The sequence below is a fragment of the Polyodon spathula genome, chromosome 6 (assembly GCF_017654505.1).
Source record: "Polyodon spathula isolate WHYD16114869_AA chromosome 6, ASM1765450v1, whole genome shotgun sequence".
Lineage (NCBI taxonomy): Eukaryota > Metazoa > Chordata > Actinopteri > Acipenseriformes > Polyodontidae > Polyodon > Polyodon spathula.
Window position 1 is genome coordinate 23,212,212 of NC_054539.1, and position 144,179 is coordinate 23,356,390.

General features: G+C 37.2%; 1 protein-coding gene across 1 annotated transcript; it reads right to left on the reverse strand.

The window, feature by feature from the left end:
* Positions 1-1,878: 1,878 nt before the first annotated feature.
* On the reverse strand, positions 1,879-88,032 carry LOC121316530 (disks large-associated protein 2-like). Its single transcript, XM_041251562.1, has 11 exons — positions 86,989-88,032; positions 65,740-65,749; positions 56,150-56,351; positions 51,419-51,569; positions 46,721-46,934; positions 9,610-9,962; positions 8,517-8,602; positions 5,977-6,392; positions 5,254-5,345; positions 2,270-2,422; positions 1,879-2,097 (listed from the first exon to the last, which is right to left on the reverse strand). The coding sequence occupies exons 1-11, from the start codon at positions 87,970-87,972 to the stop codon at positions 1,879-1,881; spliced, it is 2,880 nt and encodes a 959-aa protein (XP_041107496.1). The 5' UTR covers positions 87,973-88,032.
* Between the last annotated feature and the right edge of the window lie 56,147 nt (positions 88,033-144,179).

A 144,179-nucleotide genomic window follows, 5' to 3' on the forward strand; every position in this document is an offset into this window, starting at 1 on the left:
CAGATGAGGATCAATGTGTGTTGACATATGTTAGGAAAGGAACAACAGTGGAAAAATAAAACGAGAATAAAGTGAATCAAACAGAAGAAATAAACCACCCTTAAAACAGCTGAGAAAGTTGTCATGGTCCCAAAGTTCAATAAAGGAAGGCCAAACAAATTGGGTTTTGTATGTCTGCCTCTTACACTCAAATCCTTTTTGGAGCATGGGAATCATTGCAGATTCATACAGACTAAACTCAGACTGATATTATCTTATTTTACTTTAAGTAAAAAGCTAACAATCATTACTACATTCATAATAACTGGCATCTAAAACCAGACTGTTTTTTTTTTTGTATTTAAATACTTGCTTATTTCTTGTTACTGCACACATTTTAGGTCAGTTTGGTTATTAAAGTTGGTACACACTGCCAGATATTAAACATGTTTAAACTTTGAGAGCCAACTGAAATCAATTGGCCGATCCCGTAAAATTGCATCTAAAAGTATAACACACCACAATGGATCTCATCGGGCAGTGGGTACAGGACTTAACAGATGCCATTCTGAACATATACTATTCACTTTGCTGGCAGTTCTCATTTTCTCAATGAACTTGAATATCTTCAGTCCAATATTTTAAGTTCACTGGTCCCCCTAGTTACCTGGCTCAGGGTATGTTTTTCTTTTGATTTCAAAAGCTGTGTTGTTACTGTTTTCTGTCAGGTAGGTTAGGACTTGCATTTCAGTAGTTGAGGACTTGAGATTTTCAGAAACAAGCAAGATCAATCACTTCATATCTAACTGTACAACTCAACCAACACATTATATTGCTTGCACACCCTTGAAAATAAGTATGATGGCATGCCCATTTTAAAAAATAGGCTACTGTACTGCAGACATCTGATTTGCAGAAATGCATAACTAAGCCATGTACAACATACACCATACCTATGGATAAAATGCATTCATTGATAAATAACATTGCTCTCCCTTTCTTTTTTTCTAGTTGGCACAATTACATTTTATATTTCAAATAATGGCACAGAATAGCAAACGGTTTCTTTTCAATGAACCAGACAAAAAAACTGTACGACTGTGTTTGGCTGCTTGTGTATTAGTTGGCACATGTTTGTTTGTAGATGCAGCACTGGGCTTTCTAGTTGTACAGCCTGCCCCTTCTCTTGGGGAGAGGGGAGTGGGGTTTTCTATTATTTTCAACATTCGCAAAGCACAGCATACAGAGGTAACCAAAGGTGATTTCAGAAATGACGATGACACACTCAGCTTTAAATTATGTCAATAATTGTTGAGGTATTTCAAACAACAGCATTAATGTGTTAATTATGCAGTGTTTTCTGAAGTTCTAATAACACAATCAGAAAGCGAATCTTGTCAATTCAGTAATCGAATGATGAAGCAACCAATACATTTTATAGTACCTTCAGAAAGCCCTGATTAAAAAATGTGAAGGGAGTCATCGATTGCACTTTCAAACTTACGCCTTAGCCAAAGACTGCTGATGCTGGGGGGTTTAAAAAAAGTTGCACTTTGTGAGACACCTTGAAAAAAGTTGAAATAGCTGAACATTTTAGCTAGGTACATTTTGTGCTGAGTGATATGATCATTCTGAAACAATTTTTGTATTGAAGAGATGCCAGTTAATTCTGAGAGACAACCAAGGTGAAAGGGGGCCTTTTCCAAACTTTGCTTCATTTAGTTTGTTTGTTACCAAGTAAGAGAAACCTAAATCTTTTTTTTTTTTTACTGAGCAAAACAAATTCTGTTCAAGGTGTTGTGCTGATGACACAGTGAACACCAATGTAGATATAAAACAAAACATGAAAAAAAAGTTGAATATGTTTTACAAACTGAACATTCTGAAGCATTCTGTGTCTTAAAGTCTGGTCTGGGCCTCTGGGATGTAAATCTCAATGCTGTCGGCTCGCTCTGTAGCTGAGTTCTGACGAAAAGAAGCCGCCCTCTTGACAGCCATAAGCCGTCTTCTGGCTTCCTGTCGCTGTCTGTCTGGCACGTCCAGGGACTTTTCTCGCGTGACAGGAATTTTTCCTTTTGGGGGCTTCTTTGGCACAGGAGGTGGGGTTTTCTTTTCCTCCTGAAATATAAAAATATTCTTAAAAAACAAACAACAAAAACCACAAAAATACAAAAATAACTGCAGTCCATATCGTTTTTTTTCTTTTTTTCTTGTATTCTGTGTCACTTGGGGACAGTTGAGTTGTATCTTAATAAATATAAATAGAGAGATGTTGAGCTGGTAAACTAACCTTCTTTTCCGGAGTTTCAATGGGTCTCCAGTCATTATTCTTTATCTGTTGCAACTCATCAAACTTCATGCTGACATCGTCAATGGAGAGCTGTAGAAGATCCCAGAATCCTGCCAGGTCTTGAGAGGTGGGCCTAGGCATTGCACTGGGGTCCTGTAATGATATAAAATTGAGTTTAGACACCTTGGTCCCACAATAGACTGTTAGTGCTTATCTTAGGCTTAAGTGTATTTGCAATTATTTCCAGCAACAAGGCATTCCTTATCAAATGATCTTCAATGGCAATCCTTTGGCACCCTCCAGCATGTTGGCATACATATCTATCAAGGACATAAACACCACACTGCACTCTACCATGCCCTACACCCACAGAAACTCAGAATAAATGCCCATGCAGTTTCAACATGACCTACATTTCGAAACCAGTGGCATAATTTCATCATATCTGAAAGAACAGTTATCAAGATATACTGCAGGTATAAATGTAAATTTGACATAGAGATGCCTCCTTCATAGCTGCAGAGGGTATTCAATTCATTCAAAGGCAAAGGAGATGTGTGTGATTGATATGCCTTTTCATGTCACAGAATCACACCAAGCACAACACCTCAAAACACAATGTCAGGATTTTTATATCTGCATCAAGTTAATCTTTCATTTGCTTTAATACAGTTCCAACTGGAAGCGGCAGTGCTGGAGTTCTGCTATGTCTGTTAATACCTACACAGTACCACAAAAATAGGAGGTTTTTGGATAGTTTCTTCACTGCTCGCTTATTCCAGCAGCTTGTTACAGAGGGGAAGTACTTCATACAAACAATGCTTGAACTGTATTCAAAGACTAACATGACCTTTTCGGATTTACAAATAAAGAATTAAAAAAAGATACCAAGCAAAGGAAACCAATCATCTTTACTCTTTACCACTATTTGAACACAAATGACGTTTTGTTGGACAAACTGTTAGGCAGGTTTTGGGGTTTGTCATGGCACAATTACAGCTGCTTTGAAAGTAACGAATTACATCATTAATGCTTTTGGGCAATTTGCGGGCATTTGGCTGGATACTGCTTTTACTTTCAAAACACACACTATTTCTGCTCAACAAAAATTCATGGCTGAATTGGTTTTCTTGTATTGTAATAAGATACATTTCACACACTGGAAGTATTTATTTGTTCCTTACTAACAATAGACTATGGTGATTTGTACATGTCTACTGACTATATATATATATATATATATATATATATATATATATTATATATATATATATATATATATATATATAATATATTAAAGTGATATACACCTCTATTTAAACAGACTGATAAACGAACGAAAATTATAAAATGTCATGTGTTTTTGTTTAGAGGGTAGCATTCGTAAAAGTTTAAAATGTTGGCAACCGGACTTCAAAACAAAATGTACTTTTTAGAAAGCCTTTAAGATTTTTTTTTTTTTTTTTAGTTGCTGTGTTTGGAGGACTCTGCAGCTCAAGTATGCAGTACATGGCTACACCCTACACGGTCTGTTAACTGAAACTGCCAACACCTGAATATCCATAAGCAATGTGTTTCATATCTTTTTACTAAGGTACTCGGTATGCGTTTTTCAAGGTTTGGACAAAAATAACAGTCATTTACAATATACAGCACAATGCACACATTTTGTGTTGATTGTGCCTCACACGACTGATTCACATAAGTACATCACTGTCATTACTGAGTTCAGTACTGTATGAGCCAAACACAACCATACATAATAGGCTTCTTACTGTTTACTTTGTACTATATATATTGTTTCCAAGGCTAAAATGTGTTAGTTTAAAAATGTGTTAGTTTAAACACCAACACATTTATTTAACTTTTAACTGTGGTCATTCAAGTGTAGTACCAAATAGCAGTTCATACTTTCACATTGCAATATATGTTTAAATATTTACTGAATTAGTTCAAGCTTGTTTAATCTTCCAATAGCACAATTGGTGTGAAATATTATTTATTCTTAGCAGACGCCCTTATCCAGGGCGACTTACAACTGTTACAAAATATCACATTATTTTTACATTTAATTACCCATTTAAACAGTTGGGTTTTTACTAGAGCAATCTAAATAAAGTACCTTGCTCAAAGGCACAGCAGCAGTGTCCCGTTCAGATTCTGAACATACAGTACAAGCTTTATGACAGGGTGTTATTTTTGAAATTGTGTTCTCCTTTCACTTTTTGGAGTAGTTTAAACTGACAGCTTACGCACGCGTTTTGTAGAAATGTAAAGGCTAAGTCACCCCCACAGTGAGTCCAATCGACATCCACTCTTTTTAAAGACACTTCAGCTGATAATGTAAAACTATAAGAAACAAAGTCAACTTTTCTGCTAGTGCCTTAAGTACACAAGCAGCCAATCACGCCACCCAAGAGGGCCACAGATCACACATGTAGACTTTTGGGGCTTGTAGCCCTGTGCTGTAGCATTGAAAACGAAATGCAGGAGAGCACCTTTAAGGAATCTTGAGAAACTTGCTTTGATAGGATTTAATAAACCCTTCGGGACAAATAATTTGCACTTAGTTGACTTAGTGGGTTAACATTACAAAACCTCTCAATAAACTGTGCGGCATGAATAAGAAACAATTATTTCAGTGACACACATCCCCAGTCAAATCTGTAAACACAACATTAGTTATCATAAAAAAAAAGTATATCACTGTGAACCACTAACTGTCTGCACAAAATGAACAGACAGCTATTTCCATATGCTCAGTATCTGATACTCTCAATAACTAGTGCTAAGGGATATCTTTACGGCGTTTCAGCAGTATTGGATAAGCAGTTCTTTACATACTGTAAATGCAAAGTATATACCTTTCCTATCTATACATCTATTTTATAATGCAGATTTGTTTTCTCAAGGGCAGGGCAACTTCTTGAACCACAGAGTTCACACAAATGGTTATAAAAATGTCTATTCAGATATAAACATACCAGGTTCTGCTGACAGAGCCAGTAAAACTGTTGGAATTTCTGAGACATGAGGAGCTGAGCACTTCCAACTGCACTCCGGATTTTACCTAGGACTAAAAATGTGAAAAAAACAAAACATGAGAGGAACTATTGACATATTATACAGCAAACGCTGGACCATAGACAGTTCTTCTTAGTTTAACAACAATCCTTTTCTTACCAAAGAGTAAACATACTTTGAATATGATTCTGAGGTGTTATGACTCCAATATAGAGTTTTCTTTAAATCTGCTTATATAAAGTTTGAGCTGCTTTGAGCTTGTCGGGAGAATCATACGGGCCAGGACTGAAACGTCTCCCTCAGAGCATGTGGTAGTGCAATTTTACAGCTCTGCCACCTACAGTACATTACTCTCCCTACACCACTCAGCATGAGCAGTAAAACCCTAGGACAATAAATGAAATAAAACAAAAAAACAGCTCAAATTTAATTTGATGCTACTTACTCATTTATGCAAGATGATAGCTTGCTTACATGCAGGTTAGACTGCCTAGGTGGTTAGTTTGAACAACAAAGAAACATGTTTCAAATCTCAATATTAGAGCAACAGAACTTGGAACTATTTAGGAGGGTTACAAACATCCGAAAAAGGCAAAGGAGGGAGGAAACACGTATCAAAGAACATTCAAACGATCCTTTTAGAAGTGTCTGTACAACAAACTCCCTTGTGTATTTCTACTTACTTTCTTCTGAGAGATCATTTTCTTCTGCTTCTCTCTCCATCTCTTTGCACCATCCTTCCATCCTCTTGGTCTCAGCATGTAGCATCTGCATGAACCAGCTTCCATCACGTCGACAAGGAGACATCCTGCCTGTGTCTACCACCTCGCGAGGCGGCTCCACAAGCCATGGGTCAGGCTGAGGGCTAGGGAGCTCAGTAGGAGCCCGATAGTCCTCCCTGTAACTGAAGAGGCCCTGGGTCCTTACAGTCCGGACTGCACCGTACTGAGTGGGGGTGCTGGGCTCAGAGTGCCGTTGAAAAGAGCCTCCAAATTGAAGGCCCTTGTCCTCCATGGTGACGTGGCCGGGGAAACCTTCCAGTTCCAGATCAGCTTGAACAGCAGCAGTGACGCTGTTTGAGCGCTTGAACCTCCCATGTCTAAAAAAAGCAAACAATGTTGTTCAAAATCAGAAACCCCACTGAAACCCTCAGCTGATTTCATAGTAGAACCAACTGTATATAGCAACCACTCTGGTGAATCCCCATAGAGATATACTTCCCCTGGTAAATTACCTGGATTTAAAACCATTATCACCATATGCAGACATTAATATTACCGACTGCAGCTTTTCTGCTTTATCTGTGTACTACATTTGCTTTTTATTACTTGTATACATGGAAAGATTCTGATCAAATAGATCTCATTTTCACCCTACTGTGAATTCATGTTCGGCAACAAAACCTGATTAAACAAACTCAAAATTGTCCTTGAAAACTGTACAACATAAGACCTGAACAGTAGACCCCCCACCCACAAAGGTAGCACTTCAGATACACCAAATTCTATTTACAACTGTAAAGAGACAATGTAAGTGTACCGCTGACGGCTGTAATTAGTAAGATGCTGCTAAGTAGAGCTTTCTGTATGTGCAACACATACGCATGCACCTGAAACAATCTGACCAAAACCTGCTTTTTAAGTAGAATCAAATGTGAAGGCGAAATCCTTGCATGGTTATAAAAAACAAGACTGAACTAAATGTAAACTCTCTGCAACAAAGCATTACACTCTTGATTACTGTGCATATGAACCCGGAACAGACATGAATACATTTTTAGCTTTGCAAACAAATGCAATGCAAGTTTTCATTAAAACAAGGTGTGTATCCTGGATGTTGATTTCTTATCAAGACAAGTAAACACAACATCCTTATCTTGGTTGTGATTCCTATCTAAATTGTAGATCGATAAACAATTAAGATCCAGTGCCTATCTCCAAATGGTACCAGTATATGCAATTTCAATCTCATCTCTAATTATATGTCAATCGCCAGAAAACAAGCTTACTGATTGGCTAAAAAAAGTATGTTATCCCTGATAACCCGTAAAAGACCTCACCGCAACAAGTTATATCTATAAATCGAAAGGTGAACACTTTCTCTCAACGGAAGAACCTACATTTAAAAGCATAAAAGAAATAAAACAGTAATAAAATTCACATAATGTCGTTTCCTTAACAAATAAGCGCAATCGCGAATTGCCTGAGATTACGAGATTTATTCTACTGGCCAAAACTGCTGCAATGTCGGGTACAATTGTTTAAATGATAGCTCTACATGCAATTTACCGGATTCTGCCTAGGGGCATAAAATTGATGTTAAATTATGTGAGGGGCATTGACTCAAAGCTGATACAGTATGTCCACTGTTTTGTCATTTCAAATCTTTTCACAAAACAAACATTAAACTTTAAAGCTGTAGTGTCCAGTGCAAAAGCACATCATGAAAAAAATCACATTTGTAGATGAAAGATGCTAAACTAAAAGTTGCTACATTTAAATATATAAACACGTGAAATGTTCGGGGCACTAAAATAAAAGGCTTTATATAATTTCTGCAAGTAAGAAATTGCAGTGTCCAATGTGAAACTACAACATGAAATAATAAATCAACATCCACAATAGCACTGTAGCATTCAAATTACTAATACAAAATAAATAAATAAATGGTGCCTTACAAGTTCTTGCAGTGTATAAAAATATGGATGGTAGCTTAACAACAGGAAAGTGTAATCAATCAGACTTCTGAGTCTGTATCATCTGATCCAAAACCGCCATACTCCACAGCTTCGTTATCTGAACAGAAGACAACCCTAACCCGAACCGAGAATCATTCAATGCACAGAGCAGCTACTTCTAGGCAGTTTCCTCTATTCACGTGAGCCACTGCATTATTTGCGCGTGGTTATTAAACAACTGAAATGAATGGTGAAAATGTAACTTTCAACTAAAAGCTGGGATGGGGGCGATCGTTCAAACCAGGGCATTGACTGGGTAGAATCTGGCAGATCCCCTTAAAACAGGCAACCATGGTCCTTCCAGTTTAGGTCTTTGATCCAGCTGAAAGCATAAATCACACCTCTGACAAGGTCAATTATTAAACCTGGAGTGTAATGACTGTCCAGGAATGGAGTTGCCTAATACTTCTCTAAACGTTATTTAGCAGTTTGCAAAATAATCATTGTTTTCCCCTTGAAAATACCCTCATTTTGGGCTTTACGTACCGGTTTTTATCTTCCACTTGTACTCCAACTGAATGGTATTCCCGCAGGCCTCTGCCTTCTGATTCAGAATCAGTCGCTGTTTCCACCTTATACAACACAAAAGGATTTAATAGTCTTGGGGCCACAAGACCCCAAAAAGTTTAGATAAGATATCACAGGGACCCTGTGTTTAAATCCTGGCTTCACCAACACTTTAAACAGATGACAAAAAAGGGTACAAGCCAGCCAAACCATTAAATATTGAACAGCCATAATGAGTGCATACTTCATTTACAGTTAAAACTGTCAGAAGACTTTTGATAATCATAAATAGCACTATGTCCAGTCACTAATTGTTTCTGACAAATATTGTGACATGTAATTGCTCCAAATAGTTTTTTTAATTATGGCCTGTACTGTAAATCTTTTTAGCACAGTTTATAATCTTGTTGTGCTCCTAAAATCTTGTTTCCCCATCACTTCTCCACCTACCTCTCCACCTACTAAGTCAAATTGCTATGGCATGCATGGGTCTTCCGTAAGTAGCCACACTGAATACTGTATATGGCTTACTGTTCACTGTTGCTAGCACTCCAGAAGCCATGCTAATGGTGCTGCAATTTGGTAAGATATATTTCTCCATCTGCAAATAGAGTTCTTCTTTTACTCAGATTGTATAATCAGACAGCCAGGGGATAAAATGTATTTTCAGAACTGAATTGTTATAAAACGGAATACTGACAGAGAAACAATTGGGAAGAACAAACAATGTAAAGGAAAAAAAAAAAACATTGTTATCAATACAAGGGGGGAGAAAATACATGGAAATTAACCTAAAATAAATACATCCTGTCATACATTTTCTGTATATTGTAGACGAACAGGAAGCCTTGTTGTGACACATGAGTGTGTGCAACACTATGCCTGCTCATACTGCAGCTTTGCTGCTGAATGCTCTGTGAAACCCTGTTGTCATGAGATGAATTCCAATTAATGCTGTGTGCCCTGGAGTTATTTGTTGGATTATTACAGTGAAGCTGAATGACTCATTCCATGCTATTTACAGCACCAAGGCAAGCAATTTATCACAGACCAGATGTTAATGATTGGTTACCTGAATCCCTATGGAGGATCTCCGACTCTTCAGAAATTCGTCTCCCTTTTTCACCAGGATGCCCTTATCGCTGGTGAGAACTGAGCTGTGGCTATCAGTAGAAGCATGTCGCTTGCCGGATGCCGTCTCCATAGCGAGAGTTACTGCTTTGGTGCTGTCTAGACTGTCAGTAGAGTTGTACATGCCTCGGATTTCAAGAGGCCACAGTCCCCCCCTTTGATGCCTGCTGTCATGGTAGGCATCTTGGGTGGATTCCGTACTGCTTTGGGCTGTGACTGAAATGAGCGGCTTGGAGGTGGTGCGTGGAGGGACGGGAGGTGGTGTCTTTTTGTAACTGGTGGTATATGTTACTGCTGATAAACCAGAAAATAAAAATGAAAGAAGAAAAGTTAGAACCTGAAAGCTCGCTAGAGACAACATGACCAATTTAGCAGTTGAGTAGGCTAAAAACAAAAATGAGCAAATCATTACCACTATTATGGACCTCCTCAAGTACAGTATAACTGACCAGAAAGTCAACCTGAATTTATATATGCAGGTTGTTTGACTTGATGGTATATTATTCAAAAGCCAGCTTGCTAATAAGAGTTTAACTGTGATTAACAATAGTGTCACTTCAATTACCAAAGGCAACTTTACTAGGTATGTAGTTCGTAGTATACTATTCACTGTAGTATTTCTATCACTCAGCTCTGGAAGTAACTTGCTTTGCTCTGGTTTATAAGGTCCTGGAAGGTACTATGGAAGCCATATCCAGCCAAATCCCAGTATTTCAAATGCTAAGTTTGTTGGTGAGGTAGTTTGCTTAATTTTGGTGGAAGGATAACATCAAAATAAATCAGATATCAAATAATTAGGTCTAACAAACCCAAGGTGATGGTCAAATAAGAACAGGTGTATTGGCTTCAAATGGTTTGTTACTGCCATAATGCTAAGACATGGGTACTGCAGAGACGCCAATTAAAACCAGCATGCATTCATATCTTTTGATTGTCTCCATACAGTACCACAAAACATTAACATGCAAAAACATTCCAGATGCATGTGTTTAAACAACATGAAAATATACATAGTAGTTTTAGCAACAACAATAGTAATAAGCATACAACAAGTAAAACACATGAACATCTAACTCCTTAAAAAAACACATGAACATCTAACTCCTTAACAAACAGTCAATTGACAAAACCTCAAAATTACAGTACATGTACAATAACAGACTGGTTAGATTCAACTGTGGTACAATCACTGACACACATTGCTTCTTTCACAGATGAGCTTTCAAGGCAGATTCAAGCTTTGAATGGGTTTTAATTTCTCTTATGGATTGTAAAGCGCATTCAAGAAAACAGGTACAGATGTTGCGTATGTAACAAATATTCTTAAGTAACAGCTGCATGATGAGGGCATTTTTTAGACAGGTGAACGAGCTACAGGTGATTTGCACTGTACGCTCACAAAAAGAGGACTTCCTGGGACATTCCTGAGGACTGCAGTACCTACATAGCTTTTGCAAAAGTAAATATACATTGATAGTTAAAATATTAACAATACACCATTAAAAAAAAAAAACTGAAGAAGAATACAATAAAAAGGAAAACAATCTGAAACATTTAAGTGGTACTTTTGGCGTTTATTAACTGTTAACTACTAACTTACAAACAAGCAACCAAATGCTTTTAATTTTTGTAAACAGTTAATATATTTAGCATTAAGTATTATTAAACAACAACCAGACACTCAACCAGACATTCATCAGATTACTCAATAACGGAACGGCAAATAAAGCACGGCTGAGATGACGCTAATTATTTGACACCTTGTTCTAAAACCACTGCTTACTGTTCGTCCAACGCTTCAAACGGATGCTCAAACAGTTAACTCTTTCAGTGGACTACATTTCAGACAAACACATGTAAATAAGTAGCATACAAGTGATAATGGCATTTCTGTTGCGTGTTCCTTGGTGATAATGGAACTGCCGCATTCAAATAATGCCTTCTAGGTTTTATAGAACTGGGATCTGGGGCTCAACAGTTCCACTACTACCTTGTTACAGGCCAGAGCAATGCCTTTACCACTTCAATATAGTGTATGGTTAAATGTTGGTAAGTAAATTGTTAACAGTTAAAGAGTGAGCATCTTAATTTTCTCAGTATTTATTCTGCCCCTTTCCTTTTGATGCTATGTGCAATGATTGTGATTTCACTGCAACTACTAAGATACTGCCATTCACAGTAAGCAATCATTTTTAGATCATTCAAACTACCTTTATAGAAGAAAGAGCCATCACAATCTTTTCAATCAACATTTTTACTGATATAGAGCCTATGTTTGGCTATATGCATGGCAGACAACTAGAACTGAAGAGCAGCTCCTGAACCCATTGTCAAAGCAACTTATCAAAAATAAAGAAAGCAAAGTATCTGTGTGGCAGCAATAAGAAGCACTCAACATGACTCCTAAATCATTAAGAGGTCAGCCCCCTAAAATCCAGCACCACCCAAATTGCTTATTGAGACATTTGTGTTTCTTCAGGGGTATCATTGTTTTAGAAGTTCCTCCAGCAAATTGTCAGTCTCCGTTTTCTGACTGCTTATGTTGTATATCTGAAAGGAAGTGTTGCTGGTCTATTTGACAGGATGTAGTGGTTATTAAAGGTTTACAAAGGCTAAGCCATCACTAAAGACCAAAATCGTTGGCAGTCAGAGGTTCACAAAAATTCAGATGAAATTTCCCTATGGTTCTACAGCTCATCATTATGGTTCTACAGCTTGTTTGTACTTGGGAAAAATGTGAACACTTTTTAATCAACCTGTATTTTAACGTTTAAGAATGTTGGTATTATGTAGCATTTTAAAGTGTGTTTGTGTGTTGTTGAATATTATAAAATAAGCCGTTTGTGTGTGTGTGTGTGTGTGTGTGTGTGTGTGTGTATACCGTATTACTTCAATTTGCCACCGCAGCATTTATTTTTTTTAAATGACTGCGGCCCTTAAATGAGGGCGGCCTTTATTAATAATACTATGCTTTACAAACGCTGCAATATTTTATTTTCACAAATTTGTGTTTCACAAATGTATTAATCACTATAATTGGTGAATGATAATCCTGGTTTTTCCACAGCCACCTGTTTAATTGTAACAGTCCTTAGTGTGCTGTATAGTAGTATCTGCATACTTTGACAGCACTATGGGATCTGTGGGGTGGGTGGCTTGATGGTGAAAACGTGGCCAACATTTTAAGATGGCATAATGGTATTTAAGTTTGTGCGATGGCTGTACAAAACAAACGTAAAATAGTAATAAGCAAGTAAAGTGTTTTAAAATAACAAAGATTGTGTGTTCAGCGTTTTGTAATTCATTGTATTGGACCATGTAATTGTTGCTTTCATGCTCCTAATTAAAAAAAAAAAAAAAAATGTTTCTAAACATCCATGCAGTAGGCTGCATTTTATTTTTCCAACACACGTTCTAGTGGTGTCATTATAATCAGTTACCAGGGATACACAAGCCAAGGGCGCTGAGAGAACCAATTGCTAATTTACCCTATTCTGTACTTAGGCACAATTTACATAACCTGCAAAAGCACCAGAGCCAATGTAAAGGACCCTGTGGAATCCCTTGCAAAGATCAGTAACTTTCTTTAGTCAACCTGTGCTCCCCTGACAGTATGACTCTTCAAACCACACACTCGTGCCCTTGTCTGTATGATACATTCGCTTTAGCACTTCCACTTTTAATGAAAGTTGCAGTCATATATAACTACAAATGGAATCATAACCTGGATATAACAGCTTCTGCAACCAAAATGGTATTTAAAGACCTCTACAGCACCTGCCTATGGTAAGCACTCTGATGAGTCTCCATGTGCACATATATGTATTGTGTTAAATCACCTGACTATAATAACAACTATTTCTAAAGGCCACTTTTAGATGACCTCATACATATTATTGCTGTAGGGACATTTGCATGGCAGACTCGTTTAACTGGTGGTTTCACAATCAGGTCACAAGTGACGAAATCATGGTACCATACACCACAGAACACCCACACAGTACAGCACTACAACAGAAATGAGCACAGTGTCCTCTCCATAGTAACACCCACACAATTACTACAATAGCAGCACCTTGCGTTAGGAGTGAGGTATATTGATGGAGAATTTTGAGAAAGCTTGCAGAGCATCAACCTGCCCTGTAGTCATTCACTTTCAAAGCACTAAATACAAACATAACATTAATGCAGCTCAAATGGGGGAGCTAATTACTAAGCATCATGCACAAAATGACACAAACTTGAACCTAAAAATCCAGTCAGCTCTTTTTTGCCGTGGATCTCCCAGGGATTCTGTTTCACAATCAATTACAATTCTAACAACTTTGCAAAGTCTTCATGCCACCTACAGCACAAAGATGTAGGAGTGCAGATTGAGATTATTCTGGGCATGCGATTATGTAAGGGGTCCAGCATTTGGACACGCGTGTCACTGTTATCACTATTTTAAATAATATAGTTTGCCTGCTTAACTTTCTTTGACAAGCCTAAAACAAGCCAATATCCCACCGGAGGGGATCACGACACAAAACCAGCATGATTCACTGTTAATAGCCTGAAAGAACTTGTCAAGTTAAAAAAAAAAGCACAATTTTTGCTTACTGATTCACATCGATTTTTCAAATCCTTCTGGAACTTTATACTGATTTACACTGATGGTGTTTCGACTTCAAAATCATTCTATTATAAAAATAACTCAATAACTAAATGTTGGGGCAACAAAATTCAGAACCACTTAGAACACTACAAAAAATTAAGGGAATGCTAAAAGACAATAAAATGGCATTTAAAGCTACTTCACAAACACATACTTGTGTGTGTACATAGTAAATATTAGTGAATCGTAAATACAATGTAACTACCTGTATTTTAAAGCATATAAGATTTATGGTAACATAATTAGTTTGTTTCATAAACATTCTTCAAAACCACTTGATGGCTTGGGGGCTAAAATTCAAAGCTCGCCACTTCAGTCAGTATAAAGACACGATTCACTGTGACAAAAATAGAAATGTCAAAAAGGAATCATTCAGAAGTTACATAATTGTAATTCGAATTAATGTGAGAATATTTTTATCACTCCCTCTCTTACAGAGCTACAAGTCTTCAGAACAGAAAGGTCAGCCACCCTGCCAGAAATCCATACTGCTCCAATAGCTTTTAGGTTTGTGTTTTTTTTTTTTTTTTTTTTTAAACTTAGCCCACACATAACTCAATTCTTGTATATTATCTTGTGTCTAACCCACTAATGTATTGTATAACACATCTGCACACCATACTTTGATCCCCACCCCGCTTTCTTTATGAGGCTGTAGTGTATAATAACATATAAAATACACCAAAACTATACATTTAAGGCTGTAATCTAATCACCCTCCTTGGGATATAGTACATTGTTATTATATAGTTGATGGATACGCCATAAATGTGCATTTAGTATTGTTTTTTTTTTCCCCACAAATGAGTATAGAAGAATAAACGTGGTACCTAAATTTTGCAGTCTTTTTTTTCTCCATTCAAAAATAGGGTTTGTTAAGCAATGAACTTTGAATATACGCCCTGATGTTTTCTAAGGCTCATATAAAGGTGAACATAGAGACAAGCTAACATGCTAACAGTTCTGCTTTTGTATACCTTTAGGTTAACATTGACCAGTGTAGCCCTATGGAATGGCTAGAGTATTAGCAGCAGAGTTAAGTTTTCGGCAAGGCCATTTCCACAGTACAAAACCCCTAAAGATTGAACACCAGTATTGACTCTGGGTCTTGTCACTGCACCATAAGAATAGCCGATGAGATAGCATGTCAGTATTAATTGAAAAATGTATTTTACTGGCTGGCCCAGTCAGTGAATCCATATAACAAGCAGGTAAAAAAAAAAAAATTAACTGCACACCAAAATAAAAAACCTATAAACTGCTAAATAATGAGTTGCCCTTCTCTGACAGTTAAAAGCAATGGCTTCAACTTGAAATTCTGGAAATTAGTGTTTAGTTCTGCTAATTGCTTTGCTGTAGGGTATTCATTCAGAAACATAATTATTCTACTTAAGCATCGATTAATAGTGTTTTTTTAAGGAACCTTATAAATACCATTTAAGCACTGAACTCTCCTAACAAGCTCGATGCTTCACAGCACTTAAAATATATCACCAGTATATAATGACATATTAGCTTGTTAAAATATAAAATACACAAGCATGCTTGTTTTTTTGTACTGTGACTCCTTACCGAAGTAAGAATCCGGCACCTGGTAACTGGAGGGATGGGAATACTAAAACGACTGTTTGGTTCTCTATTAAATAGTTTTTTGTCAGTGCTAACCCCTAGTCAGATTCCAGATTATCTCTGTGCCAATGCTGGCTCATTTAACACCATCAGGTTATTTAGTGATTGCTAGACATGCTTTTCCAATATACTTGCATAACACAACCTTTGTTGGTGGCTATGTTGAGCCTGGTTTAGTATTAACCCTTGGAAGTTGAAGAACATGTTGTACATTACCTTTCCGTCAGATGGTGTGGCTTTACCTAGCTTTTTTGGCGGGACCATTGCTTTCACAGAGTAGAATTCTGCTTGGCCTCCACAGACTAGACTGCTTCTTGACAGAAAGAATTGGTTAATATACAAGAGAGATGGCCCTCTCACTCAGTTCAAACAGTTGCTAACACTTCAGCTTGGCACCTTATGTCTTCTAGGTTGAGGTGCACCACCTGGACGTATGCCTGACTTTAAAATAGTTATAAGTCAGGTGTAGATTTTATACCAATTGCACCATCTGGGCAGAAGTTATTTTTGAGTTATACTTGGGCTTAATTCCTATGCCTCATAAAGAGCAGGCATAAGGAATTAGACTTTGGAGTAACTGATTTAACCAATTTAGAGCTACGTGTATAAAGTCTAAACAAAAATATTTTATGTTTAAATCATAGACTCCGAAACCAGTACCAGTGAGCCATGAGGCGTGAATGCGTGTTGCAGGACAGAAGTAAATATAATGACAACATGTTGTTGGAAAGATTCAGCTTTCATCGCCTTGAGCTAACTGAATTAATTGACGAACTCTCGGATGAGCTACAACACGCACCTGATAGAAATTGTGCACTACCACCAGCCATACAAACACTTGCCTTGAGATTTTATGCCAACAGGGCATTTCAGAATACAGTAGGTGACATGGTAAATATACATTGAACCTGTGGTGCAATTTCGGCAAGTTTTGCTGGCACCACAGCCTCGTGTCTTATACAAATCAAAGAGAGGCTGCACAGATAAAGCAAAAGTTTATGGAAAAATCTGGAATTCCTGGAATCCTGTGTTGTATCGATAGCACCCATATTAGAATACAAGCCCCAGCCCAAGACGAATAATTATTAATATGTTATTGTGTATTGAGATGGCCTGGCTCAACACATGATGCCCATATACTGATGCCCATTTACGGAGCCTTTGAGGCAAGGAGATGTTATCCTGTTATCCTTCTCGGTGACAGTGGATATTCATTGCGAAGATGGCTGATGACACCATTGCTAGTGCCCCGAACAGAAATGTGATCTTTTTATGCAAGTGAAAACAAGTAAAACGTTGTTGTTTTAAAGATTTATTTATGTAAGATTTAATAACTAACATTGCCACAATAAATACGTAAAAATAACAGTTCATATGATAACAATATTTTTGCTGACCTGCAAGAATTTTTTTTTCTTCTTGCCAGATTGGCTATTTAGTGCAACATTAACAAGATTTTTTTGGTGTGATTTATACTGTATATGCTTGATATTGCACCCAGGCATTTGTATCTTCATTACCTGGGCAGGTATTTGGATGCTATAAAATCATTGATGCAGCACCATTATATATATATATATATATATATATATATATATATATATATATATATATATATATATATATATATATATATATATATATATATATTTTGAAGGATCCCACAGCAGCCTACATGACCGGGATACAGTATTTGTCAAATGACTCACTCAAATCTTTTACAATGGTTGAATCCTAATCTCCACATTGTAATTCCTCAAGTTAAATGCTTTGTCCAGTGGCTCAGACATGCCTCAGTTGCAGGTTTCACATCTGAACTCAATCCCATCAAATGCTTTGAATTTTTAATTTTAAACAGTCTACAACAGGCTGTGAATATAGATGTATAATATTGATTTAAAATACAGTAACCGACCAGAACAGGGATACACAGAATTAGCTTACAGAGAGTCACCTATCTGTTGTTCAGTCTACTTTTTCCTAAAATAATGCAACTTGTCAGTACATTTCAGTGAAAAAAAAAAACTGCAATTTAGGATTCTTGTTACTCGCTGTTTTGTTATTAAAAGCTTTGTATGTCGTGTATTTATTCAGTATAACATAGCTTATTCGTCATAACACAGCCCTGTAACATTTCAACAATCGTTACTGGACTAAAAATGTTTCAGTAAATCTTAACATAAGTTGCAGGAGAACTATGAAGACAAGAGAGGTGACTCACTCCTTGCTCTCGTTCAGATAAGTCGATTTAAATAGATTTCCTCCAAAAGCTTCTTATGTACTTTCAAGTTTTTTATGCATTTTAAATAAATTAGGTTTTACATGGCATTGTTAAAGTGAAACAGTGTCGTAATAATAAAACGAAGGACACTGTTGGAAGCTTGTCTGTAAGCTTCAAACAAGGTGAAAGTGGGGGAATAACTGAGAGAATTGAATAGAAAGCTATTTTTGGAATGCTGCGTCATGAAATAACTAAAACTTTGCTTACGTTTGTACATATGCTATCATCACAAAATAGGTAAAGCAAGGGTTACTTCATTCTCCAAATGCTCTTTCCTTTGAGCTAAAACCCTCTAGCACTGTTGTTTTCACCATGAAATGGGAAAGCTGTAACATGGACATTTTTTTAGGCTTGATTAGCCATGGCAAAATATATTTTTTAAATGCTACTTTATTACAAATAAACACTAAACAAACTTGTAAGTAACATTAATTTAAGATATTGAAAAAAATTAATGGGGGGTGGTGCTCTTTGGAGAGTGTGGGCGCTTATTAATCTTTGTCCAGTAAAACTGACCGCTAATATGAACAGAGGCGGACCGTCTAGACTGGGCGCAATATCTAGCATATACGGTAAACAGAACATATCATTTTAGGAATACTGTAATAAACTAACAAATAGGCTACAGAGACAGAAAGAGAGATAGAGAGACAGAGAGAAATGAATTCAAAAACAGCAAACATTATTATATCCAAGGAAAATCAGGATCTTTTTTATGTATAATGTTTACAAGAAGGAGGACTGCCGTCCGTCAGCAAACACAAAATCTATATCCTACGTCACTGTGGATTCCATCGAGACTTCATCTTTTGTTTTAATATTTCTATTTCCAGACCCAGTTTTTTCTTCTCAAGCTCCATCTTCTCTTTCTCTACATTTAGTTTGTCCGTTTCTGCCACTAATTTTATTATCTCGTTCTGTAACAGCTTGCACTGAAGATCGTCTACCCTCGCTCTCATATTTCTTTCCTTGCCTTTAGGAGATGGACTTTGTGTCCCTTCATTGATAGTGGTGTATGAGCAGGTAGCTTCTGGCTCACTAGTCAGGAGGAGCGCACTGGTGTCTATGAATAAAATATAAAAATAATTTAACACATGTCCCATTCACCAGATGTATTAATTTTTTTAAAAGTAGGAGTATCAACTAATGTTTATACTTTTAAAATGGGAAAGTAGTTTCTGTACCTTAAAAAAAAACAACCAGGCTTTAAACAGGAAGTACCATCCATGCTGGCAACTAATCTAAAAATGAAGCAAACTTAAGTAACTGAACCACTGGTTGTACACTATGCAGGTCAATGCTCACTCTATTTAAATTTCTTCAGTGATGCTGTTTTTTTCTTAAATTAACAACATTATCTTGTGGTAATAAGAAATTAAGCACACGAAATGATCACAGAATCATTAAATTATTAACTGGAGTTTATGCTTTGAAAATACAACCCCTAATTAAGTGGCAGGAAAAAAATATCACAGAATTAGTCATTTATTTCTTACACAAAACTTGGTTAAAAATAGTTATGGTTTAAGCTTGAAGCCACAATAGTCAAGAAATTCCAGAAGGGCTGGGGGCTCTCAACAACCTGCAGGCCATTATCTGCCAGTTAGAGACCGACACAGAGGTCACTGACGCTATTATAAACTACATTATTGTGAAATTTTGATGGGAAGGGTAGCATTAGTGAACTTGTTAAAGGAATTGTTGCTAAGGTTTTAAAATGAACATGTTCACTGTTCTTCCTATGCTTGCATGCTAGCCTGCCCATCACTTCTCAACATCTATGCTAAAAGCCTAACCTGGATGCAGCTGAGTAGTGGGTGGAACGGCACTTATTGACTTTTGTGGCTTCAACTGCACCATTGAAGTTAATTTAATTGTCATTTATGTGAAAGGAATTTACTGACTTTTGAGGCTTGAAGAAAGTAAGTTTTTTGTAATGAATGTCCTTACTTATGTAAGCGGTAGTAATACAGTATTTGTTGTCTAAGCAGTAACCCACGACAGGCTTGGGCAGTAAGACCTATCTGAATGAAAAATAGTTCCTTTAGTTTGTCTTTAGAAGCTACAGATTTGCTGGAAAAAACATATTATTGTTGAGTAATTTTTTAAATGATTTTTTTAGATACTCAAGGTTATTTTTTATACTGCCGTTTAAATGTATTGCTTTTGTAAGTAAAGTTGATGTTTGAAATCACTGTTTCCCTAGTACAATAACTGCGCAGTGCACCTTTATTTTTTATTCCTCCAAATGTGTTGCTGCGTCTCTTCTCAACATTAATTTACTTCTTCAGAGTCTCCCCGACTGTCAAGGAGGCAGTCATGCAGAATGTCACTTATATAAATGCTGTCTGCAATTACTGTAATGTATTTAACTTGTATACCACATTCTTGAAAATCTTAACTGAGGTTTTAAGGTTTTTTCATATGAAGTCCCTTCATTGTTAAGAGCCAATGCTCTCTAACCCGATTCAGATCATGCAATTCTGCTGAATTAAGTAGTTCAGCATGGAGCTTTACAGACATTATAACCATGGCCGAAGAGATTCAAATTTTGAGATTGTAAAGCAAAGGACTATAATTTTAATTGAATATTATTCTATTTAATTTCTGTTATTGTTTGACGGTAAAAATGCTTAATATTTAAGGGACCTGAAGTCCTTAAATGCCAGGATGGTGGCAAGAGGTTTTTTTAAGTTGTTGACCCAGATGAGCTTTGATCTTCAGAGGTGATTAGCCCCTTGCTGTGCAAGAAGACAATTCTTACTGCACAGTCATGTGATCTTGGTCAGCTGATCATGGCATTTAATTTATCCAAGCCATTTTAGATGATCTATTCTGGCAGCTAATGACCTAAGGGGTTGGTTGGGCCCAAAGCCAGAAGGGCTCTCAGCAACCTGCAGGCTATTATCTGCCAATTATGGACCAACACAGAGGTCATTGACTCTATTATAAACCACATTATTGTGAAATTTTTGGAAAGTTAGGCCCCTCACATCATTAAACAAAATTGTGAGAAATTCCATTCAGTTTTCAGAGTGGTTTTAGTTTCTTTAAATAAATATTTTAAATGTTCTTTAAATTACAATTGTTGTCAGAAATACTGACGATTTGTGTTTATGTTTCAGGGACTACTGGTGTAGAAAAGATTACCATTTAAATATATTTTACATTGTTAAGGTAAACATTAACCTGTATCTTTAAGAGGAGCTCCTGAAATGTTATCGACCCATGCAATCCATGAAAATTAGGATAACTACTATTTAAGTGTTAAACTAGGGAGATGCAGGCTGTGTGTGTGCAATTCAGGGAGGTGAAGAGGAGACCTGCATTTTTTTAGATGGGTCTAGGATGAATTACATTGTAATAGCATTAACAATGCAGCTGTCGAGTCCCTAAATACTAACATTCAAAACATTAAATACTCTGGTATACCTTTCTGTTCACCTTTTAAATTGAAGTGGATTGAAACAAGGCTTTTGGTTTACTGGTAGATAATGGTAGATAATGACTTGAAATGCTGCATCTTGATTGGCTGAGGCAGTGTCCAATGTTCTATTAGATTTATAATATCAGTACTTTGAAATATTACAAATTAATGGTAAAGCTTATCAAAGTCCATAATGTTATACCCTGTAGTTCTACATTTCTTAATGTAATTGAACTTGAATTTGTAATATTACAAACTCATCATTTGAAAGAACTAATCATTACAAAGAACAGTAGGAACATCAAAGCAACACAAATATGTATTCATCATTACGCAAATAAGATTTGTATTGTCAGTAGCATACACATTCCAGATAATTGTAGCAACTGATGTACCACTGCAGTAAAATAAAAACAACTGGGTTCAGACATACGTGTCAAGTCTCCCGTTTTGACCAGGACCCTCCCGTTTTCAAGACCAATCTCCCTGTAACAGAATAGCGTCACAGCCCACGCTGGTGAATGTCAGGAAGTCGACCCAGAGATAGAAGTTGCGCACTTTTATTATTAATAATAATAATAATAATAATAATAATAATAATAATAATAATAATAATAATAAATAATAATAAAACAACAAACAAAACACAGGTACAAAACAAATAGGCACGATGGCCAGACAAAATGTTTAAACAAAACAAGACAAACACTTCACCTACAACACCATGTGGCTTTAAACTGAGCAGCCGCTTCCATGTAAACACGGCCGTGAACTCCCCTAAACACCAACAATACTGTACTAAATTTAACAGCACAGCACACACAGACCTCCACCTCTATCACAAACATTAATTGTAATATTAACACCCATGATTACCCTTTATATACATCTGTGACTGGAACCTAATAAACCATTATTATTCAATTTACACATTCAAGCTGCATTCCCACATGTGTTTCTGACAGGGAGGAACTGAACTTCCCCCCTGCCAACCCAATAATCCCCATGCACATATTATACTGGCAGGGCTTTCACCCTGCCACACTCCCAGTCAAAACGAGACCCGTTTAATCTAGGAATCTCCCGGTCCGATATATCCTCCTTGCAAGGGAGCCGGCTCTTTTGTACAGCGGTACCGGTGCTATGCTTCAGTACGAGAGGTCCTGGGTTAGCGCCCCCACTATGCCTGTGTGTGGATTGCCTCATCCTGTGTGATGCGCCTGCCTGCATTAACCTAGTTTGCTCAATATATATATATATATATATATATATATATATATATATATATATATATATATATATATATATATATATATTCTTATCTTTTTCTTCCAACCTTAGATTAGCACCCTCACACACCATCTGGTGGCCAGTCTATTCCATACCCAGTTGACTAGTGTGACATGTTGTGAGTGTGATTGTGTATGAACGATGAATTCTGTGAATGTCCAAAATTTCAAAGTGTTGTGTGTCTCCCATTCGCGGAGCGAAGTCTATGAAATATGCATCCAGATTTAATAAAGATTGGACAAAGGAGTTTAAGTGCATTCATGAAAGTGAGAAAGACATTTCTCCCTTCCTTTGTATAACATGACCTTGAGTTGTGCAGAACGTGGAAAGAACACTGTTAAGTGTCACATGACTCCTTTATAGAGTTTTGTCTGTGGATGTGAATATGTTGGTTTCTGTATCATTTTCACCAATATACATGTGTTATTTATATATACATATGTAATTTTTACGGTTATAGGTAAAATGTGATCCTCATATTATATATAGCTTGATATTTTTCAGGTGGTCATGCACCCAGCCTAGACGACAACTTATCAGAAAAGTGCAGAACACAACCTTTGGCTTGATGTGCGACGAATCAAATGATCAAGAAGCTGACAAGGATTTTATTATCCTTGCGAGGCAGTATGACAAGGAGATGGTTGATAAAACACAATTCCGTGATATGCCCACATGTAATATTGGCACACTTCTGTTGTCTGGAAGTTTAAGGTACATAAATGTTGCAAATCATCATCCATCCATCCATTACACCGTGTAACAAATTTTATTTTTTTTGTTCCTGGGTAGTAAGTGTTATTTCCTAATTGCTTATGCCTCAAAAGTATAGAAAATGGCTATTATTCCCCACAAACTTTGCTTTTGTGACCAGGACAGTGATATTTCAAAATATCACTATTTCCAATGGGGAAACGGGCAAATGTGTGTCTTTTCGTTCACATAAAGTCAGAAAACAACAACATATGAATCCAAATTAACATGTATTTATACTAAAGTAATACAAAAATGACTACAAAAGATTTAGAAGTGAGTAGTTTTTCGAGATTTAGTTTTTCGAGATTTACTGTATTTACGGTTATAGTAATAATAAATAAATACATGTTAATTTGGATTCATATGTTGTTGTTTTCTGACTTTATGTGAACGAAAAGACACACATTTGCCCGTTTCCCCATTGGAAATAGTGATATTTTGAAATATCACTGTCCTGGTCACAAAAGCAAAGTTTGTGGGGAATAATAGCCATTTTCTATACTTTTGAGGCATAAGCAATTAGGAAATAACACTTACTACCCAGGAACAAAAATTGTGTTACACGGTGTTAACCGCTTAATCCTTTACAGGGTTGCGGGGAGCCAGAGCTTAACCCAGCAGACACAGGGCAGAAGAGGCGGGACTACACCCTGGACGGGACTCCAGTCCATCGCAGGACACCACACACACACACACACACTCACAGGGCAATTTAGAGTGACCAATCAAGCAGAAAAGCAAGGACTTTAGACTGTGGGAGGAAACCAGGAGTAGCTGGAGAAAACCCACGCGAACACGGGAAGAACATGCAATCTCCATACAGACAGACTCCACACCTTGAGGTAGCAGTGCTAACCACCAGGCCACTGTGCTGCAAATCAATTATAAACCCTGTTGCAAATCAATTAATTATAAATATATTTATAGTATTTTGTATATCTCAACCATACTGTTGGCATTGAATTATGTTCTTTCTTTAGTGGAAAAATATATTGCCATTCACACTTAAGTGATATTCATCAGCACTAGAAATCATATGTTGAGCATATGTGTGTATAAAAGTAGTAATATTCTTCTCACAAGACATTCATTTGTATTTTAAAAATTCAGAAACAGAGGCATTCCATGGAAGAATGTTGTTGCGTACAACTCTAATAATTCTGCAGGACAGGAAGAACAGTCTACTCTTGCATCACTGAGAAACAGCCAAATGTTGTAGACATGGACTGCATACGCCACCTGGCAAACCTGCCGGTAGGAGCAGGAGTGGAGAAACTGCCTCCTGTGGATGATCTGTTGGTGGATACTTACTTCCACCAAAGGTACAAGTCATTTAAATTTTCACTTTATTGTGGCTGAGGTTAGTTCATACACCTCAAGTCATTTCATTGCAATTAATATTTTTATATGTAACCATTTGACTGGTGACAGTATTTTGTTATTCTTTTTTTTTTTTGTTAAAAAAGAAAAGAACAATACAAAGCCTTCCAAGAGTTATGCAATGCTGATCCTTTGAAGATCATCAAGCATTGTTCAACCAGATGGCTCTCCCTCCAGAAGTGTGTTGAATGCACCGTGCCTACGTCAGTGGGCAGCACTTCAAGCCTACAACAGCCACGAATACTGCGAAAAGAAGGGCCAGATAAGATGGGTGGCATAGCTGCAAGGTGATCCAGCAATTAAGCTTTACTTCAAGTTTTTTCACTTCATTCTTGGACCTCTGTCATCATTCAACACCACCTTTCAGGTAGAATCACTGCATCTTATTCAAGTAGATTTTTTATCTTCTAGTTTTACGAAATATTAATGTGTAAATTGTTAGTATTTGTTTTCTTAAATGGTGCAAGAATATTTACAGCATCCAGAACAAAAAAAATAGTATTTTGATTATTTCTGATGATTTTTTTTTTTTTTGTTGATCTGAACAGATCATGCTGGCTGACATGCATAGTGAGATGGTGCAGCTCATTAAGAAGATCACGGGGCTCTTCTCCCGATTGACAGCATCATTGCAGCTGCCTGGGACCTCACAAGGATGAAATACAAGGTGGAACAGCAGCAGACTCCGATCTCCATGTTGGGAATGAGGCACGACTGATGCTGATCAAATCTAAAGATAACATCCCCCCAGACACAGAGTCGATTTTTTCAGGTAAAAAATTGACATAACATGTTTTATTTTCTTTTGCTTGTTTTTAGTCAGCATTATCAAATTAATGGACCTGCTTTATAAATAGTACAGATCACAGCAAAATAATTTGTACACACACTGTGTGTAAATATTTTCTTTTTGTGTTCTTTTGCAATTATACTAAATTACGCTTTGTTTCTATGCTACAGAATCTTGTTTTGATGTGGTGCAAAGTAAATGCACATTATCTATGTTCTTATTGCCCATTGTCATTCTTATCATCTTCTAGGTCTGTCAAGCTCTTCTTTGAGGCGACGACAGAGAAAATGCTTCACACATTCCTCATTGGAAAGGGCCTGGTGATACTATCTCCCAAAGGAAGGGGCAGTATTCCCACACTATCTGCTGAGAAATTGCAAGGATTTTTTTGGTTAACCTCTTTATTGTCTATCACAAGTGCCCTTAAGTATCAACAACGCATTATAATTACTTAAAATATTATTGTCTCAAATAAAGTTTAATTATGATTATTTGGTAAAATTATTTGGATAATATTATTAGTTTCTGGTTTTAAGTGTCACTACTGTACAAAATCAAAGAGGAAAACTGCATATGCATCTACTAAATTTAATTGTAATTCAGCCTTTTTAAAGCGTTTAGCCTTTCTTTTTGCAATGATTGGTATGGCCAAGCAGTTCCCTCACATTGTGGAAGAACATGATCTAGAATAGTTCACTGATTACACTATGAAACACAATTTTTGTTCCTGGGTAGTAAGTGTTATTTCCTAATTGCTTATGCCTCAAAAGTATAGAAAATGGCTATTATTCCCCACAAACTTTGCTTTTGTGACCAGGACAGTGATATTTCAAAATATCACTATTTCCAATGGGAAAACGGGCAAATGTGTGTCTTTTCGTTCACATAAAGTCAGAAAAGAACAACATATGAATCCAAATTAACATGTATTTGTACTAAAGTAAAACAAAAATGACTACAAAAGATTTAGAAGTGAGTAGTTTTTCGAGATTTACGATTATACTGTATTTGCAGCAGTGAGAGAACATTCTCCATGGACACAGAGTCCAGGACACCATTCAAAGCCTGTTTTCCTGCAAACTGACCAGTGACAGCTGCTGTTATGATTCCAACATCAGTGACAGAGTTTGAGAGATTGCAAATCTGCCATGGCACATGACATGCACAACAACATACAACCATGATTAACACCATCATCTCTAAGGCTACACTAAATGACTCTTATGCTGCATTTTACTTTAGTTTCTGAACATCTATATTTTGCAGTTAACTTTAGTTCAAGTTAATAATACAGAACAATGTTGTCTTCTGTGTTAAAGAGCTCATTAGATTGTGGTTTGCACTTACTGGAAACATGATCAAAACTGTTTGAACTGTTTCTAAGATGGACAAAAAAAAAAAACTCTGTAAATACTGCAATTAACAAAATGTGAATGTGGTGGCTCTTAAAAAGTCTGTTTATGTTTGACTGACCTTAGATTTAATGACATGATGCCCTATATGACTGTTTCAGGTGGGGTGGGGAAATATTCTAAAACTTACAGCAAAACAGCTTTCTCACCAGCAGCAGCCAAATGGAAATGAAACAAAAAAATTATGGGAATATCTATTTTGTGTACAATTTGTAAACTTTGTTTAAAATTGTACATTTTGTCATGCACAATTAACATTTATTTAGATAACTTCACATATACAATGCTGATTTATGATTTACAATCTGGAGTGTGGGTAAAAACTGGATGGCACAGATTTAAAAAAACGATATATTTTTTGGATGAGGGAAGCCATCTATCTATATTGGTTGGCACTGACATGGTATGTTGACATCTGCTTTTGTATGTATTTTAGTATGTATGATTGTAAGCTATAAATAAATACGTTTGATGTGCCATTTGTGTTCGTTGTTGCTAGTTATTATACATGTACACCATGTATGTAACACTTCAATATACATTTATTAAGCCTTTAAAATTACTCTAGAACTTCCCACCCCAATACGCAATTTGTTTATAGTTAACTGTTTGGAGAATTCCTCTAATCATGCATTTTCTCTGGTACTCTTTGCTCACCTCTGCGATAAATAAACTCAACATGATTAGAAGTAGCCACCGAACACTTAACAGTATTATAAGAAGATGTTATAATATAAATGTGCATATTTGTGAAGGTGAGTGTACACTGTACATACAGTGTGGGGGGAGTCTGACTACATTACAAATACGTTAGGCAAAATCCAAGTCAATGATCTCGATCGCATTAGGTATTCCATTCATGTCAGTGGTGATATTTTTTGAAAGCCAGACCCATATTGCAATTTTTAACTATTAGATTAAATATTTACAGAATACTTAACAACTGCTATTAGGACCATGCTGTGTGATTTGTTTGTTATTAATAACATTATAATTAAACTATACCAAATCTGTTTTTGTTTTTTGTTTTTTTTTACAAATAAGGGAAAACATGTTTTTATTGACTTGATAAGATGACACGGTATAGGTTACCTTCATTGTAAATAAAAATGTGATTTGATATAATTTAATGCTTACGCTATTAATAATACACGAATTATGATTATAGCAGCAGTTTTTAAGTAGTCTGTAAATATTTTTTCTAATAGTTAAAAAGTACAATCTGGGTCTGTCAGGTCTTGTTTTCAAAAAGTTTTCACGTACATTATATATAAACCAATGAAATAACGTGTGTGAACGTATGTATGCGTGTGTGTGTGTGTGTGTTTAATACAGAGCGAGAATACATGTATGATTCCAGTCATATATAGTTTTCATGATCACGTCGCATTAAGTTCTAGCCAGAATTGTAGATATTTATTACTGCCATAGCCTGATCTTTTCGGCATTCGCAATTTCTATTTCAAGGTGAGTTATAGTCTTTCATTAATTAAAACCCTCCATTTCCAAGTAAAAATTAACTCTTGATAAATTATGACAATTAACACGGATTTGCTTTTAAAGTCCAAAAGATAAAGAAATTGTCACAAGAAGCTCTGCTCACTAAGATATTAATATTATTTCGTAAATCAACATCATTTCGGAAATCATGTTAGCCTGATTATTTAATACTGAGATAGGCATAACGACCTCTTGAAAATGCCCAAATCAATGCTACATAATGATTTGTTGATTAACACTGGAGTTATCATTTGCTGACTTTTGAAAATCCTGCCCTTACACTCTTGATAATGATTTTCATTTGTGTGTCCTACAGCTGTTTTAAAAAATAATGTTTGTAGAACATGCTTTATTGTAACGGGAGGGGTGCATGGAGTCTCCATTTTCTTCAATTTCCCCATCTGTTTACCCTTTAATATTAATATTTCCTTATCAAATGTTTTGGGATGAGGCTCCAGCATGGTGATATTGTGACATTTTTCAATGGATGGAACGGGTAATTGACCAATCCGAGAGCAGCATCTCTTTCTGCCATTTTATAATCTTTATTATTAAACAGGTAGAAACAATTGGCGATTATTGGCGAATTATTCTGATTGGCTGAGACCTTCTCCCTAGCCGTTATCTATCTGGTGATAACTCAACAGTTGGAACTTCTTTCTTTCTTCACAGTAAACAAAACCACTCGAGTCAGTTAATGTGACAGTAATCCTTGAAATTAACTACAAAAGTTTTGCAGCTGAAAACAATGAAAAAGAAAAGAGAATGTCAACCTCTCGACAGATTTAGACAACCTAGAAATGAATACAACTCATGAAAACACCACGTGCCAGACAAAATGGGTTATGAAAGTTTTCCATGACTGGCTAACTGAAAAGAACCTTGACACTGTTTTAAAAACAAAACGTCACACACAACACAACAGCAGCAGATATCTCAAGATAACACACACCCTGTTGTGTATTATTTCTTAATTAATGTATTGCACTGATAGTAGGCACTATTTATTTTGTTAGTTTAACGTTTAACAAATTCCTTTTGTTTTGAAGTGGCACCCCGTCTGCCCATACTGGAAGCAACAAGTCTGTCTGACAGTTAAAAGCATCAATAAAAATAAGGGGGAATAAATTACATAAAGCGTGTTGTAAAGGTGATTGGGATAGAGGTGCACTAGACCCACACTTCTTTGTATTTAAGGGCTGAGGGGGAAAATATAGGGTTGCCAGTTCTGCTTAAAAACAGTGAAATTGGGCTTGCCCATGCAGGCGCTCGCTTACAATTTTGCTTAGTTGCTTTTTCAATATTTTGGGCTTGTTTTTGTTCCTGGTCACTTATGACAAAAGTAAAAAACATAACAAATGTTTGTGGTCAATTCATACATAATGTACACCCAGGTTTAAATAAAGGACTCTAATTCTCTACACAGTATGCTCATAATATGGATGGACATGACTGGTCATGATTTGCATGTTGCTGAACCATTTTTAAGAAATGGAGTGACTCTTTATAAAATTAGTTTTTTAAAATACTCTATCCTGATTAGTCAAAAGAGGTCACAGGAGGAAGTACATGTTACAGCATATCACTATCGGTTCTGTTCAAAAAGGGGGCAAATCACTAGTAGCTATCTATACGCCACTAGAATTTAAAAAAAAAAAGAAAAACCTAGCCATATTCGAATTTATCGCAATAAACATGGTTAGATTTATGTACATTTTAGACTGGCTAGATTTATGTGCATTATCACCTTTTGGGAAATCACTCTAGGAGATTTCCGACAAGTATGAATCACACCAATGACATGAAATAAAAAACCTAAAGTAAATGGGCATCTTGAACTTACAAGGGAAAAAGAAAACAATACTCACAGGAACAATGTGTGGGCATTGGGCGTCCTATTTGACTGGTTAAAAGATAAATCATTAAACATTGATTTGAAAGTATTTTCTGCTACCGGTACAGGAACTGTCTATAGTTTAGAGGGATGAGACTATTCGTTTCAAGTTATGTGAACCTATGAGCTGATCTAAATTGCTTTTTAAATAGTCCAGCCATAGACTGTAAAGTCAGTTTGATAAGTGACACGGTATTCCAGAGTGCAAACAATGCATTTATTTCTACAAAAAAAAGTGGTACTGCAAATCCAGTATGGATACCACAAGTCAGTCATGTTTATTACGATACATTTGAATATGGCTATCTTCTACAGATTTGCCCCTTTTTGAAAAGTAGTACTGACCCATGGTGATATACTGGTACTCTAATATCAACATCCTCATGTGACCTGTTTTGACCAATCAGGAAAGAATATTTGAAAATATCCATTTTACAAAGAGTCGAATGGCCTGTTTTGTTTCTATGAGTTATTGTAACAAAATTAATAATACATAAATCTATTAGTGCAAAACATTAATAAAGAAAATCATGCAGTAAATGTGCAAATTACATAACTCAAAGTGTAAAAAAGAAAAGTGGTAAATAAAAAAAAAATAGAAAGACAGCAGGCAGCAACGGCATGTAAAAAGGTGTATTGAAGCGCGTTTGGTGATTTTAAACCAGTCTAAATAGCCCGGATAAATAACTGGGTAGACACCGAATAAGTAAGGCGAGAGGGTTGGTTGCCTCAGAAAGACAGTGTATCATACTGGTGTTTTGACCGGTATATTAATGGTTGAAAATCAAAGTTCAAAGTTCAACACACACACAAAAAAAAAGCGAAGTTGAAACCATAACAGAATTACGTTTTTTTTTTTTTTTTTTTTAAACTGCTATTAAGTTTTAACTAGTGTTAATTAATTTTATGTATATGGTCCGTCTGTGGTTCTATGGCTGTCTTCAGAAAGATAACAGGCTGCTGGGCATGGCTGGCAGGTAGGCAAAGAGAGATGGACGCCAAGCAGCTTCACTGAATAAAGATGGAAGACCACGCCAGGAAGCCTGTGAACCATAATGAGTTACATGAGGTTGGGCGCAAAAAGAATATGCATTCTCACACAGCACCCTGTGTTATGGGCATGTGGCTTTCTGAGCTCACCCTAGCCACCTCTCAAACACTCAAATGTACATGCCACAAAAAACAAATACAATGAAAACTACAAATACAATCAAATTCTAACCATCATTAGAAATTAAGTCAACAAAGACCGCTACCTTGGTACAGAGTCCTATAGCTGTAGCTATTACAGTTTTTTTTCTCCAGGTCTGATGAAAAATTACATTCTAATTCACATTGCACATAGGTAATTTTAATACTTTATGTAAATAATATTTTTTTCGAAAATAAATGTAGTCTTCACCAATTATTATTTTTATTATTTTCTCCCCAATTTAGTAATGTCCAATTATTTTTTGGCTCAGCTCACAGTTACCACCCCTGCGCTGACTCGGGAAGGGTGAGGACAAACACACACTGTCCTCCGAAGAGTGTGCCGTCAGCCGCCCACATCTTTACACACTGCACTCACCATGCAGCCACCTCAGAGCTACAGCATCGGAGGACAACGCAGCTCCGGGCAGCATACAGGCAAGCCCGCAGGCGCCCGGGCAGAACACAGGGGTCGCTGGTGTGCAGTGAGCTGAGGACACCTGGCCGACCTAGCCCTCCCTCCCCCCGGGCGGCACTCTGCCAATTGGGCGCCACCCCCTAGGAGCTCCCTATCACGGTCGGCAGTGATATAGCCTGGTTTTGAACTTGTGATCTCCAGGCTATAGGGCACATCTGCGTGGAACGCTTTTACTGGATGCGCCACTCGGGGTAAATAATACTTTTTAAATGTATTAGATCGATGTAGAGAAACGTCACCAATTTTGAGTAGCAAGACTAAAGAGACTCCCAGTGTTTTGATTAGGTTTACCACATTTCTAATGCAGAAGATGTGCTAAACTTTAAACTTTAAAGTCTTTTTTTGCACTCAACACCTCCATCGTTTTGATATTATTATTAAACAGTTAAAATGTTCGCAGGTGCAGGAAGTTGTTTCTGAGTGCCTAGCAGCTCTGTTAAGCTATCCGATGATGTTTTTCAAGGAAATTTAAGAGTAGTCTAACAAAGTACTGTGGTCATTTATTATTAATTTAAAACTTAATCAGGGGACTGATTACCTATACAGTACTGACTTAAAGCATTGACATTGGATGTAGTTAAGTGTGAGCTAATTCTTAGTTGGTGCAACAGGTGTATTCAAAATATTTAAGTTACAGGTAATGTCGGACTTAGGGTTTATGGCCTACTCTTAAGACTTGGACGCAAGTCCAGTTGGTGCACCCCAACCTAGGTTTCTATATTTTGGGTTTCCACCTAGTCGACATCTGCTTAATGTCAAAATCACCAGAAATTACATAATGTGCTGTGTCCTTTGAGATGTCTAGGAAGTCTGTTATATGTCATTCTGAGGGATTCATCAATCCACCATCCTCACCACTGATCAGTGCTGTCCTCCCTAGTCCACCTTTGCCTAATGCGTCAACCTACTTTGCATTTTATTGGCTTTGTTCTACAAAAGTTAAACCTCATTACAGCTATTTGTTGTAAAAAAACGTGCCATTTTCAAACAATATAACTGTCACACAACAGTTTGTCTATTTAACCTTGCATATTTTAAAACATCTGAAAATGGCATTACAGTTTTGACACATCCCTGTATAACTGTGTATCAATACAACCAAAACAGAAGTTGTGGAAAAACAATACTTTACAGTACATTAACGGGCTGATGCAAGGCGTTATCATCACACTCCGCAGGTCATCCTAGACCTCATAGCTGAATTTTACCTTTTCATCACTGTCCTGGTAACACCGACAGCATTCACTTTCTCAACTATAGAGAACCACATGGACTCTTTGGTAGCATAACTGATACTGGCTTTTCCAAACAACTCAATTTCGTGCTGTGACCTCAGCTGGAAAACTATCAGCTCCTCCTCAGAAAATTTTTCTTTTCCGTGCACCAAGAGGACTTTGCTGCCCTTCCTGACATTTTTTAGTTTGGTTTGATTTTCGTGCTCCACTAATCTCATCCAGCACCTAATGCTTTCTGTACTCCTAACTCACCTCACCTCTGAGCTGCAAGTGTGGCCACTAAATACCCCGATGCACAGGCAAAGTTCATTGCGACCCTCATTATCATGACTGCACCTCATTATTTGTGGGTTTTGAGTAATTTGCGTTGCTCTTAAGCTTACATAAGCCACAGTGCAAAATAATTGCCTAGTCGGCAATACGCCTATCCCTACATCAGCCCCTAATTTTCCCTACAGATGTCAAGTTGACACTTGCCTTTTTTCAGATTTTACAATCTGACTTTTAAACATTACAATTTTTTTTTTTTTTTTGATAAACTGAATTTGGATGACTTATGTGATGATATTAGGGATTCAGTTCAGATTTCCAGGTTTAATTAATAAATATGACATTAACCATTACAGAAGAGACAAACTGATTACCATATATACTGCTGAACACATTTAGATTGAACATGCAGGCATGCAAATCTTAACCCTTACTTTCATGACTGAAAAAAAGCATTCTTAATTGGTTCAATATGCAGAATGAAGATTTCTTAGCGACTCAGGCACTGTTCCTGAAATAAATTGTAGTTGTACAGTATAATGTTGCTGAATCCAGTCACAAGGATTACTTAATTCTAGTATCTTATAGAAAGATAAGAAAACTGAGAAACAAGAGGAGGCCATTTGGCCCGTCACTGCATGTCTGATTATGATTCAGTGTCCACCATACTTGATGCTGAAAATGCTTATGTTTATTCACTATAGTCTGTAGTGTTACTAAATGTAAACCAGATTTTACAATATGTGAATGTTCACAAATACTCAGAACAAATCTGAATACAACTTGTGCTTCAGACTGAGCCCAGCTGTGATTTTCTCTATTTAATTCTATATCATCTATAGTGGGTTAAAAACAGAATTAACCATTCATGTACAATTTAAAACACTTTGTTTAAGTCTGCGATCACTTATTGTAAATGTGTAATAAAAACTTTCACAGTAAGAACATCATAACGTATATACTATGTTTCACAGTTTGTTTTTATAATGACAAATAAAAACGGCCTCATGCAACTTTATACGGTTTCATGCTTCCAAAATACTGAGCATTTTGTTCTGTAGACATTTCAGTTTAAATAGGATGGTCATTGCTATCTGACTCAATAATCGCATTCAAAGATAATCAAATTCAAATTCAGATATAATTTCCAGGGCAGTCTATATGAAATAAGATTAGATGTTGGGACGTAAGGCAATGCATGTTCAGGCTAGACCAGAAGGGCTTGCAATGCAGAATCCACTACTATCATCGTGCAGTTAATACCATTGAGCAAGTATGAAGTCATTTAGATTGATTTTATATCTACATAGATGGCATTATTCCTTGTGAGCACACTTCTGTACTGCTTTTTTGGGTATTCTAGCACATGCATTTTAATGAAATTCATATATATATATGGAATAGTTTCATCAAATGATTACACAACCCACAGCATATATTGAATCTGGTAAGGGCGACTTCAGTTACTGTAGACCTAAATCTTAATATTTACTAAGTGCACATGTTCCTGGCTGTGTTGTGTGATGCCTTGCCATTATATTTGCTGCTATATCTTACTTATGAGACAAGGTAATGGGTTATGAGCATGTAAAAAACATGTGTCAAATGTATCAATCCTTTTGTCCAGTGAAAAGCATTCTTGCATACCTCTGTTTGCTAAACCCACATACAATATTCCAATAGCTTCCCTAGTTTATAAAACAGTATGCGTTCTTCCCTGGGTAAATCCTGCAATTGTTTTTAATCTGACCATAACATGCCCAAAATGTGTGTACACATACAAAAATAAACCTGCCCCCACCACCTTGACTGACTGTTTTTGTTTCCCCCATTATTTTCTGTATAGGAGTGCTGGCCTGCATAATTCATCTTTTGTACAAGAAAAAAAGGTTTCATCTAGTAGAATAGAAGAAAGCAGAGAGTACCATAAAAATGCTATTTGAAATAATTGCACGCCTAGTGTCTGTTTAACATTCAAATCTATGGATAATTTTTATAAGCATGCTGTGGTAAACAATGGTTAATAAAATATATTGAAAACATGGCAAAGTGTTAAAACATCGATAATTACCAGAGTATAGCATCTACTGTAAATTTACTGCAAGGAACTTTCATAAGCGAAGCCTTAAAATAAATTACTTCTTTTAGGATAATGGAAGGCACCGTCCAATAGACACAATACATAGATAAATATTGTTGAAGAGTATAAACTGAGCTCTGCTTGCTATGCAAAAGAGCTTTGCCTGTCCTGACAGGCTAGACCTGAATAATGTTTATGAATGCTGGTCCTGGAAGCTAGATAGATCAGCATAGCGTTGACTTAACTGTCAGCTGAGAGTTTATATTTACTCTCCACCTTCAAGAGGGACATGTCTTTGAATCAGCTGCCATTTCCAATCTATTTATGAGATAACCGTTTGCTCCTCATGAATCGATATACCTGCTAAACAATTGCTCCAGGAGAAAGCCTGTGATGCAGGCAAGTCAGGTTAATTGGAAGCTGAAGAGGTTCTCAGGGAATAAGCAATTAAAAATCAAGCCTGGAACAGTTTGTAACAGCTGGAGAGGGATGATAGGCAAAGCACACTGGGGTTCCAGAGTATCAAAGGTTATTCATTAGGCACTGATATCAACATATTTAAAAATCGTAAAAAAAAGCAAGAAAATAAAAGCTCACCAATGCAAAAACTATCTTCTTATTAAATCATAAAAGTCATTCTTTAATGTTATAACCTTTGTGTGGCCCATTTTTAAAATAAAACTTTTGGTTTTGTTCAGGGTTTGTTCAACCATCCATGTTTGTATTTTATGCATTAAGGTACATCAACGTAAAAAATGTGCTCTAATCAGTTATGAGAAATTCTAAGCGACATCGGCATCTTTTCTAACTATTGCTCCAGGCACGCTATAAAAAAAAACAAAAAAACATAAAATAACAGTAACAACAACAACAACAACAACAATAATAATAATAATAATAATAATAATAATAATAATAATAATAATAATAATAATAATAATATATCTACCAAATTTAGTTTCCATTTTAAAACAAAGTTACAATGATAAAACAGTCTGCACAGGGAAGTAACAGAAAGTAATGATTATATTTTGTGAACCAGGCCTTTTCTTTCATCAAAACTGTTTATGCTGCAAAACTAGTAACATGGACAATTAAAAGTACCTAAAGTTAGTTTTGTAACATTAATAGTTTTATTTTTCTTTCACAAAAAAATTGTGTAGTTAGGTCCAGTGTTCTGTAATGATTTATATCATTATTGCCCAACTTGAAATACAGTACAATCTACTGGCTAGGCTTCTGCCGAAACCCTTTATGGTCTCTTTGACATTTGCCCTGTTAACACAATCTTACTCAGTCTATGTCAAGGCTCTGAACATACACAAAAATCATATCAGTAAACTTATTTTTTTCATCACCTGCCAATTCTAAAAATCACTTAATAAATCACATTGGGGTGAACTTTCTAAGCGTTTTCTCTGGATTTTGAAAGAAAAACAAAATCAGCATTAATGGTATAAAACAAACAACTTGAGACATTGATATAGGGTAACACAATTTCCAAAGCTCAGAACTGGAATCAGTTTATATATTTCACACCAACAGTGCTATCAGGTGCTGTTGGAAAGTGAGAAGTTTTGGGGAAAATGTCAGGACACTGGAATGTTTGGTCACCCTATCCTGAAATTCTTAGTTTTTTAGTTCCAGTTTTGTAAAAATAATCATGCAGGGGTTAATTAAGACTAGTGTTAATACTTTAAAAATATACCCCGGCCATAGTCTTTAAAAGTATTTATTTCTACCTAGCATATTTTCACATCTCTTTGCCTTACCTCTTACCTGAACAATGTGGGTTTAGTCTTATACATAATACAGAGGGAGACTTCAGGCCAGCCACTTTACCAAACTTGCTGCCTTGATTTGTGTCTGTTTGGTGAAACAGATAATCTTTCCCCCAGGTAACTGAATCTGGCAATACATTCCTACTTTTTCAACTTTTGCCAGTGAGTCAGTGAGAGCTCGGGAGTTCCCTTACCTAGCCTGTCAGTGATTTGAAGTAACAAAATAAACAAGGACATTTTACAAATCAAAGGGACACAGAGAGATAATCCTAGCCTCTTTGCTACTGCTTCAATTACTAAATTATTATCTGCTCAATCTTGATGAGCAGCACAGTGTACTGAAAGGCTAACTTGTGTCAATGTCTAATTAGGTCACAGAGATCATTGTCACAGGGGTACAACAAGGTGACATTTAATCATTGACGCAATTATCCAATATTTGTACAGTTGGACACAAACTCAGTGAAATGGAAATAAGCCTAGACAAATCGAACACAGACCCCTCCTTTGTTTTCACCTATGTCAAAGCAGAAGAATAACTCTTGATCTGGATTTAACTACAAACATTTTATACAATTAATTTTAGGAACGGATATTGCATTTCAGAAAAATTTGTTAAACAGAAGTGGGTCACTATTTTGCATTTTCACTATTTTGTTTTTCACAAAGTGCAGATGGTACAGTGATATTGTCTGTACAATATAATAGCAGCAGATACCAGTACACATTATTCTAGTTTTAATATTAAAATACACATGTGTTTCTCATTCATATGGAAAATGTATAACTGAACCCACAGCATTGGTCCTATGATAGATTATAAAATAAGTTAGCAAGAAACCACAATGATCATGTAAGTGATGAGACTATTTAAGTCCAGCCTGATTTACAACGTCTCCTAGTCACTCCCCTCAAATACAATATTATTCAATTGTATTTAACAACGTGGTATTATGTTAACTAAGATTCCACACAGGGAAAGCCAGGCAATGATAGTAGCATTATTCTGAAAACTACTGTGCAGGTACAATCACACACGCACGTTGCACGCATGCAAACACACGCACACATACTAAACATACATCAATTCTGGTGACAACAATTCCATTCAAAGAAGGTCCTGTCTTATTTAAGCATTGACATGCAAACTAAAATGAGTACTTTAATGTTACAGGATAAATATTTCAAACCTAAATCATTTCATTAGGTATGTGATAAATTATTGCCAACACTGAATATCAGTGAGCATTTGACCTCACTTTTCAAACATAACAATTAAAATGTAATAATCTGGTGCAGGTTTTATTTGTTAAACAATGAGTTTTGAATCTACATTAGGCAGAGTGAAAAATGTGGTACCTGTGGCCTGTAAGGTCTGCTTCCATATGCTGAATAATTACTTTTACAGAATGATCAGTAACTGGTTCAAAATTCCAGCAGGTGGCAGTAGTGTATATACTTATTGTTGTCTGTTTGGTTGCACTGTATGTGGCAATTCAGTAAAGAGGCCAGCAAGTGGGTTATAATGAAAGATACCTGGAGATTGTGGCGTCCGATCCACGGCAGATGGAAGGCGAAACTGGATCCCTGAAAAAGTGGGTCATTTTTATTATCCACAGGTGGTTGGATAAGCAGGCACTTTAGAGCCTGCACATCTCTAAACAATTTAAATTAGAGAACATGGTCAATCATGAGGGCACATTCAGTGCTCTGGATGGCTCAATGGTCTTTCACACTTTAGAATTGTTATTTTTAAATTCAACTCTACATGTACAATGTTTTAATAAACAGAGCACAGAGTCATTGTTGTAATAATACACTAGTCTTAGGGCTAGCCAAAGGATCACCATGACTGATTATTATTTAAAAATTTGATTTAAAAATATATATGGTTTAAAATATCATGAAATGACCAGATTCACCATGCATCATTGTATTTTTCTTATGCACTTAAGTAAATAAAGTTACATCGGCAGTCACTTTATTGCATTTTGGCAGTGCTCCAGCGCAAAGCCACTTTTTTGGACAAGCAATACTGGTGTTAGAGTAAGGGCTTCTAGCCCATGAGACTACAAACTGATCTGAAAGACACCTCTGCAATTCCTGTCAACACAAATACAGTTTAAGAAACCACTATTGCTTTATGCCATGGTGTTCAACACCAACTCCTCTGCAGAGATAATGGTTTGAACACCATACATTTGTGGGGATGCAAATCATAACGGTGGTCACCACAGCAATTTACAGTGTTGTCCATTGACATCGAAACAACATTTTAAATTAAAAAATATACTATGAATTGGTATTAACTGCTGGCTTTGACTTTTAGAAAAGGTTATACTGGAACAACATTTACCCCACAATGGATATATTCAGCACATAGATAATGAATTTAGAACACTGCGCCTTATTTATTTTTAATCATCTTAGTTGGCTTTCAATTACATATATTAAATTATAAATAGGGCTAATCTTTTACAACAACTGATTGATGCCTAAACATTCTCCCTCCATGGTTTTCCACACTGGATATTTACTCTATCTCATTTTATCTCTGGCTATTAGTCACTTAACCTGGTGATGAACTAACATATAATTATTTTGTGGTAGGCAAGAGATGAGCTACTCTGCTTACGGTGTATTATAGTCTGTTTTTGTTCTCTTGCATGCTAAGCAAAAAAAATATATATATCAAACCAACAAAAACAGTCAGGTACAGTACACTGTTGCAGTCTTCATGACAGCAAAAAAAAGGCATTGTGGGACAGGACTGTAGGTACAATGTAGTGTGTTTAGTACCACTGTTCAATCATACAAATTACAAAAAAGATCTGTAGAAAACAACTACCATATTTCTTTGAATTTAAGACGCATCTTCTCAAAAATGGCCTGTGTCTTAAATTCGAGGAGTGATGTGTGCATTAAAATCGCAAACAAAAGACGTGACTACCAGTGTAGCGTCTTTAGCTTCCCGGGAAATAGAAGAGGAGCTTTTACAATTTCTAACAAACACCAGCTTGGACAGATTGGAAATGCTGATCAGAACCCTGTATGTTTCGACATGCCAAGCAAAAAGGGAGAAAAACAGATGCATGTAATCACAACTGGAAACGAGAAGCAGCACATAACTGTAATGCTCTGTGTGATAGCAGACGGCCGCAAACTCCATGCATCATTTTCTTATATGCATAATCGAGGTTGTATCTTTGTAAATGGATCTTTAGTTGATGTTTTACTGTTTCCTAAATTAAGGGTGGAAAATTTGGGCTGCATCTTAAATAGGCATACGGTACTTGCTCTGTTAATTAAAGACAATTATGAACTGACAATTCATGAATGTTTTAATAGGCTACTTGGTAGGGAGTCAAAATGGTCAGTAAGCCCGGTTAAAAAAAAACAAAAAAAACTCCCATTTCATCAAGAATTAGTTTCAATTTACACCTACCCTCTCTGCTTAATGATTGTTAAATTGAAATCAATCATACAGTACAGGGGTTTTGTTTGAACCTGAACCTGTCTCTGTCTGGAGGTATCAGCTTTCAATTTTTGCTCTGCTGAATGGTACCACAGTTGCAATAAAAGGCAGGACACACTGATCAACACGTTCCTTTTTTCCTGTTTATTTAATATATAATTTATGTCACGGCAGTTTGGGACTTTTAAAATGCTAGTTTAGGGCAGAACACCGAGCAGTAGGCTTAATCCGTAAAACTTTTAGTTGCATGTCTCGGATGCACAGAATTAAAAGACAGAATTTGGGGATCTCTTTGGAAACACTCATATTCACTTTCTATTCTGCAATCCACTGTAAATGGTTATCAAGTTACCATTTACTTCCCATCTCAGCATAGTTATGTGTGCCATTTAAAATGTTTACAATATCAAAAACATTAACCTCAAAATACAACTATACTAACTAACAACATACAAATTATCCAAAGGGATTCGGTATAATTTTCTGTCGATTTACACTTTCTGTAGACTCTTGTGTTTTCTTCCTTCATTTTTGAAGTAATAAATGTATCCATTTCAAACACTGGAAACAAATTCAGCATTCCACTATTGCTGTTACTAAAATGCAGCAGCGTCTAACAAATAAAAGGTCAAAGTATGAGTACTGTGATTATTATTTATCCTTACCGGAATATTTATACTTCTAAAACATGCAGAAAGATTTTGCATCACTAATTCATATTCAGTTATACGACAAGTTGAAAGTAGCAAAGTTCCTGAGCAACAATGAGCACTCTCCATCGGCAGAATCACCAGACCCCTGCTTCACCCACCCTTATCAGAGTGGAAATCCACTCAATCGAAATCACGCATGTGTACACGTGGAAAGTAAGTAGGGGGATAGAATCTATGTTTTTGTTTTCATTTGCGGTTCAGTGGTTTAAGATCATTATTTTATTTTACTTTCATTTTTATTTTTGTATTTCCTATGTACCCCCTATGACCCTTAAACTCCTTTCACACAATCTCGCCTAGCATGAAACCACGTACCCGGGTTGACCTGGGTCAGCAGTGACCCACCTCAGGATATGGGTCGATGCACTTTGACCTGAGCCGAGTGAGACAATGCCCGTCCTTATACAGACTAATTAACAAAACAGCCATGCCTGGGTGAAGGTTTCACTTCTGCAAGGAACATTTCTGTTTATTCTTTTCAGCCCTATCTCTGCTGATTGACACACCATGAGTCAGATTGCAGCAACATCTGCTCTAATCAACATTTGGTCTGGCAATTCAATCCAAAGAAGCTTGTATGGAAAAGTCCATAACAAGCTCTTCCTGGGGCAGCATTGTGTATTTGCTTGATACAGTATAAGAATAAAAGGCACATTTGTAAGTATCTGTAATAGAAAAGATGTTGAACTATTCTGTCTAACCATTTTGCTATTTAAAAATAATATAAAGATAGTAAGTCTATGCTACTTATTGTGCTAAATGTTTTGTCTTTATGATTACCAAACCATCATTTGATAAGCACAAAGGGCCATATTAAGAAAGGCATCCCTTTACCAAACCTTTAATGAGGAATACATATTTGCAACTATGAAAATTCCACTCCCCTCAATTCCCAAAGATGAACTTAGGCACATTCTTTTCTTTTAGTAAATTGTTATCAATGTGTTCTTTGTGTGTGTGTGTGTGTGTGTGTGTGTGTGTGTGGAGGGGGAGGGGACTCTAATTGCAGTTTAATTACATAGAAACATAGATTTGAAAAAACAAGACTCAAGGTGAATTAAGGGTTCCTCCTGGGATAAACCACCCCTGGATTTGATTAAAGCAGTTTACAAAATGGGGGACTTGCTCTATATTAACCACCAATTTCTACAGGTAATCTGATGATAACCGCAGATTCAGGGTGATTCCTCAGTGCAGTGAAATACTAGAAGCCAGTGGTTGCTATCCCAGCAGGGTATAGGTTGATCGACCCTTAATATTTTTACCCTATGTTATTGTTGATTTAACCTTTAGAACAATGGTATCTGAAAGGTTGGCTGCATCCCAATTTACAGTGTCAGCTTGTGACAGACATAATACACTTCTCGAAACACTTAAAACATTATTTAGTCAGCAAACTTCATTTTAACACTGTTTCCATGGAAACTTGCCAGACCCAGGATGAAACAATAGAAAGAAAAGGCATCCTGTTTAGAGTATTCAAATGGTTAATTAATTACAGAAACTGTTTCACTTCCACCTCTTGTTAAGAAAAACATCCATCATGAGATTAAATGTATCTTGTCACATACTGACTAATGCAATTTAAAATTTCAATGTAAACAACTTGCTTTGACAGACTAGTAAGGTCAGATACTTCAAATAAATCTATAAATCATATAGTGCAAGTTAACCATGTGTGAAATGAAGAGGATCAGCCATTTGAAAAAACACATCATTTACGATCCGCCAATCCATAAGCATCTCTAATAATGGGATTGTACGGTTACATACATTATAGTATTGCAGAACAGGACCTGTTTAATGAAATACATTCCTGCAATCAGTTTGAACACTCTGATAAAGAAGAGCTAGTGAATACAAGCTTGTGAGATCGCAGTTCTTGTTTACCAGTGACAGAACAAAATGGTAGTTTAGTCGATTAATGCTGAAAAGCAGATAATGGCACATGCAGCAGTTTTACAAAGTGGTATGCCAATAAGCATATTCAGAGTGGTAAAGGTAATAGAGCATTTTAAAATGTTCAATAAAATCAAAAATTTGGAATGTGTTTAACGCATATAATGAAAACACAGTATAATTGGTATTACGCATTTAGAATGCCCGTGTTTGAATTAACAGACCTTGATGGAATTACTGCTGACAGCCAAAGGTAATTTTTTTGCATTCCATCGCTTGCTCAACCTTATCTTTTAATGGTGGTGGGCTGCTGACCCTGTCCTCAAATATACATTGCATGTGGTCCTAGAAGATTCAGATTTGGATTTTTAGATCGACTGTTTTGGACGCTGTCTGGACAGCAATACATAAGTAAAACAACTAAATAAATTCAAGTATTGATTTTTTTTTTTCATTTTAAAGTATGTGAAGCTAACAAAATAATCGCAGTGAATCTTACCCACTTTCATCACTTTGTAGATCTCACATTCTCTTATATGAAAGCTGAACGTGTACTCGATTTTTTCACAGGTTTTACTGAACAAAGCCAGTGCATGCACATACAGAGGGTCCTCCAAACTGAGTATAAATCGAACATTACCTGAAAGGTTAAAATATCTGCATAAAATTGAGTTAATCAATTTATAGCCAAATGCAATCTGAAACATTTCTAAGCAGCTGACGCGAATGATAAAAGTGAATAGAGAACAGGCAGTTATCATATCATCATGTAAAGTGACAGAAGAGCGCATTAGAGAATGCAGTCAAAATTGAAAATAAATGAGTTGCTTATGTGAATTCGAGTTCTTGTAAAAGTAAAAAAAAAAAAAAAAAACAGAATGCTTTTTTAATACTCTGAGCACATTATATATCTCTTTTCTTTTTAAACATCTGAAGGGCTTTTGTCCGAAACGTCCTGAAAATAAAAGATTTTTTAATCTTTTAAACTTTTTGTGTACAATTTTTAAAAACCTTTTTCATATGCCTTCAATTTTATATACTGCAGTTTTAGATATGTTTTCTTTATATATATAAATGTACATGCAAAAGTTTTACCTGAAAGGTTTTGCACTGTAAATGTTTGGCATTTAGTTCCTTTAAAATAACTCAACCTCCCTTGAGCTTTTCACTTTGCTACGCATTTCAAGGACTAATTGCTCCTTTTCAATCACTGTATTCAATGTCGACTGTGTTCCTTCATGGATCCTTGAATTTAAAAGTGCATCACTGAAGTACCATCAAGGAGTTATCAATAACTTCACTAACATCTTCAAATAAAATACAATTAATAAATCAAATTCAGCTTTACTATAATGTGTTTGTGTGTGTGTTTCATGTAGGAAAATGTGAGACCTATGTTAAGTTGGCAGTATATATTAGCTCATGTACCAGTAAATACTTATGTGTGTTAGTCTGGTGGAAAGCTTACTGACAAGTATGAATTCAAGAAAGATGGTGACCATATAAAAGTCTCTATACAACATACATGACAAAGCAATTGACTTTGGGTGACAGCAGGATTTTCATAAATGTTGTTGTAAAACGTTGTTGTAAACGTTATGTAGAATTAAATGTATTTTTGAATTATTATTATTATTATTATTATTATTATTATTATATTATTATTATTTAATTGTGTTCTTCAAGTTCATCTCATATTTATAAATATTTATGAAGAAGGACACTTCTTCCTGTGCATTGAGTTTTACTAATTACACTTTGATTAATGTGACTGACATTAGTGTTTAGTGTGTTTCATTGAAAAGTAACTTTATAATACAAATAAACAGATCTATATCTCGGAGCATGTATGGTTTACTTATATTAATTTGGTATTAATATATATATATATATCTATATATATATATATTAGATATTATATATATTATATCTCCATAATATATTCTATACACTAATATATATATACTATATATATATATCGTATGTTAAAACTTGAGGAGATTAGCTTTGCGATTGGCCTAACGGCGTATGATCATAACTTTTATTATTTAGCATATTAGCACAAAAAAAATAATAATACTAAATACAGGACCCCTACAAGACCTACCGTACATTTTACCATCACCAGCTAATCTATGGGCGCCTAAAATGAAAAAAAGGTTATAACTTAGTACAGAAAGAAACCATTTAAAAAACTCTACCTATGCCATGCTATGTATCAGGATTGTGCAAAGGTGTTGATGCATTCCGTGTGTTATATTGAAACAGATTCCATCTGTCACTATAGTTTAGTTTTGAATTATTTAGTCTTCTTATTCTGTTGTCTTTGTTAAATTCCATGGACTTGTATGGAAACTATATTTTGGAGGCTTACAAGGTAAGCGCCTCTACAGAGGGTTGTTTCTTTAACAAGAAAAGTGTTACAGAGGCACTGTCAGACCACACAGGACACATCCTTTGTTTAAAATAATAAAATTTAAATTTAAAATTTATCTTATTTCAATTATATATATATATATATATATATATATATATATATATATATATATATATATATATATATATATATATATATATATATATAGTTTAAAATGAAGCTCCTCTTAAAATGCTTAGAACAGCGTTTAATCTTCTTAAACATGCTGTGTGACATATAAGTTATACATGTATGTATGTTTCTGGACTAAGCTGTTCCATGAGCTCAAACATATTTCTTAATTGCCATAAAGAAATTAGGCTAATTTGATGCCCAGAAATGGGCTTTGTTCGTGCAAAACTCGCAGAAGCAAATTCTGAATTATTCATAGGGCTGTTGTGCAAGTTCAAATTCCAGTGAAATTAGGCATCACTTTTTGCCAGGCAAGGATATGTATGTATATATTCTATGGCTCGCCTCTCTTAAGCATATTGTTACCTGATCTGATAGTTGAGGTGACTGTGGAAGATGTCATTGAAGGTATGCAGTCATCATCCTGGGAGTAACCAGCCTGAATAGCACGCAGGTAACTGTGGCTTCGAGTGCGGAAACAGCCAGGCAGGTCCAAGGCATCCATAGCCTGAGATTCTACTTCACTAAAAACGGACTCGCAAACTGATTCAAACTGGCCATTGATCTCAGTCTCACTCACCTGAGAGACAAAAACAGGAATAGCAGTCCTTAATTTTTCCTCTTCCTTTCTCTTTCTGATTCTGACTCTTCCCCTTTGTACAGTAAATATGAAGGAGTGTTAGCAAAATCCCAGTCTTTGAACTTCAAAAGAATCTGAAAATATTGTGGTTATGTATATAAATGTTACTGTTTTAAGATGCACTATCCCATTTTTTTTTCTTTCTGAAACAGTCTCTGTGATGTCAGAAGGGTGGGGAAGGGCAGGGTGAGGATGCAGGGGAGGATGCCACTTGTAGGTAATTAGAAGTTACAAAACTCAATTTTGTATGTTATTTTTAAGACTGGATAAACAATTAGTGTTATTCTCTCTCTCTCTCTCTCTCTCTCTCTCTCTCTCTCTCTCTCTCCTCTCTCTCTCTCTCTCTCTCTCTCTCTCTCTCTCTCATCTATTTTTATGTCCTAAACAGTGGTGTATCTTAACACAGTCACACTTTTTTTCATGCAGACCTCTTTCATCTGTATTTTTTGTTCATTTTTTTATGTTTATAATGACGGCAATAAATCACTCCTGGGTTCAAATACAGGAATCAATATTGATATTATCTACTGTTTATGGTTAAAATAAATTCAATACCAATTTTATTTAAAATTTATTTGATATATTAATATATTATATATATATATATATATATATATATATATATATATATATATATATATATATATATATATATATACACACACACACACACACAGTGCCTTGCAAAAGTATTCAGACCCCTGACCAGTTCTCTCATATTACTGAATTACAAATGGTACATGGAAATTTCGTTCTGTTCAATATTTTATTTTAAAACACTTAAACTCAAAATCAATTATTGTAAGGTGACATTGGTTTTATGTTGGGAAATATTTTTAAGAAAAATAAAAAACTGAAATATCTTGCTTGCATAAGTATTCAACCCCCACACATTAATATTTGGTAGAGCCACCTTTCGCTGCAATAACAGCTTTACGTCTTTTGGGGTAAGTATGTACCAGCTTTGCACACAGTGTCGAGTGATTTTGGCCCATTCTTCTTGGCAGATTTGGTTGGTTGGTTGGACGACGCTTGTGGACCGCAATTTTCAAATAGTGCCACAGATTCTCAATGGGATTGAGATCAGGACTTTGACTGGGCCACTGTAGGACATTCACCTTTTTGTTCATGAGCCACTCCAGTGTTGCTTTGGCCTTGTGCTTGGGATCATTGTCCTGCTGAAAGGTGAATTTCCTCCCAAGCTTCAGTTTTTTAGCGGACTGAAGCAGATTCTCTTGCAGTATTTTGCTCCATCCATTCTTCCTTCAATTGTAACAAGATGCCCAGTCCCTGCTGATGAGAAGCATCCCCACAGCATGATGCTGCCACCACCATACTTCACTGTAGGGATGGTGTGTTTTGAGGCATGGGCAGTGTTAGGTTTGCACCACACATAGCGCTTTGAGTTTTAGCTAAAAAGCTCTATCTTGGTCTCTTCTGACCACAACACCTTTTCCCACATCGCAGCTGGGTGACTCTCATGCTTTCTGGCAAACTCCAGATGTGCTTTCAGATGGTACTTTTTGAGTAACGGCTTCTTTCTTGCCACCCTCCCATACAGGCCAGTGTTATGCAGAGCTCTTGATATGGTTGACTGGTGCACCATTACTCCACTCCCAGCCACTGAACTCTGTAGCTCCTTCAAAGTGATTGTTGGCCTCTCTGTGGCTTCTCTCACAAGTCATCTTCTTGTTTGAGTGCTGAGTTTTGAGGGACAGCCTTTTCTTTGTGTTTTAAAATAAAATATCAAACAGAACGAAATTTCAATGTACCATTTGTAATTCGGTAATATGAGAGAATTGGTCAAGGGTCTGAATACTTTTGCAAGGCACTGTGTGTGTGTGTATATGTATGTGTATATATATATATATATATATATATATATATATATATATATATATATATATATAGATAGAGAGAGAGAGAGAGAGAGAGAGAGAGAGAGAGAGAGAGAGAGAGAATTATAAATTATAATTTATAGAATACTAAACTTGTCTGGAGGACAAACATTTTGATAACTATTCTTTTGTTTATCATTCTTTAAGTTAATTTAGCTATAATCAGATTTTATGATAGAATGTACTGGTAATTCTAAGAAGCAGTGTGTCTGGATGAAGGTTACTATAATCCACTGTTTAATTGCATTATGAAAGATTGTGCTTAATTTACAATACTTAATACATTTGGAGCCCATTGCATATTGTATACAGAGGATGCAGGAGTCTGCAGTGAAAAGAAACAATATGTCAGTGAAGAAAAAGGGCTGAGTTCATTTAAGTACATTTACTTTTCTAATAGGACAGTACTCTGAAAAAGTACACAAATTACTGATTTCCATCCAGTAATTCACAAAATGGATGGGAATTTCACTATTCATATTTCTCCCCCCTATTCTCAAAACGATTAAAAAGGAAAAAGTCTAAACAAATATTCGTCACTTGTCAACTTTAAAGGAACCTCCCCACATGGGTAATAGCTAATAACTCTTTAGAAAGACTGTAATGTTTTACAAAGAAAAGTTAAAACCTCACATGCTACCAAATCCTTCTAAAAGAGAGGACTCATCTCAAATGTAATAATAAATACAATTTTCATTATTTTATCATAAATTAATGCCAATGTGACATAATAGCTGACAAGTAAATCTACACTACATAAGAATAACAATCATGTGATTTTTACTTCAAGTATCCCACTCAACTCATTGGTATGTTAAGAATTAGTCTTTTAAAACTATATATATACTGTAAAAGGTTGCTGTACATAATTTCTGTATAATTCAGTTAATGAGTAAATTGGGCATGGCAAGATTTAAAGTAATGTGTGAAATGTTATTTGTTTTGATATTCCACAAGGGAACGGGGAAAGTGGCAAATCAAGTAATATTAAATCAGAAATATAATTTGCTCATGGTTCTGCTCATATTTCTTCCCAGTTATTAACATACACTAACATTTAAAACAATGTCTACGATTTGGGAGTAGTTGGAGATTGCCGTTCACAAATTGCTGGAAGAGGCACGCACACCTATTTCAGAGAATTACAACTTTGGTGGGTGGGGGTGACAATGGATCTGGATTAACTGCCAATTTGTAGGGTGCAAAAATACCATATTGTGTATTCTCAACCCATACACACAATGTCAAATTGGTTTGAAAATATTACTTGTGTTTCGATGTATTATGTTATCAGTTGTGGCAAAGCTAAAAAGTAAGCTCTCATCCAATAGCATCTGATAGATATTCAGTGCAAATTTAGCACGGGAGCAAAAGCTTAGCAAATCAGGTCATGAATGTATGTGTACATTGTATATACTATGTATATATCTTTGTGCGTACAAAGGCACACTACAACATACATGCAGGAATATCTGTTTATGGGTACTGAAGTATTTTATAACGTATGTTATGGGGTTTGGGGTATTTTTTTCAGCTGACTGTTTCTTTCATGCTTTAATTGCTGAGGACTTCAAACATTAAAGTGGCAACATGTGATACAGTATAGGGGAGAAAAAAAGATGAATCAGAGCCTTAAAACAGGATGAGGTTAACTTAGAAGTGCACTGTTACATTACCACATGGAAAGTATATAACAAAAAAAAATGCAAAGTCAGTGTTATTTTTTTTAAATTATAATAACATTTTTTGAGAGAAAATATCCCCAAATTAGACATCTACTTGGTTCCCTAGAAAATGAGAGAGCATAAACATTGGTTTAAAACAGCAATTCAATCTGTACATTACAAGTGTATTTTTAATATTATTTAAAATAGTTACATGGTTTCAAAATGTGAAACGGTACTTTGCCCGTTAAGAAGCATGTAACTGAATAAGAGGTACTGCGTCTTTAAAACATCTGGCACACATCTGAAGTATAGCAGCATGAAATCAACATGCATATCCCCAGCAATTGCTAGTTGCTTTAAAATATGTTTTAGTACAGTCAAATCTAATTATAGTGCTAAGACATATGTAATCATGTATGATACGGCCATCTAATTGCCCATTTAGTTTAGTTTTGATATTTTAAGTTAACCAACAATAGGATTAGCAGTCAGACTAACCAGAAGTAGATCTGAAATGGGCAACCCTCAAACAACTTTAAAATGTGTTAAATTATCCCACTGCTGTTTATTAGCACTCCTTTTGGCCTGATGTGGCCCGCTCATCTCACGTTGCTCACCACTGCAGTGGACCCTTTACTATGAGGGTATTGGAGATATGTCAGCTAACTTGTATCTACAGCAGTGTTCACTAACCTTAAGAGAGATCAACCCTCAGCATGGAGTTCTCGTCCCACAATCTGCCTCACAGCAGCAAATATCAAGGCACAGCGATCCACTGCACTGCCTTCTTCTAATTATCTTCTTCAGGCTCTTGGTTTAAGTCCTCTGATTTGTTGTACATTATGGAGAATGAACTCACCTGACTAACACAGCTTGCCTGACTGAGGGTGCTCACTGCTCTCATGTAGCTCTGATTTCTGGAACGGAACTTGGGGCAGTTATAGTTGGCTGCAGGATTCAAGCTGACACTGGGATGCATATCTCTCGCAGCATGCAGGTGGTAGGTCTGGCTATATGGAGAAAATGAAATGGAAATAAGCATGAATCCAGTTCTCCAACATAGACAATTTTCCATACTGTGTGCAAAATGTGTGGAATAAGCCTTGACGGGCAGATCGGTATAAGCTCAGTATACTATATCACTTATCTTAACTAGTGTATTCTTTTTCTTGATTAGATTAATTTTCTATATCATAAAACTTAAGCTGTTTAACTTTGTCTTCTTTAAGTAGAGGCAATACAAGTCTTTCTAAACAACAACAATAACAGATTTGTTAATATAACTGGGATTTTATATTATTAACAAGTAAGTATTTAAAATCAGTTATGAAACGACACAGTTGTTATTTACACTATTATAAAAGCTAGATTGTTAGTGTGGGTCCAGTCTTTTTGGAAGCATGCAAGGGGGATAATCTGGAGCAGCCTGAAAAGAGCTCAACATTTTCTTTGTATCTCATCCATAAAATATACAATTATTCTTTTATTTTTTAGGTGAACAGGTCAATCTTCACTCCACAAAGCAAGTTAGCCCTTCTTTTTTATAGTATTTAAAATGTCTGGTCTTTCAAAATGACTGCCCAGGAGGGGGATCACTCCAATAAAGAAAGAAAGTGAATACCAGAACACAGCACAGTAACTTATTCAGGTAATGTAAAAGAAAATCATAATGAAAAAATAATGTATGATAATAAATTAGAAGTCATTGTAAACAACCTATTAAATGCAATGTATTAATAGTATGGTTCTTATGATTATGCATTATGACTTCCAAAATACTTTCATGTTTTTTGTAAACCCATATCATAATAAAAAAGAACAGCTCATGTGGATTTTCTTTCAGGAATAGTAACACTATTATATATGGAGAGTTGGAGAGTAATCTCTCATAGAGCTTGGTGAGGCTTAGTCTTATTACTGCCAAGTACGTGTGTGTAATAAGACTGTGACGTCACTGCCGTGGCCTGTAATCGATTCTAAACAAACTGACAAGATTTCTAGTTGTCAGTGTGGCTGAGGTGAACAGTTTTTTTCAGGAACAAGAAAACAAAGGCACACAAAGAAAAACATTATGTGACCTAAACTTGTTCAGAGACTATCTAAGACGCGTGTCTGAGGAAAAAGATTTGATGCAATTTGTCAGCTTTACAATGTTTATTAAAATAATTAATTTCTTCAGCTTTACAATATTTTGGCCAATATTTGTGTTTGGATGTAGGGTCGATTATAAGCGTAGGTAAGTGTGTAATCAAACCTGCTAAAGGGCTTCTCGGGGTTCTATCTACGGTCTCGTGGCCTATGATGTTCCATAACCCCTCGAAGCCCCTAACAAGCTTATTACACACACTTACCTATAGTTAATACTCTATATTATCATAGCATTCTACTACTTTATTTCTGTAAACACACTGGTTTTATAAACTAAACTTGCAAGTGGTTATGCAACGTAAACCAGCCGTTTCAGCAAACTCTTTCAGTCACTTGCCTGTCTGCTAAGTAATTCCTCTGCCACAGATTTATATAACATATTTTTAGCAGAATCACCCCCCACCCCCTCAAGGGTTATGTAAACACACTTCACAAGCCTTGAACTACCACCTGGGGTGGAATTCTCACACAACATTATGCAGCCATGTCCTAAAGATTGTCACCTGCTGTTTAGCAAGAAACTGTTTAGGCAATTCCACTGGAGGCAATTAACTTGGACACAAGTGCTGTTAAATTCCTACCCTTGGCCTCCCAGGGAATCAAATACTGTCATCAGCTTCAGCAACGAGAGTACACTCTTGATGAACAAAATACATTTCTCTATGAAGCTAAACGTTGCCTGGCATCTCCATTGTTTAAAGAGTCTCAGGAATGAACCCCAGATTTACAGTAGCCCAACTCTGATCGACTTTGCAACATTGGTGGAGTTTCCATGCATGTTTTTTTTTTAGCTCGAAAAAACATTTGCTTGAGAAAAATGTCTTGTGTAAAATGGTTTTTTTGGGTTTCCATTTGCTCAGTTTTTATTTCACTTGAGTAAACTGGGCTTTTCACCTGACATCCTGCTAATGAATGGGAAAGGTGGAGGTTGATATGTAAATTAGCTATGCATACAGTACTCGTGCTGTTCTTGAAGATTGCTAGTGAAATTTTGTGAAAATGTGAAAATCTTTAAACATAGCTGGGATCAAAAGCAAGGGAATTCAGTTACAGACATTTACTAAGCAGCTCACTTGCTTGTTGTCTTGCTTGTCATCTTGGAATCCTCAGTGACAACTGACCTGCTCCCTTGCAATATTTATAGCGTGTTTTCCATGCGAAACTGGGCGTGGATTTTCCTGTGTGTTTCATCATTTACACGAGTAAATGGGATTTACCTTATCCCTCGCTTTGGCCTCTTTTTCGGCCAAAAACCTGATTTACATGAGTAATTCTCCCAAATGTGCAAGCACATCACCATTTCTCGTGTAAATTGCCCCGCATGGAAACCCCATGACTGAGGCAAGCCTTAAAAATAAATCTAGCCTGTCATGTGGACATGTCTTCTAATTTGTTCAATGTCCTGCCAAAGATTCATTTTGAGAGGCAATAGTTAGCACCTGTTGGGTTTGAATTAGCTTTTTGAATTTACAAATGGAGGTACAGTTAACAAGTATCTTTGTAAAATTATCATATTAATAAAGCCATTCATAAAGTGTCAGTACATTATTAGTTTAATCTGTCATATTTTATTTAATATAGTAAACAATATTTGGAGAAGTTTAAAAGTATATATTCTTGTTTGCTGCTATAAGACTCTAAAATTACAACAATGGATAAAATAGGCAAAATAATCCAGTATTTAAATACCTTAGTACAAATAGAGATCAATAGAAAGAAATTCCAGTAAACCCTTAGGATCGTCACAAATATACATTAAAGCTCCAGTGAATACTTCCATTATTGAAAATAAAGAAATACAAAACAGTTTTCATGAAAGTAAAAAAAAATAAAAAGCCTAGCTCCCAGTGGAGCACTTACAAAGAAACATGTACTGTGATAACAGTATATACAACAGGAGCTTGCTAGCAGCTCCTAGCCAAGTGCTTTTATAGCATGTAGCCACGTTAATTGCTCATCAGTGAAACAACCAACTCGGCCACTAGTCTCCTAACAGCATGCCCATATTTGGGATTCCTGTTCCCCAGTTTCCTATGTTTTTTTTTTTTAAGTACAGGGCTTTTGGCCTGCCACACAGCCTTCCCCTTCTGCAAAGCATACAAGGCTATTCCATGGCTCCCTTAAACTTAAGTCATTTTAAAGTTTTTGGTCTATTTGTAAAGAGAGGTTGTAGGACCCATGACCACATAGTCATAATATCCATAATCCTTTCATTGGGGATCGGCAGTGGCTGCAGCTCATCTTCTCCCTTGGACGATGGCAGCAGACCCAGGGATGACAGTGGCAGATGCTGGACCTGCGACAACAGCTGGTGTAGCTTATTGACCTGCGCCTCCAGGCTTGAGGTAGATGGAGACCTCGGTTCAGCAGCTGAGCTCTGAGGTGCGACATCCAGGAACTCCAGAGAGTCGTCAAGATCTTCAGGTGGAGTGACATAGGACCAAGGTGGAGCAGCCAGGAACTGTGGTGCGACATCCAGGGACTCTATCACTCCCCTTTTGATTACAGTTCCTTTTTTAATAACACTTTTTATCTAGTTCAACACTGTACGCATTTGACTGTAGAATGCTTCAAAGATTGCTGAGCAATCGCAATTCCATTGATTTTAGCTTAAAAACATGATGTGTGCACACTGACAGTCCAATTAGGACAGGGTCGAGGGGTCAATACTAGTGAGATATATTTTCTTTGAAAATCAGTAAAAAAAAAAAAATATTAGAAAAAAGAAACAGGGAAAACCTCCAAAAGACAAGAAAAAAAAACAAAAAAAACAGTAAGTTCTCATCTGCTTGTTGATCAGGATTTTTGGTGTTGGTAGCTTCATGCCCACCTTTGCCTAGTGACATTTAACAGAGTCTTCAGGTTTGAACAATACCAATGGCGGGTTGACTAATCTGATGACTAGGAGCAGCCTCACAATTGTTAAGAATCCCATTTTTGGGGCGTTTCGCCATTTTGGTTGTAATGTTCTTACTCACAGATGTCACATCCTAAAATATATCGTTACAGGACACTTTTTTCATTCAATTCATGAAACAGGAAAGGATTTTTTTTTAAATTGCATATGTTATGTAGCCTATATAGAATTTTTTTTTGCAACATTTATTTATTTTTCATACCGTTCATCATTGCAAAACTGTTTAATTCTCGACAGACAAAAGGGTTCCTGATGTGGGATTCGGTGCAATCCAGCACAAATTAACTCTGATAGTAACTCAACCTTCTTTTGGATTGCTTTCCATTTCCAACATGAGAACGCCATATTAAAAATCAACACAGTACTCTTTATCAAAACACTACTGCTGACATTGAACAAATCATACTTAGATAATAACAATGACATTGCTGACTAGCTGTCTGTCTGTAAAACAGTATTAGAGAAAGAACTCACTCCTAATCTTGTGGTATGAAGTTTTAAATAATACTGTTTGCAAACTCTTACATTTGATGATCTCCATGTGGTCTCTGCCCAGCAAATTTGACAAGGGAATCTGGTCGGACGGCTGCCTTTGGTGATGTTTTAGGGCTGGTGTCAGACTCTCCACTTTCATCATCTCCCATGGCTTTGATATAACTCCCACTCCTCATCCTCCTGCAGGGGATCTCGTCATCTTTGTTAATCCCTGGGTACCCTCCCCACTCGTCTTGAGCACCTGCATAGCAAAATGAAAGTTTGAATTCTTTGATGGATGTAATTATGCATTATTCACAAAGCTTCATATTTGAGGTGTGAAAACAGAAGGCGAAAAGAACAATGGAAAATAAAACAGTAATAAAACTACAAATAAAAGGTGCTGCACTCGGCAGCGTTATCCCGGTCGTCGCTACCCGCACGACCCGGATCACCGTCCTACTCTGTAGGCTAACTAGCCTGTTCTGTCACAATACGCCGGGGTCTGCCCAAGGGTTCCCCGCTCTCTCTGTCTCGCTATGAAACTCTTTGTTTCGCCCGATTCCCGGTCCTGGATCAGAGCTTCCGCACTCTCGTTGCGTCTAAGTGGGCAGACCTGAGGAAACAACGAAGCGTTAATTTATAGGGCTAACAATTTCCCAAGATGCGCCTCTCAGCCATTCAGAGAGGGGGAAAGTCCACACACCCACTTTCCCACCTCCCCGTGTAACTGCCATGACTCACAGGCGGTTGTTGGACGACTGCCGCCCTCATCCTGCAGCCCGTGAACACGCCAGCAGAGTCAGCACAGATCTCTCCCTGTTACACATCCTTCCCCTCAGAATGACACCACCGGTTCATTCGAAAATCTTACACCCCCATGCCTTCCCGAGAGAAAAATCCTGTGTTTTGATGCAGCTTTCCTGCTTGGTGGACTACCCTGAAGGCATAGGGCTGCAAGGCCAAGTACCACCATGTGATTCTGGCGTTGCTATCTTTCATCCGGTGAAGCCATGCTAAGGGGGCATGATCTGTAACCAGGGTGAAGTGTCGCCCCAGGAGGTAGTACCGGAGTGACTCGACTGCCCATTTTACCGCGAGACACTCCTTCTCGATGGTGCTATAATTTTTCTTGCGGGGAAGGAGCTTCCTGCTGATATACAGGACTGGGTGCTCGCTTCCCTGAACCTCCTGCGACAACACTGCCCCGAGAGAGAGTCAGCACAGATCTCTCCCTGTTACAGTGACATACTTCAGTTAACTCTTAAGTTATAATTCAAATATGTGAGTTCCTTCTTTGTGCATGTACCTTGATCAACAAAAAAATGAAATAAACAAAAAGTGTGGGCCCAAAGAAATGGGAATGTGGGGACTGGGCTGACAGCTGTGACGTTTCAGAAATTTTAAAGATGACAGATGCAGCAATTTTTAAGCTACATTTTCAGACAGAGGAGAAGACAACTGGATAAGTGGTCATGTTGTGAGGCAGGCTTAGTGGCAGAAGGTATAGCAGGAAGGAATCAGACAGTCATGGTTCAAATAAGACCTTTATTTGGCCAGCAGACAAACTTAAATGTCAACTATTTAAAGTTATACAAACAAACAAACAAAACAAGACAAATGACTCAAGCAACAATCTTTCTTACAGTATTTTACATAGAAACAAACCCCTCCTCTATATGCTCACTCTGAGACTAACTCTCAATGACTTATGTAGGGTTGTACCCAGTTAACCCCTTCCCAAGGGACATACAAACTCTACATAACGCATACTTTAAAATAACCAAAATGTCACCTAGATTATTCCATTATAGTAATATAGTACATAGTACTATATACTATATTATTATAATCGAATAATCTAGTTGTCATGTTGAAACGTGAACTTCCGTCCCAGTTCCAGCAGATTTTCCTCAAGGACTTCTTTGTACTTTGCTCCATCCATTTTCCCATCTATCCTGACAAGTTCCCCAGTCCCTGCCGATGACAACCATACCCATAACATGATGCTGCTACTACCATGCTTCAAAGTAGGGATGGTGTTCTTTGGGTGTTGGGTTTGCGCCAAATATAATGCTTTGCATTTAGGCCAAAAAGTTCAATTTTAGATTCCTCAGATCACATAACTTTTTGCCACATGGCTACAGAATCTCAGAGTGTTTTTCTGCATACTTTAAACTGGATTCAATGTGGGCTTTCTTCAGTAATGGCTTCCTTCTTGCCACCCTCCCATACAGGCCAGATTTGTGGAGTGCTTGAGATATTGTTGTCACATGCACACTTTGACCAGTCTTGTAGCTCTTGCAATTGGCCTCTTGGTAGCCTCTCTGATCAGTCTCCTTCTTGCTCGGTCATCCAGTTTGGAGGGACAGCCTGATCTAGGCAGGGTCTTGGTGGTGCCATACACCTTCCACATCTTAATAACCGTCTTTGACCATGTTCCAAGGGATATTCAAGGCCTTTGAGTCGGCTCTTTTGTACAGCGTTATGCTTTAGTGCGAGAGGTCCCGGGTTCACACCCGCCCTCCGCCTGTGTGTGGATTGTCTTGCCCTGTGTGAGGTGCCTGCCTGCAGGAACCGGGATCGCTACAATGGTGTCAGAAGTGGACGCAGGTACCCCAGCATGCACTCATCAGACTGTAGCCAGGTGAGCAAGTCCGGGGCAGACTTGAGGCTTGCAGGGGAGAGTGTAGCATGCATGGGAGAAGGCAGCAGCAGGGCTGGTAGGTGACATAATCACATACAAGACATAAGCCCAATGTGCGCTTCTTGCAAAGGAGCCAGCTCTTTTGTACAGTTTTATCGGCACTATGCTTTAGTTCAAGAGGTCCCGGGTTCGCGCCCGCCCTCCTCCTGTGTGTGGATTGCCTCTCCCTGTGTGATGCGCCTGCCTGCGGGAACTGAGATAGCTACAAACTGTTATAATACAAAAGCAGCAATTTTAAAGTTACATTTAAACCCACTAAACTATTTTATAAAAGTGTGTTTTTAGTTTTGACTTAAAAACTGTAACAGTCCCAGTTTCCCTGACAAATGAAGGCAGAGCATTCCATAATTCAGGAGCTCTACAAGAAAAAGCCCTACCTCCCATGTTGCTTTTATTGACCCTAAGAATAACCAGCAGCCCCGCATGCAGACCTCAGATTATTGTTTGGAAGATACAGTAATCCTGCTAATAATTAGGTGCTAATCCATTCAGGGCCTTAAAATAAATGAGAGATTGCATGGGTCAAGCTCATGTAATCCCACATTTCCTTTTAGTTGGTTCTGTGAGCCCACTAGCATAACCTCTGTTTTATCTGAATTAAACATCAGAAAATTCTGTGACATCAAATGATTTATGTCTGTAAGGTAAGTAGCTAATAACACCCAGGCAGAAGAAATTCCTGGCTTTAGGGATAAATATAGCTGGGTATCATCAGCATAGCAATGGAAGTTCACTCCGTGTCTGCGGATAATGTCACCTAATGGTAGCATATATAATAAAAACAGCAAGGGACCTAGAATGGAGCCCTGTGGAACACCGCAGATATCTACCGATAATGCTGATTTTACCTCCCCAATAGAAACAAACTGAAAGATTAAGATTTGAAACAGGATAGGACAAGGCCAGACAGTCCCACTGTGCTTACAAGACGATTCAGTAGGATGGAATGGTCTACAGTATCAAAGGCACCACTTAGATCTAGAAGAATTAAAACTGATAGAAGGCCTGAGTCAGAGCTTATCAGCAGATTATTCACAAGACAAGACCCATCTCGGTGCTATGTGCAGCACGAAAACCAGACTGAAATTTCTCTAATATACTATTAAGAGTACTTTTTGCAACAACTCTCCCTAGAACCTTATCTAAGAATGGTAGGTTGGAGATTGGCCTATAGTTATTGAGGACTAGGGTCGAAATTGTGTTTCTTAAGCATAGTCTTTACCACAGCTACCTTAAGTGCTGATGGAACTGTCTTTTAATAGTTTTGTAGGAATAGGCTCAAGAGAGCATGTAGTAGCTCTTATATGTTGAACAAGCTCTTTCAGTTCCTGTAAAGTAATCAAAGTGTGTGTGTGTGTGTGTGTGTGTGTGTGTGTGTGTGTGCATTTCTCTAAAATTTACTGTCATTAAAAAGAAAACAAAAAAACAGCAACAAATGCATTTTAGAATGTTTCACAAAACTTGTATTAAAATGTTCGTGTTAGTGATGGGAGTGGCGGCATTCTCCATCACACATGGATTTCGGGCAAATAAAATATTAAAGACACCTATAAAACAAGCCAGTACGAACAAAGACCTTAAACAGTTATGTTTGGTTTCACATATTAATTTCTAGCAGTACTCTGAAGCAGTATTATAACACAGGCTTGTATAACACAAGTCTGATACAAAGAATAAAAAAAAATGCAAACCAAAACAAATGACAGAAAGGCAGCACTGCATGCATTTACTGGCACACACAAGCTTTATGTACAGTATGGGTATAAATATCCAAACCTGCTCCCTCTCTTGTAACTTATTATTATATTTGCTGTTCCACATATTCCTAAGCAGTGTCAGATTTGTTTACACATTCTTTGCATGTTTCATACCAGAAATGTTTTCATGTGTGTGGATTGGGGCTTCATGGCTAATGCTGACATCCTTCCCCTTGGTTATTAATATTTTAATGTGCAGCACATCTACACTAGATCCATTAAAAACTTCAAATGTGGACATCATTCATTTTGCTGTCCCAAGATTACATTACATTTAGTTTCATCAAAGTTAAGAACACATTGGTTGGTAATACTGTAGTGCGCATGGATGTTGACTTTAAACTTCCTACCTTGTTCTCTAGTTGTCTTTTTGTAACTAAGCAACACCATTGAAAGGCCATCAGTCTGTGATGCCTTCTGTAGTGCTTTACATTGCAGTGCAGCAGTTTTACAACTAATGTATTTAAAAATTAAAAAAATAATGTATAGCTTATAGACTTAATAGTTTCTGTAGCTCAATTGCTCTATCTAATAGTAATTATTGCATAGTCTAATACTGGATAATAACAGTACAATTAGGTAATACATTATAATTTAAGAATGTTCTAATAGGGACACATAGAGGCAATACCAAATTCTCTACAATATTGCCAGTGCTTAATTTTTACTGTTTCAAAGCTCAAACCCAGGAGTTGGCAACCCGTGGTACATGAAGCCCTTTGGCTTGGCAAGCGAAGCATTTTTCTAACTCCTAGGTGTGCCCGATTAATCTTAATAAATACAAATGTCCATAATACTGACAACAAAAAGGAACGTGTCAGTTCAAAATCAAACCTGGTGTATCCATACCCAAATGCCTTTTCAGATAAAAAATGTACGTTTTGCAAATCATGTTCTCACACATCTAGAGCAAGTGACTGGGTAATGCATGCCTAGAGCAGCAAATCATCTGCTCTTATTTCTGTTAAACTTTAACATCCAGAAGTTGTTAATTGAATTAATTTACAATATATTGAATTTGATTATGAACGTTAGAGAAATGGTTTCTATAATAGTGATAAATGTACATATACATATAATATCTATTTTCGTATTGTGACAGAGGGGATCTATGTTGTGCAGGATTTCGACAATGAAATGCTTGGAGACTTCAGATTGGATAATTACTCATTCGAGGTAGTTTTAAACCAGAAGATGATACTGCACTCAGATTACAAATACTCAGAATTGTTTCCACGGTACACACACGCTTCTGCTCTCAAACTCTTACTTGCCTTCAGTTAGTACCAAAGAGCCTCCTTTATAGGGCTCTTAATTAGATCATTAATGACCACTTATTACCAAGTTGTTTACACCTGCGTTCTACATACAGACATTTTGAATTTTCCCACGACCTATAGTGGACACTTGGAAATATCTGTAAATCCTGACTCCCGTATTCCTTCGAATTTAAGACGCCCTTCAATTTAAGACGCAGCCCAAATTTACCACCCTCAAGTTGAGGAAAAAATAAAACATCAAATAAATATGCATTTACAAAGATACAACCTCAACTGCACTGCTGTATCATACAAAACTGACATGAAACAGTGCTGTTGTAGATAAACCACAAAGCTTGTTTATTGTGCTGCGCACTGTTAATACTAAAGATGCTTCTCTGTCGTACACATACCACCACACACTTACGGCATCACACATGCAACAGCAACACTCCATGGCATCAGGCAAAGGGGATTGTGTTGTTGGTTGCCTGTGCAGTAAAAGTGTTTTATCCCATTGAGATGATACTAACTGGAAAGTAAGGATTTTGAGAATATACATTTTTTTAGTATAATTTGTTTTCTTATAATTTGACTGCCTAGTTATCCAGTGCTTAAAAAAAAACAATTTCGACTTCAGGGACATAAGGTTGTTGTCGATTGCCGTTTTGTTTACTTGGTTGCCTACTGTCGATTGATTTTTCATTTACAGACATTGCAGAGTACAAGGAGAGAAGAATCGATTTTAAATTAAGTACTTTTAGCCACCCCCAAACATATTTGCATCATGCCCTGTGTGTTTACAAGGATAGAAAAAGCCTTTCCTTAGTTTTAGCCACCTCAAAAATCTATGGACAGAATAGATCAAAACAGCTTTAAGCAGTTTTAGCCACATCCAAACATATTTGCATCATGTCCTGTGTGTTTGTAATAATGTTTTGGGTGTCTTGGCAAGTTGGTTAGTGTGTTGCAATGTTACAAAAACAAACAAAAAAATAGAAGTCTAGAGTACCAATTGGATTAAATTGTACAGAAAAAGAATAATTTTATGATAGTTTTTTTTTCCTTTTTTCACATATAAGTATTTTGCCAAATGTCTGATAATAATTGCAATATCCTAGGCATGTTAATCTGAATAATTTGGAGCTCCTCTATATAATGGTTTTTTCTTTAGCTCCACATCACATGCTCTCTCCAGATCGTTTCTAAGCTATTGATTGACAGGCTATAAATATGATGTAGCAATAATAAGTATTCTTTTTACATACTCCTGAAGCGATTACCCTACATGTGAAGCCTCACCACCGGGTGGATGGAAAACACAGATGTACCATTAACTTTGACAGTTGTCAATTACAGAAAATAATAACTGTCATTTAGCTGTGACGATGAACGTGGCAGCTGTCAGGATTGGAACAGAACAGTCAACGCTCCAAAAATTGAGGAGTACCACTTAAATACTATAATTAATATGCAGAATGTGCATAGACAGAGACATTCAATATTTTATTAATGCTTAACAGACTTAAGTAAAATTGGAACAATGATTAAAAAAAATTACTGAAAAAAAAAACCCATAACAGTAACATAGCCTACATCATCATCCACTATGAGGTTGACTAAAATATTTAACCCTCCACCGCCCAACTTGCAGCGGCCATTTTGGGGAGGTCGGCTTCACAGGTGTACTGAGTTTCATGCCAGTTAAGATTGAGATTTCAGCAGCAGTTATATTGAGTGGCGATTGACAGCAGCGGATTAACGGGGCCGGTGTTGGTACATATAAGGGAACTGTGTAGTTGAGTGTGTTAGTTCAGTGAGTGGAGTTTGGTGTGGGAGCGAGTCGGAGCAAAGCTACAACATAAAAACAAACACAGAGAGTTTAATTTTGACCCTTGCCTTCCCAGGATGCTAAAGTGCTGATGCAGACTGGAGAACCAAGAGGGTTTGGAGTACTGAGGAGTGGCAAATCCAGGACTTGGTGAAGAAGACGGCAGGAGTGGCCGTGTTGTTGTTTATGCAAAGGCTTGTGTTTGCACCAGTAAAATGTGTGTTGCATATAGCTCAAAGACTCTGTTATCACCACATCACAAATGCATTTTTTTCTTTGTAGAATATCACTTTATATATTTTATGTTTCAGACATCACATCTTGGTAACTGCATAAAACTTAGAAGTTTAATCCACCCCAGTGGACTAAGGAGTTCTTAGAAACGTGCCTTATCTACCCCACAGTGAATTTAAATCTTTACAATTATACACTTAATGAATCTAAACAAGAATAGAATAATACTTAATATTCATAAGTTTGTTTATTTCTAGTTGTATATCATTATGCTTGTCAAACAAAATTTTTGATTTCAACAAACAAAATCCAAAATAGATTATTACATTCCGGTTTAACTAAAACATATCTAAAATCAAAATGCCCTAGAAATGTGTTTTATTCATGTAAAAATTTGTTTTAACACACCAAATTCAGCTGCTTTTTCTGTCGTGGCCATGTTGGATTTGAGTTACGCCCTCTACTGACTTTGTTCCTTCATAATTTATCACTTTTCAATTGAAAGATCAGAGCAGAACTCACAGACCCCTGGTTTGCCCACCCTAGTAACATTATCGGCTGATTTTTCCCTTTTCAGTATAAAATGTTGCAAAGAACACTTCGTGGTAAAAGTTTTTGTGAATTTCCCTGACAGTTTATAATTCACTCTTGACTTCAGGCTTTTTTTTAATAGGACCCATGGTCTGCTGACACCTTGAAAGCACTGTGAGGGTATCAAATGGACCTTCTCCATTGCTAACTTCATGACTGGTCATCAAATGTAAAATTATACATCATTACAAACATCTACACTTTCATCAACCAATCAGAAAGCTCTACTAAAGGGTACTACGCACACTAGATGACAACTGAACACTGACAGAATGAGCTAGATTCTCAAAGTTGAACTTTTTTCCAAAAATTAATTAATTAATTCCATCGTAACTGGTCTCCACTGACAAAACAAAATATTATTGAAAATGTTTAAAATAATAATAAATAGTGTTAGTCAATATCACTACTATATGTCTGTGTAGTGCTAATTTCTGTTGCTTTTCCTTATGTTTCTCTCTGCAAGATTTTGGGGCTTAATTTGCCCAGAGGTCTGGTGCAGAAGTGTGAGAAGGTTAAGGTTCTATGCTAAAATCACAAGGATCAGGTATTTAGGAGATTTAATTGGCTAACTGGTAAATTTGCATAGGCAGCACTAGTTGGACTGATTGGTCCTGGTATAAAAGCGGTGAGTGAGAGAGAACAATATTATGCAGAAGCTGTTGGTGTTATGCAGGAGAGTTGTTGGTGGAGTTTGTTTGTGTTTCCCTTGCCTTGCTAATAAAGGTGTGAGGAAGATAGCACACTTGCTTGTTTATTCTTTCTTTTTTATTTGAAACTTGATCCTGCCAATAAAATAATATAATTAGTTTTATAAACTGTTGCCGAAACCTGGTCTTTTATATCCTTCCCCAAAGGGTCTAAAACAAACCCGTTACACGTGGTGCCAGAAGCATGTCACAAGTGACCCTCAAACCCCTTCTCTCTTGTATAAGGCACTGGTTCCTTTTGAAAGGAAGGCCTATGCAGCAAATGTAATTGGTCCTTAATTTCTAAGCAGAACCAAAACCGTGTAAAGCATTGTAGGATAATTTACCACTGATCCACAGGGATTATCATTTTTTCATTTGAATGCTAAATCAGACAATGCAAGGATAATTGAATGTATGGGATATAATGTAACTCATCCAGGAAAGTGGGCTCATTTGGGAAAGTTAGAATGTAAAGATGGGAAAATTGCTACAGGGGTTGAGATATCCTGTAGATACCTGGTAACTGATTTAGTAAAACACACTTTTCATGCTCAGCGCTGGATTGCGGACCCTGTGGTGTCTTTTAAGGAACATTTGAGAGCAGAGCCGGATAAGGATTTCCAATCCTGCTGGGAACACTCTGATACCTTGGACACAAACTGTGTATTAGTTTAGAAAATGAACAATAAAACACTGACCTAATTCAATAACCTTGATGGTGTCGCTTGGAATGTACAAGTAGCTAAGTTTCTAATCAGCAGCTGCAACTTAGGGTTTAAGGGCCTCTCGCTTTTATAATTTTTATCTTAAAAAGTGAGAGGAACTTCATGGTACAGAAACATATATTATTAGTTTTAGAGAAAACCTCATATATCCTTATCTTAGAAAGGTGGGAGAAGGCCTGGTACTGTATATTATTAGTTTTAAAGAAGCCTGGCACCAAAAAGTATATTATTAATTTTAGAAATAAAGGCTGTCTTACAAACCAGATGTTTATGTTTAATTATGCCTTCTGATGCACGATGGGAGAGAAAAAATCCTGTAAATATAGGAGAAAAATTACAATTAGGTATCAGCCCAGCTTGGTAACACAAGCCTGTCTGGTCCATCTCTCTGTGAAGCTGACTGCTGGTGTTGTACCTCTAGTTTGGTAAGCATAATATTGAATTTTTATATCTCACAAGCATGGTGCTATAGGACAGTATTATTATTAGCTTTAGAGATGTTGTTATTATATGCATTAATGTAAATGGGTGCCTTAGAGAGTAGGCTGCCTGAAGTGTGTAATGCAACCATATTGCTTTATATATTATTAATGCTGTTAGTTTGCAAATACACCAGAGTCCCTGGATTGTCTATGAGCTAGGATTAGAAGATCTGCAATCACTCTATCCATTTACTTGTTAACAAACCGAAGGAGTAAATACATATCCTGATTCGTTAAACTTTGAATAACTGAGTCTGTGTGATTATTCTTGATTAACTGTTGTGAAGGTTTGTAAAAATCTGTAAGCCAGTACACGAACAACGCACTATAGGAATTTATTTTGTTTGCCTCCCCTTATTCTACTAGAGAATTAAAGCAGTGCACAAATGTGACAAGCAGAATAGTGCCCCCTAATGGACAGTAGGAAACAAGAAAGAAGGCTCCGACCTACACAACGGTCAAAGGATGAGATCCTTGAGACCGTGATTTAGAAACCTATTAATATCCTCCCTTCTGTGACTAAAGAACGGGTCAGCAGACACTGGGTCACAACTCTAAGCTTACCCACCCGTCTGCTGGAATATGTCTTTGAAGCTGAACTCATCTGTCGGAAATCAGATGATTACACCACAAAAACTGCTTGGGAAAATGACCAGGACAAAGTCTCTTTGGGCTGCGAAGGGACAATGGAGGGATGGGAAAGGATGCCTCCTAGTGTCAATTTTTTTTTTTTTTTTTTTTTTTAAGGGAAAGAGGTAAAACCGGGTTAAGAAGTCCACCTGTCACAACCCGACTGCCTACCACTAGGGTCCCCTGAAGAGTTAATTCTATAGGATGATGCAAAACTGTTAGCCATAGCTGTAAATATGCCTAGCTGTTTTAAATTGATATCTAGATATGTCTAGCTGTTTTAAATTGAACCTGGTTTCTTCACTAATTCTGCTGTTGATTCATTGGACTATAAATCTGAAGCTGTATGTATTTTCTCATTTCTCTTCAGGCTATTACTTGCTACAGTATGTGGACTATGAAAAGGCTGCAAAATTAATAACATTGGTAATGTTAGGTCTTAGAGGAGAATTATGTTATCACAAGCAAATTAACATCTATAGCTGGACCTGTCCATGGTAGAATTAGTCAGCTCTGAAAAACTGTTTAACCCATTGTGACAGAGATCGAATGACGCTTGGTGTTAGCACTCCTTCCCGACCTGTGAGGGCACTAGAAAGAAGGAAGAGTAACCTTAAGCAAATGGCAAGACAATTCATTAGGTAGGGTAGGTGGAAGTCAGCCATTTAGGAAAGGGGCGGAACTACTAGCACCCAAGCTCACTGACCCGGATGGTAGACTGCATGGCATCTGAGGATTGGAGGAGCAGATGCCCTTGTTAACCTCAGGGTCATGGGCGAGGGTATAAATAGGGGGGGCGTAGCTTCGGTGATCTGTTCCTTTGCATATGGTTAAGCCAAATAACCTAGAAGGAGCCTGTATTGTTTGTACCAAAAACGTGAATGTTTTGTTTCGTCTGTGTAATATCACTGTTTGTCTTGTGTGTCGTTTCTCACCATGAATACAGAGCACGATCCGGAGCTGCAGCCGCAGGCCAGCGTAAAGCCCGAACATCACCACTCACCTTTCCACTACCGGAACTGTCTTTTTGCACCATTAGCACTAAAATCACGCACTGTTGGAATTGTGTCTGTGTTTTGTGTTTTGCGTGGGTGAAAGAATCTGACTTTGGGTTACGGGTCAAACCCGTGGGACTATAATCAGAAGTGATACATGCCGGTGTACCACTTCCAACACTATTATTGTTTGCAGGTTTGCTATAAGGCTCTGGACATTACAATCATTTAATAAACACCCTTGCAGTTGTAAATCATTCGCCTGTGTCATTAATCCGCTCTGCACTGCACTCACCTGCACGTATTCACCACTTTGCCTCACCCATTAAGTGCCAACTATATTGCTATAATAACTTACTCCAATTGTGCTAACTGCAAAAGTTAACCCTAAATGAAAATGTTAATTGTGCTATAGGAAGCGCATGGCCAAAACATTGTATGACTTATTGACCAAAAACTAAGGTTTTTTTTGTTGCATGGAAATACTTCTGAAAGCTGTAAGCTGAAATATGTTCACTTTCTACTACACTGTAACTAAACTCCATACCAAGAAATTATTTATTAATAACTGAGATCTACTGGAAATAGTCCTGGCAAGTTTATTTGATCAAATTGGAAAAAATAAGCATACAGTAGGAGGGATTAGAGACTTCTTTATTCAGTATTTTTTTATGCTACACCATTTATTTCAAATGATTGCCATTTGACTCATAAAATTATAGTGCTTTATAGTTTAGTACATTTTAAAAACAGAGTCCTTTGAAATACTGAAAATACATAAACATATAAATAACAAAGCCTTTTGCAAAGCACAGAGATATTTTTTTTCATCCTTTACACTTTTGTTATCTTCATGCTTACTCATCGGATTGCCAATTGCTTTAAGCCTACACTTTTCTATCCCTTAGTGATAAGATGCAATTCACTGTACACTAGCCTTAAGTAGCAGCTGTAGATTTACTACCAATATTTTGAAAATATTATGCAATAAATACTTTGACTGTATAATTTTTACATCCTTAACCTAAAAGTACAGAGTTGCTGAAGCTACGGTTTGTATGTACTACATATGTACATAGGTTTATGTAGGGGACATTATATATATAATTATATATATCTAGATATCTATATCATTATATATGTATATATAACCACTACATAACTACATATTATATATGTCTATATGTTGTATATGGTGTATTGTTGCAATAAATAAAATGTATATTATTGTCGTTTTAATAAAAAATGTTTAGCAGGCAATAGATGGATAGTACACAACACTTTCTTCACTTTCTTATGTAACGTTACGTCTGGGTCGTTCATTTGGCAGAGCACTTACAGCAGAATGTGGAAGATTCCTGGTAAAACAACTTTTACCATGTGGAAATCTACACTTTCATGAGATAAAGCTCCCATTTGACTGTGTGACCTGTCCCTAAATGTAAACAATTTTTCATTTAATTTCACTTTATGTCTCCATCACATCACCTGTGGCATCTCAATCAGCCCCTATATTCCACATCAGTGGGGTTGCAGTGGCTAATTGTGATTTAATAACCCTAATTACTGCACAGGATAGTGAGAGATGATTGATGACATCCATAATTTTAAATAATTTCTATCTCATTTTCAAGACTCTGTTAATGTTGTCTTACCTATATCTAGTAAGCTTATGAAATACAATGACCAAATTTTGATTTCATGTCATATGTACAGTAGGGTACAAAATTACAAAATAAAAGGCCAAAGACTAGTTAGTCACCTTTGATCAGACCATCTCCAAGATCTAATGAGCGCACCTTTATTTGAAAAGATAATGTTCAAAAGAATTGGACATTTTAGAACAATCAGCCATATTGTATAAAAAGTAAAGGTCATTCAACAAAGTGCCCATTGGTGCTTAGTATACCATCCAAGTGACAAGCAATACACCAATCATCAACCATATACTGTATCTTTCTTTAATTGAGAGTTGCTGTCCTGTGTGTTTTGTACTGCTACAAGTGGGTTCATATTTCTTAATACAACAGTATGCAACATTATCTGTAACAAAGCTCTCTGTTCATTCAAATTATTGAACACTATCTTCCCTTACTCTAATTCAATAAGTATCTTTTTATTAAGGGATATCATTTTGCTCACTGCATACAAACAGTTTAAAGTGCTTCCAATGCCATATTTCTCTATAGTATACTGTAGAGTTTGTGCATTTGTACAACTTTGTCAAGTATACTGATCTCCAGAGGTGTGCAGTGGAGCTGAGACCAGAAAGAGCAAAGAACACATTTTGAAGTGTAAAGTGAACAGCAGTCCAGTGCACGACTGTTTGCTCTGTCGTCTTTATATAGCAACTGTGGAACCTTACCATGTCCTCTGGGTTAAAGCTTTTCTACAAATACTGTACCTCAAAGTGATGCTTCAGAAAAGCCTGCTCTCATAGGAGCCATTACTTGCTCTCATACTCAGAAGTCATACTTGCAAAAGTACTGGACTAATGTCTACCCATAATTACTATACAAACACACCTCTGGCACTCACGAAATGATCACATAGTGCTTTAACCGTACAAATCATACGCTTTGTACTCCTGCATTTCTTGAGCAAGAAAAATCATCATACTTCTTACTAGGTTCTCTGCACATCCCTATCGATCTCCACAGTCCATACCCCAAACAAGGGTAGTGTAGTTTTTATGCACGGTGTTACAGAATATCTTGCATGTGCACTCGACTTTCAGATCCTTTTAAAAAGGAGTGTAAGGGCTGCAGAACACACTCTAGTGAGAAATGCATTACTACAGTATACATTTGCTGCCTTCTGCGTTGTACATATAGCAGTGATATATTTTTCAACATAATCCACGTTGTTTTGATATTCTTATTCACAGATCCTGGGTCATACATCAGCTGGGAAAATCAAAAACATTTTACAAATTATTCTGGCAGGAGAAAAGAACCCCAAAAACATCCTTAGCATATTCTGTATATCCTTTTGTATAACATGTTGTATCTTATACATTTAATAAAACAAAGAAATCAGATTTGAAGAAAACAGAGTGATGTACTGTATGATCAAATTAAACAAACAAACAAAACACAAATGCAAACCTGGTGAGACAAAATATAAAAGGAAAGAAAAAGGGAGCACTGTTGATTCTTCTAAAATGTCTTCCCTATGAGTATACAGTATATGTATGTTTGTGTCACAATTGTGAGGTTCAGGTAATGGGCATTATACAGTAGTTACCTATTTCATGTGCCCATGCATTACTTTAATAACTTTAATTCAAAATGTGTGATTCCCTCTTTACCATGACCAATGAACTGTGGCCCTCAGGTGCTCACTGGCCTTTGTCTACAGCAGTAGCAAGTACATTCCCAGCTTTCCCTTGTACAGTACCTTACTGCAACATTTTTTTGGTGTTCTGCAAACTTTTGAAAATCCAGTAAATGAATTGAAGTGCTCTTGGAGTGGGACTTTTTGGATGTTTTTTTTGGCATTTCAAAATGAATAATTTTTTTCTTAAGTGGACCTCATTTTGGAATCTATCTTGCATTCATTCAAACCGAACGACACATTACACCTCGTTACGAAGAAGATGAAAAGTGTGAGCTAAAGAAAGATTCTCTCCAAATTCAACTTTTAAATTTAGGTTTGAACATACTTTCCTTTCATTTATTTTGGCTATCATTGGCTAGTTTCTGCATTTTTGCATATTTCAGATCAACCAAAATCTAATATTAGATAAAAGGGACCCTGCGTGAACAAATAACACAAAATTTTGATACTTATTTCATTTATTTATTAAAGAAAGTTATGCAACACCCAATGCCCCTGTGTGAAAAAGTTTCGCCACCTTTAGCAGCAATAACTGCAACCAAACGCTTCCTGTAGTTTTTGATCAGTCTCTTACAGCGCCGTGGAGGAATTTTGGCCCACTCCTTCATGCAGAACTGCTTCAACTCAATGACATTTGTGGGTTTTTGAGCAAAAACTGCTCGTTTCAGGTTCTGCCACAACATCTCAATGGGGTTTAGGTCTGGACTTTGACTAGGCCATTTCAAAACTTTAATTTTCTTGTTCTTCAACCATTCTGATGTACACTTGCTTGTTTGTTTTTAATTGTCTTGCTGCATGACCAAGCTACGCTTAACCTTCACCTTACAGACGGATGGCCTGACATTCTCCTGTAGAATTCTCTGATAAGGAGTAGAATTAATGGTTCCTTCAATGATGGCAAGTCGTCCAGGTCTTGATGAAGCAAAGCATCCCCAAATCATGACACTACCACCCCCATGCTTGACCTTTGGTATGAGGTTCTTACTGTGGAATGCAGTGTTTGGTTTTCACCAGACATAAGGGGGCCCACGTTGGCCAGATAGTTCCACTTTTGACTCATCTGTCCACAGAACACTGTTCCAGAACTCTTGAGGATCATCCAGGTGCTTTTTGGCAAACTTGAGACAAGTATTCATGTTCTCTTAGTGAGCAGTGGTTTCTGCCTTACTACTCTGCCATGAATCCCATTTTTGCCCAGTGTCTTTCTGATGATGCAGTCATGACAACTTCAATCTGATGGTAAGGGCCAAAGTTAGTCAGATTTATATTGGGCTGGGCTGGTGCAAATCAGGCCTGATTGTTAACCAAAGTATTCAAACACCTGACCCTAATTGTCCCTTTAATTGGATTGAGTTAACTAGGGGGGCAATAACTTTTTCACACCTGAAGATTGAATGTTTGATTACCTTGTACACCAAACAAATGAAAGAAGCACCAAACTTTGGTGTCATTTTTTCTTTCAGACTCCCACTACATACTACGACAACCCACAAAAAGATCAAAAGGTGGCAAATATATATAATAAAATACATATGCGGGCCTGAGAATGAGTAGAGCGCTATGTACACGTTTTCTGCAAAAAAAAAAAAAAGTGTTAGTCAGCATTTACTGGTATTTCCACTAGAGTTTGTGGGAAAACTATAATGCTGCAATTACACTGCCACCTCAGACCTAAGCTGACTCGGGTCCAACTGACCACGGAGATTGTTATAAAAATTTAGTTGACGAGCGGCCAGAGGTCGTGAAGGGATTTGGGCTAACTGGGGGAAAGAGGGGTTTTGGTGTGGTACCTGTTACAGAATGGTATAAGTATCATAAATGTAACAAATGCAATGAGTATGGCCATATAGCTGTTCAGTGCTCTAACAAAATAGAGCCAATGCAATGTAACACAGGTGATCCAGAGTATTGTGGGTTGATCCCATGTGGAACAAAAAAATATATTTTTTATATATAATAAGAAATGTATGATACTTATATTTTCCCAACATCATTCTTGAATTAAATAGTATGTAATAAAAGTATATTATCAAGATATTTTATACATTTTTAATAAACCAAAATTGGCCTCTTTTCAAGAGATGAGATATATGGTAAATATATACTTTATGTATTTGAAATATATAAATGTGTATATATGTTAAATATATTGTTAATGCTTTTAAAATATAAAATAAATATACTGAGAAATATAAAATTAGTATGAGAAAAATACATTATGTATACATTTGAAATATGACATTTAATTTACTGTATGTACTTGTGTATGCCACATAATAAAAAACAAACAATATTGTAGGCAAGCAGGGTACTTAAAATCACCTTTATGGATTAATAAAGGAAGCAACTCAGCTCTCTGCCAAATAACACCTCTGGTGTTGTAAGAAGATTGCCAACAACAGTGACTCATCACTCACTAACATTAACACATATAAAAACCTCCCCAGTCTTGCAAATGCCCACACCTCTCAGGGTGATTTTCGCCGATTAATAACAAATCACAGAAATACTCCTAAATTAACCATAAACATAAACAATACCTTGAACAATTATCACAAAAACATTAATCAAATATTTACAATATTTAATAATGAACATATAACTGCAGTTTCCACACAAAAACCCAACCCCCAGCATCCTTTGCAAGCAACTAATTTACACGAGTCTGCTTCGGCAATGTCTATATATGACAAATACATATATAAAACGAGCAAGATGGGCTGAACGACCCTCTTGTTTGTAATATTTCTTATGTTCTAATGCTTTGTATAATAAACATAATTGATTAATATGAAATTAAAAAAGGTAAATTCATGTTTCAATACAATTAAATACTGTTTATAATTTATGTACTGCATGGCATATATTAACTGTTTCTCTCTCTCTCTCTCTCTCTCTCTCTCTCTCTCTCTCTTATATATATATATATATATATATATATATATATATATATATATATATATATATATATATACACAGTACTGTGCAAAAGTTTTAGGCAGGTGTGAAAAAATGCTGTAAAGTAAGAATGCTTTCAAAAATAGACATGTTAATAGATTATATTTATCAATTAACTAAATGCAAAGTGAGTGAACAGAAGAAAAATCTAAATCAAATCCATATTTGGTGTGACCACCCTTTGCCTTCAAAACAGCATCAATTCTTCTAGGTACACTTGCACAAAGTCAGGGATTTTGTAGGCATATAGTCAGGTGTATGATTAAACAATTATACTAAACAGGTGCTAATGATCATCAATTCAATATGTAGGTTGAAACACAATCATTAACTGAAACAGAAACAGCTGTGTAGGAGGAATAAAACTGGGTGAGGAACAGCCAAACTCAGCTAACAAGGTGAGGTTGCTGAAGACAGTTTACTGTCAAAAGTCATACACCATGGCAAGACTGAGCACAGCAATAAGACACAAGGTAGTTATACTGCATCAGCAAGGTCTCTCCCAGGCAGAAATTTCAAGGCAGACAGGGGTTTCCAGATGTGCTGTCCAAGCTCTTTTGAAGAAGCACAAAGAAACGGGCAACACTGAGGACCGTAGACGCAGTGGTCGGCCAAGGAAACTTACTGCAGCAGATGAAAGACATATCATGCTTAGGTCCTTTCACAATCGGAAGATGTCCAGCAATGCCATCAGCTCAGAATTGGCAGAAAACAGTGGGACCCTGGTACACCCATCTACTGTCCGGAGAAGTCTGGTTAGAAGTGGCCTTCATGGAAGACTTGTGGCCAAAAAGCCATACCTCCGACGTGGAAACAAGGCCAAGCGACTCAACTATGCACGAAAACACAGGAACTGGGATGCAGAAAAATGGCAGCAGGTGCTCTGGACTGATGAGTCAAAATTTGAAATATTTTGCTGTAGCAGAAGGCAGTTTGTTCGCCGAAGGGCTGGACAGCGGTACACAAATGAGTGTCTGCAGGCAACAGTGAAGCATGGTGGAGGTTCCTTGCAAATTTGGGGCTGCATTTCTGCAAATGGAGTTGGGGATTTGGTCAGAATTAATGGTCTCCTCAATGCTGAGAAGTATAGGCAGATACTTCTCCATCATGCAATACCATCAGGGAAGCATCTTATTGGCCACAAATTTATTCTGCAGCATGACAACTACCCCAAACATACAGTGAAAGTCAATAAGAACTATCTTCAGTGTAAAGAAGAACAAGGAGTGATGGTATGGTCCCCACAAAGCCCTGATCTCAACGAGTCTGCTGGGATTACATGAAGAGAGAGAAGCAACTGAGGATGCCTAAATCCACAGAAGAACTGTGGTTAGTTCTCCAAGATGTTTGGGCCAACCTACCTGCCGAGTTCCTTCAAAAACTGTGTGCAAGTGTACCTAGAAGAATTGATGCTGTTTTGAAGGCAAAGGGTGGTCACACCAAATATTGATTTGATGTAGATTTTTCTTCTGTTCACTCACTTTGCTTTTTGTTAATTGATAAATATAATCTATTAACATGCCTATTTTTGAAAGCATTCTTACTTTACAACATTTTTTCACACCTGCCTAAAACTTTTGCACAGTACTGTATATATATATATATATATACAGTGCATTGCAAAAGTATTCAGACCCCGGACCAATTCTTTCATATTACTGAATTACAAATGGTACACTGAAATTTCTTTCTGTTCGATATTTTTTTTTTTAAACACTGAAACTCAGAATCAATTATTGTAAGGTGACATTGGTTTTATGTTGGGAAATATTTTTAAGAAAAATAAAAAACTGAAATATCTTGCTTGCTTAAGTATTCAACCCCTGTGCTGTGGAAGTTCCCAGTTTGCACCGATGAAAGAAATTGCCCTAACGAGGACACAATTACCTTACCATTGGCCTCCACCTGTGAACCACTAAAGTTGCTGTCACATTTTCTGGATAAAAACCCCAATGTTGAAGGATCATTGGTAAGGCTGTGAATCTGATGGAAAATGAAGAACAAAGAGCATTCTACAGAAGTTAGAGATAAAGTAATACAAATGCATAGATTAGGGAAAGGGTACAACTTGTGAGAGAAGCCACAGAGAGGCCAACAATCACTTTGAAGGAGCTACAGAGTTCAGTGGCTGGGAGTGGAGTAATGGTACACCGGTCAACCATATCAAGAGCTCTGCATAACACTAGCCTGTATGGGAGGGTGGCAAGAAAGAAGCCGTTACTCAAAAAGTACCATCTGAAAGCAAGTCTGGAGTTTGCCAGAAAGCATGAGAGTGACCCAGCTGCGATGTGGGAAAAGGTTTTGTGGTCAGATGAGACCAAGACTGGCCAAAACTCAAAGCGCTATGTGTGGTGCAAACCTAACACTGCCCATGCCTCAAGACACACCATCCCTACAGTGAAGTATGGTGGTGGCAGCATCATGCTGTGGGGATGCTTCTCATCAGCAGGGACTGGGCATCTTGTTACAATTGAAGGAAAAATGGATGGAGCAAAATACAGTAAAATACTGCAAGAGAATCTGCTTCAGTCCACTAAAAAACTGAAGCTTGGGAGGAAATTCACCTTTCAGCAGGAGGAGGCCAAAGCAACATTGGAGTGGCTCAAGAACAAAAAGGTGAATGTCCTACAGTGGCCCAGTCAAAGTCTTGATCTCAATCCCATTGAGAATCTGTGGCACTATTTGAAAATTGCGGTCCACAAGGGTCGTCCAACCAACCAACCAAATCTGCCAAGAAGAATGGGCCAAAATCACTCGACACTATGTGCAAAGCTGGTACATACTTACCCCAAAAGACTTAAAGCTGTTATTGCAACAAAAGGTGGCTCTACCAAATATTAATGTGTGGGGGTTGGATACTTGTGCAAGCAAGATATTTCAGTTTTTTATTTTTCTTAAAAATATTTCCCAACATAAAACCAATGTCACCTTACAATAATTGATTTTGAGTTTAAGTGTTTTAAAAAAAAAATATTGAACAGAACGAAATTTCAATGTACCATTTGTAATTCAGTAATATGAGAGAATTGGTCAGGGGTCTGAATACTTTTGCAAGGCACTGTGTATATATATATATACACACACACACCACATTAGGAGGAGCGCGTAGCTGCACGTACCCGGAAAGACTCCATTGCAATCAGCTGCAGGACGGCCCTCTATTGGAGAAACCATGGCGACGGGCTAATTGCAGGGAGGAGTTTGTGGGTATAAAGGGGAAGCATCTATGTCAGTATGTCGCCTTGCGCTGAGAATGTAACCGACGGTCGGAGTGTTTTGTTTGTTTTATTAAGTGCTGTTTTGTTTTGTTTTTTGTAGTCGGAGTAAGAAGCCAAGAAGATAGTGCCAAGAAGAATACAGCATTTGTGACCCCAAATGGACTGTATCAGTAGATGGTAATGCCATTCGGACTACACGGTGCCCTGGCTACTTTTCAAAAAAACTTTACATGGGGACCTTGAGACCCCATATAAAGTTTGCATCAGCAAATCTAGATGATATTGTAATTTTTTCTGAGGACTGGGAAACATATTTGGGGAAGGTAGAAACGATGTTGGATAGTCTTAAGGAAGCAGGCTTAAAAGCAAACCTGGAGAAATGCTATATTGGACTGACAGAAGCCAAAAATTTAGGATATGTGGTTGGAAATGGTGTGGTTAAACCTAAAATTAACAAAGTCGAGGCCATTAAGAATTGGCCTTGGCCCGTTAATAAAGAAACAGGTCTGTGCCTTCTTGGTTATAGTGGGTTACTACAGAATGTTTATCCCAAATTTTGCAACAATTGCAGCGCCTCTTACAGAGTTAACCAGGGCTAAGGGACCAAACATGGTTAAGTGATGTGATGAGGCGGAAGCATTTTGTGTACCAACCCAGTGCTAATTGTGCCAGACTTTAAAAATTGCTTTATATTACAGACGGATGCTTCAGGCGGAGGTGTCGGGCAGTGTTATCTGATGTATTCAAGAGTCAAGAACAGACAGTTTTATTATTGAGCTGCAAAATGCTTCCCAGGGAACGAAAATATGCCATTGACGAAAAACAATGATTAGCGGTCAAGTGGGCAGTAGAAACCTTATATACAACCTTGCTATTTACTTGGTCAGTTTACACTGGTTACTGATCACGCTCCCCTCAAATGGATGAAGCTAAATAAAGAAAAATTCCTGAGTGACCCAATGGTTTCTTTCCTTACAGCCATATAAATTTAAAATAGAACATCGCAGTAGCAGTAAAAATTATAATGCGGGTGGTTTCTCTAGGTTGCACTGCTTTTCAGAGTCTGGTGCTCCAACCAAGGGGTTTGACCTGAGGGAAAGGGTGTGTGACAGAATAAAAGAGAGAGAATGAGAATGATAGAGCACTGTGTCGAGGTTTTCTGTAAAAAAAAAAATTATTCACGATTACCAGTTAGAGGTTGTGGGAAAATTCTAAATGTCTGTATGTATAACTCAGGTGTAAACCATCTTGTATAAGTGGTCATTCATTATCTAATTAAGAGCCCTATAAAGGAGGTTCTTTGTCTGGGCCTAGTTGAAGGAGACTAGGAGTTTGAGAACAGAAGCGTGTGTGAACTGTGGAAGACATTTTTTCGAGTGTTTATACCTGGAGAGTTGTACCATCTACCTGTTTAAAGCCACCTAGAGTGAGAATCAACATCAGCCTGTGCAGGGTGAGCCAGGGTTTGTCTGCGTCCCAAACAGGACAAAATTATATTGTTACTGTGTGTAACCATTATCTTGTGTTTTTATTGGAGAAACAGACTAGCTGTTCCAACCTCAGTTAGGGAAACTTAAGTGTTTAGTTAGCGTTCCTTGACGGAGTTAGGCTAATGTTTTGTTTTGCTTGCTTTATTTAGTTTTATTTACTTTGTCAATATATTTTTATTTACTTTGTTTTTATTTTATTTACTTTGTCACACACACACACACACACACACACACACACACACACACACACACACACACACACACACCCAATGCCTATAGGAAGCATTCACCCCCCTTGGATGTTTTCACAGCTGTGTTACAACCTGAAATCTCGATGTATTTAATTGAGATTTTTCTTTCCTTTGATTTACACAACCTACTCAACACTTTCAATGTGTGAAAAAAATGGGGGGGACAGGGGACAATTCAATTAAAAATAAAAACCTGAAAAGTCTTCATTAGATAAGTATTCAACCCTTTTGCTATGACACTCCTGAATAAGCTCAGGTGCAACCAATTGTCTTCAGAATTCACACAATAAGTTAAATAGAGTCCATCTGTGTGCATTAAAAGTGGTTCACATGATTTCAGACTAAATACATATGTCTTTGTAAGGTCCCATATTTGCGTAGTGCATTCAAAGCAAAGAATGAAGACCAAGGAGCTTTCAAAACAACTCCGGGATAAAGTTGTGAAAAGGCACAGATCAGGGGAGGGGTATAAAAAGATTTCAAAGGCATTGAATATCCCTTGGAGCACAGTCAAGTCAATCATTAAGAAGTGGAAGGTATACAGCACCACCTAGAATCTGCTTAGAGCAGGCTGTCCTCCCAAACTGAGCAGCCGGATAAGAAGGGCATTGGTCAGAGAAGCCACCAAGAGGCCAATGACAACTCTGAAAGACCTACAGCGTTCCATGGCTGAGATGGGAGAAACTGTCCATGTGTCAACAATAGCTGAGGTACTCCACAAATCTGGCCTATATGGAAGAGTGGAAAGAAGAAAGCCATTTCTGAAAAAAGCTCATGTAAAATCCTGCTTGGAATTTGCAAAAAGTCAAGTGGGAGACAAGATGCGGCAAAAGATTCTGTGGTCCGATGAAACAAAAAGTGAACTATTTGGCCTAAATGCAAAGCGTTATGTCTGGTGCAAAACCAACACAGCACATCACCCAGGTAGCACCATCCCTACTATGAAGCATGGTGGTGGCAGCATCATACTATGGGGATGCTTTTCTTCAGCAGGGACTAGGAAGCTTGTCAGGGTAGAGGGCAAAATGTATGGAGCTAAATACAGGCAAATCCTTGAGGAAAACCTGCTTCAGTCTGCAAAAAACCTAAGACTGGGACAGAGATTCACCTTTCAGCAGGATAATGACCCCAAGCACACATCCAAAGCGACACTGGAGTGGCTTAAAAACAAGAAAGTGAATGTCCTAGAGTGGCCGAATCAATCCCATCGAACTTGAATCCCATTGAGAATCTGTGGAAAGACTTGAAGATTGCTGTCCACCAACGATCCCCATCCAACTTGACAGAGCCTGAACAATTTTGCCAAGAAGAATGGGTGAATATTGCATGATCCAGATGTGCAAACCTGGTAGAGACTTACCCCAAAAGACTCACAGCTGTAATTGCTGCCAAAGGTGGTTCTACCAAGTACTGACCTAGGGGAGTGAATACTTATCTAACCAAGACATTTCATTATTTTATTTTTTTTCATTAACTGTTATTTCACAATATAATTGCCTCTTCAAAGTGTTGAGTAGGTTGTGTAGATTTCATGTGTATTCATTTCTATTTGGACAGCATAAACCAATATGCCATGTTTATTACCTGTCTCAACAGAATTATGGAAATAACATGATCAGTGTGATACACACACAGTATGCACATTTCGTTTGCTAAATTATCTCAAACTTGCTTTCCCAAAGTGTGTGTCGAAACACCCGGGTGTGTCACCAATAATATAAAGCTTGCAAGTTTTTCAGCCAGGAAATATACAGTACAAGTCTATGACCTATGAGATTTTGTATTATAATAAAGGTGGTTATTTAACACAACTGTCCTGACTGAAATCTCAGCCGAGTCGCAACCGTATATCGAATTGGTTGTGTTTTTTGTTGTTGTTGTTCAAACTCATTGCTAATGCATGTGAAAATACATCCAATACAGTGGCTCTCAAAAGTATTCATGCCTCTTGGATTTTTCCACATTTTATTATGTTACAACATGGAATCAAAATTGATTTAATTAGGAGTTTTTGCCACTGATCAACACAAAAAGTCCATATGTCAAAGTAAAAAATAAAATCTACAAATTGTTCTAAATTAATTACAAATACAAAACAGAAAATAATTGATTGCATAAGTATTCACCCCCTTGAGTTAATATTTGGTAGAGGCACCTTTGGCAGCAATTACAGCCATAAGTCTATTTGGATAAGTCTCTACCAGTTTTGCACATCTGGACACTGCAATTTTTGCCAATTCTTCTTTGCAAAATTGCTCAAGCGCCATCAAGTTGGATGGGGACCTTTGGTGAACAGCAATTTTCAACTCTTTGCACATATTCTCAATTGGATTGAGGTCCGGGCTTTGACTGGGCCACTCCAGGACATTGACCTTTCTGTTTTTAAGCCACTCCAGTGTGGCTTTGGCTGTATGTTTGGGGTCATTGTCCTGCTGGAAGATGAATCTTCTCCCAAGTCCCAGGTCTCTTGCACACTTAAGCCGGTTTTCCATCACGATTTCTCTGTACTTTGCTGAATCCATTTTGGATTCACAGTAGGGATGGTGTTCTCAGGATAATGTGCTGTGTTAGGATTGCGCCAAACATAGCGCTTAGTGTTGAGACCAAAAAGCTCTATTTTGGTTTCATCAGATCATAGAATCTTCTTCCTCTTGGTCTCGGAGTCTCCCACATGCCTTCTGGCAAACTCTAGCCGAGATTGGATTTCAACAATGGCTTTCTTTTTGCCATTATCCCATAAAGGCCAGTTTTGTGAAGCACCCGGGCTATTGTTGCCATATGCAGTGTCTCCCAGCTCAGCCGTGGAAGGTTGTAACTCCTTCAGAGTTGCCATAGGCCTCTTGGTGGCCTCCCTGACTAGTGCTCTTCTCACCCGGATACTCAGTTTTTGAGGCCGGCCTGTTCTAGACAGACACAGTTGTGCCATATTCTCTCCATTTCTTAATAATGGACTTTACTGTGCTCCAGGGGATATTCAATGCCTTGGAAATGTTCTTATATCCTACCCCTAATTGGTGCTTTTGAAGAACCTTATTCCAGATTTGCTTTGAATGTTCCCTCATCTTCATGATGTAGTTTTTGTTAGGAAATGTACTAACCAACTGCGGGACCTCCCAGAGACAGGTGTATTTAACCTGAAATCATGTGAAACACCTTAATTGCACACAGGTGGACTCCAACTAATTATGTGACTTCTAAAGACAATTGGTTGCAGCAGAGCTTATTTAGGTGTGTCATAGCAAAGGGGGTAAATACTTATGCAATCAATTATTTTCTCTTTTATATTTGTAATTAATTTGGTATAATTTGTAGATTTTATTTTTCATTTTGACATTATGGATTTTTTTTGTGTTGATCGGTGGCAAAAACTCCTAATTAAATCCATTTTGATTCCATGTTGTGACACAATAAAATGTGGAAAAGTCCAAGGAGGGTGAATACTTTTGAGAGCCACTGTAAGCGTTAGTGGGCAGTATCATTAACAATGAGTTTGAAACACAGCCATTTCCATATACAGTAAGACACTTTTGCAACACATCTGAGATTTACTGGCGTAGCATTAAAAGAAAGACATGTTGTTAGTGCGGTGAATCGGAATAGCTTTATCAAGTACTTTATTAAGATGGATGCCTTTGTTACGTGGAAGAGGAAACAAGAGGATGATGGAGTTCAGGCATCAACATCCAAGTCATCGAGCAGATCATGAAAATATGACCCAGATTAAATTTCTTCACGTGTCATCTGTTATTCTATTTTAACAGCAGAAAGTATGGTGCCAAACAAATTAAAGCACCATTTAGATATAAATCACAAAGACGTTGCAGATAAACCTTGTGATTGAACTTGTCTGTTATCATACTGAAGAATGCTTTTCAACAAAAATCAATTGATAATTTTTGACAATCATTGAAGATAGAATATTCACTGCTAGTGCCACAGCAATGAAAGTGCTGCTTCCATTTTTAACCACTATCTTTGTGAATCTGGGTTTTCAGCAGTAGCAGCAATAAAAACAAAATATAGATCTCAGCAATCTCTAACATTGAACCTATATTGAAGAACTGTGTCCAACAAGCAGGCTCATCCATCCCATTAGGTAAGTAGCAAGACTACATTTAATTAATTTAATTAACTAAATCCATTAAAATTGACTTACATTTTTATACTTTCACACTACTTTACATTTGACTTATAATTATACTGGTCTGTCATCAGTGTGTCACCCAATATTTTAGTGCTGAATAATATGGTGCAAGAGAGAATGACCCCACTACTGCTTCAACAATCACACTGAGACCACCCATTTTGTTGGGGATCCGAATAGCTCCTGGGAATGGGATTGGGCTGTTTATATTTTTTCCACTCCTAAGCACTCCAGTGGGAAAGAGAGGTAAGAGGGTAAAGATAAAGCTCTGTCTATTTCCCTGGATTATTAGGGATGATTGAATGATTGATTAAACACAATTACCCATCTTTAATCATGCACAACAATCACAGGTTTGATTCACAGGTAATTTGTGTTTAGTCTAGTAAATTATTCATAAAACTACATTGTGCTTTCTGCCTTGTATACAACTGCAAAACTTCTCCATGTTTCCCAGTCTTATGTTAATTTTATGAAGACATTTTAACTGCCTTTTATAAAATGCTAATCTTCCTTGAATGAACATTTGCGAATGCGTCAGCATCCTAAGGTTTATAATGTTGCCTAAAAATATCACAACAATTCAATGTCATTCTCTGTTTTTAACACTACATATTTATAATTGTTCCTTAACTGGTTTCCTGAAAATGCAGTAATGTCAATAATAATTAATGTATTTTTATTGCCTTACAACCTGGAATTAAAATGGATTTTTGGGGGGTTTGGATCATTTGATTTACACAACATGGCTACCACTTTGAAGATGCAAAATATTTTTTATTGTGAAACAAACAAGAAATAAGACAAAAAAACAGAAAACTTGAGCGTGCATAAGTATCCCCCCCCCCCCAAAGTCAATACTTTGTAGAGCCACCTTTTGCAGCAATTACAGTTGCAAGTCTCTTGGGGTATGTATCTATAAGCTTGGCACATCTAGCCACTGGGATTTTTGCCCATTCTTCAAGGCAAAACTGCTCCAGCTCCTTCAAGTTGGATGGGTTCCGCTGGTGTACAGCAATCTTTAAGTCATATCACAGATTCTCAATTGGATTGAGGTCTGGGCTTTGACTAGGCCAATCCAAGACATTTCAATGTTTCCCCTTAAACCACTCGAGTGTTGCTTTAGCAGTATGCTTAGGGTCATTGTCCTGCTGGAAGGTGAGCCTCCATCCCAGTCTCAAATCTCTGGAAGACTGAAACAGGTTTCCCTCAAGAATTTCCCTGTATTTAGCGCCATCCATCATTTCTTCAATTCTGACCAGTTTCCCAGTCCCTGCCGATGAAAAACATCCCCACAGCATGATGCTGCCACCACCATGCTTCACTGTGGGGATGGTGTTCTCAGGGTGATGAGAGGTGTTGGGTTTGTGCCAGACATAGCGTTTTCCTTGATGGCCAAAAAGCTAAATTTTAGTCTCATCTGACCAGACTACCTTCTTCCATATGTTTGGGGAGTCTCCCACATGCCTTTTGGCGAACACCAAACGTGTTTGCTTATTTTTTTCTTTAAGCAATGGCTTTTTTCTGGCCACTCTTCCGTAAAGCCCAGCTCTGTGGAGTGTACGACTTAAAGTGGTCCTATGGACAGATACTCCAACCAAAAATCAAAAAGTTTTGGTGGGCGGCCCCCTCTTGCCAGGTTTGTTGTGGTGCCATATTCTTTCCATTTTTTAATAATGGCTTTAATGGTGCTCCGTAGGATGTTCAAAGTTTCAGATATTTTTTTATAACCCAACCCTGATCTGTACTTCTCCACAACTTTGTCCCTGACCTGTTTGGAGAGCTCCTTGGTCTTCATGGTGCCGCTTGCTTGATAGTGCCCCTTGCTTAGTGGTGTTGCAGACTCTGGGGCCTTTCAGAACAGGTGTATATATACTGAGATCATGTGACAGATCATGTGACACTTAGATTGCACACAGGTGGACTTTATTTAACTAATTATGTGACTTCTGAAGGTAATTGGTTGCACCAGATCTTATTTAGAGGCTTAATAGCAAAGGGGGTGAATACATATGCACGCACCACTTTTCCGTTATTTATTTTTTAGAATTTTTTTAAACAAGTTATTTTTTTCATTTCACTTCACCAATTTGGACTATTTTGTGTATGTCCACTACATGAAATCCAAATAAAAATCAATTTTAATTCCAGGTTGTAAGGCAACAAAATAGGAAAAATGCCAAGGGGGGGTCAATACTTTCACAAGCCACTGTATATCTTACTCATGAAGCACTACTGTGTTGCTTTACTGATATTTTGGTAAGCCAACTCTGAAGATGGGAAGGTAGTTAAATTTGGACATTATTTTTGGGGGAATCTACTGTCAATCTATACCCCTTATAATAGTTTACTATAGTAAAACATAATGTAATAGTGTTAATCATCCATACATGTTGTTGTCAACACAATCATATATACATGTATGCTTTACAGTGATTGAGTTACTATAAAAAAATAACTGTGCGCACTCTGGAAAGTGTGTCAGTAGGTAACTGAACCAAATATGAATGCACGGCTGGATACAAAATGTTTATTGTAAGTGACCTGCAAAATCCAGTCTCCCAGAGACATCCACTGTGGCATTCCTTTATGGAAATACTATCCTGTTTTATTCTTAGGACAGGCTTCTCCTGTTACCTCTCTTACCATATCTATGTAAACATGACCTTATATTAATAGAGTTTCCAAAGGCTCAGTTGCAGATTAAAGTATTGGCACCCTACACTCAATATAAGATCATTCAAGAAAACATGTAAATACAACCATTTTGTGAACATTAGCCACTAATTAATGTCTGGTCCCATTCTATTTATAATGCAGCTTACTACAGTTAATCTGTAATGGTTTTCAACCAATCAATATTTTATTTAAATTAGTTAGATTACATTTTTAACAGACTTAAAGTCAATACTTTTGCCATGACCAGATATTTGAAATTGCTTAGTGCTTTTATGTTTTTTTTTTTTTTTTAATTTTAATAAAGATTGTTTGTTACACGACTAGAAATTGTGTTTCTTGGTCTTTGTCATATTAATGTTCACTAAATTCTTGTATTTAACATGTTTTCTTGAATGATCTTATATTAAGTGTTGGGTGCCAATACTATGTTAAAAAAACAACACCACCACCTATGGAGAAATTCAGATTAAATTTGGATTGATTCGGAGTGTAATCCAAATGCCAGATTGTTCAAAAATAGAAATCTGTAGAGGACAAAACTATGTTAACTTGACAAGGAAATACATTTTAAAATAACCTAGATATTTCTGGAAGTATGAGAAGATAAAATCAATCTGACAAAACTGCTTACCGTTCATTTCTGACAGTATACCTGGAACTAAACCCTAATTCTAAATGGCAGTGGTAATATTTGCAAAGCAAGTCTGTACTGCTTTGAAAACACCAGTGTTTCCAACTGTACCACATTAAACAAGCAATCAAATATAGCAAATAAGCAAGAAATGTAGACAAACTATTAAAAGCTGTGCAAAGTATTTAGATATATGGCTCAGACTCTATAACCGCCAATTTTGTTCTCCAGAGGAACAACAACCATCAAGGTCAATGTTATCAAACTAATTTCTTACCTGTAGGTAATGGCATGGCCTCAGGGATGGTTTAATATCCTGATGCATCATTGGCTTTTCCAGATTTAGTGATGACTTGCGATAAGCCTCTTTCGCTTGGCTCACAGTTAGAGTTGACCATGAGCTCCTTTTCATGAACTTTCCTTCAGGTGCCATGGCCAGCCCTTCACAGGCGGAACATTTAACGTCATTGTTACTTTTTGAAGTCTTTAGTGTAAGGTCCCCAAAGTGGCCTTGTATAGATTCTGGGTAACAGTGACTGATATGGTCAACGTGATGCCTACTCATGACACTTGGTGTTCTGTAAGTGCTGTCACTATCCAGGTTGTCATCAGAGCTCCACCAGCCCATCCCTGATCTATGCTTGGAGTCCGGCTTTCTCTCCTTACTTTTACTCCTTTTACTGTGTTTCGAGTGGTGACTGTGATAGTGGCTGTCACTTCTGCTGTCTCCCTTAGTTCCATTCATATTACTTTTTGAAGACCCCTCCAAAGAGTGAGACTTGGTAAACAGTTTTTGGACCGAGTGAACAAGGTGCCGTATTCTTCCAGGGCTTTCACTGCGCTGCTCTGTGGTGGATGTCCTCTGGTACTGCAGGGTGTGGAAGCCATCTCGGTGCAGTGGCAGCTGCTTTTCAAACTGATCCAAGAGGTTGGCTGGGATTCGGTTGATCTTGCTGCTGGCATGTGACATGGCACAGTCATCCCTGGTGTCGTAATGAGAGCTGTAGTGCATTCTTGGGAAGGTGCTGCTTGACATGTGGTCTCCCACCGTCACAGGCATCATCATGCAATCTGAGTGGATGGAGCTACGAGGCGAGCAGCGGTGGTCCATTTGGCAGCTGTCCGTAGGGCTAAGTAAATACGATTGCCTCGAGTCCTGCCCATGGTGGATATGGTCGTGGGAATGTTCACATTCTGCTAAGCCACAAGTGTGTCCTGAACTTAGCTGTGGCTGAGTTCGGCTGCCAGATAAACCCTTCATGCTCCTTGGTGCAGGAGAGTATCTGTCCTCATTGAAGTGCTGAGAAGGTGACCAGGAATACTGCTGGTCTGTCAAAATCAAAACAAGATGCATGATTACATACAGTTTTACACTTAAATGCAAAATACAACTGCTACATGCAAACTAGACATGCCGTGAAAATTGTTGCATTGCCTGTTATTGTAATTAGACCTTACTCTTCTAAGGATAACTTTAAACTCAAGGAAGATGACCTGAGATTTATCATAAAGAATAGGATACTTAATCTTGAGATCTCTTTTCCAAAGCACAGAAAGCATCTTTAGTGGTGAGTGTAATGTAAAATGGAAGGTTGCTTTCACAACCAGGGTTCCCTGAATTGTCAGATATTAACCACAGGTTATATTCCTTAATCTCTCCTCTTCCGGACTTGAGCTTTACATGCTGTGCAAACTAGGATGAATGGTTGACTGACACATTGGTTTAAACATTTTAAGATCTGTTTCTTCTTATATATTTTCCAAACATTAACTATTAATTATATTTTGATGGAGAAATAAAACTTCCAGTTGTATTGGCAATATGCATGTGTTTTTTGTATATTTAAGTACTATTTTTAAAATGTAGATTGATCTTAATAGTTGCTCCTTTTCTTTAGCTAAGCACTGTATTAGGTAAACCTGCTTAATATTTAATTTAATATTTAATCTGTTAAAGCATTGGCCAAAAGGTTAAAAGACACCAAATGAACAAACGAGCAATCTGATTTAAAAAAAATAAAATAAAAAAAATAAACACTGGTTAAAAAACCACGAAAATCGGAATACCACAGTTTGTTTTTCCTGCTGTGTGAATTTACATACAAGTACAGTTGAAACATGCTGAGGCCTGTGTGAAATGTGTCCAAAAGCAGGTGTCTTCCTTAAAGTCACAGTTGATACTAACAGGCAACTTTACTCATAAAAAAAAAAAAAAAAAAAAAAACATAAGAAAGTTTACAAATGACAGGAGGCCATTCGGGCCATCTATTAAATCTATTAAATGTCATTTACCATGTGTCTGCCCAGTTATGGATGCTGTCTAGATCATTTTGAATGATCTTTGCTGCTGCAATGGTGTGTGCCAATCTTCCTATTTCTGTGTTGTCTGCAAATTTAACAAGTTTGCTTACTATACCAGAATCTAAGTCATTAATGTAGATTAGGAAGAGCAGAGGACCTAATATTGATCCCTGTGGTACTCCACTGGTTAACATGCTCCACTTTGAGGATTCTCCTCTAATCAGTACTTTCTGTTCTGTACATGTTCCACAACCACTCCCTAATCCATGTGCATGCATTTCCTTGAATCCCTATTGCGCTCAGTTTGAGAATTAATCTTTTATGTGGTACTTTGTCAAAAGCTTTCTGGAAATCTAAATAAACCATGTCATATGCTTTGCAATTATCCATTGTCGATGTTGCATCTTCAAAAAAACCAAGCAGGTTAGTTAGACACAATCTCCCTTTCCTTCTTTCCCAGGGTTCAAGGGAAGTCAGGGTCTTATTATTTGGTTGCCAGACCTGGATATAATAATAGAAATACCTTTCCAACTAGATTATAACTCTCCTTGTTTGTTTCATCATGCACTGCATCACTCCTGCACCTGTACCCACTTAACCACTCTGCCATACATTTTACCTCCTTGAATGTTCATTTGCTGTTATAATACTGGAAAAACTTTTTGGAATTAGTTTTAGCCCCCTTAGCAATGCTCATTTCTACTTATCTCTTAGTCTTTCTATCTTCCTTTTTGACTTATGTTTGCAGTCCCAAGCACCTGTTTTCTCTGAATATTTTTTTTAATCAATCTATTAAATCATTTTGGCCATTTTGTTTTAGATTTTGGTTTGTCTACTTTTGGAATGTAATTGTTTTGCGCCTCTAGTACTACATTCTTTTAGACTCTGGCAGTCTCTCAGTGAGGTAAGGGACTGGATGGGCATAGAGATATAATTATTTAATCTTTTTGGAATGTTATTCCTTCTGGATTGGTTATGCTGGAGACACACTGTTGTGACACTATGGCAATATTGTACAATACCTGTGCCTGTTGTGAACTTTTAGACATTTTGACATTATTGTAACACTTTGCAAATGTATTTTAGTTTGTAATGTACATAAGGGTTACGGTTTTCGGTACAAAAAAACCCCATTTTTTACTGATGACTGCCGAAATCCAAGTTCATGTTGCCGACATTTATTTTATAAAACCAATTAAAATTGGAATTTCGCTTGTTTTTATCTTGAACTTCACTTCTCAACACATCCTGGTGAGACAGAATGCACGCAAGAATATTTCTCGTGTACTTGTTTCAGTTAGCATGTGGTTTGCTGCTATTTGTTAAACACATACAATTGAAAATGGGGAGAAAGAGGAAATCTATTGATGAATATTCAAAAGGTTACATAATGTGCTGTGGAAACGGTAAATGACAAAAGGGAGCATATATGTAAAAGCTGCAGTGCCAGTGGATATTTTGGAGAAATCCTCAAGAAAAAATTAAATAACACTTAAGAAGCAAGTGGCATGCAAGACTTTCTACACTACCTGAACCAAAAAATAAATAAATAAGAGAATACAGCAGACAACGATCCTCAGTGTCTGTTGGTTAAAAGAGAGTTTTGATGTCATTACATTGGATGTTTATGTTTTAAGTCGGATGTAAAAGTTAATTTAAAAGGAGATGGGAAACTGCGTGTGCAGTACAGCATTTCTTTCCCATGCTTCCTTCATTTGACCCTTGGTTTTGGGTAAGTTATACCCTATTTACACTAGCCACTTTTAAGCCAGTTTTGAGGCAGCTTTGGCATTTCTTTTGTAGTGGAAACGCAGCAGTCCTAGGTCCAGCCATCTTAAAAGTGGCCTGCTCCACAGGGGATCTGCGATGGCTATGGTCTGTTTTTTGTTCTACTGTGAACGCATCAGTCCCAAAGACAGCTCAGGTTTGCCAAGTGCACTCGTTGTCAACGTCAAACAGGCACAGACAACAGCAACAGGAAGCTGGGATTGTTACTCAGACAACAGAACCAAAAAATGTATTTGACAAAACACAGAGACAGCCGCACAGGCTTCCAAAACACAAAACAGACTTATATATATATATATATATATATATTTGTGCTGTAATGTGAAAAAATATTTAAATGTGTATAATTTATATAGAATACATGTGAAACAAACCTTGTTGCCACAAAAACTGTATTGTCGGAAATATTATTTTCCACACATATCTATAAACGTAACCTGTAATTGTATTGTGATACGTATTATTATAAGGAAATGTTCGGTTTTGTTGGTACTTTGTAATGAACCCTTACAGTCCATTGATTATCATGTATTGTTGAGGAGTTGTTGAATCATTTAATCATTAATGTGTCTCTGAAACTGAGGCAGCTTAATTTTCATTGTAGGCTACATTAGACTACATTAGAACTGCTGAGAAAATAAGGCAATACCAGGCAATTAAACTGTTTTACTAAATTAAAACAGCAGGAAGTAAAAATGCAATTTTGGTTAGTGTTCCAATACTAATAACAAACAAAATACCTTACATTTTTACATTTTACAGCCTGTTCATTTCCACCCCTTATTTTCCAATGACACATAAGGGATTGTCCACAGTCGCTTGAGATACTTACTCAGTACTTGCACATGTAAACTGGATTACAAAAGGACAACATCTGTTAAACTAATTACAGCAAAATGCAATAACAATTATTCTTCAAGATCAATCCTATAAGAAGTCTTGTGTGACACTTAAGTTAACATGTAGTCACATCTATCTCTATTAACTGGCAAAGTAACACAGAAATCCTGGATTACATTATAGTATAAAGAGAGAGGTCCATTTGCTGTAGCTATAAGTCAGCTGGGATGCGAAAGAAAAGTTAAGAGACATTGGTGCTTTTAGAATAAATGCTGTAAAAAGTACACTTTCAATTACATGAAACATCCTGTCACTGCTTAAATGGGTCCATTTGGCTTAATATTTAGCAAGACACTATGAACCATCAGGTGATGCCCATGGTATGGAATTAAGAGCTCAGTAATGAAGCCAAGAGTTTTGCGGCAACTGTTTCCTGCTTATTAAAATCTTTATAGAAGAAGTTGAAAGAAGAATGATGTACTCTTAATATTTTTTAATTGTTCAGTTTCTAGATACTTTAGTAGTTTGCACCAGTGCAACGTTTACCCCCTTTTTTTACAAGGAGAATAAAAAGAAAGTATCCCCCTATTGTTTTGTTTCAATAAATTACAAAAAAAATTAAAAGATAATGACTGTGTCTTGCCTATAAAACAGGGCTGACGCTTGAATTAACCATGCCTCTGCCCTCTGCCATAGTCAAGCATCACCAACACTGTCCGCTACGCCTCTTTTGTATAAAATAATTGATTCCTATTATTTTATTGTTATTTCAAAGAAACAAGGAAAACAAACGTAAAATAACAAACTATCTAAACTTAAAGCAAGAAGAAATATGTGGCAAGATAATTGTTTTGTTACGATAATGTTTGTATTGTACATGTAGTTAAACAAGGATATGATTGTCTGTCTGTTTACCTATTCATCTTGTTCCTATAATTAAGTGCTGCAAGCACCCCTCTAAATGTTTCTGCCTGTTCCTTTCTGTAGAAGTCGTTTGTCAGTTAAACTAGAAACATAACAGGTTGTCTTTCATCATAAGGAGTGCTAAAACACAGGGTACTGATTAACAATACTTTGAGATTTTGGAACTGTTTGTCTGTTTAAACTAGCAAACATCGTTACATCCTATTTCTTTTTTTTAAATCCATAGTTGTGGACCTTTAAGCAACTTATATCCCACACCCCTTTTCATTTTGACAATGGGGTTTGCGTTTGAGGGAGAATCCTTTTTTCATGTTTTTTCAATTATACAGGAACACACGTACATTAACAACTAATTGAGTTTTATACCAGACTGTGACAGAAATACAATGATTATTGCTAGCAAATCTCCCTCCCGACCTGTGAGGGTGCCAAGCAGTGAGAACAGAGTACCTTGGACGGGCTGGCCTGACAGTTCTTTCCCCGGGTTCAAGGGAAGTCGCACAGCTAGAAAGGGGGCGGAACTCCAGTGCATTAACTCATCGACCCGGAAGGGAAACGATGTGGCAGTCGTGGATTGGACGACTGCACTCGTTTACCAAGGGGTCATGTGTGATGGCATAAAAGAGGATGGAAAGACACAATCTGTTCCTTCGCTTTGGTTTGTGATACTGAACCTGAAAGGACCCGTAAGAGACCCAGTGATAAAACATATTGTGAGTGTTTTGTTTGTTTGTCTATAATGGTCTTGTTTGTTATTATTAGATGGCTAACACGTTCCGGAGTGGTTGCCAAGGGCCAGCACAAAACCTGGAACAGCAGTTCACTTTTGTCACGCATACACTTGTATCACCCACCACGAGCACTGCAGCACGCACCCAGGACTGGTGACCGTGTTTGTACATTGTGGGAAAGCTATGTGTGTTTATTATTTGGGACTGCAACCCATTTATTTACTTACAGTGCATTACACATTGTTGTGTATTGCCTGGAGTTATTGTTTAGTCACCAGACCAGAATTATAATTAAAAACCCTTTCCGATTGGATTACAACTCTGTCTGTTAATTAGGCACAGCATCACTCCTACACCTGTACCCAAACAACCACTTTGCCACACAGACATAACACCAACATCTGTAGATAGACAGATAGATAGATAAATTTTTGGTAAATGAAGGAAACTTAATTTTAAATGATCTTTTATGACTGCTATCAAAAGTGTGAAGGTTACTCAACTAATTGTTTAGGTCTCTCTGGATGCCAAGATGAGTTTACGTGCACAACACTCCCTTTTATCAATTTATAGTAAATACTCTGTATGTAAAACACTTTTAAGAACCTCTTTTAAGAACTTCCTGGGAAAACAAAAAAAATCTGGCATTGCTTGGGAGCAGAGGAGTATGCTGTTGTTTAAACATAACAATTCTTCAACAAAATCTTGTTATTAGCACAAGCCTGTTTAAAGCATTCCCATAGAAAAACATTCACTTGTTCATACTGTACCTGTATGCGTGATTTGGGCATTTTTTTCTATTCAGAATGTCTAAAATGGTTTGGCTTGCATTTTTAATTTTTCACTTTTTGTGTCGGTTTTAGTGAACTTTCAGCTTTTTTGATAAGAGCACATTTTCTTTCAAGAGATAGCTCATGTGTAGCTATTGTTTAGACATGTATTTGTTGTACAGCAACTGCACAATTCAGATTGCCACCGGTGGGATTGAGTATATACACAACGCCTTGTTTTTTCTGTTTTCTTATATATACTAGTTTTAAAGTTAAAAAAGACTGGTCACATGACTGGTGCCGGCTTACATGGCAGGGCTCTATGGTGCGTACTTATTTGTGCGACAATCAATTTTGTTTAAGGTGCACGTGTGTGACCAATGCTTTAAAAGCCTGAAAAAAAATTTTCAGCTACAGATATAAACTCATCTGAAAAAGAAAAAAAAAAAAGGTTTACTGGATAAATTATAACTCAGATTTTTATCACTGTGTGCCCCTGGGGTTGTAGTCATTGTACCATTATTTATATTTCTAACAAGGCTAAAAACTACATATCCCACACAGCCAGAAGTGTTATAAAGGCCATTGAGAACCAAAAACAAATATTGTGCAAAACTAATATTTCTGTGAGCTGCTGCACTAATATACTGAATTTCTATATCTGTTAGGACCCCTACCGACATATGACCACATTGGGATCATGGCGACCCCATCGGCTTGGGGTTAATTTACATTTTTATAACACGTGAAATCTTTTTGCGTTAGGCTTGGGATTGTCTTGTGAATGACCCCATTGCAATGCAGAAAACTGACTTTACCCGAAGCCGATCTGAAGAAGATCCGACCATCCCTTCATGTCAAAGTGAGACTAGTTTGAATTATTCTCAGGGTAGCCCCAAATGTGTCAAACTAGGCTGCTTTGGAAATAAAAAAAAAAAAAAAAAAAAAAAAAAAAAAAAGCATAAATAAAACGTTAATGCAGTAATAAATACATTGCAGGGCCTATGGTTTTGAATAAAATGGTCAAACCTTCAGATTCATTCATTTATTTATTTATGTATGTATTTATTTATTAATTAATATTGTATGAAACTGAAGATGGTCCTGTATGAAGAGAAATGAAAGCTAACTGACATTAAGTTTAAAGAATGTACTGTAATGTATTTAGTGTATGTTCATCCACAACTATAAACACTCAATTACAAATGTTACGTAACACTATATATACAAAATAAAAACAAAAAAACTGTTTACCATTCTACCCATAGACCATGTTTATTTAGTTTTCATCCCTTCATGTAAAAGTGAGACTAGTTGGAATTATTTTACAGTGTAGCACAAATTGTGTCAAACTATTTGGAAACTAAACAAAATAAATAAATAAATAATAAATAAATAAATACAGTATTCCTTTGAATTGAAGACGCTCTCGAATTTAAGACACAGCCCAAATTTCCCACCCTCAATTTGAGGAAAAAATAAACATCAAATAAATATGCATTTACAAAGATACAGCCTCATTTACGCATATGGAGGCAGTTTCAGGCTGTCTGCTGTCATACAGAACATAACAGTTAAGTGCTGCATCTCACTTCCAGTCGTGATTACACACCTGTTTTTTCTCCCTATTTGTGAACTCTGGTATTGCTTGGCATGTCCAGAAATACGTGAGTCTGATCAGCATTTCTGATCTATACAAGCTGGCAATGCGTGTTAGAAACACTGAAATTGTAAAAGCTTCTCTTGGAATTCCTCAGGAAGCTAATGATGGTTCTTTGAAAATGGCCACCTGTATTTCATGGATGATTCGAGATCGGGCAGTAACATTTTGGTTCGTCTATTCTCAGCAGTAAGCCACGTTGCTGCTTGTGTATTCAGGCAGTGACATCTTTGTTCATCTTTTCTCTGCAGTCATTCATGTTGCTGTTTGTGTACTCGGGTAGTGAAGTCTTTTGTCAGTGACTTCAATACACATATCACTACTGTACTCGAATCTAAGATGCAGGCTATTTTTGAGAAGCAAAAAAGGGTTCAAAAAGTGTATCTTAAATTTGAAGGAATACAGTATATTGCAGACCTACAGTTTTAAATAAAATTATCAAGCCGCCTGATTTATTTATTTAATTACATTTCAAAAGTACAAAAGCATATCTTCGGATCAGCTTCGAGTAAAGTGAATTTTCGGCATCGCGATGGGCTCATTCGTAAGACAACCCCAAGACGAACACGAAAAGATTAAAAAAAAAAAAAAACCCTTAATTAAAATTGTGTTTGCATATTAGTTTGTGTTTTTTTTTTTAATGTGTGCATGCATTTTTCAGAGCAGGAAAAAAAGTAGCATTGAACCCTCAGGTTTACATTGATTTTTATGCAGAAGAGAGTCAAAAATCATGTACAGGGGATCTTGACATTCATTTCAATAGGGATTTGAGCAGGACCCAAATATGCCGAATTATACAGCATGCCGGTTTGAAGAAGGGCTGGTTTACACAGGTTTTACTGTATAAGAATGCTGTAGTGTATTTGGGGGAATACATTTTAACAGGTAGTCTGTTTATTTTCTCAGAAATATCAGATACTTCCCCTTCTGTATCTAGTCAAATTTATACATTTCTTACAGCTGAACACGTTCTGGGATGTATAATTTTTTGTTGCAGTAAACAATTTTTTTTTGATTTATTGGGATAACAATTGTAACAGCTGAAAAAACAAATAAGACAGATTACACCGTGTAACAAATGGTTTTTTTTTTTTTTTTTTGTTCATGGGTAGTAAGTGTTATTTCCTAACTGCTTATGCCTCAAAAGTATAGAAAATGGCTATTATTCCCCACAAACTTTGCTTTTATGACCAGGACAGGTAAATTTCAAAATATCACTATTTCCAATGAGAAAACTGGCAAATGTGTGTCTTTTCGTTTACATAAAGTCAGAAAAAAACAACATATGAATCCAAATTAACATGTATGTATACTAAAGTAATACAAAAATGACTACAAAAGATTTAGAAGTGAGTAGTTTTTCAAGATTTACGATTATACTGTAAATACGTATACTGTAATAATGTGTTACATAGTGTTATTATACTTTTTTTTTCATTTATGTTCTAACTGGTAATGGTAGGAAAAAAAACTTCCTTCTGAGTTTCAATAATCATAAGAATTATAGCTAGTCGGCTGAAATTCATGTGGATCTGCACAGGTATATAAATACTTTCAGGACTAGGCATTTATATCCTGTATTTACCACTTTGTCTTAGAGAGCTGGAAAAAAAAACATATACATTCAATCCTCTCCCTCAACTATAGACAAAAAAGCCTTTATAGCAGCCACATAGTCCGTATGGTAAAATGATTATAACAAACAGTAGATAGAAAATATTTCCCTCATGAAGTTGCTAAATGGTGAGGTCTGTATTACTGGATTTTTTTGTAAGGCAGTAGGACTCAACATACTGTAGACCTAGTTTACAAAAAGGCGATATACAGCAAATGTATGAAATAGATATTCCATATCTACAGTATTTCACCATTGTGTTTTTAATGCATCAGCAAGATATCCCGTTATACTGTATACACCGCAAGCAAAAATGATAAAATAGCAGTGTTAAAACAAAATAGTTGTTTTAACCAAAATTCACATCTGCCAGCACTTTACAGTGTGTGGGATTTAATGTACATGAATGTGTTTGGTTGGAAACTCAGCTACACAATGTCATATTATCACATCATACAGCTTCACTGCATTCTGAGAGAATATAATTCGCCTTCAAAAATTGAAATGTTTCCAAGAATGATGAATAGTGGCAAATTTTTCCCCAGTTTGAAGCGACTGCATTTCCATATCAGTCACATCCTGGAACAGCTCTCACAGATTAATTCTGTTGTGAAGTGTTGCTTTTTCTCGCCACATTAACAAGCCTCCAGCTAAGTCACAGTTGAGACTAAACTGTTGCTGCAGGAAACCTGGCCTAGGCACAAGCAGAGACTGCCAATTGAGGTATCAAAATGTACACATTTTTGTGGTCTTTTTGATGTTAAGGACTACCAAACTGGCAGCTATTCCTACAGAAAAATGACAGTAATAATATTGTAAATTTTGGATAACAATCGTACATGAAGAGGGGTTTTTGTGTGCATGTACTGTAAATAGTGTGTGTTTATTGTAATTATTGTAAATAATTGATGATGTACCTGACCCTCCTTGGAAAGCCTGCCTGCTGTGTGTGATTGCCAGCTGTGGATAATCAACAGGTTGGTGTGTTCCAACGGGGCGTCAGGTATAAAGAGGTCCTGTTTATTCAGCTAAGGGCTGCTGCAAAGCTAAAGAGAATGGGCTGAACACCATCCACACTACCCAGACAAAGAGAGCTAAAAACCTTGCTGTAATCCTCTCATCGCCGTGAGAGTGACCTGGGATAAGAATGTAAACAAACTGACGCCGCCGACTGTGGCCGAGTAGTTGGGATTTGTATAGTAGTGAAACAGAGATTAGTTCAGGGATTGTAGATCCCACTAATGTACAGTGACCGAGGTGTATAAAGCAGGACCTCCATGCAGTAGGTGTAGTGCATGACATTTTCACAACACCTTTTATTTTGTAGTTTTTGCAGTGTTTATTTTGCTTTTTGTACTCTGGCCATATGTCTCCTGTAAGCTACCATTGCTGGTGGCGTCACATGGGGTTCCTGTACATGTAAATAAATCCTGTTCGTCTGCGGGGCGTACCAATTTCAACCTCTGTCTCAACCTCATGCCTGTCACTCAACAGCCAATGTACACACCCACATGCCAGCAGCCTGTTACACCATAAAAAAAATTAAAAAATGCTTGTGAAGCTGGCTCGTTTGGTGACACACACAAACAAAACACTAACAACAAACCCCAAAAACAAGTATCTTGCTGGTAGTTCCAGCACGAGTAGCAATTGTTTTATTTCTTTTTTTTCCATTCTCCTCACCATCCCGTTCTCTCCCAGAACACATCAACCCCAAGTGAGTGATTTGTGCATCTATATATACAGCTGCGCCAGGATTCAATTACTAATTAATCATTCACTTGAATCCCAGTACATGAACTAATTTGTGCAATCCCTGTGCTCACATACTAATACACATTTCATCTGCATGTGAAGTGATTGTGCAATCCCTGTGACTAAATACAACTATACATTTTAAATAACCCGTGCTACATAACTCACATTCCATGCACCAATACATACGCACCACATAAAACATAAAACACAAAAATACACACATCGGCGGGGCACCCTGCCACACTGCTCGCTAACATTTCTTGATTTGAATACCAGGTAATACAAATAAAGTTTGCCAGATCTGAGCATCAAAGTATTTTCTGTGTCAATTTTACTAAATACGTTTATTTATTAAATAAATATATACAAATTTGAATAGATTACACTCAAGCTAACATTTTGTAACTCTACAAACTAATTATTCACATCAGATCTAGGTAATGACCAAAAGTCAGATAAAATAAATACATTATGTCTAGATTAAAAAAAAAATGTTCTCTGAATTTCCATCTCGGATATTCTGAGAGATTTATAAAGGTGTATTACAGTGGGAAGCCCTGGAATGGGCCAACTTCACAGAAACCTGAGGACTACAAGGAAAACTACATCATGAGATCATAGAGTGCGAGCAGGGACATACAGCGAGGTAAGAGGACCCAAGGCAACATTTTAAAATCCATTCATTGTCAAAAAAATATAATTGGGATACCACTATAATACAAGTACTGTATATTACCCTGAAAAATCTATATAATGGATATTAAACTTTGGAATACTAGACTCTGGTACTCATATGGTACCTTTATTTAATGGTCCTTACCTTTGTGACACAATCTGTCTCATTTCCATGCAACAGGTCGCATGAAGAAGGACTTGTAGTCCAAAACATCCTGATATAGTAGATTTTTTTCATTTGTGTACCTACCTTACCTTTTTATTTTTGATTTGTCTTTATGCTTGGCAATTATGTCAAATTATTCTGCCTGAATAAATTGGAGTCTAAATTAACCACATCATATTGTACTTAGAATTCTGCATAATGCAAGATGACACTTTACATAAAATCTCAGCTATATCAGAAAAACTGCACTCTCAGCAGTTTAAGTAAAATATTATGAATATAGTGCACATAAGACCAATGATATAACTCTAACATGTTAATGCCTGAAGCTTAATACTTAATTTGAGTTGACTACAACAAATGTGTATAGTAACTAACATACATTAAGAAATAATCTGAAAACAAACAAACTAGTGTGTTCTTAGAGTTTGACAATACTGGTCATAACATTAGAAGGAACTCGTTTCCATTCACTCTGCATTACATTGTCCAGAATACTTCAGTCTGATAAAAGGAAGTGATATTAAACATGTTTGACAGTAGAGTTATGCATAGATCTAGAGGGTACTAGAAGTGGACCAAGCTTAATGATTCAATGTGGTATCTCCCGGTTTGTGATACGCTACTAATCAGATCACCAGTCCTTTCAGCCTGAGGATAACAGATTCTTTATATTTTTTAAATATTACTATGCAGGACAGCTGCTATAAGACCTTAATTAAAAATGTGGACGGATTAATCTACCCATTAAAATCAACTAATGCCCATAAATGAACCGATCAAATTTTTTTATCGAGTGACAGCCCTACATTGTGTCATATTCTGTGAATGTAAGTTTAATTATTCTGTACCATAAATAAGTGGGGTGTATTCAATTGATTTAATGTGAGTCAGATTTTAATGCCGACACCACTCACATTATTAAAAAAGAATGGCAAAGGTTTTAATGTTTTTTTATTGCGTGTACAACAAATGTATATGTTGTGTCCTTTATAAGGTGTTAAAATATGTGTTCACATATTAGTTTTAGACTTTCTGACTCGCACAAGGAATATAAGTATTTCCATGGAATGTCCTTTACAGGCAAAATGAAAGAAAACACACCAATTAAAATAAGTGGTGGCAGGAACAATGGAGTATTTTGAACCTCCATTGTTGAAGAATGCTCACCTTATATTGCTTCAGATGGTTGGCAGTTCCCCCATAACCAGCAAAAAAAAAAAAAAAAAAAAAAACAATGAGTGTTTGAGACAGGAGGTTGCAGTTCCTGCAATGGAACAATATTCTCTACTCTGATTTTGCCTCATCAGTATTTTTCAAGAAGATAAATGTACAGAAAACAACTGCAGAATATCAGAATGCTCTTGTGACAAGTGAAAGTACTATCTGTGATATTTTCATGGTTTCATAAATTACCAATTGAAGAGGATTCAAGGGAAATCATTTGATGTGTTAAGACAGGGGTGTCAAACTCCAGTCCTTGAGGGCCGCAGGGTCTTTTGGTTTTCATTCCAACTTAAACTCTTAATTAACATAATTGATCTAATTATTTGTTCAATTTGACATATTTAATATTTTTCATGGTCTTTCACAGTTGATGGTTTTAAAAATGCACTTGATTCAAGGTATACTACCTATGAAACATTTTGAGTCCTGAAGAAAAGTGTTAAATGTGTCCAGTTAATCAAATAATTAGACCAATTAAGTAATTGAGAGCTCAGGTGGAATGAAAGCCAGAAGACACCGCGGCCCTCCGGGAAATGAGTTTGACACCCCTGCATCAAGGCTACTCTGAGCTTTAGGGAGCAGGCATTAGAGCTGCTTATGGTTTTCCACAGCTCTCAGGCTATTCCTATGAATGAGTGGAGTACCTATGTGCTGTTGAACACATCCAGGAAGTGGTGTTACAAATAGACAATGCTTTGTAACAAAAAGGGTATTGTAAGCAACAAAAAGGTACCATTGAAAAGGCATCTGGATTGTCTAATATGTGTGTAAACTGCAACAATATCTTGAGATTGGTCTGGACTATTCCTTGTATGTAGCTGTGACAGGGTAGCAGCAAGACAGAGACTCAGAAGCCAGGGAACTGCAGTACAAGCGCTAAAGCGCACTTTAATAAACAAAAATAATAATACTATTTTTACTTTACTAAAAAAAACAAAAAAAAAAAAACAGTTCTGGGTAGAGTGGTGACTGAACTTTTAAAGCCAACTCAGGTTCACTCACTAAACTCCTCTCTCCAAATAGAGCCCTGGGATCTCCTTTTATAGGATGTGGCTGGAGCCAAATGAATCAATAATTAGCAATTATCTAATTAAAGCTCCAGCCACATTCTTACATGTTTTGGCAGGGAGAAATTAACCCCATCCATGCCAGCCACCACCAAACACCAAAAAATATACATTGGCAGAGCTCATGCTTTGCCAGAGTAGCACTACAAGATGTATTTGCACTGGTTTAACAGCATCCAGCTGTATAGAGGAGTTTGCAAGAATCTATTACTGCATTGGCATTAATCACAGTAACACAGTAACTGGATGAAAATTATTTCTGACAAGGAGTGCTTGTCATTTGTGATATGCCAGCTGTGAGCTGGTATGACAGACCAGTGTCAATGCTTAGCACATTTTCAGCTGTGCAGCCTGTGGGGTGAAGTACAGTAGAATGGCTGTTACTTCAAGCAATGAAAGAGAAAGTTAATGGGAGGTCTATAGAAGCTTGACCTATTGATTATGCTCTATCAAGTGGAGATGAGATGCAAGAAATTATAACAAACTTCAGCTGACGTTTTGCTGAAATTAAAATGACAAACTGCAGAGGCACTTCTTAAAAAAGGGATGGTGATAGAAAAGAAAGGAGATCAACCAAGTGTTTCCATTGATGCTGAGAAAAGCATGAATGGGCAAAATGATCTAGACTTGTTATCGGAGAAATGAATGCTGTAAGAGATTGATGCAAGTTCTCATCTCTGCATGCGTAACTGTATTTGTCTAACATTGCCTGCAGCCAACAGCAGCCTGCAGCCAACAAACCTAATTGATCTACCATCTTAATCAAATAAAGTTGTTTGCATTGTGTGAGTCATCTGGCTTTAATGGATAATTTTTTACTCTATAATGTTGGGTATAGGGTTAAAATATGGGACTGAACGTAACGTGTCTTAATGGAATTATCCATAATCATCAGATTAGCGGAGTGACTTTATATTGTATGACCTGAATGTGAATGCTAATGTTATTATTGGTATATTTTATATGCCCCTACTAGCATTTCTGTATGAATATAATATGGTGCACAATGTGTCCCCACTGACCTCCTCATCATTTGTTTTAATATGCTATTATCATGTGCTATTAAATTAATTAAATAGTCCCACTCTACCAGAATATTGTGTACTGAGCCCTAAGGCAACAGAAAAATATAGCGGACATTCAACATATTTTGTACATACATTAAAAACATACATAAAATGTATTTATCCTGAAATAAATAAAAATGTCTCATAATATTTAATATATCCCCTGTTTAATATCTTATGTGCATTCTGTATAATTCTCTATTGCTGTTTCAACTTAGACCATTATTTATCATCAAGTATGTTCACCGCTGGATCTGCATCTGATCAGAGGTTTGTTTTTGTATAGACATTTAATTTAGAAATTCAGCTTTTGGAAGTCTTTTCAGAAACAACCACTGCGATTAAAAGGGCAGATTGGCTACATTTATGACTGTTGGCACCCAGAAAGGGTATTTTAGATGTTGGAAATGTGCCTCCCAAGCATGAAAGGCATACCTGCAGGGGGTAGACCAGTGTCAATTTGGTACAATTAACATTATAGTTCCATGGGTCAAAATACACTCAATTTAAGGGACAAGTTGATGAAGCACCGCCTTACTGAGGCATAGATTCACTTTCCCAATCTCCTGTAATCCAGTCTTCTCTGAATAATCTCAAACAGGTTAATCTGTTTATCTGTTTATAGCTCTCAATTTAGATCAATCAATAAACTCTTAGCTTGCGGTCTTATGTGGTCTTTCTAGCTTCAAAGCCTGCTAAATATTTTAATACAAAATAATTATCTTATAATAATTATAGTAGTTACAGTCTTCCTAGGGCTGCGAACAGGTTTATGTTCATTAAGGGGAACCATTTAAAAAATAAATAAAGTCTTTTAAAAGATTTAGCGGTAGGTTTACTAAAGTGTTGCACACGTCGCAATAGTCGCAAACCAGCTGCAAACAAGTCGGAAGTCTTGGGTGAAATGTACTGCAGTTTCTGTTTGCGGTTCAAGCGTAGATGAATATGTAATTATGGGTGTTCCTGCATAAATGCTAGAGCTCTTGTTCAGAAGACTCAACAAATATTTAAATTAGTATATTGCAGCTGCCTTCATTAACATATTTTCTCTTAGTACATAATGTTTACTTTGCTAAGTGTTGCAACAAAAATGCAAATTGCAGTATGTTTGCGCTCGACTGGTCCATCTTAGTACACCCACTTCATAGATTTTACATTTCCTTTTTCCTGATAAAACAGAATACTGCTGATGGCTTCCTAATTCAAGTCTTGCTTTTCCAAATCTCATAGTGCACCTAAAGGCCTTAAAAGAGCCACCCCCTCACACCTACCCTGATTCTGGAGAAATTTTATCACACAAGCGTTTTGTCCATTCCACTCAATAACCACTGCACTTGTCAAGATAAATACAAAAATGCACACCTCCTACACAAATTATGTTCCATGAAGGTTTGTGGAATGGCACTGAACCATTATGCACTAATTCAACATGAAAAATGCTGTCACATTTTCTTCAACACAACTTCAACAGCCTAGAACAAAGGTGGTGTAGCTAGAGGCTCTAAGCACTGCTAGTTTAAAGTTGTGTACTACAAAGGCTGTACTGTTCAAACACAGCAAGGAAGACACTGATGTAGGATGTACTAGAATATTTCTACTGGAGTTACACTTAAATTGACTATTTCAAATCGTACCTGAATTTAGTCAGTCATGAAACACAACCTTCACACAGTAAACACCCTTTAGAAATATTGGAGAAATATAATTTGGGAAAATAAGAACTATTTACTGGTTCAATTATTAGTGCCTTAACACAGGATGAATAGTTAAATTGCGACGTGTATAAATGTCATTGTCAGCATAACACACATAGGCCCATAGTCATAAAAGATGGTGGTAATTTCCGGCCAGTAAAAAAAAAAGACCTAAAATGTGATTTATAAAACCATGTGCTGGTAATTTTTACGAGCCGGTAATGGTTTTAGATGTGATTTTCCATCACGGATAGTCAGAGATATTTTTGTAACCAATTGTCAGGGGTATACAAATGAGCCATGTCCCCTGCTTAAGATGTCAATGGCAAACACTGTCTGCTTACACCATCATGTTATGACTACGGAACATGTCTGGAGACAGGCAGGTTGTCTGAAATAACGATTGCACACATAGTTGGAGGCAAGTGAGAGGTTAGAGTAGGCGCAGTATACACTTTTTGTTAAAAACTAAAAAAAAAAAAAAAAAAAAAAAAAAATTCTATAGCTTATATGCACATGCCTTCCGGAAAAAGAACTGTAACCACCGAAACTAATGTGTTGTCACAGCTCATGATATTTTTTGGCTGTGAAAAAAGGATCCTCTCATGTTAGCAAATTATAGAAGGCACAAGAGCGTCAGCAAGCTCTAGTTATTTTTCTTGTAATATTATGTTTAAAACTTCAGTTTGAATGACAAATGGCACAGAAAGACAGCACTGCACAGTTACATTAAAATAGAAGTAATTTTTAAGTGGCAGAAAAATCGCCTATGCTTTCATTTGTTACTGCATTCACTCAGTCTGAACACTATGTAACACAATTTTTGTTCCTGGGTAGTAAGTGTTATTTCCTCTTTGCTTATGCCTCAAAAGTATAGAAAATGGCTATTATTCCCCACAAACTTTGCTTTTGTGACCAGGACAGTGATATTTCAAAATATCACTATTTCCAATGGGAAAACGGGCAAATGTGTGTCTTTTCATTCACATAAAGTCAGAAAAAAGATTTAGAAGTGAGTAGTTTTTCGAGATTTACGATTATACTGTATTTACAGTATAATCGTAAATCTCGAAAAACTACTCACTTCTAAATCTTTTGTAGTCATTTTTGTATTACTTTAGTATAAATACATGTTAATTTGGATTCATATGTTGTTTTTTTCTGACTTTATGTGAATGAAAAGACACACATTTGCCCGTTTCCCACTGGAAATAGTGATATTTTGAAATATCACTGTCCTGGTCACAAAAGCAAAGTTTGTGGTGAATAATAGCCATTTTCTATACTTTTGAGGCATAAGCAATTAGGAAATAACACTTACTACCCAGGAACAAAAAAAAAAAATAATAATTTGTTACATGGTGAAATACCTGCACAATTCATTAAAATACAATACCTATTGTAGCAATCTGTGCATTTGTGCTTTTGTACTGTATTCCTGCTGTTTCTACTGTGTTTGTGTACTGTAATTCCTGTGTCTATATGTGTGACGTGCTGTGTGTTTATTCCCTTCCCGCTCTGTTATTCCAGCTGTTGTTTTGTTACCTGTCTGTGTCTCTGTAATTCTAGTTGCGTGTAGTGCATTTTGTGTCTCCTCTGTGATTGGCTGTGTTTGTCTGTGCTCATTGGTCCTATTGTGCAGCTGAAGACCAATAGGATGTGCCTGAACTCCGTACCCTGGTTTGCATAAAGGGGTGGAGCTAAGGTTATAAAAAAGCGCTGGGCCACCATTTTGTGTTACTGTTGTTCTGGTTGCAATGGTTCCTGTGGTGCTATGACAGAGCTGTGGGCTCTGATTTGGGTGGCAAGAGAGCATCCAGAGAGAAAACAAAAGACAAAGGATTTGAAAAATGAACAAGGGTGTACTGTTTAAAACAAAAACACATTACTTACTGTATATCGTTTGTTTATTTTTGTTCACAGGCTTTTTTCATTTCACATTGGGTCAATAAAATCCTGTTGTGCATCAAAAATGTCTGCTGTTTGCACTCAGAAACATCAGAAACATGTCTTTGGCTTTATCATGGACTTCAGCATTTTCATTGCCTTGAATAGTTGGTATTGCTATTGGTGTCATCAGGTATCAACTGGTGAATAAAACAACAGGCAGCTCACAGGGTTACACAGCGGTGTGAACAGGTTTATGTTCTTGCATGGGAACCATTCAAAGAAGAACTAGTCTTACAAAAGATTTAGATTCTAAAATCTACAAAAAACAACAGCAAGGGTGGGATACAAACTGAATAACTACTTGCTAAGCCACACAGCATTGTTACTCTGGTCAGCAGATTTCTATAGGTTTTATATGCTGTATGTTGTTGTTGAAAACAAAAATGAAATGTTGTAAAAAACATGAATATTAATATTAGAAGTACAGTATGCATGCTGTACATAGCTTCCCTGCACTGGGCAGAGTCTCTTATAATAGCGGATGTTGTGATGCATCAAGGCATTTTTATGCCAAGGGACTTGTTTTGAAATGAAAATAAGTGTTGAAAATGGATTTATGACCAAGGACATGTGAATAAAAATATCCAAACAGGTAACACTTTAAGCTATGGTTTAATGCTGTGTGGAGTATCAAGTTCAAAACAATAAGAGTGCTTAATATTAAATCACTAAATTATTGTAAATAAAGGGCAACCTATTGGTTGGACAAGGACAAAAGGCTTGAAATTCAGTACGAGTCATTTATTGGGTCATTTTTTTAAATAATATTTTGTACTAATGGACTTTTGAAGTCATTTTTAGTTTGTATATGGTATTTGGATTGTTGTAAAACATCAATCCACTAAGGAAGCCAACTTTAATCTCTGTTTCGCTGGGCAAGAACAAATCATTCAATATTCATTAACCTAAAAGAAAAAAGTAATCTTATGCAGAATGTTGACCTCATGCAATATTTACAGGCCCAAAAATTACCACCTTTCAAAATTCAACTTAATGAAATCTATTAAGTAACCAAGTTATTTCAGAAAGAGGTACTTACAGGCTCAGTGGAGCCAGAAACCCTTAATTGCAATCAAATCTGATGTACACAGCACATAACTGCTAACACATAGGAACATTCTATGTTGTCCTACCCCCCCCCTCCGCATTCACTTTCTCACACTCGTCTTCCTCAGCATATTACTCCAATGCTTCTGTCCTTACAATGTTTACCAGTGAGTTACCAAATGGATTTTAAAGTTGCTGTAATAACTTATCTTATAGGGCCATCCTGTTGCCAAGGAATACTAACTGTATATTCCTAGTGGTGTTTTGCAATTAGAAAATGTAGAACTCTTAGTTGTTCCAAAAAATAATTCTTCATTTTACTTGAGCCACAGCTCTATTCCAGTTGATATTTGGCAGGTTGAAACATTGGAGTCTTGTAAGTCTAAATTGAAAACATGCTTTTTTTAAATGTACTTTTATATAATTGGTTGTAGCTGGCGAGTATTGTACATATGAACTTTCTTGTTAAGTTTTTAACTTTGTACAGTGCTCTGGGATGCCATAGCGCAAAAGGGTGCTATATGCAAATAAATTTGTATTGTATTGTGTATCTAAATGTTGTGTGGTGTCTTAGCTGATAAAAGGTAAATATGATAATAAAACAACAAAATGGTAATTCCGTGATAAAAAAAGCAAAAATTGCTTTATTCATTTAGCTTCATTTGTTTCAATGAAGTGGTCAGTTCCAGCCATTTATTTGGGATCTAATTTGTAGTAATTGTTACTTAACTTCCCTAAAAGTTAAATATTACACATTACACCCTCTTCCAATTTTGCTTCCTCACTTTCAGGCACGGTTAGATTTGATGCTTGAAAGCCGCTCAATTCTCAGGTTTCCCAGAATGCATATGCCACCTTAGTTTTAGATTTAATCTTCCCCTGTATTATCGGCACTATGACCTACTGGTTTCTAGTATAGCATAAGCAGAGCATCTGCAAGTCTAAGCAGGCATAGAAATTAGACTTATTAATCAGAACAGAAAAAGAGCTAAAGAGGCACACAGATAACAAAGTATGTCTATTTGGTTTACTGTGGGCTGTCAGGTTCAATTTGTCTAAATTGGGAAAGGATAGTTAATTAATCCAATTTTTCTTTGGTTGACCAAGTAAAAAATCTTTATTTTTCACACAGAGGCCCGTGAATTTGAGTGCCATATGCTTGGGAAGACAACAGTTATTGTATTTCTGACTAAATAACAGCTCTGGAGCCTTTTGATTGACACTACTGTTGCTAAGCTGTCAGAATTCAGTTTAAAGGGAGTTTCATTTATAATAAAACACCTGTAATATGCAGCACATACTTTTGTTGAAATGCAACAAAAAGTATAAAGTGTATAATCTGCACCAGTATAAGTTACAACGGGCCTGACAAATTTTGATAGAGGGATGACTGAAAACACTTTGTTGGAAGATTATTTTGTGTCCAAGACAGCACAAATCACTAATCATTTTTAAAAGACTATTGGCAAAACTGAAGAACTGATTTCCAAATCCAGCTGCCTTTAAGGAACTAATTCCTTGAAAAATGTTTAATACCCCTGTAGAATAACTGTCTTTAACCAAATTACCATAGTATGTAAAATGGGACCAGTTAAGTGGGATTAAAATGACAAATACAGTTTAGTCACTGTCATATTGTAAACATAATATTTTATAATTCTATTTTATTAAAGTTCAAGGTTCCTTAAATAAATAACAAAAAAAAAAAAAAACTCGACTGTCAATGGACTATAAAATGATTACTTTTAACATTCAAAAACTCATCAAGCGGAACATGCAAATGGGCTTGAATAAATGTTTTAATGAACCAAATGAATTTTAACTATAGCACCATTTACCAGCAGCAAATGTTATAAGAATCAAAAACTTCTTAATGTATTAACCCAAACTTCAAACCATTTTGCTTAGAAAAGAAATCCTGAAATGACAGGTTTCATATTCTGTGTGGCTTAAGCTATGCGCCATGATGACAATAAATAAAAACCCTGATGATATGTAAGGAGGGTGAGTTAGTTAAACCTCTGGTTCGTTGAAATCCTGACTGAGGCTCATCATCTATTACATCTTCATTACAATCTAAAGACTTGTGTTGGAAAGCACATTTACACATCATACTACTCTACATACAACCAGTATCAGGAGAAAACAGCTGCTCTGGTGCAGCGTGAAAAATAAGAAAAGCAAGGGTTTTCATGGTGGTAAATTGTATGCAGCACCATGCATGACTTTCTTGAAGATAAAATGAAATAAAATAAAAAAGAAAATTGGTACAGTGTTTTGACACTCAAAACACTGTCCGTTTATGTGCTGTTCAATGACTGTAATCGCCTAGAGAATATGGAGAAGGCCTAAAATAATTTAAAATTACAGTTGTCATGGTGACAGAACTCAAAATCTGAAGAAAAAAAAACATGACGGTATGTTTCTTAACCTTTTTTCAAGGATTCTGCATGCCTCAAATTCATGGTATTCTGAAGAATTGTTTATGCACAAATTTAATTAATTTTGTTGATATTGGTTAGTTTAAAATGTGTTTTCAAAGCATTTATAATAAAGATGGGGATCCTTTAGAACTAGAATGCCAAGCCAATATAATAAAAACGCAAGTCATTTTATATTTCTAGAGCATTTTTGTTGCAATGCACCTCAATGTCCTATACTAGTGGTTCTCAACGTATAGACTATGTAAGTGTGCTAAATTAACTAATAATAATAATAATAATAATAATAATAATAATAATAATAATAATAATAAACATCACAACCCCATTCGTGGATGATATATAAAGAAAAATCAGAAACCTGAATGACACAATACATAAAAATACATTTAAAAAAAGGGCAGCTCACATTGTCAGAATTCCTTAACACTACAATATAACATAACTGTACTGACCATATATAAGCTAATGGGCTTAGAACTACACATTTACTGCTTCTACTACATGGAGGCAAGACAGCTGAGAGCTAACGCTTTGTCATGTGTACAGCTATGGAAGGCCTCCGGCTCAAAAACGCATTGTTTAGCACACATTTTGAATATTTATTATGCATTTTGAATATTTAGTACACATTCCAATTTGAATTTAGTATGTGTTGTAATTCTAATTATTTCATGTAATAATTTGGCCATTTAGATCACTGCAAATTAAATGAGAACCAATTAATTTAAAGAAAATAGTAAGCGTAATAAATGATCCAATTAAAAGTCACCTTACATCTCTCATTATCTCTCAATTCATGGTGGTATATAGACTTGGCATTGGGTAAAGTTAAGTGAAAGAAGAACAGACTCAAACCCTCCGAGATGAGCATCAAACACCACTCATAAGATAACGATTCTTTCATTTCTCCATTGAATTTGATGCATTTTGACCCATATAACGACGTTAATCATACCAAACTGGCACTGGACTGTTTCTGCTTTTCAATAACCGTCCTACTACAAGGTCTGGATAAACTACATGGTTCCAGAGACTGTCCAACAGTACCTGTTCAGTTTAGTGCACCTGATAATCTAGCTGTGTTCACCCTAATTTCACTCAGATTGACTGATCAGGTAAAGGGGTCAAAGGTTATAGAGAAGTCAAAATGTGTGCTACATACATTTCAAAGAAAACAAAAGGATACATGTTAACAAAGTTTTTGACCTTTGACCTTGGGGTGAAACCCCAAAGATAAAAATCTCAAAAAAAAAAAAAAATACTTAGAAAAGGTCAAAGGTCTCGGCTTCGTCTGTGCAAAATTTCAGGAAGGTAATATTTTTGGATGGATTTGAAAAAAAAAGTCAGCACATTTTATTGAAGATCTTGATTCTGAAACTGGTAGCTTCTTGAGGAAGACTAAGTGAGACTAGGGCATATAACACTACAAAGAATGTTGCCATGGGGTACCCAGCATTTGTCACCCTTCTATGGCCAGCGATACTGATGTGATTTCCCACCAGGGTGTATGAATTGCATGTAAAAGTCCCCAAATTCCACTAAGTATCTGCATAGATGACAGAAAAAAAAAAAAAAACTTCCTCTCTCATATAAAACTGTGTCTTCTTTCTCAGCTTTGGATTAATCAGAGTCATCTCAGGAATTACTTACAGTTGCTGATTCACTTATGGAGAGGGAAGAGACTTGAAGCCGAGTCTGAAAAATGGGGATGAATTTATGCAGACGTTTAGTGCCCTTTATGGTTAATGCTGACTTGTATGGCAAGCCAAATTATCATTTAGAGATATCTCAAATTAATTTATAGATATCTCTAAATATAATGAAGATATCTCTAAGTCATTTCCTGATAGCTCAAAATATTTGAAAATATCTCCAAATATTTAAAGATATTTCAAATACATTTACAGATCTCAAAATGATTTCCATATATCTTTAAATTGAGCTTAAATGAGATATAAAATGCATTTTCAGATATCTTTAACTCATTTGAAGATCTCAAGATGTTTTTAAGATATCTTTAAATCATTTTTTAAATTATTTAGGAGATATCTCTACATTACTTTAAGATCTCTTGAAATAACTTCCTGTCCATTTAGAGATATCCCTAAATCATTTAGAGACAGCTATAAATAACATCCTGTTCATTTAGTAGAGATATCTCAAAACATTCAGAACATAGAGCATTTTCACAGAAAGTCATTTAGCGATATCTTGAAATGACTGCCTGTTATTTCAGGGAAGAGTTTGGATTGAAAGAATTCCTGGCACCTATTATACTCTACATCAGTGGTTCCCAACCTTTTTCAATGTAGGGGCCACTTGTTGTTTTGGATTTTTCCCATGGAGCACTTGCCACACATAAGTACATGTAGAAAGTAAAGTACTGTATTTATATAACGTACCTAACTTAAGGAGATTCATAGGCTTGAATCTTCGCTACCAGTTAAGGAATGTTGTCATTTTGCTCATTGAAAGTTGCTGATGGCAAAGTTCCCATTTCTTTTGTTTAATTTTATTTATTTTTTTTCACATTCTGAATGCTTTGCAGATAAATGACGTCTCAGTGGTGCAGGTTTAAGAGTTTAATTTAACAAAGCCTCCTGACAAATAACGCACAGGGGTTTTCATTCATCCTCTGAGCCAATAAATATAAACACCAGTGCTGGCCCCCGCAACATTTCTAACACAACCTATTGCACACGCTGAGTCGACAACTTTGCTTGATGTACATATAAAAAACACACTGGATTACGAAGACGAGGTGGGTGGGAAGCAATTTGAAAAATTGAGAAAATTCAAGAAAATATTGGATTGTACAGGATGTTACATATAACTGCTGGTGGGCTGTGATGTGTAAATTAAATGGAACTGGTGGTGCACAGCTGATAGGATCTATAGCATTTTGGTTAAATATGACAGTGTCAAGGGCAGACAGTACATATTATTTCCAGAAGTAGTGTAAAGAGGATTTCCTTTTGGCATATAGTCTTGTGAGATAACAAACCCATACAATAACATGGCACTGAAATCACACTAAAGTACAGTTCACAAGTCAAGCAACAAATACAGCCTCTTTTTATTTCACATGAACTTCTTTCACTACACGCAGCTAACCTTTCTAAAAACATATATATGGAAATAATAGGGATAGATATAGTATACATCATTGTGTAATAACGTTCATTATTATTTCCAGTTGTCAAGCGACTTTTTGGATAAATTTACGCATGTTATCTGATTCAAATTAAATGTTTGTTACAAGGAGATTATTTTGGTTTCTTGGGGGGGAGGGGGCAAAAATGTTACCTTGTACGGTGTCACTTCCTTTTTTTCTTTCTAATGTACTTTAAATGACACCTCCCACAAGTCTGTAGCACAAACCGTTTTCAGGTAAAAGGTTGGTTAATGTTAAGGGAGGCTACCCGTCAACCACATTTTGACCTCTCTATAATTTTTGACTCATTGACCAGATTAATCTAAAAATGTAAATTTGAGTTGTTTGCCTGAAACAACCCTAAGAGCCAAGTTTGGTGTAAATCGGAGATGGTAGGGTTTAAAATCCAACTGCCTTGTCATGGAACTACCCAGTGGCTTTGCTGCATTACTGTCTGTAGTTTGAATGCCTAACCCAGACTATGTTTGTGGTGCATATCTGGCACCACTGTCTGATAACCGATGAGATAAAGTAAATCGTGTACAAAACAGCCCAGGCAGAAAACAGGCCATTCAAAAGCCATTCAAACGTGGTATTACAAATACTGTATGGCTATGTTATAAAACACATTCCCAACAGTCTTATAGTGCATTGTTTTAGCAGTCTCAAAGATATTTTCTGAACACCAAAAGGGGTGTTTTTAATGAGTTTGGAGATGTTCAGATCATCGTTTATTTTAAACTTTTCTAAATAAAGGATCCATAAAGGCATACAATGAATCCACACTTTAAATAATGCACTTTGATATTCACATAATTAGAAAGTTGTTAGACTGCTAATTGTGTCAGTCCCTTGCATATTAGCATATTAAAACTTCCAATATTTGTCATATTATTTTAACATATAATTATAATAGTATATAGAGATTGAGAGATATACTATCGGTTATATAGAGAGAGAGAGAGAGAGAGAGAGAGAGAGAGAGAGAGAGAGAGAGAGAGAGAGAGAGAGACATACACACACGTGTAGCTATGGCCAGCTATAAACTTTTTGTTAAATTTAAAAATAGGACAATCGCTAATGCATAATGTGGAAATCAGTAACTGCTTCAACAGTGCAAGTCGAATCTTACATGAATGCGCTTTTCATATCATCTTGCTAGAAAATGAGAGAATGAATGAGTTTGATAGCTGGATCTTCAAAGAATATTTCGAGCTGCAGCCTGACCAAACAGCAATATATATATATATATATATATATATATATATATATATATATATATATATATATATATATATATATATATATATAAAATGCAAACTGTGCCTGAGAAGTAACTATTTATAATCGATAATCTGTAAAATTTAACCAATGCAATCAACTTTGGTCTTTGAGTTATAAACAATAAACTGAAATGATTTACAAATCTATAAAATGAAAAAAGGGTGCACACAGGGATACCGTATTTACAATACATTACACATAAACCTGTTCCCAGTAAGTATGCAGAATGTTATGTATTATCATACATTTTCAAATGAGATCTTAAACAATGGACACTTCATTACAGTAATGCAAATACAGAATGGACTAAACCTAATTTATGTTCACTTTAATGATTCTTCCTCTTTTAGAAGGTCATGATCTCCAAGTACTGTGGCAAATGAGACTGAATATTTTAGCCTGCCATTGACAATGCAACCAGTGAATTAACAAAGCATGCAATACTGTCTGAAAGAGCGTAATTACTGTGCTAACAACTTTCTTCACTAAAACCAGGCAGTGGAAGTTGATGTACAGTATGTACCAGCAATATCTGTAAGAGTACAATAACTGTATTAACAGCTCTTACAGTACAAAACACAAATACAAAACAATTCTGTATACTATCTAAATTTGATGTGCATATTCCTATTCTGCGCCTACAGTATCGTACTGTAGTCCCTCTGCTAGGTATACATGAGCCCTTAGTTTGTCTAACCTCAATTCCCATTCTTTTTTTAAGTGTCACGCACAAATGTCACAAATGTGCTGTGTCTTCTCTCATTTTTATCTTGCCAATTTGAAGGTCAGTACATCAATACTAAAGCAGTTCACTGGGAGGACAAGGAGAAAACCCAGTCAAGATTTATGTGACCAATCTATACACTGTAATCTATAGACATGTTGTGGCAGTTTGCCCCGCCCCTGTGTGTATTTTGTTATATGTTGTGTGTGGTGTGTTAATGTTGGTGTATAGGTATGGTACAGGGGATATAATGGGGCTATGTGGAGTACGAGTGATTTAAAATGTATATTTGTAATATGTATTTAGGGACGGGGATTGCACAATCACTTCACATGTAAATAAAATGTGTATTAGTATGTGAGCACGGGGACTGCACAAATTAGTTGCTGGGTTTCAAGTGAATAATTAATTAGTAATTGAATCCCGGCAGAACTGTAAATATATATGCACATTTCACTCACTCGGGGTTGTGTGTTTGGAAGTAGAGAACAGGTGTGGAGAGCAGGTAAAATAATAAGAAATAACAATTGCTAAGTGTGCTGGCTTTTAAACCAGCACGAAACTTGTTTGTTCGTCCACTGTTTGTTTGTTTGTCTGTTTTGGCCACCATGCCATTTGTTTTGTTCAGTGTTTTGTTTTCTGCTTAAAACTTTTATTTGACAATAACCCAGCATGTCAGCACGTTTCATACCCGAGCACTGGTGTCTGCGTCCACTGTCTTCCGGGTCTGACGATCCACAGCTACGTGTGACACATGTACACACACCTAGCATAGGCTGACTGAAAGGGGAGCAGCTTCAGCATTGAGATCAGTTAGCAAAATCATAAGGAGGTCAAGTTTATACACATTTTCCAAAAGGTGTAACACTGATGCTGTTAACTATATACATATTGTAGAGATCTTGGTTCCTGCAGGCAGGCGCCTCACACAGGGTGAGGTGCAAACCTGGGACCTCCCGCACTAAAGCATAGCGCCGATACCGCTGTACAAAAGAGCACGCTCATTTGCAAGGAGCATATATCAGGCTTATTACATCACCTACCAGCCCTGCTGCTGCCTTCCCCGTGCATGCTACACTCTCCGGCTGTTTTTTAAAGATATCTCTAAATAATTTTAAGATAGCTAAAACACATTTAGAGATATCTCCAAATGATTTACAGATATATTTAAATGGAGATTTAAATGAGATAACTAAAATGCATTTTTAGATATCTTTAAATCATTTTACAATATCTCAAAATGTTTTTTAAGATATATTTAAATATTTTCCAGATATCTTTAAATACTTTTCAGATATCTGTAAATCATTTAGAGATATCTCTAAACAATGTCTGTTAATTTAAAGATATCTCTAAATCATTTAAAGATATCTCTAAATCATTTTAAGATATCTTCAAATAACTTCCTTGTCATTTAGAGATATCTCTTAATCATTTAGAGCAGGGGTTCCCAAAGTTTTGGTGATGGAGGGCCAATTTCCGGAGGTTGCATGGGATGGGGGGCCGCACAAGAAAATGTACCACTCATGAAACCAAAATATGTCCCAAATCATACCTTTTTTATTTCCAATAGCTTTTTGTATTTAAATTAGGAATGCATATTACTACCACTGCAACACCAGCAGCTTTGAAATGTATTTGTACTTTAAACTGTGTCTTGGTGCCACAACACCTGATTTAGAGATATCTCAAAATAACTTCCAGTTCATTTAGAGATCTCTCTAAATCATTTCAAGATATCTTCAAATGAACAGGAAGCCATTTTGAGATCTCAAAATGACTTACTGTGAAAATATTCTGTTTTCAATGGACTTCCTATCCATTTAAAGACATCTTCAAATGAACAGGAAGTTATTTAAATATATCTCTAAATGATTTAGAGATATCGCTAAATGAAGAGGAAGCTATTTGAAGATATCTTCAAACAATTTACAGATATCTTTAAATGAAAAGGAAGTCATTTAAAGATATCTTCAAATGATTTACAGATATCTTTAAAACCCTCATTTTAAGATATCACTACATGAGTTTGGCGTGCCATGCTAGCACAATCCATATGGTTTCCACAGTATTTAAGATATCTGGAAATCTATTTGAGATATTTTTATTTCATTTTTAATATCTCAAATTGATTTACAAATATCTTTAAATTAATTTTAGATATCTTAAAAACTGCACAATTAAAAATACCTGGAATTCAATTTGAGATATCTCTAAATGATAATTTGGCTTGCCTTAAAGCACTCCCCTGTGGTGGCAGCAATCTGAATATCCAGTAGGGATGTATATATAGTTTATGGACCCTTATAAAAGTTTACTGCAGTATTTTTGCATAGTATTTTACCATACCTCTTTGTAATTTACAATGCTTACCTATGCTTCACCATCCTTTATGACACTTTGCTATGCTTTTACTATGAAAAGGAGAAGTACATAAAGAATTCATATGGTTTTTGTCCAAATCTTTGGCTGCATTACAATGCCTAACATTACACATGGGTACCCCTAAACTGAGATGTACTGTACTACAGTATGTGTATGTATAGTATTGTTTACATCATGTACTCAGCAAAAATGTACTGTTGACAACCTTTCCAAATACAGACAATAAAGCCAAGCTGTTTTTTTCCTATCTTTTTTTCTTTCTAATGACACAAAGTTGTCTTAGCTCCTGTTGATTCGTTAATCATCATAGCTCCACACTGAATAGTTTGCAATGCAAATCTTTTTTTTTTTTTTTTAAATATTATTTCATGCACATAGTTGCGGAAGGAGATAAAGATGGGCCTCTGTGCAGTACCGTCACAATTTGCCTCCTCATCAGAAATTGCTACCTGTGTTTTTTTTTTTTTACAATGGGGGGAAAAGATGGTAATAAATTATGACAGGGAAACAATACTGGTATAAAAATGCAAGTGTGAACAGGGTTTTTGATATAAGTATTGCTATAAACCAGCTTAAATTTGAACAGGTTATATGGCAGCTGTATTTGTATAGTACTGGTGTTGAAAAGTGAGTTAGGACAGCAAGTGGCATTGTATTGCTGTATTCTAAACCAAAAAAAATCTTATCAATATCGTACTGATACAAGTGTGAATACGGCTTTAACCTCTCATATTATTATTATTATTATTATTATTATTATTATTATTATTAATAGGCTGGGAAGCCTATTTTTATTGTTAGTCTTTTTTTTTTTTCTTCCCAAAACTTTAAACTGCTGCTGCTTTGAAGCTGTGCGACTGATCAGGTTCTGACTTGGCAGGTAACAAGCTGCATACATTGGCTGTCAGATGCTGAAAAAATTTTGCAGCTGCGTCCTTGCAATTGGCGCCGTGACACATTTTTCAATAAAACCTTTCAAAATCTTCTTCTTGGGAACCGGTGAAGCGATTGATCTGAAACTTGGCATATATCATCAGCATCCAGACCCGCATCACATTTGCAAAGCAGAAGTTGCTGTGATAAATTTTAATGTCAAAATGGCTGTCACAAATCTTATTGAAACGCACCCCTAACAACAAAATGCTGCTGTTTGAAAACCGATTGTCCTACAAACTCCAAACTTGGTAGTTATCGTGCCAGTAGCAATGGGATACAAATATGTGAAAATGGTGATGTTTTATAAAACAAGATGGCCGCCACTTATACATTTACATTTGAAATTTAAACCTGCGACAGTTGACAAACAATTTAATTGACTAACTTCAAAAGCATCTTCCCTGATACTGTATCAATACAAGTGACTTTTAAAAAATTGTGTTGACCCGAAACGAAAATGGCGGTTTGACGCATTTTTTTAGAAACCTTTTGAAATCTTCTTCTTGGGAACCGGTGAAGTGATTGATCTGACACTTGGCATATATCACCAGCATCCAAACCCATATCAAGTTTGCGAAGCAGAAGTTTCTGCGATAAATTTTAATGTCAAAATGGCTGCCACAAATCTTAGATACGCATCCCTAACAACAAACTGCTGCTATTTGAGCACCGTTTGACCAACAAACTCCAAATATGGTAGTTATTGTCCCAGTAACATTGGAATACAAATATGTCAAAATGGTTATGTTTTATAAAACAAGATGGCCGCCAGGTGTATGTTTACATCTGAAATTTAAAACTTTTACTTGACTAACTCAAAACTTCACAAGCATCATCCTTGACACTGCAGCAATACAACTCACTTTTAAGAAACTCGCGTTAAACAAGATTGCTGCCTGACATATTTTTGAAAAAAAAAAACTTTCAAAATCTTCTGTGGAACAGTTGAAGTTGCTGGTTTTAAACTTGACACATTGAGAACTAAACACGCTTAGACGGGTACTGATGCTGGGGCTTGGGAGCCGTAAAACTGCCTGGCAGTTCTAGTTATTATTATTATTATTATTATTATTATTATTATTATTATTATTATTATTATTATTATTATTATTATTATTATTATTATTATGTGTTTTCAAAGCATTTATAATAAAGATGGGGATCCTTTAGAAATAGAATGCCAAGCCAATATAATAAAAATGCAAGTCATTTTATATTTCTAGAGCATTTTTGTTGCAATGCACCTCAATGTCCTATACTAGTGGTTCTCAACACATGGTCTCTGTAAGTGTGCTAAATTAACTAATAAGAAGAAGAAGACAAAGAAGAAGAAGAAGAAGAAGAAGAAGATTATTTGAATTTGGTCCAAGAAGCTTGCAAGGGCTACTTTCAGTAGATCGCAGTTGTTAATAATGAATTGCTTCGTATGGCCTTTAGTTATAATAGAAAGCTGTGCGTGGGTATGTCACAAACAGGATCTTCACTGCTTGGCCATTAATTTGGAGTTTCTAAACTGCATATAAACCAACCCAAAGAAAAAAAAAAAAAAGGTTTTTTGAGAAAAGCTACAGGCATGTTAATTTGCTTTAGTTTATTTTGGTACTCAGCAGCACCCATTAACAGCTTCTGCCTAAACTACAGGATGAATTGTGTACAGAATATAACTGCAATAGACTGTGATGACCATTACCCCCAAAATATCCTAGAAGATAGTGAGCGACCAGTAAAGCAGTAGTGGTCACAGAGTGCAAAAAAGAGACTCCAGCGAAACATTAAACAGTGGCTAGTACTAGGCTCCATGCAAAGACAGTTGTTGGGGGATACAAGTTCAGAAGCTCATTTGAATTCAACAATTGTTTTAAACATGATTAAGAGAATAGCGATACCTGTTAAAACAAGAGAGGATAACAATGTAATTACTGGCATTGGTAGCTACAATGATATGAAAATTAAGGTGTGAGCCCCAGTGCAGCTGCAGGGGCTGTATCAGTGATTCCTCTGCCACTGCACTCACAGAGAAAGCTTTTCCACTTTCCCTTATTATGATATACTGAAAATGATGCTTTTTTAAAACTGGTTTAAAGAGTGAGCATTATGAAAATAAGTTTAATACTTATTACTTAATGTTAGTAAAAGGAAAACATGAAACAAACATATTTTTTTTAATATATTATTATATACAGATATTTTGATAATAGCATAGTTTTTTGTCATCAAATGCATGTTGTTTTTTAGTTCTGTTTGAACTAGATACTAATGCCAACCAAAATCATATTGCCTGACTATCAACCCATAAAGGCATTTGCTGTATGTGATTATTCTAAGAACAATAAACAGACAATCCAGATTTTACAGAACTACAGGTAATTTATTGTGTTGGTTTATTTGCTGTATTACTAGCTACTGTTAAATATATAATGTAATACAAAAGTTTGTTTTGTGGAAATCTATTGTGGGGAAATTTATATAATATATATATATATATATATATATATATATATATAATATTATATATATATATATAGGATATAGATATATTTATATATTAGACAAAGTCACTTTTTCTGGTCCAAGAAGAAACTGTTTGGTTTATAATTATCGGAATACCAATATGCCTTATGGTTATTTTAACCTGATAAAGTTACGTATTTTGTTACACTGTCACTGTATACATACAAACTGTTGTGACACCTTGGAACTTTAAGTAGCTCTAGCTAAAAGATAATTCCATAAAACTTACATACTGAACACATTCATTTTTTACATACAGTGGGCCCGATCTTCGAAAGGTTTGCGCACAGTGCAGAGGGGTATGCGCGTCGCAAATGGCCGTTGTGCCGAAATTGTGCCAAGTTGCCATATTCGAAACGTCCTTTTGCGCGTCACAATCCATTCTGCGCTGTGCAGAAATAAAATGTATGCATCGCGCAATATGGGGGGTGGGCGGCTGACAATATGCATGATCCTGGTATATTCTAAGGTATGCACCAAGCACAAAACCAGGTTTGTGACGCGCAGAATAAGGATTGTAAAAGGACTGCGTTAACTCCACACACACTATCATTCCAGCACTGACTACAAACAGGCAACAATGGGAAACATTGGTAGCATGCAGCGTGTCCATCGACATGTGGATGTGAATGAAGCAAGCCAGACCCAGCAACAGCAACCCCGACATAGGCGAAGATATGCTGAAAGGGTGTACTGGCTTTGGCACACATATGAGGAGCTCAGCAATGAGCAAGTCATGTCCAATAATCGTCTCGACTCATCTATGTCACATGCTGCATGATGACCTGGCCAGAACAAACCTGTGCAGTCATGCCTTGTCTGAGCAATTGGTATATCTGTCTGTATGTGTATCCTGGCTACCTGGATCTTCCAGAAGGTAGCAGGTGACACAGTGGGGATCACCCAGTCAGCCATGTCCCGCCACCTCGACCAGTTCATAACTGTGTTGCTGCTGCGTGCTGAAGAACATATTAAATTCCCCAGTACCAGAGCAATCAGTGAGGAGATAATGTGGGGTTTTATGAGGTCGTCACCTGTCGCGCGTGGTAGGTACAATTGACTGCACCCATATTATTATCCGGACACCTATTCCAGTTGTCCTGTTCTATCAGGATTCCAGCTGTATTTGGAATGGTGGGAAATTTGAATAGCTATTCCATGCCATGTAAACAGGGTATGAATCTCTCCTTGTTTTGGATACCAGTATTCCGAAAACGTGATACCGAATACCTACTTAGTATTAGGAAACTATCGGAATACTAGCCCTTCTAGACACCTTATTCAGAAAACCATTTTTTTCTAGACACATGAATCGTCATTTTATAATCTATAACATATAAGACAATGGCTTGTGTGCCCAACAAAGCCTTTGCAAAAACTGTGCACAAATATATCAGTACTTGTATGACCCCAAACTAGTTGCCGACTATGCAATATCTTCCTATTTTTATTTATTTATTTATTTATTAAGTTTTTTAGTAGATCAACAGTCAATACCAGGAGATATTATTTATTTAGTATCCTTTATTTAACTAGTTAGTCACATTGAGATTAAAACCTCTTTTATGCGTGAGACCTAGCCAAGCAGTTAGCATCAAGTCAATCGGACAACAAGAACAAGTACACAATAAAATACAATTAAGACATAGGCAAATCACATTTAAAACAATAATAAAATACACAAAAGTTGTCAACTATTTAAAATAATTACAACTCTCGTTCACGAAATCATGCAGTTTACTCTTACATTGCAATAAAGATATCTGCAGCTTTAGTTTGGACTGGAACTCATTCCAGGACCATGGGGCATATTAAGCAAAGGATCCTTTACCAGCCTCAGTACACACATTTGGGATTTTAAAATGCAAAAAAGAATGAGATCTGAGGCTATGGTTACTATGGGAAGCTATAGGGTGTTCATTTAAATAAGTATATTCATATAATTTACATTGAATAGCCTTATATACCAGAATATACCAATGCTTAAACTTGCGTAAAGCCAGAGAAGTCCAGACTACCAAATCGTATAATATACAATGATAAGTATTCTTGTATTTGTATTGTACCTCAATTCTGCATGATATAGAGAGTACAGTTTACCTAAAGTTGATGGTGATGCAAACCTATATACTGCATGACCATAGTCAATTGGCAGCAAAAACATACAAGCAACAAGCCTCTTTTTTTTGTTTATTTCCATAACATATATAACATGTTCACATCATAGTGACGTTTATAACGTATTTCCATGCCCAATAGACGAGTGTGGAAACAGGTACTCACCTTCTATTCCTTTAATACGGTCCTATCAGCATATGGTAATGCATCGGTAATTAGAAATATGTGATACAAATGTATTCTAGGTGGACATTCAATATGCACATAGCGCAATCAAATTTGAATTGGGCGAACGCCCTAATTCGTCTCAATATACCAATATCTGCGCGATAATTGCGATGCGCTAGTTCCAACAACTGCGCACCGCTGACTCAAATAGTGTCAGAGTAACAGTCCACTCTGGAGTTGGGTACAATAGTACAAACGCACAATAGTACAGAAGCCCGCACACACGGGATGGGCAGATCAGTTATGTGTTTTATCACTGTACTGATATGATGGACAGCGGTAGTGTGTTTACATATACAGTTATATATGTTCTTCACTGCTCCACAAGCATATCAGAAATGAAATGAAGATTGAAAGAAGGATGAAGGAGGGGGGTCCTGTCTGTTATCTTTGCTGTGTGTTGTCACATATCTGTAAATTAATTGTATAAATACGTCATATACCCGCCTTGTGGCCTGTTGCTTTATTTGGCTATTCCATAGATTGCTGTGTATTACGAGTGTAGGAGTGGGCAGCTGCACTTCGGAGAGCCAATCACCATCAGGGCACTCTTGCTGTGAAAGGCATGCTTACATTTTCCTAAAGCCAGACCGGTGATACGTTCAGCCAATCAAAGACCTGTATTTTCTCTGCAGCCGTCCATTCGTAAGTTAGCTGAGGCGGGACAAACAGTTCTGTTAACTGTAATTTCTGGCCGTTTATGCAGCTGTCCAGTCTGCTGAATGTCGATGTTGCTAATTGCACAGAGACTGTTCATTTATTGAGAAATCATAGTAGGCTACAATTAACATTTTAGGGGCATAGTTAGAATTAATTATTATTCTTACAAAAAAAAAAAAATTGTCATAATGAAAAAAATCCATTCCGGCGACACTCAAAACCTTACAAACTGGACTTAATCATGATATTCAAATGGATGAGTAGAATGAATAACATAATGCATTTCTGTGTACTGTGTATATAAAAATGCTTGATTGATGTTTACTTTGCAGGTGAATGAACCCATTACATTTACAAATCAGAGAGTGTGCTACAAAAGTAGACTTTGTCACGGCACAACTTATATTAAAAAAAAAGTAATTTCGAAAAAAAAAAAAAAAAAAAGACAGCATCCAAAGCCTTTTTTTATTTTACTTCAAAAACAGCTATGTCAGATCAACTGGTCTTTAAAGAAACCTATATAGTATTTCCTTGTGATACAATACTGTCCGCATTCAATAAAACATTGGCGTTATCAGTTAATTAATTTGAAAACTCAGCGCCTAGCTATGGAGCCAGTTGTGTATTTGAATGGTCCGTATGCATGTGTGCACGATATATGGTGTGGTCTTGTCTGCTGTCATATCGGTACATACTGTGGTGACACCAATGATAGCAGCTTGTTGGGGTAATGCCTTTACTAATGGTGACTGTCCATCATTCTGCATTCTCGCTTGGCTGTTGTGTGCAGTTGCTATATTTGTAGTGAATGTGCAGATGGTTTTGCGAGGCACAAACACATTTGCGAATTGCTCAAAAAACTGCTATATTCCAATGTCTCGCAACTGCTTTGTGCCATTTTGGAATATCTCTCATTTTGTGCCAAAGCACTATTTTTTTTGTGAGGCATAAATATAGCGAGGGGATTGCACAAAGATCGGGCCCAGTAAGTCTCAGATTTGCAGTTTTGAAAGGAACACATATTGCGATGTCTGGTATTAGACTACGTAAGGATCTCAGCTTCTGAATCTTACTCTCAGGAAGTATGCTATTGCTTCACTTCTCAGGTCATTTTTCATAAGCTGTGCATTCTGACACAACAAATATTACTGGCTGAAAGGAGGAAGCAGCTGGTTGGTTAAGGTGTTAAAGACGTGAGGGCAATTTCAGTCTCCAAGTGAAATGACCAAGTATGTGCAACACTGTCTGAAAGCATGGCTTGCAAACAGATTTTAAAATGAAAATCCATGTATCTACAGCATTTTTTTCTTTCAAAACTACACATGTGAGACCAATATAGCAAGCGGAAGTGCACAACAGATACAATTAACAGAATTATTTTGTCAGCTAAACCACTTTAATGTCTGTCTTTTAATCACCCACCTTGAATTTCATGAATCCTAATTTACTGAGCTAATGGCTTATGGCAGATTCAATAAACATTTCAGTTAAATAAGGTTTGAATGAACAGCACCCAACGTGCTGTTACTGTACAGAAGGAAAGGAGAACAGAAAATCATGTTGCACATGTACAACGCATTGGGGGAAGGCAGCAGCAGGGCTGGTAGGTGATGTAATCACATACAAAGACATAAGTCCGATATATGCTCCGGGCAAAGGAGCTGGCTCTTGTACAGCGGTATCGGCGCTATGCTTTAGTGCGAGAGGTCCTGGGTTCATGCCCACCCTTCACCTGTGTGTGGATTGTCTCGCCCTGTGTAATGCGCCTGCCTGCGGGAACTGAGATCGCTACACACACTTATTACTAAATTACTAAAAGCCCAATACTTTTCCAATAAAGCTTGAATACATGAAAAGGGCATGTCATTGAAAAATAACTGCTTCCCATTCATCTGTTTTCTGAAGCAGGTGCTGTAAGCCTACTGGTTTGGCCATTCTAGGTCACAAACTACCCAGGTGCTATGGAACCACAATGTAGCACAGGTTTTACAGCATTTAATGACAGTTGTAATTTAATTTTGGTTGCTGTGCATATATGCACATCAGGTAAAGACTTACAGTTAAATATGGAATGCTTATGAGTGAAAAGAGGCAGGGAAAAAAGAGAGCAACAAAAGGAATGAAGATAAACACAATTTATAACAGTTAGCAGAAAATGCAGCTGTTGGTAATTATTATTATTTCTTTATTTTTTACATTTTTTACTATGAATGATGTTGTGATTTCAAATGCTTCAATTATGATACACCAAGAAACTAAAAAACATTTAAATAGGTTATAAATATTAAACTCCATGAGACCACTTAAGCCACTGAACAGTTTTGTAAATTTAAGCCTGGATCTCATTAAAAGTGAAACGACACCATAAATCACGTTCTATGACAGACACGCCTTCATAACCTTGTTAAAGTGGCAACTTCCTCCCAATGGAGAGAAAGTCACTGATGCCACTTTGGAGGATGCCTTTATTTAATTTAAACTGCATGTTATAGGGAAGCAGCAGATGTTGAAACCCAAAAGTACCATTTACTTCAAATGATAAATTGGACTGCTAATGGACACACAGGACTCCCTGCAGGTTATTTCCAGTATGCTATACAAACAAGGTATGGCATGTTAATAACACACATACAGTATCCGCACCCATGATACAAATAACTCATTACAGACGTCAAGCACTTTTAAAAAAAGTAGGTCAGAATGATTCACAACGTGAGAATAGAATATTGTAACAAAAGCACTGCATAGTTTAATAAAAACCAGAAAAGGGGTTCCGTAGACTAACTCAGTCTCAATAGTGAAAAAGTATGTCATTGTAAACACTTCAATGACCGCTGGACTGGCAAAATATATTCAGTAAAGGAGCTAACAGCAGCCACACTCAGATTTCACAGCATGGAAGGAGGTGTTACAACAGTTACCAAGGCAACTGCATTAGCAGAGGTGCCAGGATATCATCAGTTAGCCAAAGGGAGGTCTACTATAACAAGCCTGTGACAGTAAACTCTGGTTTGTGACTTTCCCAGTGAGAAACATTCTCCTCTGACAAGTTTGCCAGTAGTCCCAAAGGCTGCCATGCTTCAGTCTAAAACCAGAGTTGCCAGGGTCACAACATGGGTGTGAGAGATTAAAAATACTAATTGGAAATGCATTGCAAATTCCTGCCCTTTATGAGAGCATACAACTACTGTACAGTGCATCTTGGAGATTCATGGTGGGTGGTTGCTTGGGAATAAAAGGTTTTTGCACAGAAGAATAAGACATCAGTCAAATGTAAAATACAGCTTTGAAATAGTACTTCTAGTTTATATTGTAACATTTTGCTGCAGAAATGAAATGGGCAGAGTAGGTACTGGAATTCCAAATACAGATTTATTTATACAAATTACCAGTGTTCACTGTCGTGAAGTACAGCTGGCAATCCCAGTAGAAATGTGGTGGACTGTAACACAGCAGTTACAATCTGGACTAACAAAACAGATCACTGTGGGCCGTAACCACGCCAAAACAATAACTGAATCTCATTAAAACTAAAACTACCGAACGTAAAAATATACATAGAATCACCAGAGCTGTCTTTTTAACCTCTATATTAACCATATAAAAGGTTGTTGCATCGGACGCTATGTAACTGTTCTGTTATTGTTTGTTTTCCTTCAGGATTATGTTTTTGCAGCCTGCTTGGTACATGTGAGTGAAACCTGTTACAGAACGATACTTGGGGGTGGTGTTGGAAGGGAAGTTATGATTGTTTGCATTGTTTAAAATGTTGCAAGTTTCTACAAATGCTAGGCTTTAAAAATGGGTGGTTTTAGCATCTCTGAGATGACTTTCGGTATACTGCGGGAGCTTATGACTGTGCAGCAGCAGAGTTAGTGTGCCCGAGATTTATTTTGTGTGACTGTGTTTCCGGTTTACCCGTCTCTTATTTTGTGCCTGAGTTCGACTCTGCTACACTATTCCGTAACTTCTGTTTTTGTTTATCAATATAATCATGACAGAAGGACTACATTAAAAAGAAGTTAACGTTCAAAAGCTCAAAGTATGGAACTTACCGTTCAAAACTTGGATTGTTCAACTGTTCAAAAGATGGAAAGGAAAAACTGTTAAATGTGGATTATTCAAACGTTCAAAAGATGGAACATATAACTGCTCTGAATGTGTATTTGTTCAAATGTTCAAAAGATGGAAACGTATATATTAAAAATTTGGAACATAAAAACAAACAAACCTTGTGGAGTCTAGTTTGTGCAATCAACACAGAATAATACATAAATAAGAACATAAGAACAAAAGAAAGTTTACAAACGAGAGGAGGCCATTCGGCCCATCTTGCTCGTTTGGTTGTTAGTAGCTTATTGATCTCAGAATCTCATCAAGCAGCTTGAAGGATCCCAGGGTGTCAGCTTCAACAACATTACCGGGGAGTTGATTCCAGACCCTCACAATTCTCTGTGTAAAAAAGTGCCTCCTATTTTCTGTTCTGAATGCCCCTTTGTCTAATCTCCATTTGTGACCCCTGGTCCTTGTTTCTTTTTTCAGGCTGTAAAAGTCCCTTGGGTCGACACTGTCAATACCTTTTAGAATTTTGAATGCTTGAATTAGGTCACCACGTAGTCTTCTTTGTTCAAGACTGAACAGATTCAATTCTTTTAGCCTGTCTGCATATGACATGCCTATTAAGCCCGGAATAATTCTGGTCGCATTTTATTTTTCTGGTTTGCATTCTTTCTAGAGCAGCAATATCTTTTTTATAGCAAGGTGACCAGAACTGCACACAATATTCAAGATGAGGTCTTACTAGTGCATTGTACAGTTTTAACATTACTTCCCTTGATTTAAATTCAACACTTTTCACAATGTATCCGAAAAGTGTTGAATTTAAATCAAGGGAAGTAATAAAATAAAATAAATCATGTGTATATTAACAATTATTGTATTTAAAACCGTCAATGGTATCAGTATCTACATTTAAATCACATTCATAATTTTTATATAGCAGCTTAATCGTGGTTGTGGATGTCGCCATCTTTCTGTTGAGCAGCTCACCAGCTCTGAGAGTCGTGAGTTCGTTGAGCTAACGTTGCGCGTCACTAGCTTTCAACGGTGAGTTCAGGAACGATTTTAAGAGTTGTTGCTTCTCAGCGTTAAATTTAGGAACTCAGCCATAGTGTTTGTGTTTGTCTTTGTCCCAAAATTTCTTCCACTTCGTTATCATTATCACTAACCTTACGTGATTAGAAGTTTTATCACTGTCTAGAAGTTTCATCACTGTCTTGGACTGTCTCGGTCAAAATGACAGATCTGGTAGTTCTTGGTATAACGTATTGTATCTCCATAAACTTCTGCAACCCTTGGTCTACTGATGCTTTGAGATGTTTAATACATATATTTAAAAAAAAAACAACACAAGCGTCTAGCTGCCAAACCAGTGGAGAAAAATGCATTTAAAAACCGTGATCGCTCAAAATGACTGCTCTGGTAGTTCTAAATGTTCACGTCGTCAGTTGGTCTTAATCTTCGCTCAACTCCCCCAGTCAGTCAGGGGGCTTCCCTTTATAACCTCCCTTAATGCCTAACCTTTATAACATTATTTCCTTTGCCGCATCATGTGTAGGTCGAGAGAACGCTTATGCTCTGACTGAAAAGAATGGCTGTGGGAAGATACAAAATAGTAGCTTTGTTGCAAGAGGGCATATTACCTGGATGTACCTTGGTCCATATAAGACAAATCCTCTTTGATATATTACTTTCTCCAGAGAGAAAGTTGAAAATTTAAATGTTTTACTACCCAATTCAAAAAATTCTCAGGATACAGCAAATTTAACAAGATTAGTTACGTTTTAGGTGTCTTGTTATTCAGGCTACTTAAATAACAAGTTACCCAGAATTTGCTCAATCGGAAGGGCATTCTAGGGTTTATAATAGAACCGTTGAACAGGATAAATAATAACAAACCTTGTCAAACTACCCCACCCCCCATTCATAGCTCCAAAAGCCCCCAAAACAAAGGAAATCAGGTACCCATGAACCCCCACCTTCTGCCTTATTAGTATACCTTTTCTGAATTCCTATTAACAATCTACACTGTGAACTAACATTTACTCATTAAGCACCCCTTGTCCATCACACTGTTACAGTATTTTATTAAATACTGCAATGACACTATAGTGCTTTTTATATGGGTGGATCATCCCCACCCCCCAAACCCAGAAACCAATTTCAGCTTCTGAATTCTGACTGCAGCTATGCTTTTTAGTTAATGCATTTACTGAATTGCTGTATCTGATGCGTTTCACAGTTTTCAGTGTTTTGGTGCTTATAAGGTTGGGTGTATTTAATGCATTTGTATCAATTTGTAAAGTGTTGTAGTAACCATTTATTTACATTTGCTAGTGACAGATCCAGCAGTAATGTTAAGTTGTGTTTAGCAGGAATATTATATGATACTTTATGGTAATGTACCATAAGTAATCATTTTATTTACATGTTATTGTTTAATTTCTGCTGTTGTGTAATAAATGAACGTCTATTTGTGCTGATTTGGTTGAAACAATCTCAATATCCATATCTTGTGGCCAGGCAGGTTAATATATTTACAGAATTTTGTATTTCACAATTAAAACATACATGCAGAGATAAAAAAAAAAAAAAACCTGTTTCAAATACTCCCACACAATGCACACAGCTAGCAGTATTATCATCGCTCACTGCAATACAGACCATTCAACAGATTTACATTAACACAGCTCAACCACTTAAAGGATGAATTGAAATAAGGATTACAGCCATGTGCAGCACTGAAAGAGAAACTAGATGTTTCATTTTTATAAATTTGGCCCTTATGAATTTGGAGGAATTGTATAACATAAGCTGTTGAAACTTTGCAGTCTTTTAAAATTACTTGGGAATGTAGATGACAGTGATCTTGGAGTCAAATGAACTGGTTGACAGCCAGAAGCACGTCACATCATATCTGTCTCAATAACGAGCAGTCCACTTTTTAAAGGAAAAAGGTCTTGCTAAACATGTTGTGATGAGTCAAAGGGGTTTCGGTCTGCAATTCAGCCTCCCAACAGTAGAAGGCATCAAACCAACTCGGGATTTCCCTTACCAAGGTCTTGTGACCATGACAAAAGTCATCTTTTTGAGGGGCGGCACCTTGGTGAGGGGCGGAAGTACGAGTACGTAAATTCCAGCTACTGGAGTCAAGTGAAATTAAGGATACCTGTTAGTTTGGGATTGGTGATCCACTGACTACCGGGGCGGGGTTTGCATACTAAAGGGAACGTGCTACTGTGTTCGGGGTTGGTCCTAAGGAATAGAGGCGGGGAAAAAAATGCTGGAGGGAAGTACTTGGGAGTTTGGACTGTGTCACGAACGGAGGCCTTACTAACTTGGTTCTTTTCTGTTTTTATTCCTTTTTGTTTTATTTCTGGATTTAAGCAGAACGCGAAGAGGACTAAGAGGCTTCCGTTCCTTTATTTTTGATTACTCCCGCACTCCCTCCCTCACATCCTTCTTTATTATTTTAATTGTTACACGTAAATCACTGTCTGGAAAATCCATTTGTACTCACACACCTCACACATGTTCAGTTAGATTGGGCTATTCCCCAACCTGTCCAAACGAGTACTGCCCTTCTAGACATACTGAAACACCAAAACAGGCAAACGAAAGTTGAATTGCAGTTTGGATCCAAATCCTTCTTCATGTATAAATGTATAAATGTACAGGATCTTGTTGCTTTGAAGCCTTGGGTCACCTGAATGTGACTCAAAGAAGTGTGTGCAGAGAACCTTTTACTCATCCTCATATTTGTACTGAGGGATGTCATACTCATTCAAGTACTCAGATTGTACACGGATAATGTCACCAGAAGTGACATAAAATGATTTACATTCAGCAAGTGACTACAAAGTGAACACATCAGTGTGTCTTTTTTTCTGTGAGGTATTAGATACTCCTCACATGGACTGGCTCTCTATCCCTAGATTTGAGACTGATAATCAACAATGTCATTAAATCTCTAGTGACCAACAGTTTTAATTTGTTTTTTAAACTGAAAATGATCTCCCTAACCCTGTAGGACAACAAAAAGCAAAAGCAACAGGACCTGCGTATCTTCAGTCAAAGTCGGCAACTGGGATTGGAACCACACTCACATGGCTCACCCTCCCCTCCAGGTAAGCTGTTGAGACCCTATGGTTAAGTTGGTATTTTATCTGAAGTATTCTGCTTTGTACAAACCCTCAAATATTTTTTTTATAGTGGTAACAAATGTAAAACGGTTCTGTGAATGTCTCCCTGAAATCAGTCTCATAAACCTGAGCTGTCTTCATATCCACCAGAAGTACTGGACCATGCTGCATGCACACTGCCTCTACTTACTGTTTAGGTCAGTTTATACCAGTGTTGGGCACGTTACTGAAAAAAGTAACTTATTACTCGTTTCTTCAGAAAAACTAAAATAATACACACAACTGCGAGGGGTAATCAACTCCCAATCAGCAACCTTAATAATACAAAAAGATTTAGACAAGATTCAAGCTTGGGCTGATATTGCAGATGCAATTGAATGTGAATAAATACAAAGTCTTGCACATAGGGTTTAAAAACATTAGCAGCAAGTACAACATGAATAGTAGCAAAATAGAAGAGGCTATGGGGGGGGGGGGGGGAGGTAGTGGATCTCTTAAGCCAACTAGACAGTGCGGAGAAGCTATAAAAAAAGGCAAATAGAATGTTAGGTTATATAGCCAAGACCGCTGAATTCAAATCAAGTTATATTAAAATTATACAATGCACTAGTATGACCACACCGAGAATATTGTGTCCAGTTCTGGTCCCCATATCATAAGAAATACATTTAGGCATTGGAGAGAGTACAGAGGAGAGCAACACGATTAATTCCAGGATTGAAGGTTATGTCATATGAAGACAGTCTGAGAGCTGAATCTGTATAGCCTAGAAGACCCAGAGGTGACTTAATAGATGTACAGTGGCTCTCAAAAGTATTCACCCCCCTTGGACTTTTCCACATTTTATTGTGTAGTACGTGGAATGAAAATGGATTTAATTAGGAGTTTTTGCCACTGATCAACACAAAAAAGTCCATAATGTCAAAGTGAAAAATAAAATCTACAAATTGTTCTAAATTAATTACAGATATAAAACAGAAAATAATTGATTGCATAAGTATTCACCCCCTTTGCTATGACACACCTAAATTAGCTCTAGTGCAACCAACTGTCTTTAGAAGTCACATAATTAGTTGAAATGAGTCCACCTGTGTGCAATTAAGGTGTTTCACATAATTTCAGGTCAAATACACTTGTCTCTGGGAGGTCCCACAGTTGGTTAGTACATTTCCTAACAAAAACTACATCATGAAGATGAGGGAACATTCAAAGCAAATCTGGAATAAGGTTCTTCAAAAGCAACAACCAGGGGTAGGATATAAGAACATTTCCAAGGCATTGAATATCCCCTGGAGCACAGTAAAGTCCATTATTAAGATATGGAGAGAATATGGCGCAACTGTAAATCTGTCTAGAACAGGCCGTCCTCAAAGATTGAGTATCCGGGCGAGAGGGGCACTAGTCAGGGAGGCCACCAAGAGGAAATCTCGTGAAGATAGAGGGCAAAATGGATGCAGCAAAGTACAGAGAAATCCTGGAGGAAAACCTGCTGAAGTCTGCAGGAGACCTGGGACTTGGGAGAAGATTTATCTTCCAGCAGGACAGTAATCCCAAGCATACAGCCAAAGCCACATTGGAGAGACTTATCCAAATAGACTGCCAAAGGTGTCTCTACCAAATATTGACTCAAGGGGGTGAATACTTATGCAATCAATTATTTTCTGTATTATATTTGTAATTAATTTAGAACAATATGTAGATTTTATTTTTCACTTTGATATTATGGACTTTTTTTGCATTTATCAGTGGCAAAAACTCCTTTTAAATCTATATTGATTCCATGTTGTAACACTATAAAATGTTGAAAAGTCCAAGGGGGGTGAATACCTTTGAGAGCCACTGTATTTAAAATTGTCAAGGGGTTTAACAAAGTAACTGCTGAGAATTGTTCCCATGGGGCCATGGGTGGAATCTGATGAAGGGCATAAGAAGGAGTTTTTTCACGAAACAGTGCTGAACCACTGGAATAGGCTGCTGGACAGAGTTGTTGAAGCAGAGACTACCGGACCCTTCAAGAATAGACTGGCTGCTGTCATGAACAATGCTGTATAACCCTCTCTGGAATCAGCTGCTCCACTACCTGAGCTTATTTTTTCTTCTATCTTCGGTTCTGCTTCATTTGCGTCTCAGACCGCTCACTAATTCTAAGTCTATATTAATCTGCTATTGCAGCTAAAAGAGGGAAGATATCTGCGTGATCCCCCATCGGGGCTCAGCCTGCCATGTCCCTGCTGTACAGTGACTCTGCTGGCTGCTCACTTCTAGTGCGTCGGCCACCTTGGTGCTTCGGGTCTAATAATAAAAAATAAAAAGTCTTATACATCCCTCTCTCTGTCGTAACTGTTACACAAGCACACTTGCCCACCGTGGCTTACAAGCCTGTAAATCCCCCTGGTGTAGGCTGTGCGCTGCCAGTTGTGATTAGACATGGTCAGGGCTGCACCTGCCTGCTCACCCTCACCACTTGCGCCCTCGGTGCTTGGCCTGCCCATGCACAGGCTACTTTGGTAGCTCTGTGCAGTCGGTGCTTAGTGCTCCCGGTACCCTTGGTACTTCAGTACCTCGGTGCACACGGTGACCTTAGTGCACACAGTGCAGCGGCACCTCGGTGCACACAATAACCTTGGTGCACAAGGTACCCTAGATGCTTGGACACCTTAGGTGTATGCAGTGTTCCCGGTGCCCTCTGTACTTCGGTACCTCGATACACACACATACCTCAGTGCACACGGTGCTCCCATGCACGCAGTCTGTGCAGTGCTTCAGAGCCCGTGTGCATGTGTGCATAGCACTTGCAGTGACAGTGGTACTTTGGTAACTGTCCACGCACCTTAGTGTACACAGCGTCCTCGGTATTTCAGTACCGCCATGCACGTGGTGAACCCAGTGCTCTCGGTGCTCAGTTACCTTGGTGAAATATATATATATATATATATATATATATATATATATATATATATATATATATATATATATATATATATATATATATATACTATATATATAGCACTATTGTTATACCGCACTACAGCACCCTTGCTGCAGTGGTAATAATATACCACCTGCACCTCCCCAGCTTTATTGGTGTTACACCTCGGTGCGTGGCTTTTTACCGTGCATGTCCTGTGAGGCCAAGTTCCTTCAGACGGCAATCACCAATGGTCTGCGCTTGTAGATAGAGCTTCATCCTTCCTTGGTATTCCTTGGAACGCAGCAGTTGAGCCATGCCAGTCCATCTTTAGGACGTAGGCTATGGCTCTGAACCCTCAGCCTTTCCCTGCGTTCCCTGACTTCCTCGAGGAGGTACGCACCTTCTGAGAACATTCAGCCTCGTCGCCTAGTGTGCTGAAGCAAGCTGCTCAGCTAGCCTCCTTGGAGGGTGCAGAGAAGCTAAACATGGTGGGCTTTCCCCCATGGACTACACCATCACGGCCTATGTTAAGGCTCTGCCAACAGGGGTTTTATCCCAGAGGCCCTCCTTGCCCTAATCCGCAATGCAGGGTCATGGAAGTCTATTTCATTTAAAGAGGGCTTACACAGCAGGTGCGCAAGCCACTTGCCTGGCAAATACAACGACTATGCTGACAGCATACCTGAATGGTATGATCCAGTCAGAGCAGTGCATTCCTCCCCAAGGTGATATTGGCTTTCCACATGAACCAATCTGTGGAACTGGAGTCTTTCCATCCACCTTCCTTTGCTATGGAGGGGAATAGTGTGTTTAAATTCCCTCTGCTCAGTGCAGGCATTGAGATGTTACATGGTGAAGACAAAAGTTTTGCGTCGTTCTGACCAGCTGTTTGTCTGTCATGGTATACGGACCCTGGGACAGGCCCTCTCCAAGCAGCGACTGTCACACTGGATTGTGGTCACAGTCTCGACTGCGTATGATAATGCCAGCTTACCCCCGTTTGGGCAGGTAGCTGTGCATGCTACCAGAGGGGTGGCGACATCCTGGGTCATCCTTAGACGAGCCTCTGTCTGAGATTTGTACTGGACTATGTCACATACCTTTACCAGGTTCTACTGTGTTAATGTGGTAGATCCCTCAGTGCCTTCATTGGGATGGAACCCTGGTTTCATGAAAGAGAAATGACCTCCAACCAGCGAGGTCGCTTCGGTTCCCTACACGGCTTTGAGGCAAAAAGAGGATGAGCATTCTACATAATGACTATTTGATCCCTCAGGAGGTGGGACCCGAGATGTCACTCCACAGATGGGCCTATTGGCAGCTTTGGCATAAATTATTCAGAAATAACTACCAAGTCAGACAATATCACAAAATTATCGTTTGGTGGTCGCCTTCTCTTTCAGGAAACCAGGGTTACATCCGTAACCTAATGTTTTTTGTTTGTGATAACGGACCATTCTTGCATCAAAGAGAGCGAGCATAGGTGGGCCGAATGACCTTTTCTCATTCTAGAATTTCATATGTTGTTATGTTCTTAATGTCCTTATTAAAACAAAAAGCAGTGAGTTATATTACTCATTATATTTCATTCTCTTGTCTTGTCCTGCGAAACAATTGTTTTGACTATTGTTTACTATTTAATTTGTAATACTATTTAAATATGTCTGGTAATTCATTTAATAAATGTATCAAACATTTTTTAAAAATGTTTTGGAGTGTAATAAACAAACAACTCTTAATAATTGACTGGATATAGCAAGTAGTAAATTGTAATCATTACAATACATGCGACTTTGCGCAAGTCATAATTGAAAATTTAAAAAAAAAGAAACTTAAGTTACATAAGTGTTTTTTATTAGAGTATAGTGAGTGTTAGTTGTGAAAAACAGACTTAATGTATATAAATTACTTAATGTAATTGATACACATGTATTTTGTAGATACATACTTATGCATCAATTATACTGTAGTGTTTTTCATACGCATGCAATTTGAGTTCTTCAAAGTGCACATTCAGTCAAACTACTTTTTTATAAACCTAAATAGTCCTTGTTGTATCACATCAAACAGAGCGGAGGTTACTGAAGAAAAGCTGTTTATGTACCTGTTGGGATCTCTGTTATGCCCTTATTAAACTCTGTACTCAAGTCAGTTAATCCTGATTGTGCGCATGCATGCAATGAAAGCTGTGCTCAAGGTTCCCATGTGAAATAGCAGTTACGTCTTTAGGGACTGCCGTCAGCCGAGTTGTTAGCATTTCCAGTCTGACAGCGTGTGGTGCTGAGTGAAAACACAATAAAGAGCAGCTCACATTAGTTGTTACAACTGAACTGAATTGTACTTTGGCAAGGTAACACAGCAAGCTTTTTTTGCAGAAAGTAACTAATATTATTACCCCCATTCAAAATGTAGTGCGTTATATTACCTTGTTATTGTCAAAAGTTTAATAATTACAGCAACGCATTAAGTAAATTACCCCAACTCTGGGTAACAACAAAGTATACAGCAGACACCGGCTCTTGTTTAAATATGTAATTCAAAGATACTTTTGAGTTTTTGGTGGAGACAGGAGCAGCAAGTACAGAATGAGGTAACTGAAGGTAATCAATCCCACCCCCACTCCACCTACTCGCACTTAAAATTCCAGGATTATGGCATTTCTTTTCAAAGTAAGAAAGACATGCAGCAGCTTCTAAATATGCTAAAAAAAAAAGGTGCTACATAGGTATCTTAGCAACAGGAAATGGTGCATTAGCCTGCTTTTCTGTGCTTCTCATGTCAAATATCTAAATATCCTACTCTCATTTCAACTCTTTAAATTGACTTGTTTGAGTACAGTTTAAAAAAACACACCTTCCTGCAGGATAAGTTTTGGTTCATTTAAAATATAGTGAAATATCTATACCCACTGCATACTTATCAGGTTTATTTATAGTTTAACTGCACATTTGATTTAAAGGTGATAAATTACAACTTAAAGCAGAAGAGAAAATTCCATCTTTTTGCTCATCCACACTGACTGAGACATAGTCACCGCAGTGATGTGTGGGAGCCTTCTGCATTTTAAAATGTGCATTACCATAGAAACTGATTTCTTTACATGTTAAAATTAATTTACATGACTGAAGAAGGAAAACATGGATTAATAATGTTTCATTGCCCACTTTACAAGGCAGACTGAATTGAATTGCTTAAGCATTACATTACACAATAAAGATTCAACATTTCAAACATAAAAAGAAATTCTAATAAATAGTCAAAATGTACATAATTTGAATGGGTGCATTTCTTTCAAATTCCTTTTGTTATTACTATTATACAGTCATGTAATACCAACAAATTGTGTAACTGAAGACATGTAAAATGCCCCTGGAAATTAGATTTTTTTTTTTTTTTATAAAGCAAATTAAGACCTTCAAAATATAATGCATTAGACATGTGGAGTGAAGAAATAAATGGGATAGATAAAATCATAACATTTACAATACTATTTATTTAATGGACTGGTTTTGTTGACTGAGGATAAATGATAAATAATGTACTGTATGTTATAGGATGTTTACCATCCTACAGCATTCATTCCTAAGGATCATACATTGATTTATAACATTTGGTTATTATTATAACCCTGGTTCCCTGCAAAAGAAATATAACCATTACTGAATGGGTATTTAAAGAATTGAATCCTGAATACTGTACACCAAAGCTGCTCTTTGAAACTATGACGCAGTTATGACCCTGCCTCCAAGGGATTAAAAGCACTGCAGTCACAGATCTCACCCTTCAAGTCTGCTGCTTATTATGGACTTAGCGACCTCGAAGGTTAATGGTTACATTTCTATTTCGGGCAACCAGGGTTATGATAATAACCTAACGTTCCCTTTCAGGTACGAAATGTAACCATTACCGAATGAGTGAGTATACCAAAACCGTCGCAAGGGTAAGATTGCAGAACAACTGGAATGCTACAAGGCTAAGCTGAGAGGCTGCCCTGTGTGTTACCATTCGGAACCCCAGTAACAAGTAGCTAGGGATATAAAAACTGAGGGAGAATTTCACCTCTATGCTTGTGTTGTAAGGGTCGACTGGGATGCTGCCCTTAACAGTCTAGTTCCAAAAACAGGGCTTGGGGGGATCCATGGGGAGTAGCCCACACTGTTGCACTGCATAAGCCCTTGACTGATGTACCCTGGAATAAAGCCCACAGTTACAAGGCCCCTGGTGGAATAGCTTTTCTGGAAGGGGCAAGTTGGCAAGTTCATAGACAGTCCTGACCATGTCTGCTACCCACTTGGACAGCCGCTGCTTAGACAGGGCTTGACCATGGGACTTTATAGCAGGCAAAAAATTGTTCAGACTGCCTCCAACTTTTTGTCCTGTCAACATAATACACCAGTGCCCGACTGGGCAAAGAGCACACGGAGCTGAATGGAAAGCTTCCAATTCCGCAGACTGGTTGACATGGAAAGCCAAGATAGTCTTTGGCAAGAAGGCAGGATTGGTATGGAGTGTGATCTTTGTCCTGGCCTCTGTAAAAATTAAGCAGGCTTTCACAATAGGGAATGCCTGCATCTCACTCACCCACTTTGCGTAGGTGATAACAAGCAAGGAAGCCGCTTTAAATGATAAAAATTTCAGCACAGCTGAATGCAGTGGCTCAGATGGAGGCTTCATGAGTGCATTAAGCACCACGTTTAAACTCCAGTGAGGGACAGTGTCCTTCATAGGTGGCTGAAGCCACCAAGAACCTTTGAAAAATTGCCCCTTTCAAAGAAAAGTTAATCAGGAACTACCTTGACATGGCAAGCTGAAATAGTTGCCAGACAGACCTTTAAAGTAGAGGTCCCCTTGTCAAATAGATCCTGCAAAAATTGCAGTATAACTGCCATGGGTCAAGTCGTGGAATCGAACCCAAGAGGCAGACACCACATCTGGAAGACATCCCACTTATACCCATACTGGTAACACATGACTGCTACCCTGACATTCGGTACAGTGTCAATAACCGTTATGGAAAGTCCTAGATGGCTCAAATGTAGCTGTTCAGGGGCCGGACCCAGGGCTGCAGGCTTGATTGGTTAGGATGACATAAGATCCCCCTTGCCTGAGCAGGTCATGGCACATCGGCAGTCTCCATGGCTGGCTGCTCAAGAGATGCATCAGGTTTGAAAACCAGAGTCTCCTGGGCCAATATGGGGCAACTAGAAGCACCTTCCCCAGTCCTGTCTGAAATTCTCCAGACTCAGCGGGAGCAGCGCGAGTGGTGGGAAGACATATAACAGCTGCTTCAGCCACTGGTATACCAAGGAATCTATTCCCAGCAGTTTCCCACCTCCTACTGTGGAGAACCAGATGGGACAGTGGGTTGATTCCTGAGAGGCAAAGAGGTCTGTCTCTGCTTTCCTGAATCTCTCTCAGATGTAACTGACCTCGAGGTAAAGCCTTCCCTCCTAACTGCTGGGGACTGCCCTTGAGAGGTCCACTGCCCAGTTCATTACCCCAGGCAGATGAACTGCCAGCAGTGGGAGGTTTTCGTGCACCCACAGCAAAATCTCTTGGGCCACATGATGGAGACTGGGCAACCGAGGCCACCCTGGTGGCTGATGTAGGCTACCAGTGTCGTGTTGCCTGTGTGGACAAACACATGTCTCCCTCACACGGCACCTTGCATGCCTCGGCCATTCCACACAGCACCTCAGCCCAGGCTGGCCGCATCCGTGGTGACGACCTCCCTTCTGGTGACAATGCCCAGCACTACGCCTTGGCGTAGATATGCCATCTGCTTCCACCAAGAGATTGCCCTTAGACAGAGGCAGGTCACTGTTATTAGGCGGTCGTGGTTCAACATGGGCTGGAAGACGCTGCTGTTGAACCAGTCCTGCAGAGGGCGCATGTGCAGGGGATCGAATGGGATGGTCTGGGAAGCTGTTGCCATCATGCCCAGAAATTTCTGGTATGTCACTACCATTAGTGCTCTGTTGAGCTGAAAGAGCTCCAAGCAGGCGACTATTCTCTGAACTCTGCCATCCGACAGAGTGGCCAGAATGGACTGGGAGTCCAAACACACTCCCAGATCGGCGGCTGTCTGGTAAGGTGTCAGCTGGCTCTTCGCATAGTTCACGGTAAGTTCCAACCAATTGGAGATGGCAGGTGACAAGTTCTGTGTGGGCCTCTACCTGTGTTGGAGGCTCGGCACACATAAGCCAGTTGTCCAAATAATTGAGTACTTTGATGCCGTTAAGTCTGTGGCTTTGCGTGCACCTTCTGCCTCTGCGGAGGATGACAGAACCTATTATGGCCTCCGCAGTGAGCAGCTGTGTTGGTCTTTGAGGCTGCTGGGCCTTAGGGCACCAGTTTGCCACTTGTTTACTTGGGAAGCAGGCGAACCAGCCCCTTAGTAGATTCCCACACACGGTGAGAGCGCTGCAGCATCTTGTCCACCGCGGGACCGAACACATGCCTGGGAAAGCCAAAGCTCCCTGCGGGCAGCTACCAGAGCAGCCAGATTTCTACCTACTGCCTATCCCTTAAGCTTAGACAACCGGAAAAGGTTTTTGTTCACCAGGCACAGCTCGTCTAGCTGTGGTAGTGAAGGCTTGTGGCTTGTGGAAAAGGACCGCTGCAACTGTGACTGGTAGGCTACCTGGATAGTGTTGTAGTTCCCCAACCTTGTAGTGAAAGCCATTTCCATCTGTTCTGAGTCTGCCGATAGCCTGGAACGGCGAATCTTCTTCCTCTTTCAGGGAGGATGATGAAGATTGTGAAGACAGTTTTGAGCCTGGACTATTTTTCTCGGGTGTGCCATCTGCGCTCCCATGGCACAGAGCCATGGGGCGGGGATGCAGCCACCTCTTTATGAGGGTGATGGAGAAGACAGCTGTGCAGGAGTCAGCTGCTGTACAATCTCTAGTCAAGTGTGTGCCTTGAGAAAGAGGTACAAAACTTGCAGAAACTGCGGTTAACTAGAGCCTCCTTGGCATTCTCTGGGCCCAGTCAGGAAGAGCACCTGTCGTGCATGTCTCACAGGGATGGAACCTGGGTATATAGTCAAAACGGAGTTAGACGGAATATATATATATATATATATATATATATATATATATATATATATATATATATATATATATATATAGAGAGAGAGAGAGAGAGAGAGAGAGAGAGAGAGAGAGAGAGAGAGAGAGAGAGAGAGAGATCAACCGGGTGGGACCAGGAACGGTGACCTCGGTACCGGGACGGTACTGGGTCAGTTTGGTGTATTAAACACCGGTTCAGCACTTTGACTAGGCCTTTTCAGAACTTTGATTTTATTCTTCTTTAAAAACAAGTTTTATGGCCAATATATTTTGGTATGCTATGGAATCCATTATGCCATGTATTGGAACTAAATTTGTCATATGAGGAAAAACAGCCCCATAGAAGGATATTACCACCTCCATGCTTGACAGTAGGTATGGTGTTCTTTCCTTTGTACGCCTCACCATACTTTCTACAAATGTAATGACTATCAGCGTGACCAAATAGCTAGATTTTTGTTTCATCACTTCACAAAACCTTTGACCAGAATTCATATCTATCACTGAAATACCGTTTTGCAAACTTTTTGCAATTGTCCTTGTGACATTTTCCTAAGTGTCTTTTTCCTTGTCCTGCAACCATTGAGACCTTCATCATGCAATACCCAACCTAGGGTTGAAATGGAAAGCCCAGTCCCCCTTGCTGCCAATTCACTTTCAATATCTCTGGCAGTCAATCTCGGATTGTTATTAACCTTCCTCACAATTTTTCTACTTGTTCTTGGTGAAAGAGCCTTCTTTCTTCCAGAACGAGGTAGCTTTGTGACAGTACCATTAGTCTTGTAGTTCTTGAAAATAGAAACAATAGTTGAAATTGGGATACTCACATGCTTGGAAACCTTCTTGTATCCTTTTCTGCCTAAGTTCTTCAGATAGCTCTTTAGTTTTAGCATATTGACTTGGTAATTATTGCTGCTGTTTTCATTAACATATTTTCTCTTAGCACATAAGCAAAATGGACACTTTGCTAAGTGGCGCAATGAAAATGCAAATTGCGGTGTGTTTGCACTGGAACTGGTCCATCTTAGTGCACCTACCCCAAAATATGAAGTACGGAAATGGTTTATGAGACATTAGCAGTTAACTAGCACCGGCCGGTTGGCAAAACGGTATTGCTCCTCTGACAGGGATGCTTAATTAGCCAATCTTGCTTATGTGTTTCTGTACTGATCTTATCCAGTATAGGGGAAGGATAAAAAAGGGAACATCCCTCCAGTACTGATTTGGCTTGCAAGTGGGCAAGGCGATTATAATGTTCTGAGGGACATGTGACAATTCTTCAAAGATTACCATCTCAAATTATTTCAGGGAAATAATCTACAGCATCATCTAGTGCATCATCACTTTTCCCTGTTCGTTGTGAAACGTCAGTAATTTGTGCAGTCTTACACAATGAAGTGCCTGCCTGCTGCTGTTTACTCCAAGGACTTACCTATTGTATCAGCATCTTTTATGTGTAGCTGTCTTGGTTTCTTTATAGTGTGATTGGGTTTAGTTTGTCAATCTGCTAATGGCAGTAGGGCTATTTAAAGAATCTTCGAAAAGTTACATTGATTTAT

Coding starts and splice junctions, on each gene's coding strand:
- LOC121316530 (XM_041251562.1), bottom strand. CDS start 87,972: ATGAAGGGTTTATCTGGCAGCCGAACTCAGCCACAGCTAAGTTCAGGA. Junction 51,570..56,149: donor CCACATGGAGATCATCAAAT/GTAAGAGTTTGC, acceptor TTCTCCATATAG/CCAGACCTACCACCTGCATG. Junction 46,935..51,418: donor AGGCAAGCTGTGTTAGTCAG/GTGAGTTCATTC, acceptor TTTGTCTCTCAG/GTGAGTGAGACTGAGATCAA.